Source organism: Carya illinoinensis, chromosome 3 (assembly GCF_018687715.1).
Source record: "Carya illinoinensis cultivar Pawnee chromosome 3, C.illinoinensisPawnee_v1, whole genome shotgun sequence".
Classification (NCBI taxonomy): Eukaryota; Viridiplantae; Streptophyta; class Magnoliopsida; order Fagales; family Juglandaceae; genus Carya; species Carya illinoinensis.
The window spans coordinates 54,770,180-54,913,882 of NC_056754.1; the positions used below are offsets into that span (position 1 = coordinate 54,770,180).

A 143,703-nucleotide genomic window follows, 5' to 3' on the forward strand; every position below is an offset into this window, starting at 1 on the left:
GTTGCAGCCAAAATTCCAAAATGTAAGAGTAATGACAAGTTGAGCTTCATTAGTTTGCAAAATATAAATAAAGTGAAATGCCACTTCTACCAACAAATATTGCAGATTTTAAAAACGGCAGTGTCTGTGAAAAATAGAAAAAAGATGGCGGTGCCACTGGAAAATGCAATAAAGCCATGCTTCTGCATAATATCAGGTACCATAGCAAAGCTCAAAATGTCAAATCTCAATAAAAAAATTTCATGCTTACCTACAAAGGACAGCGTGGGGTATGATTAAGCAGCATCTTTCGGGATTGAGTTGAGCAAAAGGATTATTTATATCATGTGACCACACCCGTAGCTTCACAGTGCAAGGTAGCTCTGCAGCAGTTGCAGCAGTAAGTGAGGTGGTGATTTCTGACTGGATTCTGCTCATAATTGGTTGAGTATCAGCCCGATCATTTGGGGCATTAACAGAACCAGCACCCTCCACAGATTCAGACGCAGAGAAGTGGGAGTGTGGGAAATGATGCCGCAGGCCAGATCTTCCAGAAATTCCCGATAGGCTGACGCTGCCTGGAATTGCCACATTATGAGTAGACATGTGAGATGTCAAGATGGAAGAATATCGGGCTGAGTGCTCTAGATTACCACCATCACCATTAAGAGGCAACATTGAAGTAAGACCAGCTTGGCTTTGACCCATTAACCATCCTTGCAAAAAAGGTAGCTCCCAACCACTTGGGTCTCTGCAAGGTAAAAGTTGAGGAAATTGCCCATACCCAGGAAGATCCAAGCGGTTTGGAATATATCCAGGATAGCCAGGTACTCCACCAAAGCTAGTATTGGCACCACCTACAGTATCCAAGTTAGTAGAGGTTCCATGCTGGCTTCTCCCAACAGGCTGCATTTCATCAGTTTCCATGGCATCCACAGTGGGGTCATAAATGCCACTTCCCATTCCACTTGGGAAATGGTTATTTGCAGCTTCCTCAATACCAACATGCGAGCCATTAGGAATAGCGGGAAATGTCTCCATAGGAGACAGCATACCATCATAGCGCGATGCTTCATTTGCAACCATTTGAAACTGTGTTGATCCAACCGGCCCAACTTGCAAGCTACTTGAACCAACATGCTGATTGGAATGCTGCAAATCTGTTGTTCTTGAATCATCTATAGCAAATGAAGGCACAAACAAGAAAGGTAAGGACATGAGAGGTAGTTCAGCAGTCAGACTAACATGCTCATTGGAATGAGCGTTTGCAACAAAAACAGCGGGAGGAGGATATCGCAAGTAACCCATAGATGTTGCGCGCGTCATTGAGGAATCTGAAGAGTTAAGATCATTGACCTGCATATCAGTCCAATAATGTAATGTATATTATAATAGAAGTAAATAATTAATTAAATTTCCTTCGGATAACAGACCTCAGCAGTTAAGAGAAATGGAGCAGCATGAGGGTGAAAATGCACTGCTCGAAGTGAACGCCTTGTCCTTAAGGCAATGATTGGTGATGAAGATTCTCCTCTCTTGTTATAGTGCCATAAATATAACTGCACAGGATTGTCAGAGATAAGATCCACAAAATCATGAATAAACTAACAAGCTTAAATACATAAAAGAAAGAAGCAAATGCAGAACCTTTAGGCATGATAGGTTTACACAAGCTATTCAAAGGCAAGAATCAATACCTTGTGGCCTGACGCAACAGCGAGAACATCCCCTTTAGCATGGAAAGCAATCGATGCAATAGGGCGATCTGTTAGGAGAAAAACAGCAATAAGGTTCACTGTATGTGTAGTAATATAAGAGTGAAAATAATACTTAAGAGTAAACTGCAGTCACTATTGCAGAATGTAACCGAATAGGGGATGTCAAAATTACAGAAATCCCGTGATCCTATACACTCTGATGTGCTTGCATCCCATAACCGAACTTCATAATCCAAGCTCCCGCTTGCAAGTATTTCTGGATGCAATGGGTGGAACCTAACCTGTAAAAGCTTCTTTAATACTTTGATAGGAAGAGTGAACATCAGAGATAGGCTGAACACATGAAAAGGCAATAGATTCAAAAAACATCATGCTGAAAAGTTAGATTAAGGTTATTGAAGGGGATAATTGAAAAGAAAAGGGGAGAGGGAGACGAAGGGGGGCAGTGATAGAAAATATAACTTAAACGAACAGCTGAAAACAAGAAAATTTTTATCTTACAAAACAGAATAAATGATAAACAATATAGCAGGTTCACCATCGAATTGGGTTCTGAATAAAGTTAACAGGTTTCAACAAATCCTGGGGCTTTTACATGGAGGATATGAAAACGAATTAAAAGCCCTACTCACTGCAATTGAGGCGAGCCATGAACTTGAAACCAAATCAAATTTTAACAAAAGCAAGGAGTCAAAGCGTTTTTCATGGGCAATCAACTACGATGCTAAAGGAGGTAGCTCAAGTCAAGGGAAGACTAAAGGGAGGGCATTGTGAAGACGTTCTCATAGTGGGATTTTCGGGTACAGAATTAGTTTTATGGGAAACAAGGGGCTAGGGTTGGGGAGGTGTGTTCTATTCCAATTCAGACTTGGAGTATTTTAGGTGGTGTTTCACAGGCTTTTTGGGTCATTAGGGGGCTATCTAGTATGGGCTAGGTGTTTTCTTGTATACGCCCAGTATACTTTATTATTCCTATTGATATATATATATAATATTTTTACTTATCTAAAAAAAGAAATCAAAGAAAAGCATTTGAAAAAGGAAGTAGCTTGGATATGGCCTCATCCAATTGTACCATGTTTTCAATAAGATCCTTCAACAATAATTTCACTTCTTCGGGAAGGGTTTCACACAAACTATTTGACGTGGAACCTCACCAAGATAAGGCCTTCCGGAACTAACCCTGGGAGTAAATGATGCACGAACCACATATTGGACAATCCATGGGAGCCCTAGTGGGGAAGGGGACCTAGGATGCCCGAGTCTATAGCTCATCGTGAGCCCATCTTTTAACCACTAGTCTGAATACGGGCAGATTTAGCACAAATTATATTTAACAATTAACAAAACTATTTTCATATTGACAAAAGATCCAGCAAATTATATATAAATAGAGTGTACTAGCACAAATCAAGCTTACTGCCTTACCACCCAAGGAGTCCTCCTATGACCACTTAACACCTTTAAGCAACTTCCGCTTTGACAATCAATTATCTTAACAGTATGGTCACCACTACAGAAATCAAAACAGAGGGAAGTTCAGTTACAAAAACAGGCTTGAACTGGAATTGGAAAACAATACAACTTACAACTTACTGTGTAGAAGCAAGTGTTCTTCCATCAGGACTGAATGCTGCTGCAATTGTTGATCTTGGAGGAGGCACCAACGGGCAGTACATGGCAGATAAATGGCGCAATGTCTCTGCCTCAACCCTTAAAAAAACAAAAATGAGCATCAGAAACAATATGGCTATCGTCATTTGCAAATAGCGTGCTTCTATCTCAGAAGAAGTAATTAAAACACACACACACACACACACACACACACACACACACACACACACACACACAGAGCTTGTACGTACCATGAAAGGAGACCACGTCTTGCATCTTTGGCTGCTTCACTTTCGAGCCCAGGTTTTGAATCTTCTCTCCACCGCCTTTTTGGCACATGCTTTCTCCTAGGAGATACCTCTCTCAGCGCTATCAAACAGAAAACATTTCTACCACTGAAAATATTGGAAAGGCCACTGAATCAGCGGTTCATAAGATGAACATAAAGTCATAGGGGTAGGAAAAACTTATTAGCTAAAAGCTTATGGTCTCCAATCAAGAAAAATCCTATTTAGAAGCCAGTGTACAAAGCACACCCTCCATTTAATTGACATGGCAAGACTTGATTTGCTAGGAGAATTTTATTTCTTTGCACACCGGCTTCCATCTAGAACTGATCCAATCAAACCTCCCAAAAGCACTGTCAGATGTCATTGAAATAATTACTTTAAGCATATACTTTCGTACAGATTAATGATACAAAATACCATAACTGAAATGCAACAGCAGTTACACCACCATCTATAAAAAAAAATAAAAAAATAAAAAAATAAAAAAAGGAAATGCAACACCGCCGAACCCCTCCAACCAACACCAACATAAAAAAAACATAAAAACTAAAAACCCACATATACGCAAGACCTAAAAATCTTAAACCAAATACATAGAAAACTTCAATCAGAACAATCAGCATCGAAATTCTATGTTCTAACCAATCATCTATCGGAAATCAAGAAAATATAAATATACACAAATTCCGGAAAACACAGTTTCCTTGGATTTCCTGGGTTTTCTCACTAAACAAAGCTAATAGAAAATTCAAGCGAGGAAACCTAGCGAAATACATGAATAGATGAAAAGGAAAAGTTTCGAACTCCTGACCTACGGTGGAATTGTTCGGAAGGCAAGGATGCGAGCGGTGTCTGAAAGTGTGGCCGAGATTGTCCCGTCATTTTCTCTACGATCGAGACGAATTTGAGAAAGTTGCAGAGAGAAACATCTCTGACGATCCGTGAAAGACCTAAACCCGGGCTCTCTCTCTCTCTCACACACACACGCTCCAACAACTAACAAGAAGAAGAGAAGGGCGTTCCGCGTCTTTGTGCCTCTCTTCCTCTGTTGATTGCCCAAGCAAGAATCGAAATTGGGCGACAAAACCTAGATTTACAGCGGAAATTGGAAGGTTAGGAGAGAGAGAGAGAGAGAGAGAGAGAGAGAGAGAGAGATGGGAGGAAAGGTGTGGAGGTTGACTTCGTTTGACCAAAATGCCCCGTGTTCGTTTAAATTAATTATATCACCAACCAAATAACATTGAGAATAAGGCCCGCCCGTTTGAAACTTGGAAGTGAGTGTAATTTTAAATGGGCTAGATGCAGTCGGTATGCAGTCAGCTGTACGAAATAAATAAATAAAAATTATAAAAATATTTTTTTTCATGATTATACAGAATGAATAAAAAAAAGTTATAAAAATATTTTTTTTATATAGATCCCATATTAATTCATTTTTTTCAAAGCGACTGCATGCCGATTATATTTGCCGACTGCACAAATTATTTCTCATTTTAAATTAATTTTAATATTTTAATATTTAATTTTAAAATTATTAAATTTATCTCAATTCAAAATTTTTTTATATATAAAATTTATAATTTTTTTCAATTTAATATTTCTTTATAAACTCACAACTTTTTTCAACTTCTTATAAATACATTTAAATTCATCTTAACATACAAATACATATAACCTTAATGTTGGATACTAAAAATACCTTAACACTTTTCAACGTACTTCATTATTATTTATTAGTTTATTATTACTTTTCAGTTACTTTTTATTACTATTTAATATTCTATTATTATTTTTTACCTACTTTTTTACTACTATTCATAATATACCTCAACATTCAAATCCAACTAAATGAATTCCACAAAACTCACTCTACTATTTTAATTTATTACTATTCATAAAAAATTCAACTCATCTCAACATCTAAATAGAACTAAAATAAGTAAAAAATATTAATATTTCATCACAAATCATTTGTTTTACCCAATCTATAATATTATTTTTAATATGTTTGACTTTTGAAATTCTCTTCTTCTTCTTTTTTTTAATATATATTACTCCATATTTTAGAAAGGAAAAATCTATTTATAAATTAATTTACACGCCAAACACATCGATGGTATAGAAGCACGCTAATATATATATATATATATATATATAAATCTTTTTTTTTTTCTAACAAACTAATAATATAACAAACCATAACTACACATCAACTTATAAATAAAAATCATTTTGTCCCTTTATTATTTGTTATATGGGAAGAGAATACATTACCACCCGAGTTTACTCTTTCTTTTGTTATACATTTTAAGTGAAAAGGGAGATTTATTTATTAGTTAATCTTAGCAAATTAAAAATAAATAAATGGAGACCCACATCCATCATTTTTGTTTATTCTCTCTTCAGTGAACAAATTTAAGACATGTTTGGATAAGTATTTTAAAATTTGGTGAATAGTAGTGATATTAATTTGGATAAAATAAAAATATTTTATTAAATTTTAACAAATAAGAAAAAAAAGTTGAATAAAAACATATTTTAATGTAAAAATTATATCCAAATTTGTAAAAGTTAATAGATAAAGTTAAAAATTTATTTGAATGTAATTGTTTAACATTATTTTGATTTTAAAATTTATCAAAGTTGTATTAATTTTTATTATTTATTTTCAAGTTTGTAAAAATTATATTAATTTTTGCTTTAGAATAATGATCAGGTAATAGTTTGATAAAAATATTAAAAATTAAAAAATATTTTATGTTTGGTTGATGTTTAGGACGAAGTTACAAAAAATTTTGAAAATTATCATGTTTGCCAAACATAACCTGAACATTTAGACACCGTCTGAAACTGCATAAATTACACCCACGAGAGTCTGGAAAACTGCCTGTCTGGACTCTGGAGTCTGGACAACCAAATAGATTCAACTGAGTCGAGTTTATCCATTATTAACACCACTGAGAAAACCTGTAAGAAATGTGACCTCAAAGTTTCTGCCATGTTCATATGTACAAATTTGGTGTCTTAGCCTAAGATAAATCCAATAGCAAATGTAGAAAGGAAGGCTAAAATAAACTGAATTTACAAGTGGACATGTATAGACCACAAATTATTACAAACTCATGAATAAATAAACAATTGAAAAAAACATAAGCTCTAAACACTGGGTCAAAAAATTTGAATAACTCAAGTCTGCTCATTTGAGCTTTTCAGGCTGCATCTGCATCTTCTTGGAGGGACCAGGTCCCCATATACGGATTGTATTATCATCACTTGCAGATGCCAACATTTGGGGTCTCTTAGGATTCCAGCTCACACAGTTCACAGTCTTTGAATGGCCAGACAAAATCTCAATCGGTTTAGGGTTGTGCCGATTCCAGATGTAGACCTACTAATTTCAAAAAAAAAAAAAAAAAACACAAATCCAAAACTTCAGTTCATTCTTCATTGGATAACAGTAATTTCTGTGCGTTAGCATGTAGCTATTGATATGACTTCTAGTTTCCAAAGCGAGAAGCATACCTGTGAATTCTCGCTACCACTGGCTATAAATGCGCTATTCAACCCCCCAAAGCACGACCGTATCACATACTGGTCTTGCTTGTGGCCCATATACTTCAATGGCATATCCCATTTTCCAGCAACATCCCACATGTGAATCTCTTGGCTATTAAGGTTCACTATAAAAAACTTGCCATCCCCTGAAATTGATAGGGACGTAATCGGGTGCTTCTCTGATATGACCCGCTCGGAATTTGTCACTATATTTAATATCCGAAGCTCTTTATCTAAGAATATGCTGATCAGATTTTCCCCATCTGGCGTCACTGCCAGGTCTAGAATCTTGGGCATCCTCATCCCCCTCCATGCTTTTATCTCATTCCCATGACAATCCCACATGCGGATGCCTTTCTCAGGGTCAGAACTGCCACATACGAGTCGCTTTGAGTCCGGAAACCAAGCGCATGAGCTAACAATGAAGCCATGATCCCTGAATGTGTGCCTGCATGTACCTGTTTCTACGTCCCATAGTTTAAGGACTTCCGCATTACCACATGTGAGCAACTTTGTGTCATCGGGGCTCCATGCTACAAAAGATACAGGATTTTGGTGGCTTCGTAGTGTATGCTGCAACATCAACTTACCTTCTTCCAGAACCTAACACAAGATTTTTTAAAGTACAATTAAGGGGATTTTTTCTGAACATACAATTAAGAGGATGAATTACTTAGTTTTGTTCATTTTCTTCATTTGAATTAGAATTAAACAAATTGATACTTACAATCAAAGTTCATACTTTCAGCCTGAATGAAATTCCTGGTGACATAAACAACATAGAGAAGCTTGCACAAACTAAAAAAATTGTCATGATCTAGGTACACAACACACACTACAAACTTCATTGTTTAACATTTATATTTCTTTTCTTTTCTCTTTCTTTCCGTTCCTTCATTTCTCTTCTTTTCTTTTTAAATTATCCTGAACCTCAGAAGATTTATGTGCCCAAAAAAGAAGGGGGGATGACTGATGCTGTGTCTGTTGTGGGGGAAAATACCTACCGCACAAAAACCACATCCACTAAAAGTTCTAGTAGTTTCCAGGTGTGGCATGCTGAGAAAAATTATCAGTCAGTGTAATTCACTGTAATGGAACCAGCCAAAAGTTATGAACCCCAACAATGACAACTGGGTGCGGTGTTTGGTAGTGATTTGATTATGGACATGAGTGAGTGGAATTCCACTTTGCCAGGAGAAGAGGTACGGTGTGGTCCTCTTTACAGGAGAAGAGGTACTGTGTGGTCCACAGAGCATTCACAATGCTCCCTATTTTAACAGCAGCACATCTAGAATATTGGTTCCATAATTCTTACTCGCAGTACTGGAATTTTCTTTTACTGCTGTAGACTGCAAATCCCAATCAGAGCTCTATCAACATATTCTATCCCTTACCAACATTTAAGTTGTAGGATGATAGAAACATTCAGAAACTTGAATTAGTACTAATAATACTATGACATGTGTCTGGGCATCGGCTCATAATACCTCTATTTTTACTTCTTACTTAGACTTTATGTATTTTTGTTTCCCTTCACCACTAGGCAGGTGCTTCTTTTGTATACATGTTGTGCACTCAGATTGCACAATTAATAAAAATGACTTCCTTATTAGAAACATTATCTGAACGGTACCTTCCATATAATGGCTGTGCAATCACTTGATGAAGAAGCTAAGTACTCCCCATTATTAGAAAATTGTACGAACCAAACTTCATTCTTATGGTCAGTCAAAATCTGCATCAGTGGCAAACAAATGCCGCATATACATCACAGATTAGCAAACTTTGAACAATCAAAGGAGGATGTGTTTATTCTCAATGCTTCTGCAATTGAATGGCATTATCTTAAACAAAATAAAGTATTTTGCATAATGAATACCTAGGTAAATTTATCCTCATTGAATTGCATGAAGAAATATTTATTGACAGGGCATTATCAACCTTAACCTTTTACCAAGAATTTGAATCATCAGACACAAGCTAGGCTTTCGACAAAAAGGATGCCTATATGCTTATAGAATACAGCAAACCGAGATGACCAAAAGAACAAGAGAACCCTACAATCCGAATAATTCTGTCACCTAGCATCCTCTGCATCTCATTGTGCTGCAGAAGAGATGGTTAGAATGACTGAATCAGTTCTCAAATTTTGTGACCTCACTCCATGATTAATAGAATATCGTCGTATTCAGAAGCTTCATTGTTATTGTTTATGTCAATATCATTGCATTTTCTAATAACAATAAATGGAATCATCTTATTTTCCAATCCTTTTTATAACTTCTTCCATAAACTAGAAATTCTATCTAAAAGTCCAACTTTCCTTAGAGAAGCTATGAAATATAAATTTTAACATTCAACACATAGAGCCAATACAAAAGCTGTGACAAACAGAATTTATCACCCTGATTTTTAACAATATTCATCATGTATCTGGTACCATCCTCACAAGCATCTGCCACACTATTTACCCAATCATTGAAAGAAAAATAAAAGATTGATCTTTGGCCATTTTTAAACATCTGGTTGAAATACATTGCCTATGGCCCCTGCTAGTCACGCCAAGCATAAGTACTATCACAGTAGTAGTAGCATCTCATAAGCCTCAAAACATTTTTTCTTATATCGAAACCGTTTACGCACTTGATAGGTTCTAGGTATGCAAATTTTGACCAATGCATGAGATACATAAGACATCAGTCAATTGTTTAAAAGTGTATGCAATAATCATATCATAAGATTCTATTTCTGTAGAGCTACTGGCAAAAAGATCGAGTGAATTACAAACTTCCCATGAACTTTAAATTAGATATAATACACTTCCCATGAACTTAAGCATGCCTCAAAATATACCAAGGATGAAAAACATAGAACACCATGAAATTAAGATCAGAAGCAAAGCACACCTGAATAGTCTCAGTGGGGATCTGATCCCTGCCACAGCAATGATCCTCATAAATTGAAACTGCTCCCAACGTATTGTGGTACATACATGAATCAATTTGGGCTGAAACGGCAGTTTCAACCAGATGTTCCAGCCTCCTTTCAGGCAGCATAATTGGTGGAGGAAGCAATTTTTCCAACTCCACCAACAACTTCTTTCTCGATTCCTGAACAATATTATCATCCATTTTACCAAACTCTGTATCCCTCAAAGAAAGGATACTCTGAGCAAGGCTGTGAGCCTTGTCTTTGCCCAACCTTAATGCAGAAACCACTTTTCTTAAAATGGCCAAAGCCATGGCATCATTCCCGTGATTCAAGCACTCCAATAAGCACTGTTCGAACACAATAAACAAAGCAGAAGCTCTTATTTCATCCTTCACCTTAATTTCATTAAGGGTATCAGTGCAACCATCCCAATTCCCACAGAGTATCTGTGATTTGAGCATTTCAAAATCCAAGGATTTGTACGAAATACCGGACTCTGATTCCAAAAATGATGCAGATTTTCTGTAGCCTAATGAATCTAAGCATTGAATTATCACTCTTACAAACTCATGCTTCCTTATTAGGCCATGTGTGCCAAGTGTTGTCGATGAATTCTCCATTAACATGTAGTTGTGGCAGCCTCGACGACGCATTTAGGTGAGCTTTCTAGCCACTTACGATAAAATTTTCCCATTTCTTCCACCAGCCACGAATATGTTGTTTCAAAGAAACCCGAAAGAAGTAAGTTTTTCCAGTGAAGATTGATACCTAATTTTGCAGGAAAAGATTAATACAAAGGCCCCCAATTCCCCACCAAGAGTCCCAAATGACGAAAATATCAAAATGAATTTTGAAAGAGGTAGAACGAGTACGAAAACAAACGCCAAAAACCTGAGAATTTGTCGTTAAAAGCTTAGTATCGCAGACATGCCCAGAATTTGATATAACCCGAAATATCTGAAAACTATGATTGAATGAAGCAACAAAACTCGTAAAACAGAAACCCAATTTTCCCACTGACAATACAGAAGTTCTGAACTCAAACAACCCAAAAGGTCATTGCACGAAATAAACCAATAAAACGCCCATCCATATACCGAAACCTAGTGGAAAGACTCAGCAACAAAGACCCAGAATCCAAAATCTCTTATTATACTAAAACCTTTACAACGAAACGGAAAGTATACAACACCAACCCATTACGTAAAAGCTAATATGAGGTAATTACCAAAATGAAAAACTATGATATGAGCAAAACGGAAAGTAACCCAGAAGAGATTCGAGCACAGAAATGAAGCAAAATATTTCTCCAAAGGGGAAAGAAAAGCTAGTAGTTTTTAAATTAAGAACAATAAATGGTAGAAAGAGAGGGGTACTGACCAAAGGAGAAGAGAAGCTTCGTTGGAATTTGCAGTGTCAGAGAAGAAATGGCGATTCGTGTGATAACGGGAAAGGAGCAGCTTGCGATGGATTCGAAATTCCAAATGCTGCAACATTTAAGTGGATTTTATGGTATAGATATTTTCAAGTTAAAAGAAAAATAACAGGAGAGAGGCTAAACGGCTCTCCTGATTGTCGTTTCGAAAGTCCATTAAAAACACGTGCTATGGTCGCACGCGAAGCTGACGGCCATCATCATCCGTTGCCATGTATTAATGATTTTCACTGGGGTTTTGTTATATATAAATAAAGTCGCATATTAATCTGCATGTTAATATTGATTTTTTTATATTTAAAAGTTAAATTAGTATTGTTTTCAATAAAATCTATTTTTGACCAATCACAATAAATTGGTACACATATTAGTGTACAAGTGTACTTGTAACTAGATTTTTCCTTTTTATCGTGTTCAACATTGCTATAGGTACCCGTCGTTAGGTACTCGTTGTGGAATCGCTGACATCAATCAATATATTATAAAAAAAAAACAGAAATTGAAGAGCGGTCGTGCGAAACCCATTTGAAAACCTAGAAAGTGTAGTGTAGAAAATGCAACGTTTTGAAAACCAGAAATTTCCCCTTCCTTTACACTTCTCTCATCGTCGATTCCAAAAGCTAGGAAATTGTTCAGGTACTGTTTAGAACTTCCTCTTCTTTTGCATTTCGAGAATCCCAGTAGATTTTTAAAGGTGCAGGGTACCGAAAATCTTAAACTCGTGAATCGATTTTTGTGTGGGCAAGAACAATCTAGTGGGTCTATATTGTTTGCATATTCTGGAAATCACTAGATTGCAAGAACCCTGTTAATATCTTGAGTTTGAAAATAACGGTAGAATGGGTCTATGTACAAAATGCTAATATAGAAAAGGGAAACACTTTCTTATTATTTTTATTTCATGTTCTATTTACCACCATTTAGAATGCTCTGTATATTTGTAGAAAATGCTTACAAAATCATCTTTTAATCACCAGTTTATGATGCTGCATGATATGATTAAAGAACTATATCTCAATATTTTTTTTTTTGAAAAACCAGGGTCTCTGTAGATAGCTTGAAAATGATGGAACACCACCCAGTCTTTATAAATTGTAGTTGGTTTATTGAGTTAATTGAAAATTGGTGATCTAACAATTTGTAAAGGCAAAAGCATTTGCACAAGCTTGGAACATTGATCTCAAATAATGCTTTTGAAATGATCTACTAAATGCATTTCAAGCGAAACACTATGATTTGCATCCCAGGTCCATTGTTGTAATGATGGTGGTAGTGTTTGAATGGCAATGAACAGTTTTGTAAACATCTATTTAAAGCTTAAGCATTCAACATTCTCTCACAATAACATCTCGTCAATTATAACCTCCTAAATATGAAGTAGTTCTATGTTTCTAAGCCTACTTATCAACCTAAGATGTATTAAAATAATTCAGGTCAGTCAACATGTCCAAAGTAGTTTTATTTCATGTTCTATTTACCACCATTTAGAATGCTCTGTATTTTTGTAGAAAATGCTTATTCATCATCTTTTAATCACCAATTTATGATGCTGCGTGATATGATTGAAGAACTATATCTCAATATTTTTTTTTTTTAAGAACCATAAAAGTTGAGAAATCCCATACTGCAAGAACTAGTAATTGATTTCTTTCTTCTTCTTCTTTTTGCTTTTATTTTTTGCTAAGTTAATTGGGTTCTACACAAGTAACAAGTAGGAGATACACCCATGTAAGTTAGTATATGTTTCCCATTTTCTTTTAAAAAAAAAAGGCAAAAAGGTTAATAATAATACTTACTTGAATGAATTTTTCTGATTGCTTAACAAAAACTTTATCTGAATCATCAGCATCTTTTTTCTCATCATCCCACTTTAGCACAGCTTCTTCATGTATAATATCTTTATCATAAAGATGCCAGAGAATCTGTAAAATAAAACAACAATGAGTTGAATCAACAGAATAAAATAAAATCAAACTCATCAACTTCACTTGGGTTTGATGGAACTAAATGATTCATCAACTTGATTGAATCATATACATGGCAGTGACTAAAATTTATGTTAGAAACAAAAATTTGAATGAACTAAAAATTTGATGAAGGTAGAAATCTTGACAAAAATTTCAATACTTAAAATGTTATGGATGAATCTAACTAGATATTGTTAATTGAAATCAAAGGGTCAATTTGATATTAATTTGGAAAACTTATGACATATATTTAATAACTTTTTAGACCAATTAAGTTAAGTATTACTAAATTGCGGCTCCAAGTTTAGTTGTGTTTATTTCCAAGTTTTCATTAAAGATGTACTACTTGTAAGGCAAGTTTTATTTACTTTTGTAGAATTATACAGTCCATCTCTTCTCATCACGGAAAAAGGGGAAGAACACTCATATCTGCTAATACCATCTAGCTCAAATCTCTCAACCACGGTGTGTTATATTTTTTAAAAATTTGTTGGACTATGTTGGGTTGATATCCATGGATTTTGTACATGAATAACTTGTGTAATAACATGTTAGGGCATACCGTCAATTTCTCTAAGTTTCAGAAATTATATGCACATGCACGGTTACTATGGAAAACTTCCTACGTGGTCACCAACTCTAATGCAACAGCCAAATGGCTACCAATATCCATGCAATATTCAAGAGGTGATACAATTGTATTCTTGAATTTTTGGTTTTATTTTTAAGATTAATGTCATATGTTTTTTAAAAAAATTTCTTCTTCTTTTAGTACAATGCTGGTTACCCAACTTCTGTTATGACTACTGGATTTGCTGCAAGTGAAATAGGTGATATAGAGACTTGTCTCCTGAAACTGATATCCCATCTATACCTCCGCTAGAGTTGAAGAAAGCAACAAAGATAGAGCAGATTCTATGGAAACTGAGGATGGAATTGCCGAGACAGTTCAGTTAGATGATGGAGTTGGTGGTGACATGATTGAGGAGCCCAAGTCGAAGATAGAGTTTAATTCTTTTGAAGAAGTAATGACTTATTACAAGCAGTATGCTAAGAATATTGGGTTTGGAGTGATGACAAGAAGGATTGAGAAAGGAGATGATGGGACTGTGAGATATGCCACCATCGGTTGTGCCCGTGGTGGGAAAGCCCGTAATAGGACGTTGAATGTTGCCCGGCCACGTCCGACAGAAAAAACGAAGTATAAGGCGAAGATTGATGTCTTAAAAGTTGACGAAAAGTATTAGTTGACAACAGTTAATAACATTCATAACCACGGCCTCAGTCCAAAAAAATCCCGCTTCTTTCGATATAATAGAGAAGTTTCTGACTCCGTAAAAAGAGTCTTAGATAAAAATGATCTGGCTGGTATCTGAATGAATAAGAGGTTCGAATCTCTTGTCGTTGGTGCGGGAGGTTTCGAAAACCTCCCTTTTTTGGAAAAAGATTGTCGGAATTACATCGATAAGGCAAGACATTTACGACTTGGCGCTGGTAGTGTTGGAGCGTTTCGGGAATATTTTTTACGGATGTAATACAAGAATCCTGAGTTCTTTGCGTCCATGGATTTAAATGACGACGAGAGGTTAAATAATGTCTTCTGGGCAAACCCTTATAGTAAGGCAGCCTATGAAGATTTCGGTGATGTGGTTACATTCAACACCACATATCTGACGAATAGATATGGGATACCATTTGCACCATTTGTTGGTGTAAACCACCACGGTCAGTCAATTCTTTTAGGAGCAAAATTGATATCCAGTGAGGATACGACAACGTTTGTGTGGTTATTCAAGACCTGGTTACAGTGAATAGATGGTATAGCTCCTAGAGCTATTATCATAGATCAGGATAGAGCAATGAAGAATGCTATTGCTATTATATTTTCACAAAGTCGACATCGATTTTGTTTGTGGCATATCCTGAAAAAAGTCCCTGAAAAGCTTTCCTCATATTCTGCCTACAAAAGTGTGATGAAAAATACTTTGATGAAATGCGTGTATGACATCCAAAATGTTGAAGAGTTTGAAAGCTCTTGGGAGCAGTTAATCACCACTTACAAATTGGAGGAGAATAGTTGGCTCAAAAGTTTATACACTGAGCGTGAGCATTAGGTACCGGCATTCTTAAAAGATTCTTTTTGGGAGAGGAATGAGTACAACGCAGCGGAGCAAGATCATGAATGCTTTTTTTGATGATTATGTTCATGCGAAGACAAACTTGAAAGAGTTTTCAACCAGTTTGACAACGCATTGAAGAAGAAAATTGAGAATGAAAATAGAGCTGACTTTCACTCATTTAGCGTCACCATTCCCTGCATATCTAGATTTCTGATCGAAAAGAAGTTTCAAAATTTATACACAAATGCAAAATTCAGAAAAGTTCAGCCAGAACTGCAATGTCTTATAAATTTGGCCCCAGAGTTACTTAAGAGAGATGGTGGTGTAAAGACGTATCTTGTAGATGATGAAGTTCATGTGGAAGACTTCACTAAACTAGTTACATATTCAGTGGACTTTAGTGAGGTGGATATAGTTGCAAAGTATTCATGTAGGCTGTTTCAGATGAGGGGCATATTGTGCAGGCATATTTTGGTTGTATTTAAGTCTAATGGTATAAAAGTTTTGCCAAATCAATATATTTTAGACAGATAGAGGAGGTACATTAAGAGGAGGTACACGTTAATCGACAGTTGCTATGACGCAGGGGCTCAAAGAGCAGATGCTAACAGATATTCTACTCTGTTGAATAACTGTTATAAGATGATTACTCACACTGCGGGTTCAAAACAACATACTGAGGATGCAACACAAAAGTTGTATTCAATAATTGAGTTATATAGTGAGAACCAAGAACCTCCATCAAGAACATGCACGGGTTCCAATGTTATTTCTTAGATACCGAAGACAGTTACATGTGCGGGTTCACAGAAAGTACTCAGTCCGCTAGTAGTAAGAGGGAAAGGCAGACCACCATCTCTGAGGAGAGCATCGATAATAGAAAAAGAGATGCGGAAAGTTAAAACGAAGGCGAAGAATGCAACAGTCAAGGGAAAACGGAAACAAGTACTTCACTATGATACTTACAAATAAATATACACATATATTTGGTTTTATAAGTTATTAATTCATTCCATATATAATGTGTTTGCTTACTTGTTTTATTTTAGAGCGATGGAGGAGATACACCATTACTGGATACGCGCAGGAATTTATTTGGCCCGTCTGAGAAAGATATGTGTGATGTTGGATTGTTGCAAGTATATTAACTTTTGCTAATATTTTTATTTTCTTCTAGCTTATTTGTGGAAAAAAAAAATTGGGTTGATTTATTTTTTTTACGTATGTTATGTTATCACCAGCTTGTTGAAAACAACTCAATTGTTGAAAAATGTTGAAGGCAGCGCCAAAAATCAATGATCGGGAGTCAAGAAATAGTAATATTCTAATATTTTTTTAGCGAGAACTGTAATATTGACATTACACTAAGAAACAGATATTACTCATTACAGATGTTTTTTAGGTTGGATGGATCACAACAGGTAGATGGTCAGCGACTTTTAAGTTCATTATTGGTAATGTGGTTATTGAAGCCCGTAATGGATTGATACTTTGGTAATCTTGCCTGTAATGGAATGAATAATGGAAAAAAATCTTGCCCGTAATGGGTTTCAACTTCAATGGTAATCTTGCCCGTAATGTGTTAATACTTTGGTAATCTTGGTAATAGAGTATTTGAATTATTAGTAATAGTCATTGAAGTTGCTTGGCCTAATTACTTGTAGAGCTACAGGAATTATGAATGAATGTACTAATATTACATGAAATCTGAATTATACAGACTATAAGCAGGAATTATATCACCTTCAGAAATTTCTAGTAAATATGAGCAATATTTGAACAATTTATTTATGTAATTTATCTAAATAAAAATTCGGATTGTGTTGTGTAGGTACTGATTAATGAATGCACAGCATGCTGACCCCTGGATCCGAGCATACTACAGCATATAATCCAAATGACTAGCTAACAGAAAGTATATTGAAGGTGCAGGGTTTTCTGTACGTGATTAGCTAGCTACGTGTAGTGAATTAAATGGGAGTGCTTGAGTACGTATCTGCTAGCAAATTTGGTTGTATTTAGTGTTAAAAGGTCCTCATGAATTTGATTCAGTCAAAGGTCCATGGATTGGTTGTATTTTGTAATGCAGGATTTAGAGTTTTGCAATAGCTCTGTATGTTTTTCACTAACTAAATGAATGAAAAAATGTGGGCTGATTATTTTGGTGCTAAACCAAAACTCTTGTTGACCCGTTCGGAGAAATTCTAACAGTTAGATGATTTAAATTCTTGAAGATTTCTATCTTGTGCTAGCAGGCTTGTTATTTACAGAATAATAGAAAATTAGGCAAGACATAATCGACAAATTTACACAGGATGGTTAAATTTGAATTGATATAACTTATTTCCAGCCTTGTTATTATACGCAGGATGCATGGAACTTGTAATAAAATATAAGTTGGCATTTTTAGCCATATAATTTACCAAAACTGAATGCAAAATATTACATGTTTTGATATTAAATTCCCACTGGCCGCATGAATCATTTCCAAGCATTCTATCATTTTCCAATACAAAATAACTTCAACTTTGACATAACTAAAACATCCATCCCATAAATCATTTCCATTCTAACAAGAAATGGATCACAAAAAATACACGGGCATGGTAAAAGTAGACGTTTTAGGTGCAATCTACATGGTTCACAAGTTTCACTAATATATAATAAACATTACATATACAGAAGCAACTAAATTCTAACACTAATATGAAATTACTTATGCATTACCAAGTAATATGCTACAACAAATGCTAAAGCCCAAAACCCACGGAATAATGTGCGTGAACGTCTTATTTCCGCTTCACGTACAAGAGCCACCAACTCCTTCAGTAACTCTTGTTGAACCGAAGGTTTCAAGTTTTGTATAATTATATATCTGCACATGGATTTTGATGATAATAAATAAATTCAAAGAATAAAGAAGTCTCAAGCTCAAGTTGTCTATACAATGGAGTCAAGCACATCAAAGAAACAAGCATGAGCAAGAAGGGAACAAGTTCACATTAAAGTCATATAGTAATGTTGTAAATATCTTAAAAATTTGAAATTAGGATTAAGGTTCAAAATTAATATTTTATCATAAAGCATTAAAATACATTTTCTACATGTGCATGAATATTTTAAAAATTAAATTTGAAAATTTTGAAAGATGATTGATTATCATCTTTTACATGTGTATGCCTTAATTAAAGGTTTAAACTTTGAAAATATTAAAGATGATTGATTGTCATCTTTCACATGTGTATATTTTATTTAAATATTTTTAAAAATGATTGATACTTTTTTTGATTTATGCAAAAAATAGATGTTTTTGTTTGAAATATTTGACAAGTAAAGTGTGCTCCTTTTGTCATATACAAAAAGTAGAAAGATTAGATTTGAAATATTTGAAAAATAAAGTGTGTTTTTTTTTGTCATATGCCAAAAATAAAAGATTAGTTTTGAAATTTTTGAAAAATGAATAATGTTATCTTTGACAATTGAAAAACAATAACCTTTTATTTGAATTTTTTGAAAAAGTGAATGATGTTGTTTTTGACATATGAATTTTTTAAAATTTGAATATGAAGTCTCATATGCCTATAAATAGATCATTTGAGAGCTTCACATTTAACAATACCAAGAGCATACAACATTTATTCAAAACTTTCATGTTCTCTTCTCTAAGAATTGAGCCTTAATTCTTATTCATTTTGAAAGATATAGTTTGCGTTGTATTGTTCTTATTCCACTCATTGAGAAGTGTTTTCTGATAACCTACCCATTATCAGCTCTTGTATCAGTAAAAATGTGTGTATAACCTTTGTGCGTGTAAAAAGTATTCTATACAAGGAATAGTTGAATCATCACGTGTAAGGTGATTGCAAGTGTAGAGGGTGTTCTACATGAATCCTTTGTAGCGGTGTTGTTCAAAGATATAATAGGTTTCTATCTCCACTTGAACGAGATTGAATAGTAAATTTGGGAATCCTCAAGGGATAGCTTGAGGCGAGGACGTGGGCAGTGGGGCCGAACGTCGTTAACATGCTGAGTTTGCTTCTCTTACTCTTACTCTTTATATTTATTATTATTTCGTATTTTGTTTATATTTTATATTGCATATTTGATTTATAATTGTTATTTTTTTTAATACAACTTAATTCACCCCCTTTTGTGTTAGTCATCTGGACAATAATTGGTATCAGAGCAAAGAGCTCTATTATAAGATTAACTATCTTTTGAGTTAAGATCTTATGGCTAACATTGCAGTTTCATTTAGTAAAGGTCAATCTAGCAGTCGGCTTCCACTCTTTTGTAGAAATAATTACTCATTCAAGTTAGAATGAGAATATTCCTTCAGGCTCAAGGTCGAGAATCTGAAAATGCAATGTAAATGAATTTTATATTCCAACAAAAATAGTTGATGAAATAAAGGTCAAAAAGGAAGAAGAAGAGTTTGATCGTGATGACGATAGACTTTATACTTTGAATTTAACTGCTATGAATTTATTATTTAATGCTCTCAATGGAAATGAGTTTAATAGAATAATGACTTGCGCTATGGTAAAAGAAATTTGAGATAACTTGGAAGTTACTTATGAAGGAATTTTGCAAATCAAAGAATCAAAAATTTATATTCTTACTCATAAATATGAAATGTTTAAGATGAATGATGATGAATCTATTTCTAGTATGCACACTCGTTCTACTAACATCATAAACAGTTTGATAACTCTTGACAAAGTTTATTCTAAAGTAGAGATAGTAGGAAAAATTCTCAATTCTCTACCAAAATGTTGGGAATCAAAAGTAACAGCGATTCTTGAAGCTAGTGACTTCAAGAAGCTCGAAGTGAATGAACTCATCGGGTCACTTATCACTCATGAGTACACATTGAAAAGAAGAGAAAAAGAAAGAAAGCCAAAAAAGAACTTGACATTTAAAACTGTTCCTCATGAAAGTAAAAGTGATGAAGATGAAGAAAATGAAGACAAAGATAAAGAAGTTGCGATGATAACAAGAAGAATTCAGAAGTTCTTAAAGAAAACTAAAACTCATTCGAGAAAATCTTTCAAAAAGTTTTCCAAGAAAGATTCAGGTAAAAATGACATTTTAATTTGTTATAAATGTAATAAGTCTGGTCATATCAAGCGAGATCATCTTCTGCTAAAAAAAGATCGAAATAAGAGCAAGAAAGTAATGAAAGATACATGAGATGATAATTCAAGTAGTTCAGATAGTGAAGCAAGCAATAGAGAATCAGCAAATCTTTATCTTATGGCTAAAGATGACATTGAGGTAACAAATTTGATAATATTGAAAATCTTTCATATGAAGAATTGTAAAATATTTTAGAAGAGATATATGAGGAATTTGAAAAATTAGGTATCAAGTATATTGCTTTGAAAAAGAAAAATTCTTCTTTAACAAACGAAGTTGATAATTTAAGAAAATAAAGTATCGTTTTAAAAAATGAAAATCTTGAGTTAAAGAAAAAGAAAACTGATTTAAAAAATATTGTTAAAAACTTTACGAACGGAAAAATAAATTTTGAAAAACTTCTTGGTAGTCGAGCAGATTTGGAATATATGCCAAAACAAAAATACAAACCTTATAAAAATTTATTTGATAATCCTTCTACATCAAAAACCAATATTCAAAATTTTTTTCATAAAAATAATTTTATCAAAAAAAGATATTATTATAATCATTCAAGTTCTTCATATATGTCACATACTATTTACAATTTCTATAATAGAAATGGTCATAATTATCATGGTTGTCCTATTAGAAGAAATCATACAATGACTATTAGGGCTATATGGATACCTAAAAATCTTGTTTCTTCTAATACTAATAAATAAAGGACCCAAAGAACTTGGGTACCAATAAAAATTATTTTAATTATTTTTATAGGTATGCATGAAGTCATCCACAAGCAAAACAAATGGTTTTAGATAGTGGATGTTCAAGACACATAATGGGAGACAAGACTAAGTTCTTTGATCTTAGATCTAAAGAAAAATGACACGTGATATTTGGAGACAACTCGAAATGGAAGATCGTGGAAATATGTAAAATTAGTAATGAATATTCTCTCATAATTGAAGATGTTCTACTTGTTGAATGTCTAAAACATAATCTTTTGAGTATAAATCAATTATGTGATAAAGAATTTACAGTTACTTTCAAAATGGGTAAGTGCATTATTTTAAATGATCATGATTGTAATATTTGTTTTATTACTTTTAGAAATAATAATGTTTATACAATTGATTTTGAAAAAATTATCTCACAAGATACTATTTACTTTTCAGTTTAAAATGAAAATAGTTGCCTATAGCATAGAAGATTAGGTCATGCCAACATGGAACTTATTTCCAAACTTTCAAAAAATTATCTTATGAGAGGTTTACCAAAAATAAATTTTTTTAAAGACAAAATTTGTGATGCGTGTCAATTTGGTAAACAAACAAAAATTTCTTTTAAAATCAAGAAACATATTTTCACTCCTAGACCATTACAACTGATACACATGGATCTTTTTGGACCAAATAGAGTTGTAAGTCTAGGAGGAAAATATTATGTATTTGTTATTGTTGATGATTTTTCTAGATATACTTGGGTCATTTTTCTTGCTCATAAAAATAAGGCACATAATGCTTTTACCAAGTTATGTAAGAGAATTCAAAATGAAAAGAGTTATACTATTTCAAGTATCCGAAGTGATAGGAGAAAAGAATTTGTTAATAAAAATATTGAAATATTTTGTGATGAAAATGGTTTTGTGCATAATTTTTCTGCTCCTCGAACTCCTTAACAAAATGGGATAGTAGAGAGGAAAAATAGATCTCTTCAAGAGATGGCAAGAACAATGCTCAATGAGAACAACTTGCCTAGTTATTTTTGGGCCGAAGCGGTAAGTACTGCATGTTATGTTATAAATAGAGTTATGCTAAGGTCTAAATTAGATAAAACTCCCTATGAGTTTTGGAATGAGAAAAAATCTAACATTGGTTACTTTCATGTATTTGGATGCAAATGTTTTATTTCGAATAACAGAGATAATTTAGACAAGTTTGATATAAAATCTGATGAATGTATTTTTCTCGGGTATTCTACTAATAGTGAAGTTTATAAAGTATTCAATAAAAAGATTTTGACTGTACAAAAATTTATACATGTAGTATTTGATGAATCTAATTATCCACTCTCTAAGAAATCTATTGATGAAAAAACAGGAGGTATAAATAACACGGAAAGTCTCAATCTCAACAAAGAAAACACAATAGAAGAAGTTTAACATAGAACCATTAGGAAAGATCAATAAAATTTAATACAAGATGCAACCAAACAGTGAAAATTTGTGAAAGATCATCCAGTAAAACAAATTTTGAGAGAACCTTTACTAGGTGTAAGTACTCGATCATCTCTTAAAAACATTTACAATTATACTGCTTTTCTATCTTAGATTGAATCCAAAAATATTGATGACGCACTTCTTGATGAATCTTGAATTCAACTATGCAAGAAGAGTTGAATCAATTTGAAAGAAATGATGTTTGGACACTTGTTCCTAAATCCAAAAATCATACTTTTATTAGAACAAAATGGGTTTTTAGAAACAAGAAAGATGAGTCCGGAGTCATTACTAGAAATAAGGTTCGACTTGTAGCCCAAAGTTTTAATCAAGAAGAATAAATCGATTATGATGAGACATATGCACCAGTCGCAAGATTAAAAGCTATTCAAATGCTACTTGCATATGCTTATTATAAAGATTTCAAAATTTTTCAAATGGATGTTAAAAGTACTTTCTTAAATGGTTTTATAAATGAAGAGGTATATGATGAGCAACATTCAGGTTTTGAAAATCATATTTCCCCAAATCATATTTTCAAACTCACAAAAGCACTACATGGACTTAAACAAACTCTTAGAGTTTGGTACGAGAAACTCAGTAGTTTTTTGATTGAAAAAAGGTTTTTCAAGAGAAAAAATCGATACAACTCTTTTCATTAAATATGAAAATGATGATATTCTTTTGATTCAGATTTATGTTGATGATATAATATTCGGTGCTACTAATGAAAATATGTGTCAAGTTTTTACTAAGACTATGTAGGAAGAATTTGAGATGAGCATGATGGAAGAATTTACATTCTTTCTCGGATTGCAAATTAAGCAAGCAAAAAGTGGGACATTCATCAATCAATCAAAATATATTAAGGAATTACTGAAAAGGTTTGGAATGGAATGTGCTAAAGAAATTGGAACACCAATGAGCCCATCAACTAAAGTTGATAAAGATGAATCCGGTAAGATAGTTGATTCGAAGATATATCGAGATATGATTGGTAACTTATTATATTTAACAGCCATTAGACCAGATATTATGTTTAGTGTGTGTTTATGTGCACGCTTTCAATCATCTCTAAAAGAATCACATTTAATTACAGTTAAGCGTATTCTTAGATATCTTAGTGGTATAATTAACCTAAGGTTATGGTACCTAAGCATACATCTTTCGATCTAATCAGGTACACAGATGCAGATTATGCTGCTGTAAAATAGATCGAAAAAGCACTAATGGAGCATACAATTTCTTAAGTTATGCACTAGTTTCCTAGTTTAGTAAAAAATAAAATTCTGTTGCACTATCTATTGCTGAGACAGAATATGTTGCTGCGGGTAGTTGTTGTGCTCAAGTTCTCTACATGAAGCAACAACTTGAAGATTTTAAACTCATATATAATCACATTCCAGTCAAATGTAATAATATAAGTGCTATAAATCTTTCAAAGAACCCAATACAACATTCTAAAATAAAGCAATTTGAAATAAGATATCATTTTCTTCGAGATGATGTGCAGAAATGCGATATATTACTAGAGTTTACAAACAGACATGATCAGTTAGTAGATATTTTCACAAAATTTTTACCAGAAGATAGATTATGTATGATCAGAAGAGAAATATGTATGATACATGCTATGAATATATCTTAAAAAATAGACCAGAGTCAATAAAAATAGAGATAGATTTTTTAAATACTTTTACATAAATTTGAGATTCTTAGCCTTATGTTTGAGATGTTCATTCTCTTTATACAATATCATATTATTCTTATCCATGGGACCAGCAAGCGGAATGAAAAATCTAATAAAGATTTCAACTATTTATTCTTCTGCCAAATGATTCATTTCCTTGTGTGAGACTTTTGAATAATTTGTTGAAGTACAACAATTTATTGTTTGAGTTTTTCAACTTCATGATTTCTGACTTGTAGCCGCTTGGAAAAAACAACAATAGAGGAAAAGTAGCGAGTCCCAAGATTCACCTAATCATAGATAGTATCAAAATTTAACTTATTAGCCAAATTATTATTGTCTTGCTGCAACATGACACCAATGGCAGCTGCAGAAAGGATAAGAGGTTGAGGTGCAAAATGCCTCATGGATGGATCTAGAGAAATGTTAGAAGAATGAGTCATTGAGAAAAGAATAGAAGGCTTAAAACGAGAATATTGAAGGAATGCAGATGAGTTATAGAGATGAGAAGAAAACTTGATGCGGATTGGATGAACTTTAAGACTGATTTTATGGAGATAGTATAAAGAACAAGACGAGCTATCATCCAAGTCAAAGAGCAATGTGATTGTCATCTTTCATATGTGCATGTTTTATTTGAATATTTTTAAAAGTAATTGATACTTTTTTTTACTTATGCAAAAGATAGATATTTTTGTTTGAAATATTTGAAAAGTAAAGTGTGCTCCTTTTGTCATATGCAAAAAGTAGAAAGATTAGGTTTGAAATATTTGAAGAGTAAAGTGTGCTTTTTTTGTTATATGCTAAAAGTAAAAGATTGGGTTTGAAATTTTTGAAAAATAAATAATGTTGTCTTTGACAATTGAAAAAGAAGAACATTTTATTTAAATTTTTTGAAAAAGTGAATGATGTTGTTCTTGACATGTGAATATTTTTAAATTTAAATATGAAGTCTCATATGCTTATAAATAGATCATTTGAGAGCTTACATTTAACAACACCAAGAGCATACAACATTCATTCAAAGCTTTCATTCTCTTTTCTCTAAGTATTGAGTCTTAATTCTTGTTCATTTTGAGAGATATAATTTGCGCTGTATTGTTCTTATTTCACTCATTGAGAAGTGTTTTCTGATAACCTACCCACTATCAGCTCTTGTATCAGTAAAATGGTGTGTATAACTCTTGTGCGTGTAGAAAGTGTTCTACACAGTGAATAGTTGAATCATTACGTGTAAGGTGATTGTAAGTGTAGAGGGTGTTTTACACGGATCCTTTGTAGCGGTGTTGTTCAAAGATATAATAGGTTTCTATCTCTACCTGAATGAGGTTAAATAGTAAATTTGAGAATTTTAAAGGGATAGCTTGAGGCGAGGACGTAGGCAGTGGGGCCGAACCTCGTTAACATACTAAGTTTGCTTCTCTTACTCTTATTCTTTATATTTATTACTATTTCGTATTTTGTTTATATTTTATATTGTATATTTGATTTATAATTATTATTTTTTTAATACAACTCAATTCACCCATTTCTTGTGTTAGTCATTCGGGCAACAACTCTTCATTTCTATTGGATAGTACGAACTCGAATTCATCTACTCTTTTACGAAAATCAGTAATGATCTTTTCGATATCATTGAGTTTTTTCTTCAGCTCCTTCTCCTTGCTGGAAAATTCAGTGTGAATTCTGGACGGTCCGACATCTTGTATTCATGGCCATCTACCCATTTGAAATACTTACAATATGGTAATCCCTGTGATTTTATACACATTTCAAGCAAAAATGTTAGATAAACATCAAAAAAATAATTTAACTAAATATGAATTTAGTTACCTCTTTGTTGTACTTTGGACAATCTAAGAAGGGTCGTCCTGGATTATTTTGAGTATTTGAATATCTCAGTTAGGCTTCAATCTCACAGAAACATAATGGATGATCCTATTTTGTTTGGCAAAAGAGGAAGAAGACGTTGTCGTCGATGATGACATATTCTTATATTAATCCAATGCCACGAAAAATGTTGTCAGAAAAATAGAACAACCACTGCCCTTATGATTAATTGATTAAGGTCGTGCATCTATGAAAGAAAGTTTCCCAGCTGGGAAAGCTACATGGGAAGGAAGCTACTGAATACATTAAAATGTTGTCCCAGTTGGAATTTTCCATCTTTTAGCAAAAAGCTTTACATGTAACTAAGATCTTATATGATCTTAATGACATGTATCTAAAAGAAATGGGCTTCAACACTGCTAAATGAGCTACTAGATTGGTTAGTAAGTTTATGGTGTTATGTAGTTTGACATTCAATGAACGAGAGTGAGGTTTGTTTTTACATTTTTCATTATTTTTAGTTTATTGTGATTTTGCAATGAAACTATTATAGGAAAAGATTTGTTAAATTCATTGTTGTTATGGTAAATTATGTAGACAAACACACACAAATCAGTCATGTTTATGTCCAAGTCAAGTGAGTCGCACCATTTGACTATTGAAGACAAATAGTATGTATTCATAATGATGTTGACTTCATATTTATGAGGTTATAGTTGACGAGATGTTATTGTGAGAGAATGTTGAATGCTTAAGCTTTAGGAGATGTTTACAAAACTGTTTATTGCCATTCAAACACTACCACCATCATTACAACAATGGACCTGGGATGAAAATCATAGTGTTTCTATTGAAATGCATTCAATAGATCATTTCAAAAGCATTATTTGAGATCAATGTTCCAAGCTTGTGCAAACGCTTTTGCCTTTATAGATTATCAGATCACCAATTTTCAATTAACTCAATAAACCAACTAATCTACAAAGACCGGGTGGTGTTCCATCGTTTTCAAGCTATCTCCAGAGACCCATAAACTAGGCCTGTGCATAAAAGGGCCTAACCCGATTAACCCGTAAGGCCCGAATGGCCCTACTCGACTAAAACCGGGTTCAGCGGGTCAAGCCCATTAACGGTTTTATCATCCCTAACCTCGGTCGAAACTGATTACCCACATAAGAGAATGCTGCCCAACAACCAGTAGAGGAATCTCAGATGTTGCAGTGATGGAAGTGGCACAGGTGGGCGTGAGGGCTAGAGCTCGACCATTTCTGGCCATGGCAGCGGCAGCGGTGAGCTCAGCAACCACCACTAAGAGGAGGAAGCTCCACGTCGAGGAATTGAAGTGCTCTTCTTCGTTCTCTTCATCGTCCTTTTTGAAGCTGAGATGGAGACGCCTCGCGATCAGCACAGAGGCGACGGAGGAGTGCCTGTGCTTCAGCCCTAGCTCAGATTATGATGCGGCATCATGTTGCTAGAGTAATTGGTCGAGCTTGCTCCCGGATGAAGAGAGATTTTTTCGGCATGGCACTGTGTTGATGGAATTGGAGTGATTTGCTAAGGAACAATGAAATGGTAGAGTTAAAATGCAGATTTTTGTATTAAAATACAAGTTTGTCCCTCTATTTTGATTTTCATTTCTCTGTTATTTTTTTTTCCTCAGGAATATATCATCACATGATTATCTATTTTTGAGATTGATTAAGATAAAAACTACCAACGGGAAGATAAAAACCCATTTTTGAGATTGATTGAGATAGAAACTCTCTATTTCAATTTCTCTGTTCTTCCTCCTTTGGCTAAGGCTACGGCATGAGATGCAGAAATGGTGCTTTTGCCCTCCAATGCATACAGCACAACAAGCGAGGAGAGGCGAACAAGTTTATAACAGTTTCGACTTGGCTTGAATTTCACTGATTGGATCGGATCAACCGTGTATTGGTTTTCCATGCGGGTTGGGTCGGGTCGGCCCAAACCATGAACTGAGTAGCTCGATGTGCAGCCCTACCATAAACTGGTTCTTCAACCAAAAAAATATTGAGATATAGTTCTTCAATCATATCACACAGCATCATAAACTGGTGATTAAAAGATGATGAATAAGCATTTTCTACAAAAATACAGAGCATTCTAAATGGTGGTAAATAGAACATAAAATAAAACTACTTTGGACATATTGATTGACCTGAATTATTTTAATACATCTTAGATTGATAAGTAGGCTTAGAAATGCAGAACTACTTCATATTTAGGAGGTTATAGTTGACGAGATGTTATTGTGAGAGAATGTTGAATGCTTAAGCTTTAAAGAGATGTTTACAAAACTGTTCATTGCCATTCAAACACTACCACCATCATTACAACAGTGGACCTGGGATGAAAATCATAGTGTTTCTATTGAAATGCATTCAATAGATCATTTCAAAAGCATTATTTGAGATCAATGTTCCAAGCTTGTGCAAATGCTTCTGCCTTTACAGATTATCAGATCACCAATTTTCAATTAACTCAATAAACCAACTACAATCTACAAAGACCGGGTGGTGTTCCATCATTTTCAAGCTATCTCTAGAGACCCATAAACTGGTTCTTAAAAAAAAAATATATATATATATATATATTGAGATATAGTTCTTCAATCATATCACGTAACATTATAAACTGGTGATTAAAAGATGATTTTGTAAGCATTTTCTGCAAAAATACAGACCATTCTAAATGGTGGTAAATAGAACATGAAATAAAAATAATAAGAAAGTGTTTCCCTTTTCTATTTTAGCATTTTGTATGGAGAACTATTCTACCGTTATTTTCAAACTAAATATTATTAACAATGTTCTTGCAATCTAGTGATTTTCAGAATATGCAAACAATACAGACCGACTAGATTGGTCTTGCCCACATGAAAATCGGTTCAGGAGTTAAAGATTTTCGAAATATGCAAATAATATAGACCCACTAGATTGGTCTTGCCCACACGAAAATCGGTTCAGGAGTTAAAGATTTTCGGAATCGTTTATTCAAAAATCTATTGAGATTCGAAGAAATTCAAAAGAAGAGGAAGAATAAACAGTACCTGAACAATCGTTTACCTGAGTCAGCCGTCGTCTAGCTTCTGTTATGAATCGCTTGCCCTAATTTCATCCGGCTTCTGTACATGAAAGAAGAGGGGAAGGCAGAACGAAGAAAGGGGGAATACACGATGGGAAAATTGCTGGAAAGGGTTTAATGAAACGCGACACACCGTTTCATTAACTAAGCCAGGTGGACGCGTGTGTGCAGAGGGTACACCACACCGTGTGCAAATAGCATTTTTCTTCATTTTTACACCAAATTGACCATTATCTACAAGAAAAATCGGAAAATGGTAAGGTCGGTACAAGCTACAAGGATAGTGGGTTTTTCAGCTATCGAAATTGTCGAAATACGTGCTCAAAATCATCGCATATTATTTCTTTTTAGTGATTCTATACTGTTGCACGTTCATGTGTAATTATCTATTCACTTTTAATTTAAAGCAGTGATTTTCAAAATTCATCACAAATAAATACTTTTCTTAGCGTTTTATTTTCACCCAAATATTCAAAAAAGTGTATTCAATTTTTCTATTAAATCGTTAGAAAAACTTATTTGCAGCGAAACTAAATCGCCACAATTGTTAAATAAATTGCCATAAATGAAAATACATATTTCTAACGCTAAAATGAAATCGTCACAATTGTCTTTTGTACCAACGCACATCATTCAATGCATATAGATGAACTTTTTTTTCTTAATCCAAGTCTACTAACTTGGATAAATCATTGCCTTGACTGAAAACATTTCAACATATGCAATATATTTGAGGGATCTCAAACTATCCATCTATTTACCCAAAAAAAAAAAAAACACCCTATCCTAGATGATCTATAAACATATGTCATGATCATGGCCACAAAATGTGTTGGCATGCCCTTGTATGATAAACAAATGAAGATTGAAGAGGCATTCCACATTCATATGCTTTTTATTATTAAGGCGGGAATGAGAAAGAGGAAATAATTCATTCAATTCTTAATCAATAACTACATCTGTCCTTTTATAGACAAAAGAATAAACTAGACTAGACTAACTAACCAAACTATATCTCTAATACTCGCCTCCCCAAGCTGGAGCATAATTGTTAATGATACCCAATTTGGAAAATAGAGTAGAAAACATAGGAAAGCCAAGTAGCTTTGTAAAACAATCAGCAAGTTGATGTTGGGAGGAAACATGAAATGGTCTAATAACTCCAGCTTGAATCTTGTCACGAACAAAATAATAATTGATCTCTATATATGTCGCACGTTCGTGAAAAATAGAGTTAATGGTAATATAAGTGGCAACTTTGTTGTCACAATACAATGCAGCGGCATGAGAATTAAGTACTTGTAAGTTATAAAGTAAAGAAAGAAGCCAAACTACTTCACAAACAGTAGTGGCCATGGTTCTATCCTCTACCTCAGCTAATTATTTTGAAACTGTTGGCTGTTACTTTGACTTCCATGATATAAGAGAGTTACCAAGAAATATACATGATATAAGGGAGTTACCAAGAAATATACAAAAACTAATAATAGATCTTCTTGTGTCATTACATGCAGCTCAATCTGAGTTGGCAAAAGCAATTAAATGGAGAGTTGAATTTGAAGGAAAGTACAATCATTGGCCAGGTGAAGCTTTAATGTACTGCAGCACTCTATAAGCAGCATGTAAGTGAGGTTGTATAGGAGAATCCATGAATTGATTGAATGTATGAAACACCTCTCGAATAATTCTCTTTCTATTTTGCCTCATCAACATTCTATCTTTTCCATCAAAAAAATTCATAATTTCACTCTTGGTCTTGATGATTGGATAATTGATATTGGTTCTACCGATTATATGGTCCATTATGTTTCGTTACTCACCTCTTATCAGCCTGCTCGTAACTCGTTTGTGAAATTGCATAATGGAATTTCTGAATGAATACATCTGTCATTTTATATACAAAAGAATAAGCGGGAAAAAATAAATTTAAACTAGACTAGGCTAACTAACTAAACTATATCTCTAATAATTATCCTGATTTAACTGAACACGACCTCGGCAATCTTCCTCATCAGCTTATTAGCTGGATGCTTTACGTATCTCCTTTTTGTATTACTAAGAAAGTGTCAATGGTTTGGTTATAAGTTTTCTCATGTCAAGTAGATCTAATGTTTTGTAATCCTTCGTTGCTCTTCTTGTGTGCCTGAATGTATGCTCGGTGCAATAATCACGTGTCCAAACAATAGTATGCTCAAAAGCAATATTATCAGTGTTATGAACTTGAGTAGATTACTGATGACAACATGCGAGTTGTTCTTTTTCTTATTAATTTGTCCCCTCCAATATGCAAGTCTTCAGCTCCGGTTAAATTTTTCTTCAGTCACTTTCTATTTCTGATCTTTTCCCTCTCTAGAATTTACTTTGGATTTTCTTGTTTTTTTTGTTCACATGAGTGCACACACAGATACTGCTACATTTTCCTTCATCAATCTCAACAATTGAGAAAATTTGAAATAATGGGCTTGCATGTATGTTGGCCCAGAATATGCAATGACTGGTCGTCTACTTGTTAACAGTGATGTACGTATGCAGCTATGGGATTGTGCTTCTTGAGCTTATCATGCGAAGAAAGCCTATGGACATGAGAATTGGGTAACTTGGGCACGGTCGTACTGACCACTAGAGATGGTTTGGAACGGTTGGTTGATCCTTCTTTGGCCAGAAGTTATGGCTAAAGTGGCAGCTGCCATTACTTCCGTGTGTCTTCACCCTGAGGTGACTCACAAACCTCTTTTAAAGTCTTACGGGTGAAGTTGTCCAAGCTCTAAAACTAATATACAATGACAATATACAATGACACATATGATGAGACTTGTGAAGATGTATGTAGTCAAAAGGAATCTTCTGCTCGAGAGTCCGACTTTGAAGGCGATTTTGCCTTCAGATTGTAGTTGGGGGAATGCTAGTGGGATCAGTCGATTCACCCCTTGATCTACTTATGGGCAAGCCTTCAGATAACTTGAAGGGATGGAAGACGGACCGTTTTCGACTTTGAATTTGGTTGGGGATGAGACATCTCTAACAATTAGGCCTGGAACAGATCAACCAGATTAGTCCCTTGAGAATTGTCCGGAGTAAGGCGCCGCGTTATAGAACTCACAGGAAGTAGGAGTGAGCATGGAAGATTGCTTTCAAGGCGTCTTTGGAATGATGAGTTATGGGTTTGAGATTTCTTTCTAGACTCGTGAACTGTACAATTTCAGAGGATCAGAGCTTTCTTCAGTTATAGGTTGATTGGTGTAGTTTAGGTGTATAGGATTTCTGAAGTTTCCATCTTTGGAGACGAGAAAAATTGCTTCTGATTTCTTTTTTCCAAACATTAGTTTTCTCTAATTTAACCATAATTTAATACTAATTGGATTTATTCTTTCTTATTCATCTAAATGTTTTTAATTAAATTTTCATTCGATTATACAGATAAGATGAAATGAAATAAAAATTAAAAATTGAATGAAATATTATTTTAATTTTAAATTTTAAAAAGATTGAATTATTTATTATATTTTAATAATTAAAAATTTAAAAAAATTATAATAATTAGATAATAATAAAATGATATAAGATAGATGTTGTGTTGGCCTAATTGTAAGTACCTTCCAATTAATTAAAACTTGATAAATGGCTGGCATCCTCGTCTTACCCAATCTGGTTTCTAGTGGTAGTCAGATACTCTAGCTTAAGGGCCTGTTTGGTCTTTGGAGTTGCGAAAAATCGGACTCCTCCTTCCAAACACAATGACGAGATTACGCTTTTAGCCACCATGAGATCCCATGACAGCCACGCTTGCGTTCTGTCACGGACTTAGAATTTCTTCACTCGACCCGTGCGGCCTTAGGAGGCTTTCTCTCCCACAAAGCTCCTAAGTAAGCCTTCTAAAGGACTCAAGACAATAGAGAACAAACTAGAGAGAGAAGATAGAGAGAGATGCTCTAGAGAACTTGTTTCTCTTATTGCTTGGTGATTTATACAAATGAGAGCCACTCTATTTATAGGGAACTCTTGGTACAAAGAATGGTTGGGATTGTGACACTTGTCATCAATCCAAGGGTAAAGAAGTTTCTAGATTGCTACTCTAGAATTGTCTACAATGCCCTTTCTAGAACACTACTCTAAATTGTCTATAACACCCCTTCTAGAACACTCCACACAATTCCACAAGAATACAAAGGACTAGGAGGCTTCTAGAAGGGTAGGAAATTCTCTAGAATTTCTAGGTGGTGACATTCTCCCCCACCAAACTTCGCGACGTCCTCGACGCGGTGTCTTCATGGAACCGTCGGATGTGATCTTCAAATTGCCACAACGACTCCTTTGGTTCCCAAGTTGTCTCACTTTCGGGCAATCCCTTCCACTTGATCAAGTATTCTTGGCGTGGCATATGACTCTTTCGCCTGATGACACGGTCCGCCAAGATTTCTTCTACTTCTTTGTCGAAAGTGGTAGTTATGCCCAATGGTGCACGCTTGGACTCTCCTCGGGTTGGCTCTTCTTCATCACCATGGTAAGGCTTCAAGCAGCTGACATGGAAAACTGGATGAAGTTTGAACTTGGAGGGTAAGTCCAGCTTGTAGGAGACCTTCCCCACTTTCTTGATGATTGGGAATGGTCCCTCATAACGCCGTACAAGCCCCTTGTGTAGCTTTCTTGTGAACTTGTGTTGGCTCGACAAGATCTTTACTAACACCAAGTCGCCTATACGATATTCTGCGTGCCTCCTCTTCTGATCAGCCCACTTCTTCATCTTCTTGGTTGCTTTGTCTAAGTAGGAACAGGTCACATCCAATTGCTCGTTCCAAGACTTAGCAACCTTGAAGGCTGTCGGACAATTCCCCGCGTAGCTTGTCTCCAATGACTGGGGAGTAAGTGGCTGCTGTCCCATTACAATCTCAAATGGGCTCTTGTTTGTGGACTCGCTCCTTTGTAAATTGTAGGAGAATTGAGCGACATCCAATAACTTGGCCCAATCGGATTGGTTTGCACTCACAAAGTGCCTTAAGTACAACTCCAACAAGGCATTCACCCTCTCGGTTTGACCATCTGTCTGAGGGTGAAAGCTGGTAGAGAAATGTAGGGCAGACCCCATAAGCTTGAATAGTCCTGACCAGAACTTTCCTGTGAAACGAGGGTCTCGATCACTAATAATGCTCCGTGGTAAGCCCCAATACTTAACCACATGCTTGAAGAATAATTTTGCAGTTTCTTCAGCTGAGCAATCTTTAGGAGCTGCGATGAAGGTGGCATACTTGGAGAATCGATCTACCACCACAATGAGGGTACCGCAACCCTCGGATTTAGGTAGAGCCACTATGAAATCCATGCTCACACTCTCCCATGGATGTGAAGGAATGGGTAGTGGTTCTAGCAGTCCTGCAGGACTCCGATTCTCCACCTTATCTTGTTGACACACAAGACAGGTCTTCACAAAGAGTTCCACCTCATCTCTTAGTTGAGGCCAATAGTATGAAACTTCCAGCAAAGCTCGAGTACGTCGTTGGCCCGGGTGTCCAGCCCACAAGGAATCATGGCATTCCTTGATAAGGTTCCTCCGTAGGTTTCCCCACTTTGGAAAATAGATTCGCCGCCTGATGGTGTAGAGAAGACCGTCCTCTACCCAGAACCTCTTGGTTTTCCCTTCCTTAGCCATGTTCACCAAGTTCTTGGCTAAGGGATCATGCTCCATGCCTTCACGGATCATGTCAAGTAGCTCCCCTTGAGCTAGAGTGATCGCAGAAAGCTCGCCCTTTCTACTTAATGCATCTGCAACGAGGTTGGCCTTGCCGGGTTTGTACTCCAAGACAAAGTCAAATTCTGCCAAGAAGTCTTGCCACCTAGCTTGCTTTGGGCTTAGTTTCTTCTGACTCTGGAAGTAACTAGTGGCAATGTTATCTGTCTTGACCACAAAACGGGAGCCAAGCAGATAGTGCCGCCAAACTCTGAGGCAATGGATGATGGCCGTCATCTCCTTCTCCTGCACGGTGTATCGCCTCTCAGTCTCATTGAGTTTGCGACTCTCATATGCAATAGGATGTCCGTCTTGCATGAGAACTCCCCCTATGGCAAAGTCTGATGCATCGGATTGTACCTCAAAAGGCTTGGTACAATCTGGTAGGGCCATGACCGGTTCCTCCGTGATGGCAGTCTTCAGATCGTCAAAGGCTTCCTGACACCTTGATGACCACTCCCATGCCCGGTTCTTCTTGAGCAAGTCAGTGAGGGGGGATGCTCTTGTAGAGTATCCCTTTATAAATCTTCTGTAATAATTGACAAGCCCAAGGAAGGATCGGAGCTCGGTAACCTTAGTGGGAGGATCCCACTTCTTGATTGCCTCAATCTTCCCCTCTTCCATGCTGAGTTTTCCCCCTTTGATTTTGTGGCCAAGGAAGTGGACTTCGTTTAGTGCAAATGAGCACTTCTCATTCTTGACACAGAGTTGATTTTCCCGTAAGACACGGAAAACAACCCTTAGATGCTCCACATGTTCTTCAAGGGTAGAACTATAGATGACAATATCATCTAGATAGACTACCACGAACTGATCAAGATAGGGATGAAAGATCTTGTTCATGAGCGTGCAGAAGGTAGCTGGAGCATTTGTGAGGCCGAAGGGCATCACTAAGAACTCGTATGCCCCATAGCGAGTTACACAAGTTGTTTTGGCTTCATCTCCTTCCGTAATTCTTACTTGATAATATCCCGATCTTAGATCAAGCTTGGAGAAGTACTTTGCATGGCCTAGTTGATCAAATAAATCAGCAATCAAAGGAATAGGGTACTTGTTTTTTATGGTTACCTTGTTTAGAGCTCGGTAGTCGATGCACAGCCGCAACGACCCATCATGTTTCCTTTGGAACAACACAGGTGCCCCGTATGGTGCCTTGGAGGGTTGGATGAATCCGGCATCAAGTAGCTCCTTTAGTTGCCTCCTTAGTTCTTCAAGTTCTGGAGGTGACATGCGATAAGGGGCTTTGGCGGGTGGTTTGGCGCCGGGTTCCATCTCGATCTGATGATCCACCTCTCTCCTAGGTGGTAGTTGCTTGGGCAACTCTGGCGGCATGACATCCTCATAGTCACTGAGGACCCTTTGGATTTCTTTGGGTGGAGGGGAGGAAATCTTCACTTCACCTTCCTCCATAGAAGCCAAGTATGACACCTCGCCCTTCTTCCATCCCTTCTTGAATTGCATGGCGGATAGAAGTTGGGTGGTGTTTGGCTTGGACACGGTGGGTATCATGCATGGACCCCCTTCCAAGATGCACACCGAGTTATAGTGGGGAAGAGACACTACATTGAACTGTCTCAAGAATTCCATCCCCAACACGATGTCAAAATCATCCATAGGAGCGACCGAGAAGTCCACCGTGCCTCTCCAAGTGCCAAGTTGTAGCTCCACCCCGTGAGCTACGCCATCGAGGGGTTTGGCTTCAGAATTCACAGTCTTCAGCCACCCTTGACCCTTCTTAAGAGGAATCCCTAGCCGTGTGGCCTCTTCCTTCTTAATGAAGTTATGAGAAGCTCCTGAGTCGACCATGGCGTGACTCTTCTTCCCATTGACTAGCACCTCTACAAACATCAAGGATCCATCCTTGGTGGTTGGCTTCGTGCTTGCCTTCAGAGAGTTGAGAAGTTGTAGACACCCCAGGTGCGACTTCTCTTGAACTTCCTTCTCCTCCAACATAGCGTTGAGGGCCTTCCGCTTAGGACAATCTCTAGCCCAATGTGGGCCGTTACAAAGGAAGCAAGCATCCTTTGGCTTCTTGTCCTTTGAGTAGTCCTTCTTGCCCTCCTTTGATGTTGAAGGCTTGTCACCTCGGTCTTTATACTGTGGAGGCTTGAACCCCTTTGCTCCCCCACCCTTAGTGTGATTATCCTTCGAAGACTTGGGCTTTGAAGAGTTGTCACTCTTATGGTACTCAAATTCTTCTAAGGTCTCTGCCACGGTCAGGGCGGTGGAGATGTCGTTGACTCCACGACGCTTGAGTTCTTGAGCCACCCAAGATTTGAGACCGTCGATGAAGTTGAAGAGGAGATCTTCTTCACTCATGTTTGTAATTTGAAGCATGAGGGCAGAAAATTCTTCAACATAGTTGCGGATAGAAGAAGTGTGCTTCAACTCCTTCATTCTCTTCCGCGCATGAATAGCCACATTCTCGGGATAGAATTGCCTCTTGAGTTCACGCTTGAACTCTTCCCAAGAATCAATGGAGCAGGTACCCTTCTCTATCTCACTATGCTTCCGACGCCACCAAGTACCAGCAAGATTAGTAAGATAGAGGGAAGCAGTACGTACCTTGACACGCTCGTCTTGCATGTTCAAAGCTTCAAAGTAGCGCTCCATGTGCCACATATAGTTGTCAAGTTCTTTGGCATCCCGCTTGCCATCGAACTCTTTTGGTTTGGGGGTATCCACCCTTGGTGTCGCCATCATCCCAGCTCCGACGACGCCCCCATTGGCCACTGCACGCTTGCATATAGCCCAATCCGCCTTGGTCTCCTCTAGACCGACGCGGTATTCCTCCATTTGCCCCTGGAGTTTCGTTAGCTCCCCCAAGACCCGGTCTTGGAAAGCAACGTTCTCAACACGTTGTGCTTCGATGGTAGGTTGGATGGTGCTTAGAATGGACTCCTTGAGCGACTCGGATTGTCCTTCCAATCCTAGCTCCTCCATACCTTGCTCCACGATGTCAAGCCGGTCCCTGACATCCGCTACTGCCACCTCCATCCTGGTCACCGTGTTGTCGAGGGTGCTCACCTCCCTGTGAGACTGATCCCATTCCTCGATCTTGGCCAATATCTTGGCCATGGCCCTCTCGATCCCATCGAGACGAGACTCCATAGATGAGCTTGAGTCCTTCGACCTCTTGCTCTTTCTTGTCTCCTGGACCTCCATGGTGATCTCACTTGGATCCGCCATCCTAACTTGGTTGGCTCTGATACCAACTGTTACGGACTTAGAATTTCTTCACTCGACCCGTGCGGCCTTAGGAGGCTTTCTCTCCCACAAAACTCCTAAGTAAGTCTTCTAAAGGACTCAAGACAATAGAGAACAAACTAGAGAGAGAAGATAGAGAGAGATGCTCTAGAGAACTTGTTTCTCTTATTGCTTGGTGATTTATACAAATGAGAGCCCCTCTATTTATAGGGAACTCTTGGTACAAAGAATGGTTGGGATTGTGACACTTGTCATCAATCCAAGGGTAAAGAAGTTTCTAGATTGCTACTCTAGAATTGTCTACAATGCCCTTTCTAGAACACTACTCTAAATTGTCTATAACACCCCTTCTAGAACACTCCACACAATTCCACAAGAATACAAAGGACTAGGAGGCTTCTAGAAGGGTAGGAAATTCTCTAGAATTTCTAGGTGGTGACAGTTCGCTCTCGCTCTCTCTCTCTCTCTCACGAGTCTCTGAACTCCGCGAGTAAAGATGCTCTCCATATCCACGATTGCCAACGCCACGAGGTTCGTGAACGCGCTGAGCTCTTACCCACCATCTCCTTGTACTCTTCCTCGCTCTTCAATGTCTCCCCAGACAATCTCTTTCCCTGCCTTCTCAACCGTAACCCACCCCACCAGGTCTCCCTAGTCTCTTTCACTCTTGTAATGTACGGTTGCGCCTCTTCTATCAATTATCGTCTTCATTTTCGAGACATGCATACGTATTTGTGTCACATCCATGTGCGTGTCTTACTGCAGAAACTTCCAGGTCAAAATGTCATCCGATTCGCTCCCTCCACCCGAAAACCGCATCGTTGTGCGTTCCTCTCTCTCATAGATATAATGTTTGTCTAATTATATATCTAATTTAAAGTGGAGGTTTATGCGAGCAGGTGGGATGTGGAACGGTTACGGTGGATTACTTGGCGGCAGTGGCTGCGTATCCTAAGCCCGACGATAAGATCAGAACCACAAGCTTGAAGGTTCTTTCTTTTCGTTTTTCTTTGAGAAATTAAAAATCTGAGATGGAAGTTGATGGGGTCAATGCTTATCAACTATTAACTGCATAAATAAAGCCGTTATTATGCGCGGCAACCGATTCTGAATTGTTTAAATACAGATCATTCTATCAATGTCTATCTTTAGGGAATATTACAATTAATTCCCAAACGACCACCACTTTCAAAAGCATGTAAACTCTAACTACTACATTTGCCATTTTTTTAATTGGCACCGAGTGTTCAGAACTAAGTCCCAACTAATCCCGGTGGAGCAGAGGCCCTCAGCTAGGAGTTCAAGACTTCAAGTGAAAATTCCTCCAGTTTGATGGCTCCTAGAAATTCTTTGCACCTCAGGGTTCGAACCTTTGACTTGTAGGGAATATACCGCCAAGATCAAGATTCTTACCACTTAAGCCAACCCCTAGGGGTTTACTAAAGTTGTCATTTAACCTTAGTTTGCAAAATAAGTTGCAATTTGCATCTCATTAAGATATGACTGGCGGAGAAAAATAGGTGTTGTGGTATAATCTTTGCGGTCGGGTCTTAATGAAGGATATATATTGCAACTAATGTTTTTGAATTAGGAGCCAACAACTATGATATTTTATCATCATTTATACAATCATTTACTTATTGAAAAAAAAAAAAAACAACTATAATAGTTTATAGGTCATATTACAAAATGAGTGCAGTTTGAAAGTCATATTGCAAAGGAATGATAGTTTGAGGAGTTAAAGTATAATTTCTCCTTTATATTAATATTCTTATCTATGCATATATTTGTACACACATATGGACTGCTATAACACCCACTTATTGTATTTTCTCGGACTATATTTTTGTGGACAATATTATAAGAGAATTTATATGTTTGTTAAGACCAAATCAACGATGCCGAGATATTGTGAAATACTTGCCTTTCAAATGCTTAAAACACTAGTTTGAGTCAAATTAATTATATGAGTTATAGACCTCATAGCTCATTTGAGCTCAATGTTAAATGATTAGTTTCAGTCCTGAGAATCCTGAATACCAAAAACAATTTTGTTTCACTGCATTGGTTGTCCACCCAGGTACATATACCCACTTATTTTTTGCTGCTGTATGATTAATAATGTTAACATAGCAAAAGATAGCTGGTAAGGCAGTATTGAAGTTGTTGTAACTATGTTTGGATGATTGGTTTGTTAGGTTCAAGGGGGTGGAAATGCCGGGAATGCATTAACCTGTGTAGCTCGTTTGGGCTTGAAACCGAGGTTAATTTCAAAGGTTTCATTCTTATCCCTTTTAATTTCTTTTGTTTCAGCATTAGTACCACCTTTTCGAGTTGTCCATCTGCCAAGGTTTCAGGTTTTTCTGACTAAATATTCTTTTTATTATATATATTTTAATTTTTTTACATGCTTGTAGTTTAAAATCACTAGGTTGCAGATGATGCTCAAGGCAAGGGTATATTGGGCGAGCTAGAAGCTGATGGTGTGGATACTTCTCCTTTCGCGGTTAGCTTCAGATGATATATCTATTGGTATTCTTGACAAAATATGACTAAATCTATTGGTGTTCTTTTTTTGTGGTTGTCAACAATGTATACTCAATTGGTGATCGTACTCAATAGATTTTCCTTTTAGTGACTTTAGATATTCAAATTAATTGATCCATTGTGTTGATTACTTTATTACAAGAGGCTTGCTTTTATATTTCTTGAAGTGTTGTAATATGAATACCATTGTTTTTGTCTCTGGGTATCACAATTATAGTTAACATCCATCAGTTTTCAGTATTATGACTGGGATTTTAATGCCGTTCTTTTGCAATTTGGCAATGACAAGTAACACTGAACTGCTATGTGATCTTGCATAGTTGCTTAATCCGCTTTTGACTCATTGTGCCTTGTCTGCAGGTTTCTGAGGGGGGTAATTCACCGTTTTCCTATATCATTGTTGACAACCAAATGTGAGGGCGTTTGCCTCTCTCTCTCTCTCTCTCTCCCTCTCTCTCTCCACCCCCCCCCCCCCCCCTTCTCTCTGAGGGACCTCTGTTAACAAAATGAAAATTTGCTTGCTTCAAGATTAAAAATGGCATGTTCTTGGAAACTATAAAATTATGGATAAAAGAATTCTATTAACTATTTTACAAGGCTGAGGGATTGACCTGAAGCAGCTTTCTTGTTTACAACATGATCTTTGGGGGTTTATCTGTTATTGTAAAACTCTATTGATTTTTGCCAATATTCCAAACAAAGTTTACCTATAGTTCTGAAATAAAGGTTTTGAAAATGCCATCTGGACAAGTTTTATTCATAAATGTTATGGATGTACTAGATTTTAGATATGTTCACTTGAACCCCTCTCTGTTTCTTGCCTTTTGGTGTCTTCAAGCATCCCCATTTGGGAACAAAAATCTTTGACCTTCCAGGGTCCTTGATGTGTTTGTACATTCATAGATTCCTTTTGTTTTTTTTTTTTTTTTTTTCTTGGCTGCTGAAACCATATGTCATGATTTTAGAAATTTTTTCTTGTATACATAAAACTAGTGAACAATACCGAGGTCGTTTTGGAGTTTTTATTGCCAGTTGATTAATTGTAAGTTAAGTTTTCAGGAAAACTCGTACTTCTATCCACACCCCAGGATATCCTCCAATGATACCAGATGACCTTTCCCGAGCAAGTTTATTGTCTGCATTAGATGGTGCGAGCATTGTCTATTTTGATGGAAGAGTGCATGAAACTGCTTCAATTGTTGCACAAGAGGTAACATTCATTCCAGATATCCTACCATAAGATCTGATGACCTCTGGTACTTCACTCCTAGTCTTCATTTGTTTGACGTAGATAGAATTATGAAAGCTTGTCCTCATGATAAGTTACAAAGTGAAACAAGGAAATAATATGCTGCCATCCTATGATAAAGGGATAGAAGATGTAATCCTAAAACTTCTACATTGTCTTCTCAAAATCCTTGAGGCTTTGATCGTTCCCCTCCCTCCAAATGCACCACGTTATGCAAATTGGGTCATTTTACCAAAAATTTTTCTATGTTGGCCACCAAACTGACCCTTTCCGACACTTGAGAAGATCCACAACCCATCAAGTCGTCACCCAGTCCAATCCGAAAAGGTTAAAAGCAACTTGCCATAAGGTAGTAGCCACTTCACAATTGGAGAACAAGTGATCCACTTCTCCATTCTTCTTACACATATGGTGCTGGTTTATTATGTTTTGAGAGCTGCTTGAGATACAAATGGATCCCACAAAGGTATCACACACATTGATGTAGCAAACTAATAGTGTACCACGTGCCCCCCCCCCCCCTTTTTTTTTCCATCTCCCTCTTTCTCCCCCTCTCCGTGCTCTCCCCTCCTCTCCTTCCCTCCACCGGCCACCAACAGAGACCATGCGGCAGAGCAGGGCATGTCGGTGCTGTGGATCAAGGACGGGGAGCTTGCTACAACGGATCGCGGTGGTGCGGCAACATTATCGCCGATCTGAGCAACTAAGCAAGAGAGAGAGAGAGAGAGAGAGAGAGAGAGAGAGAGAGAGAGAGAGAGAGAGAGAGAGAGAGGCGGCAGATCTGGCCAGGACGGGCTGTGGAGCGTGCAACAGCAGAACCGCCTAGCCATGGCAGAGATGGTCCTATCCTCGACCGTTTGGCGTAGCAGTGCCCAGTCGCACCGAGGAGCAGCAAGGGTGCCGGCGGCTACCATGTGGACCGTCAGCATTTTCTGTTCCCAGAGCAATGCCCCTGAGCATGGTGCACGGCGGGGCAACGGTGCCGGCATTGGAGATAGGGCACGGGGGGAGGGAGAGAGAAAAAAAATTGGGGGGAGAGAAAAGAAGATGGAAAAAAATAGAAGAATCCGTGTCACACTTCCAATGTACCACCTCAATGTGTGGGATCCCTTTATGAGATCCCTTTGTGTCTAAAGTGTTTTCCTTATGTTTTAGCTTGTGGCTACATAGATTTTCATTTTTAAAACGCTAAGTTCAGAAGTTGGTTTATTCACTTTGTTCATAGTAAATAATATAAAATTTTTGTTATTGATCATTCTCCCCTTTAAGGAAGATTGCAAACTCATCATGCGAAGTGGTTAAAATCAAGATACCTGCTAAAAGGAGTTATATATGGTTAGAAAATTATAAAGCTAGCTAGTTTAGGGGAATTGGTGTGAAACGTGATTCCACATGGCTCTATAGAGTATATATTTAATACTCAAACCTGAAAGCAGTTCCAGCTTTTGTTGTTGTTTCTCTTTCTCTCTTGTAGGCTTAGCATCAAGTTATGCTGTTTACTTCTCTTTGCATGTTCAATTTATCACTTAGGTGTTATTGAGATTAGTAAACTTCTCTGTAATTTCACACACACTCTCCTTTATTTTTCTTTTTCTTGCTTCCATCTTGGACAAAAATAAGAAAAATTAATATTAACTATTGGGAAATAATTGCTAATTGGGTTTTTCCCATAGGCAGTTCGCAAGAGGATACCCATTTTAATTGATGCAGAAAGGGTAAGAGAAGGGTTGGATGATCTCCTGAAATTAGCTGATTATGCCATATGCTCAGCAAAATTTCCACAGGCAAGTTGACTATTCTTCATAAATTTGTATGGTTTGTAGGCTATGATTGTTGAGGCTACTCATCAGCAAATTATTAGGTTTGCACAGATGTTGATTTGTACTAACATTGCATCTATGGATCATTAACTATTTTCTTGAGTTAGAGTATCCGCTCACTTTTGAGGTATCCATTTAAGGAAAAGAGAGATCCAATACATATTTATGGCCATATACTTATATTCTATATAGAAATCACTAGTAATGAATCTGTTTTTCTTTTCTTTTCTTTTCTTTTTTTAATTTTTTTTTTAATTTTTTAAATTGCACTTTATTCATCTTTCCAGAACTTCTTGTACTATCTGTATATTTTATATCATCTATCTGTGACTCTGCAAATGTTTTGTGCAAGGTTTCGTGTTGATGCGATTGTTATGCTGATTATATTTGATTGCATTCAAATATGGAAAAATATTTTTGCTCCACGTTTCAGTTTTTGAGTTTGTAAGATCATTGGGCCCGTAAGGTTGTACTGGTTACTTTTAAAAGCACAATATATCTAAGATCTCTGCTCTACTATCCTTGGTGATTTTTTTTTTTTTTTTGATGAGTAGTATCCTTGGTGATTTTTAAGGGCAAACATTGACTTCTTGGGTGTGACAGGCATGGACAGAGGCACCATCTGTTCCAAGTGCTCTTGTTTCCATTCTATTGAGATTGCCAAATATCAAATTTGTGATTGTGACCTTGGGTGAAGATGGATGCATAATGCTTGAGAGAAGTGTTGATGGCAAGTACACAATCATCTATTTCTCAGTGTTGATGATGAAAATGATATGCAAACTGTAGTTTCAGTTGCTGTCTTGGAATTGCAAAACTTTCTTTGTTTGATTCGCTTTAAATATATACATGTTTTTATTGTACCCCCGTTTTCTGGCAGAGGGTCCCGAGACAGAAGAAATTAGTGTAGACATCTTATTAGAATCATTAAAGCAGCAAAAAGACAAAACCACAGCTATCCCAACATGCATATCATCGGTAATATTCTTCCCGATGAACTTCATGACCTTTAATTTACAGGGCTGGTTATTTTCTACTTTCTATGGTTTAGCTGTAATCTATTGTGGGAGAAAAGACAAGTTGAGTGGCATGAAGTTCACCTAATTTCTGTCAGTTTTGAGATAAGTTTGGCTTGACTTAAAAATGCCTATGCCAGGTAATATGGACCCAGGGAATTCACCAGCCCTTGCTTGTGGTCCACCCAGCCAAAGGGAAATCTTAATTTTTTTCATTGAACCGTTTTCTGGCAAAGGGTCCAGTAGGAAACAGTTATCCCACACTGGTGCTTGAAAGCATGAGACTTTTACCATTGTAACAGTCAATAGCCCCTAAAATCATTATGGTCTAATTTGGCCTAATTGCATCTTTAGATATTTAACTTAACCAAAGAATTGACTCTAAATTAAAACCTAAATAAACAAGCACGTGTTTTAAGGAACTGAGCATGGCATAGTTAAATACGTGAAGTTCTTATTTAGCTTTTTTGGAAATTCTGACATTATTGACATATAGTTGTTTATTAATCGGGTAGAATCCCAGCCAGATTAAATTTAAGAGTTGATAAAGATTTACTCTTCTTTTTTCTTTCAATTGCCCAGTCAGTGACAAGATTGAGAGCGAATGGGATAGGTACAGTATGTGGGAGGTTATTTCTGGGAACGGCCGAGAAGATTCCGCCATCAGAACTTATAGATACAACTGGTGCTGGGGATGCATTTATTGGAGCTGTTGTTTATGGTGTGTGAAACTTTCACCCAATATCTATTTTTCTGAGGGCTCAGTCTCTGTATGCATATGCTTGTGTTTGTGCCTGTCATTTCTTTTCAATAATGCTTCACGGATCATTTGTTTGTGTAGGTTAAATCATTTTACATTCAATGCCAAGTGGCCAACAATTCAATTTGCAATGTTAAAGTTGCTATTGTTTCTTTTTTTTCTTAACCAATTTATGACCTCGTGTTTGAGAATAAACTACACTACCACATGCTGCTCATAGAAGGTGACGTCAGTTTGATTTAGTTCATGGTCATGTGAGGCTAGGAGCAGGACTCAGTTGATTATTATGTTTATAAATGTTGAATCAGTTGTACATACAAATGTCCATTCTTCTTCAATGAGACAAGTTGTCTGTCTCCCAGATTTTTTAACGTTCACATCGATTTTGTTTTTCTGCCAATCCAGGCCTTGCGTCACCCAATTCAAATAACTGGTCCTGATTTCTGAATGGATATAATTAAAGTTGATGCCTCAGCAAAATCTATGTTTTCCATCGTCCTCTCTTAACAACTATATGCCTCTTGTTTTATAGCAACCTTGTCAGAGCATCTCATTAACTAAGATTGTTTATCCCCGCATGGCATAAAAGTCAATCACCTTTCAAAATTGCTTGCCATTGTATCCACTACTTGCAAAGCTTCATGGCAGCTGTCTCTCTGTATATTTTTTTTAATTGACGGAAGCATTGATGAGTTTCATAATTCTTCAATTTTCTTGTAGCCTTATGCGCCAACATGCCACCAGAAACAATGTTGCCATTTGCATCTCGGGTGGTAAGTAGACTTATTTCCAAGGGGTTAATTAATTGAAATCTAAATCTGTTATTGGTTTGGAATGGCAATTGCTAAAAACAAATTGTGCTGATGGCAGGCAGCAGCAAACTGTAGAGCTTTGGGAGCTCGAACTGGTCTTCCACACCGCTCGGATCCACGCCTGGCATCTTTCTTACATCAGAGTTCCCAAGTGGTAGTCACATCTTGAGCAAAGCGAATGAGAAGCTTGGGATTAAGCATGCAAGATGGGCTTCTCCATCCCAGTTGTTTATCTTGATCTACACATGAATTATGCCATAGTCCCTTGTACAGGAAAAATAATATATAAATAAGTGGCGATGTGCGAGTTTAAATTAGAAAACAACATATGTGGTTGCATGTAACTGTGCATCTGTAGGGGTGGATTGATCCACTGTTTTTTTTTTTATGCATTTTCCTGGTATTATGAAAAGGATTGAAAAGTGGGTCTCACTTTCTTTAAAGGGACTTGCACAAATGATTTTATTTTACCATTAATTGTACCAAACTTAAGTTTTGTAAGGTGTGATTTGTCAAACAATTGAAGAGAAATTTCTACTTATCTGTTTCGTGAATAAGAGCATTCATGCCGATGAACATAAAAGATAGCACTAATGCATTATTTCAACTTGTTTTTGGGCCTTTTGTATAGTAGACTTGATAGGACCCCAATTGAAAACCCAAACATTACGGCCCGAATATAGAAAAACCTAAGCCCAGATCACTCATCAAACCAACCTGAACCGTTTAAGCCTCTTAATACAGAGGTTTTAGGGGGTTTAATGAACGGCCCAGATTCCCCCTCTTAAGACGCTAGTTAAGTTAGGGTATTGAACCGTACCATTGAGCCGGAGAGATCCCCCGAGTGTCTGCCACCGGAGACCCTTTCAGACTTTCAGTTTCAGCCTATTTGATCATGGGTAAGCATCTTATTCTGTTTGGACGCGGAGAAAATATAGATAACAAGATACTGAATCCTTGGTTTTATTTTGTTGCGGTTTCTAAACTGTATTAATAAGTCATTATCGTAGTCCCCGTTCGGTACTTTATTTACCAAACTATGAATAAAATTTTGATATTCGAAGTTTTATGTAAGTAGTCTTATTATTTTCCCCGCATTTCTCAGTAACTGAACGGACTGTCTCCTTTTTCCATAAAAAAAAAGGGGGACTGTCTCCATTATTGTTAGCAGTAGATTTCGTCTTTTCCTTTTTCTTTTTCTTTTTTTGGTTGAAATTCTGCGACTTTTCTGCGTATGGTGATGTTAGGAGCATGTAAGTACATGTCAGGGTTATGGAGGAACAAGCAGTTAGATGGGGTGAGGCTTCTGTCAGAAATGAGGTTTTGGAATTACGCTCAGAGTCGTTCAGTTTCGCATGCTATGCGGCCTTTGCAGACTGATGAGGCTCACCGGCTGGGCGACAAGGCCAATCAGGTAAGAAATTTTGTTTTCTGAAGTTTTACCGTTATGCAAATTGATTGGTTTTGGCATTTTTATATCGCTTAACCCCTAGGGGTTGGCTTAAGTGGTAAAGACGTTGGACTTGGGGATATGCTTCCCTCAGATCCAAGAAGGTTCAAATCTTCTTGGGTGCAAACAATCTCTAGGCCATTGGACTGGCGGATTTTCTTTTTGAATTATCCGAGGTGCTCTTGTGGAAAACTCTCTGTCGAGGGCCTGTGCACTACCAAGATTAGTTGAGACGTTGTTCCTGGACACCTGCTGCCAATAAAAAAAAAAAAATATTGCTAGCCGCTAGGTGCTTATTGTTATGTACTTGGCAGATTTTCATATTGGTGCAAACAGTCTCTATCTCATACATTGTTACTTTGGGCTTCAACCATTGTATTGAATGGGACTAGCCTTAATGACTTTTATGCTGAGTTACACAGCTCTTAGCTTGTAATTAATTTAATCTCTTGTATACTTCTTGTATACCTGGGCTATGCCTAATTATGTGATTAATAAAATTTCCTTATCAAAAAAAATATTGGAGCGGACTCTTTCCTTGTATATATGGAATTGATGTTCTGAATGGTCTCATTGTGCAAGGCTGACTTTAAATTTCATATGCTGGTGAATATGTATGTGATGGATCAGCAATATCATGGTTGGCTTCATTGAACTCAATGACCAGTATTGGACCAAGAATTTTGTTTCCATATATTATTTGATGATTGCTTTCCTGTTCATTTATAGTGTTTCTTATAATGTAGATAATTTCTAAAAAAAAAAATAATAATTGTGCAGGATTTGGACCTACTATATTTGTCGAATTGCACCATGCTCTAACTATATAAGCTAATTGGCTAATGATTATATGTTGCGTTGAAAAAACTTGTATTTTACATCTATTAAGTGCACACTTATTTCTTTGTGGCTGTGTTCCATGACTCTTGTATGCTCAAATGAACTTTTTTATTTTTATTTCTTATCGATAAACAAAATTTTATTGAGCATAAAGTAGACGAAGGCCCAAGTATACAAGATGTACAAGAGCGTCGCCTATGCATGCTACTTTAACGATTTTAGGAAGTCATGAAAATACATGCCATTAAAATCAATTACAATCGACCAGTGGAGTAAAGTATTGAAAAATAAAATTCTAAGCTCACTATTGACCGCTCTCAATCTTCAAATCTTCTTGCATTCCTCTCCCTCCAAATACACCACCATAGACAAATTGGGATAATTTTCCACACTTGCAATCTGAGGGTTTCCCCAGATTCCTTGTCAAGAAGCTAGGAGGTCGATTACCCTTTTCGGCATCACCCAAGCTAATCCCATTCGGGTAAAGAAGTCATTCAACAAGGTCGTAGCAATCTCACAATGAAGTAATAGGTGATCTACGGACTCTCCACTCTTTCTGCATATGCAACACCATTCCATAACTATAATGTGGCGTTTCTGTAGGTTGTCTCTTGGGAGCATCTTTTCTAATGAAGTCGTTCATACAAAAAAAGTTGCTTTTTGGGGGTGCTTTTGTCTTCCAAATACTTTTCCATGAGAATGAATTTGTATTATGTGTGATCATGGCTTGATAGTAGGAGGGGATTGTGAACTTCCCTTCCCTAGAAGGGCGCTAAAAGATCGTCTTCGGCTCCTCTCATGATACAGAGTACACTAGATCATAGAACTTTGAGAAAGTGTCAACTTCCCAATCTTGCACGTCTCTGAAGAATGTAACATTCCATTGGGGAGTACCATGAGATAGGATTGAGAGGTCCACAATTGAGGCTTCTTTCATTCTTGCTATGCCATAGAATTCTAGATAAGCTTCCTTGAGTGTCCTATCGCCACACCATACATCATACCAAAATTTGATTTTGGACCCATCATCCACTTCAAAATGGATATTTCTTGAATATATGTCCCATCCTCTTCTTCTTATGTGTTTCCATAGTCCTACTCCATATGGCCTACTTACCTCATTCGAACAACATCCTTCCCATGGTTCACCATGCTTCGATTCTATGACGGCTCTCCATAATGCTCCCCATTCATTGTGGTATCTTGATGTTTTAACAACCAGTTATATCGTAAGTGTTTTATGAATGCTCTCTCTCTCTCTCTCTGTCTCCCACCCACCACAAAAAAAAAAAAAAACTTCCCCTCTTTCTTCCCCCTCCCCTCCCTCACATTCTCATGTGAAAGGCTTCAGCTATTAACTTATTAATTAGGACTTTGTTTGTAGATACTAGGTGGCTTGGTGACAATAAAAAAAAAAAATATGAAATTATTATTGTCGTGACTAAATAGTCAAAATACCCATTTTTTTCACTTTATGTTGAACCATTAAGGACCTTATATTTATAGCATTGGCAGAATTTTGTTACGATGAAATAACAAAAAGGGTCCGGTGAGATAGGGAGAGGAAAGAAAGGATTAGAAGAAGTAACCAAAAATCTGGTCCCTGAATAGTAAGATCTCTCCTTGGTCTCTCTTCCTTCTTCTGTAACATTAATGTAAACATACTACCTACTTGGGCATTTAGGTCAAGCTTGGGGAGTGAGATTAGATAAGAATTTTGTGAATAGTAGTGAGATAGCTTGAGTTAATGTTTTATGGAGTTTAGGGAAAGGAGAGAGAATTTTGAATAAAAAATATTATAAAGTTAAAATATTGTTAGAATATTATTTTTGTTTGGGTATTTGAAAAAGTTAAATTATTTTTTATTTTTTGTTTGAAAGTTTAAGAAAGTTGTAATGATTAGTTTGAAAATATTTGTATTTGAGTGATGTTTGGGAAGGAAATGAGATGAGAATTTTTGGGATGGAAACTTTTTCCAGACAAGCCCCCTGGACAAAGCTATACAAATAAGTTAACAATCGAAATTGTTTATGTGGTAGTATGATGGCAGTAGCTGGAAGACAGTTCCTTTTAGGGTCTTTTTGCTTGAGTTCTTGCCTAATGCACATAGTTGACGAAATTAATATAAAGTTGACAAAATTAATATACTTGATCAAAAAAAAGTTACAAAATTAATATATTCTTCAAGTTTTCTGGCATCCCTTTCTTTAATCATTATATATGTTTACTTGTTACCTGGTTCTTATGTGACGATGCAGTCGCTCGTTCTATTGAAGTCAGGTTGTGCAAGACAGCATACTCTTCACACAAACCACACGATTAAGGTGAGGTAATTAGTTCCTTACAATTTTTCTTAGCACATGATTGCAGGCTGAATGCTTTTATTCATTTTTATTCTGCAGGACATACTTCGAGCTAATGGTTAGTGGCCATTACATGGTTCAATATTATTTGTTTTTTTTAAGCATGTCATTAAATTACTAACATGATCTTGCTAGATAAAATTTGTTGGTTTTTGTTGTTTGTTTAATTCTTGCTTCCTCTTTTTTTTAAGAAGAGGGATTGCACCCCCAATTTTATTGATTACCTCACTTATTTTGTAGGAATACCATGTTATGAACAAAGCTTGGGGGTCACAAAAAAAGAATTCCCAAATCCAAGCTTCAAAAAACCTAAATGCTAACCACACATGCCTAACTATAATGGCATAACCATCTAATTACAATGCCTAAAACTAGGTAATCCAGACTTATCAGTCAAAAAAATGCCATAGAGGTGTTTAGGTAGCTGAGTGGCTGATGAAAAAGAAGCATCCAAACCATTGGCACCTAATTTGGCGAACCCATCGGCAACTCCATTCCTCTTTCGGAAAGAATGAATTATTTGAAAATTCATGAAACTACTCAATGATAGAATGTCATACCACAATTCAAAGTGCTGCCATGGAGGGGTCTTTTTTTGGTTAAACCAATTCACCACCAGCAAAGAATCTGTTTCTACAACTAGATCATGAAGACCTAATTAATAACATAAAACAAAACCGACTTTCTAGAATATTTCTGCAAGAATATTATTGTCATATCCCAAAGAGCATGAAAACTGTGAATAAATTGGCCAGGATAGTCTCTGATAACTCCTCCACACCCTGCAGGCCCAGGGTTGCCCGTTGAGGCACCATCTAAGTTCAAAACTTTGGGCCTGTTTGGGATTGTGGTATGAGTCTTAAAAAGTGTTTAAATATTCTTAAAAGCTCTTTAATAAAAGAATTAAGTCGTTTGGGTATTACATATTAAAGCACTTTTAATCTTAAATAAGCTAAAAAGTACGTTTGAGAAAAAACATCGTTTTGATTTTTTTCTCAAACGTGCTTTTCCAGATAATGCGGAACGTAATTTGAATTTTAAAAAGCCTGTCAATAGACGAAAATATCCATACAATTTTAAGATAATTACAGCTTTCAAACTTTCAATGATATGATCATAATCTTTAAAAATTCAAATAATCGTCATTTCTACCTCAGAAAGTACTTTTTTAATTTGTTTCCAAACAAATGTAACATGTTTGAAAGTGCTTTAAACATATGGTTACCAAATAGTACATAACTTTTTAATAGTAGAACTTATTATTTAAGTTATAAGCTATAAGTTCTAAAGTTATAAGCTATATTTTTCACCGCAATCCCAAACAACCAGCAAACCATTATTGGCGTCTTAGCTTTAACCTTCATTGTAGGGATATGTAATGACTCCAAAACAGAGAGCAAATGTTTCTGTACATCGAGTTCTGTGGTATTCTGACTGCAATCTGTTCTCCATGCGCATTGGTCTATCAAGCAGTAGCATTTTTACACTGATGGAATGTTTTTTTTTTTTGATAAGTACACTGATGGAATGTTTCCCCTGTCAATTTGCTTTAGTTTTCTTTTGGCGTCAGGGAGTAGTAACTGTCATCCTCTCTGAGATGATTCATTTAGCATAGATCAGTTTTTTCTTCCTTACAAAATTGGACCACCTTTTTTCTGGCCTTGTGCTATAACTAATTGCAAAAGAGGGGTTGTCAGCCGCATCAAAATTACGTTCTGGGAGGACCTTTTTTTATGTCCAAAATCTGCTCAGCGACTGTTAGACAATTGATGAATGTTGGTGTGGACCAGAAAACTGACCCATACCTAAATGTTGGACCAACCTTGACCTTTGAGGTTGCAAGAGATTAGGGACACTACATTTTTCATGGAGCCCATAAAGTTCATATCTTCGTCATTACAAAAACAAATTATCTTGCTTCAGTGCACTATGTTTGATGTTTATGTATTTCAGGAATCCCTGCTCTAAGTGATTGTATTTCTCGCTATCCGTTTCAATTCAAAGAAACCTATGGGACAAACACCATGACTCCTTTTTTCACTAGATCCTTTTCATCAAAAGCTTCAGAGCGACCAAGACAAACAGGATCAAATAAGCAATCAGGACAAACTGGATCAGAGGTTTGAGTTTGAACTTATAAAATGTTTGAGCTTCAACTTATTCTATCTGCATTCTGATGATGGACTAGGTGAACTACTTGCAAATAGCTTTTCATTTGTATGTACAGTCGTACATCACTACAATGTATTTGCTTTATCCAATTCATTAGTGAATTTTTGAACAACTGTAAAAGAAACGGAATTTTACTTATTTCAATCATTTACTAATACTCCCTAATGTTATGTACTCGGGCTTTGCCTATTTACTTGGATCAATAAAATTTCTTTTACCTATCAAAAAAAAAAATTTACTAATACTCCCTAATGGCACCCAAAATAAGAATTGGGTTTTGATAGGTAGAGGATATCATGAACCATCTTGTTATCATACGATGAACATAGAACCAATTCATCCTATTGCCTTTCAAGGAATTCAGAAAGTCTGGTTTGGCAAATATGAAGTGAAAAAGTCTGGGTATTCTGAATGGGCCTGACCTAGTGAAGCAGCCTACTGCTTTATATGTTGGATGGTTGTAATTTAGCCATGTCCTTGCAATATACCATCTTGATTGGATCTCTTCTTCCCCTGACAGTCTAAAAAAGAGATATCAACTGTGGAGGATCCCTTTGATGCTCCCACATATAATATCCCACAGAAGCCAGTGACATTTGTAGAGGGGGCTTCCTACACTGCTATCATTCTTGCAGGGCTTGGAGTTGCAGCAGCAGCTGGATATGCTGTTTTCAAAGAGCTTATCTTTCAACCCAAAGAGTAAGGACTTAAACTTTTTAGTCAAAATTAGGTTATTTGGTTAGTTAGAGTTTTTATATTTGAAGTCTTCATTCTTCCTCATCTTCACTCTTATTTGAAAACATTGTCTATTTTAGGTACAAGGTCTTTAACAAGGCTTTGAAAAGGATTCAGGATGACAGCCAGGTTAGTGACTTGGAAGTCTCAACCCAAAAAAATATAAAAGTACTAAGCCATGAGTTTATGTGGTTCACAAGAAATGTAAATTCCACTTTCTGTGTTGTGTGGAATTGAAGAGAAAGTGATTGCTGGAAATGTTCCATTAGGACAATGATACCATTAGTTTCACACTTCACTCATTTTTCTGTCCATGGATGAGTGGGAGTTACTAGTGTTTTGTGTTGTGGTTGGCACAAATCAAATTTTCTTTATATCAGGTTAGGGTGAGGATTGGATCCCCAATTACTGGCTATGGTCAAGAAAGTAGAAATCGTGCTGCTCGCCAACGCATTCCGAACAAGATATGGATTGATGAAGATGGTGTGGAGCATGTAGAGGTAATTCCACACTAGCATGATACTTTCGTTTGTTATCCATAAGCAACTTCCACTAAAGCATACGCATTCCAATTTTATTGAGATCAGTTATTTTACAATATTTCCATCAAGCATTATACATAAGTAAAATATCCATGAAATTCTACATTTTGAATCATTTTGGTATATTTTTCTCTATTCGGATTTTGTTATTATTCTAGATATGAATTGTGGATTAGCAACTGTAGCTGTTGTGTGCAATGTATATCTAAACTTATGCCTGACCAATTTAATGCAGGTTAATTTTTATATACGCGGACCTCATGGAGCGGGGAAAGTATACTGTGAGATGTTCAAGGACCAAGCAGACAAGCAGTGGAAGTATACATATTTGATTGTTGAGATCAAATCACCAAGCCCTTCACAAATGATTCTAGAGTCCTATATGCCGGCATATAACGTGGACAACAAGTAGTCAGATTGTGACGATTTCTTTCTGTACCCAATAACATGGAGAAGATACCAACCTAGTCCTGTTGATAGCCATCCTTCTCATTCTTAATTTTCCTTTCTACTCTTTGGAAAGGGTTGAGTTTGATTTTGAAGTCCAAATTTTGATTATGACAAGAAGTCCACCATTTACTGAGAGAGCATTTATTTCATCAGATTTACTTGGAGTGGTTCATATATTGTGTTCCATATGTATCAACTATCAAGTGGGGTAAGATTACTGTTTGAGTCTTATCCAAATATGATAATAACCTCGGGCAGACCAAGGTTGTCGGAAGGAAAAGCATCAATCAAAGTAAAACCATTTCTTTTGATACGAATTCTGATTTATTTTTTTCCTTGTTGCTATTTTGAGATTGAGTTCAATTACCTTTCATGCTAAGTAGACTCAGTCCAATCATGCCAAATCTTGGACAAATTTTCTTTGTTACCAAACTTGGGTAGGTAGATGGCATTGTTTTGCTTGCATGTAATAATATATATATATATATATATATATATATATTACTTATCAAAAATATATATATATATATATATATGAGAAATGATAATTACAGTTATGAGTGTGTAAGTTTTGTTTAATAATTTAAAAAAATAAATAAATACGGGATTTATATGAAAAAGTTAATTTTTTAATATTAGATCTTATTTTTTTTTAAAGAGACTGTATGGCATTTGGGTATCCCATGTTTATATGTAGCATACGACATATATATATATATATATAGAGTTGATTAAACTTGGTCCTAGGAGCTAGATGACTGTCCAAATTTAGCAACTGATTAAACTAAGTTAATCTGAAGAAAGAAACCCATTGCATCTCAGTTTCCATACTAATTAAATCCTAAAACCCAGTACAGCTTGGCATCTAGTGCATGAAATTTTGGATGATTTCTACATTAATAAAAAAACAGATAGAAAGTGCATGCACGTTACAAAAGTACCACAAGTTAACACACTTTGCTTATCCTTTTTAGCAGAGGCTTGATTCCGTCTATTAAGGCGGGTGACTGCACCCGTCCGTCTTATCACGTGACGTAAATCCAACTTTTTCCAGAACTACAACCATCATCACAATCCGACGCCCACCATCGCACCGAACATGGTTTCCTCGATCCTGACCGTAAATATTTGTAATTTTCTTCTCCGTCGAGTAACAATAATAAATAGAATTATTAATTAAAAATAAATGGCTCTTCCATGGCATCTACTCGGTGGGGGTGGGGGTGCCAAATGACGCGTTTAGAAGTAAAGAACGTGCTCACGCACAAGTCACAAGTGTCATAACTTTGTGTCCAAGCCCACTCTCGTAAAACGCACGCACCCCTGTTATTGGCTGGTTGGAAATTGTTTTTAAAATTATTTATTTGATATCCCCTGTCAGCGTCGTCGACGCCGCTCCTCTCCCATTTCTCCGTTCTTATTTATTATCAAGAATTATCAAATGGATAAAATAAATTTTAAAATCTAAATAAGTCATTTTCTTTTCCACAGTGCCCACACTTTTACCAACAATTGCAAGGGTACCACCATCTATCTTTTTTTAAACTACATATTAATTTAAAAAATGTACCCCTATTTTTTTTAAAGTATTGCCATAGAATTTTAAAAACAACAGCCATTTTAAATTAAAAGAAGTGAAAATAAAATAAAATAATAATAATAAAAAAATAGTAATGCTAAATATAATTATAAAGTACATAAGTGTTTCATAATCGTTTTGAAAAAAATAAAATCTATTATTAAAAATTAATTTTTTTATATAGATCTTACGTTTACTTATTTTTTTTTAAATAATTGCATTGTATTTGTATACTTCATGATTATAAATATCATTTTTCATAATAAGAGTATGAACATGTCATGGTTGTGGGCTTTTCTTTTTTCTTTTTCAAATTTTCTTTGTCAGTTTTAAATTTTTAATGAAGGTTTTTTTGACAACTTTTTTAAAATAGGAGTACATTGCAATTTTGTAATGATTGAGGAGTGGGTTGTAAATTGAATGGTAATTTGAGGATATTATTTGTATTTTCTCAACAAGATTTGTCTTCATAGGAAGCATTTTTATTTTTTATTTATAATTGATAGTATGTATTTATTCTACAAAAGGAAATTGAGATATTTTGATGATTTTTATTCTATTCTAAATCGATAAAACGAATTGGGAGGACAAAGTTTCTTATATTAGATTATTATATATTACACTATTGTCCTACTCAATGTGGTATTATTTATCTGTATGTGAGCATCTCTTATTTCACAAAATATTGAAACAATTTATAAATATGAGATGAGATGAGTTAATATGAAAGTTGAATAAAATATAATTATAATATATATTTTTAATATTATTATTATTTTATAATTTGAATAAATTAATTTCTTTGTTATATTTATGTGAAAATTTGTGAAAGTTATAATGATGAGATGATATGAGTTAAAAGTCCATTCTGATCCCAACCGAGTCAATTAATTTTGCTAATCACCCCTTTAATTATCAAAATATTTTAATTTACCTCTTCATCAAGATTTGATCATAATACCCTTGATAAAAATGAAAGAATACAAAATACTCACAAGGTAAAAGAAAACTTAAAACATTGAAAATCAATAAGAAAAACTAAAAAACATAAGAAAATAGGAATTAAAAAAATAAAAAATTAAGAAAAACTGGAAAAATATTTTATTTAAAAATACTAGTGTTTCTTCTAACATTTGTTTTTAAAATTAAATAGGGTGTTTTGCCTTTTTGAGAGTTTTTTGAGTAATTTTATCATTTTAAGAGAATAAAAAGTACATATAATATTTCCATAATTTGAGAATGAATGACTGTCAAAATTATTAATTTTGCTGATTAATTTGTAAATTAAACCAAATATATTTTAAGATAAATTTTTTTTATAGAATAATGCTATATACAGCTATCAGATATGTAAATTTTGAAAAAAAAAATAAAATTTATTATTAAAAAATAGATATTTTTTTGTCTTGAATTGTATAAATTTATTTATTTTATATATATTAAATAGACGTAAAATACAGAGAGTAAAGCTCAAAAGGAAAGGATAACTTTATATGTTTGGACCATAGTTTACTTACCGCCTTAGCATTTTGAGTTTGTAAAGGTTCAGACACGGACAGACAGACAAGTGACAACCTTTGTTCATAGTTGACGATGTCCGAGTTGTCACTAAAGTTCCGTAATTAAAGCCAAATGTCGAGGGTAGTCCCGGAATCTCATCAAGTCTCTGAACGTTTTAATTTTCTTGATTAACAAGCTTGATTTTTTTGTAAGACCAGAAAGCCATAGGAGGCGTGGGAGGGAACAAAGAAACCAAGAACAAGAAAGAACACTTCTTCTGCCAGAGCAGAGGAGGAGAGGCTTAAATCTCTTTTTCAGAAAAATCTGGGCTTTAAGCTTCGCATTCTTATCGTTATCATTATTATTATTTTTTCATGTTCATATAGGATTTTTTGAATTCTTTTTTATTGTTGGAAACGTATATCATTTCAAGTTGTACTAAAAGAAAAGTGAAAGAAGTTGAAGAATTCTGGTTGCTGAATTGAATGAACGTTGTTGAAGGAAGTGGGAGTAGATCCACAAGCAACCCGAGTTTCTGATCTGATCGTTCTCTGTGAAAATGGTATTTTTTCTGATATATTTGGGCTTTTCCTTTATGTTTCAAGTTCTGCGTTTTAATAGTTATATATGATTACTTGCTCAATAAAAACTGTTGATAAAATTGTGGTCAGTATTGGCTTAGGATCTTGATGACTGATCTGTGCTTAAGTTGAAGCTGATGTGGATTTATGAATGTTTTCCTGCGTACTTTTTAGTTTTGATTTATTTATCTCGTTCTGTTTTGATTAGATTCAGATTTGTTTTTCCGTTTTGGTGGTGCTTATTTTGATTTGATTTCCTTAGCAGCAGCTAACTAGTCCAACTTGGGTCTTTACTAAGTCGGCGGCGATCTTATAACGTAGATGGCAAAAAGAAAGCAGGATTTGGTTTAAGAATATTACGATTGATAAGAATTTGAAGTTTTATGACTCAATTTGACAATGTGTTTCGTATTGATAATCTCTAGGGCTTTGTGCTGATAGATCCTCAAAGTTGGCTAGCAAGGATGATGCAATCTATTTATGACCATGCTAAATCAGTCAATGAATAACAATTAAGTCGTGTTTGGTTGCATGTAATTTGAGCACTCCCTCCAACTTTATGATTTGGTTGCTTTCCATACTGATGGATTTGATTTTCATACTAAGAGTACCCCAAATTCTCCCATTTCAGTCAATATTTCGTAAAATTCTTAGATTATGTTTATTCTGTGCATCCGGGTACAGTTTCACTCTTACCAAATTAGTACTGAAAATCCTTAACCTCAGTCACTACTCTTTGAGAAGCTCAATGGTAGGTTCAAAATATGAAAGGAGTATTTTGTCCTACTTATCATACAACCCAATTAATCCAGTGGATTTCTGTATAACTTATTTTTGTATCCCATTGATATTGCTTACATGCATTCTTTATCGCTGAAGCATTCCTCACTTGTGTTTTTATGTATTTTACTGCTGCATGGGTTGGGGCCTTGTGGATAATTTTTGGTTTAGTTTTTCATATTAGATTCATGACAAATAGCCTGTTTTTCCCATTATTGAGGATTTGTTAATTATATATGCAAGATTGATTTGTTTTTATCCATATAACAACGTTTGTACTGTATGCGTTCGGGCTGTGTCAATTTTCTGCTTAATTACTGAATTTTACATTACTACGTTTTGGTCACCACCAATCTTCATCGTGAGCAACTCTTGATAAGATACCATATTCTGAACAATGCTGCGTTAAATTGAGGCATTTATATTGGACTTAGGGGACTCCACTTTGTTTTGAATGGTATGTAAAATGGTGGCTGGCAATCTGAATATCTCTGTGAAAAAGAGAATCATACTAAAGAAAACTTGTAAAACTGGACAGAACTAGGATTCACAGTTCTCACCTCATACATTTGCTTAACTTACGGTTCTTGCCTTATACACTTGACGATGTATAGTAGGTAGGCAAGTTGGATAATTTGCTCTTGATCAATTTGCTTCTACCACCCTTTAACAAGTACAATTGTTTCCAAACTGCCAAGCACTGTTCCATATTCTCAATTACACCATCCCAAATAGCTTGGGTTTTGAAGGGAGCTCCCAAGGGGAAGGTGAAGTTCCTACATCCAAGAAAGTATAACTAGCTATATTCTTTTCCCTACCAACCGGAAGCCATTCAGACTTGTCCAAATTCATCTTCAAAGCAGAAATTTCTTTAAAGCATAGGAATAAACGGCACAAGTGTCGGAGATGAACTTATCAAAAAAAAAAGTGTCGGAGATGAGCCCCAATCCATTCCTTGCATTTACATGAAATCCTAAGGGCAACTCTTTCTGCCATGTAGCAGAAATCATCCTGCTCAATGCCTTCATAACAATAACAAAAAGCAAAGGGGTTAAGGGGTCATCTTGTTGTAGACCTCACCAGCTGCTGAAGAAACCCATAGGAGTACTATAGAGATACATTGGGCAATCTGATCTCTATCCACTTTCCTTATATCTTCATTGGTGATGAGGACCAAGTCAAGTTTTTTTTTTTTTTTATCAGCAAACAATTTTTTATTGATCAAAAGAGTAGGAAAGAGCCCAAGTATTCAGGACATATACAAGAGCAACACTAAGTGTGCTAGTTTCGTGATACAAGGAATTCATGGAAGGTCATGTCATGAAAATCAATTACAATCGACCAATGGAGTCAAGTATTGAAAAATAAGTTTCTATGCCACTTATAAAAAAAAATAAGTTTCTATGCTATGAAGACCGAGTCAGGTATTTGCCTTCTGTCAACAAATGCATTTTGAGAATTGGAAATGATCTTTGGTAAGCCAATTTCATTCTATTTGCAAGAACTTTGGCCATAACTTTGCCCGTTGCAGTTATTAATAATATTTTATCTTTCTTTTTTAATAATTTTTTTTTATAATTAATAATTTTATTGAAGAAATAGGCATAAGCCCAAGTACACAGGAGGTATATAAAGGATAAAATAAACCTACAACTTCCAGAAACAAAAAGAAAACAAACCCAGAAAACTAAAACAGGTTCAGATAATTATCCACCATTTCATAAGCTTTAGCCCAAAAACCCAAAGAACTCAAGAAAAAAACCCTAAGTTCTTCCAAAGAGCGTTCTTTATCTTTGAAACATCTCCCATTTCTTTCAATCCATAAGCACCATATAAGACAAGGTGGAATCATCTTCCATCTTCCAAACACACGCGTCCTTCTTGCAGCCCTTCAAACCCTTCCACCCTACCAATAAATCCACCACATCTTTGGGCATTACCCAATGTAAACCTGTCCAGCTCAGAACCTCATCCCACAAGAATCTAGTCGCTTCACAGTGAAGGAAAAGATGATTTACTGATTCTCTATCCCTTTTGCACATGACACACCAGTCAGTAATAAACAATCCTCTCCTTCTAAGATTATCAGTTGTCAAGACTTTGCCCAAAGAAGCCACCCAACAGAAAAAGCAACCTTGGGAGGAACTTTCACTTTCCATATACTTTTCCACGGGAAACACAACTACTATGACTTGACAAAACTCTGTAATAGGATGAAACTGAAAACTTAGCATTTCCAGCAGAAGTCCATACCATGTTATCCTCCCTTTCAAGCACCAACTTTTAGTTGTAAAGTTTAACCAGCAATGCCTGAACTTCATCCACTTCCCAATCATTAACACCCCTTTTGAAGATAACATTCCATTCAACCTTATTGTTGCTGCTGCCGTAAGAATCACAAACAGCTGCATTTTGATCCCTTGCTTATTAAACAATTGTATGAATAAGAATAGGCATAGCCCAAGTATACAAGATGGTATACAAAAGGTAACACCTATTTAGGAAGAAGAAATGAAACGAGAATATGGCTTCGGACTGTCTTTTCTTATCTTACTTATCAAAAGGAAAAGAGAATATGGTCTCAAGCAATGCGGTGGAGTGGATGGCTTCCACACTATTTATAGAACGGGAAGGCCTTTGCAGGTGAAATAGGCTTTGGCCTTGGTTGGTGGAGATGGGCGGCGACCAAGGGCACCACCCTAGAATCGGATTGAGGTGGGTGCCGGATGTGGTAGACCACTTGATGGATATTTTAAAAAGAGAAAATCAATTAAATTATTTGAAATTAATAGGAACTTATCAAAAAGGGAAAAGAGAATATGGCTTTGGACTATCTTTTCTGTAGTGGAATTTGTCTCAAATATGCATCAATACACCAAATAGCATTTAAGTAAATCAAAGTCATTGCTGATGATGGATTTGGTATCTTTTTCTCCTCTTTCTTTATATTTTTGGAATGGAAAGAAAGAGAGAAGGGAAAAACCTTTTGTTCTCTCCGTACAACCAAAACCCTGAGGATGAAAACTATTCCATTCTGGTGAAGCTTTGGTGATTATAGAGGAGAGTTAGTAGATTAGTGGAGTTATGAGGAAACGGGTGGCGATTGAATCTAAGATTTTTGAGGTAGTAAGGGATGGAAGTTGGGTTCATCTTACTGAAAAAGGTTGGAAGGTGGTGAAAAAGGTTAGACTGAGGATAGGCACGGGAAGGTGGTTCTTAAAAGCTCTAGAGGATTGCTTGAAAGCTGGTAGGAAGGAGTTTTTTTCTGGGCATAGAGAAGGTGATAGGGGGTATGTTGCACAGAAACGTACTAATTCTAGAGGAAGTTTTTTAGAGCTGATGGAATATGGGGGGGGTGGATATCGGAATTTCTTGTTTATTCCAGAGGATAAGGAAGGAAGGGGGTGGAGGAAAATGGTGGAGGCACTGAGGGAAGCTGGCTGTACTGGTGGTGCAACTTCACAGCCACCACAAAGCTCTTCTTACAGGTCTTACAGGGAGGTGCTCCAAGCTACAGTCAGGGGGTCACATCACTCTGAGACTATGGCAGGTGCTAGAGGAGGGGTAGGTCTGCTAAAGGATGGGTTGCAGGCTAAGGGGGAAGCTAGTAGAGCTAGTATGAATGAGGAAACGGTGTTGAGTGCTTTACAGGAGATAAAGTGTCAGGTTGATGCTTTGCAAGTCAACTTAAGTAGGCTGTTACGGTGTGCTGAGGAGAATAAAGGGGTTGAAATAGAGTTAGGCCAGATAGTGGGCTGTGGCCCACGGATTGGAAAGCAGGGACAGAATGAGATGGGGGCTGGAAAACAGATACAAGTGGGCCAGGGGGGAGAGGAAGATCCAAAGGGCAAAGGTGTGGTTCACGGGCTGGGCCTGGGCAAGGGTGTGCATGGGCTGGGCCCGAGTAAAAACTCAGGCCTGAACTGGCGTGTAAAAGACCCGAAACAGTGTGTTTCGGGTCTGACCATTGAAGCCGATATGGCACCTATAGGGCCGGGTCCTGGGGTGGCTCTGGCACAGAACCGGCCGATGGTGGAAGGTGGCTCAGGCGAAGTCCTGCCGGTGGTCGTACAGTCGCCGGAAAGGGAGGGGGCCGAGATTGAGGGTCTGTATGGGGAGTCCGATACAGTACCTCTAGGGCCGAGTCTTGGGGTGGTTCTGGCACAGAACCGATCGACCACGTGCGGCGGCTCAGGTGAGGTCCCGCCGGTGGTAGTACAGTCGCCGGAAAATGAAATGGAGGCTTTAAGCAACGGGATTGAGCCCATTCTTTTCAGCAAGGGTTTGGGAGCTGTCCAGGGAGGGTCTTCATCGAGTGGGTTTGTACAGAACATTTCAGTGACTTGTTCTGAACCATTAGAGCAGGTGTTTTTACCTGTAGTGCAGTCTGGTGAGAAACTAGAGGGCTTGGGGGTGCCGTGTGAGGGGATACAAGAAAAAACAGTGGAAGAGGTGGAGGGAGGGTGCTCTTCAGCTAAGGAGGAAGGGATGTTGATGTTGTATGATCCTACTAGTATTCCAACAGAGGAGGAGGAGGCTGTAGGAGAGGATCCCACACCTTTAAATGTGATTCCCCCTAATATTTCCACTGACTGGCTTTTAAAAAAGGTTGAGGACCTTCAAAGCTGTTTGGGAATATCTTGTGAGGGGTATGAAGAGCAATTTAAAGCTTTGATTACAGCCATTGCAGCAGGACATCAGGGAGTAGGGTCAAAAAGAGATAGGGAGCTGAAACGCTTGATGTGGTCTATAAATTATGAAGGAAAGGAGGGAAGTGCGAGTAGGGGCAGAAATAAGGGAAGGGCTGGAGCAGTTTGTAAATGAAGCCAAAAATTCTGAGTTGGAACGTTAGGGGGTTGAATGAGTCGAATAAACGTCTTTGTATAAGGGCTTTGTTAAGGCAATGGAAGGCGGACGTCATTTGTTTGCAGGAAACAAAGTTGAAAATCATTAGTAGAAGAATTATTAGAAGCATTTGGAGTTGTCAATATGTAGGATGGATATATTTACCATCGAAAGGGGCCTCGGGAGGTATTTTGGTTATGTGGGATAAGAGGGTTGTGGAGTGTACTGATGAGTTTATGGGGGAGTATGCAGTGGGGTGTTCCTTTAAAAATTTGGAAGATGGGTTTGTATGGGCATTCGCTGGGGTTTATGGGCCTAATTTGGATAGGGAGAGGAAAAGGTTGTGGGATGAGCTGGCTGGACTTAATTCTTGGTGGGAGGTCCCATGGTGCATTGGTGGGGATTTTAATGTAACAAGATTCCCTACCGAAAGATCCGGGGGGGGGGGGGGGGGGGACTTCAAAATTCAGCAATGGTGGAGTTTTCGGACTTTATCTTTGAACTAGGCCTTATGGATATTCCTCTGATGGGAGGGGAGTACACTTGGTCTAATAATCACACTTGGTCAAGATTGGACAGGTTTCTTATTTCGCCTTCGTGGGAGATGCAATTTCCAGATCTGACCCAGAAGAGGCTCCAGAGGTTATGTTCTGACCATTTTCCTGTTTTACTAGATGGGGGTGGAGTGCAAGGGGGTAAGAGGCCTTTTAAGTTTGAAAACATGTGGCTAAAAAAGGAGGGGTTTGTGGATTTGGTTAGAAATTGGTGGAATTCTTATGTATTTGAGGGTAATCCGAGTAAGGTGTTGGCTGGAAAATTGAAAGCTTTGAAGAAGGATTTGAAGACATGGAATGAGCAGGAGTTTGGTGAAATAACTAACCAGAAAAATTGCTTACTTCAAGAATTACAAAGTTTGGAGGGAGTAGGTGATGAGATCAATCGAAAAGAGCAAGTAGTAACTGAACTCGAAAGACTTACCTTATTGGAGGAGATTTCATGGAGGCAAAAGTCAAGGGCGTTATGGCTTCGGGAGGGGGATAAATGCACCAAGTTTTTCCATCGCGTAGCTAATGCACATAGGAGGTTCAATACCATTGAGTCTCTGAATATTGATGGTATTACCTCGTCAGATCAGGCGGAAATGAAGGAATATGTAGCTGCACATTTTGAAAACTTATTGTCAGAACCTATTGTTTGGAGACCTAAGGTGGATGGCCTAACTTTTGAGAGTATTGACCAAGTTAGTAGGGTGTGGTTGGAGAGACCTTTTGAAGAGGAAGAAGTACATAAAGTTCTTAGGAAAATGAATAAAGATAAAGCTCCAGGCCCGGATGGTTTTAACATGGCTTTTTTCCAAACTTGTTGGGAGGTGGTGAGAGAAGATGTTATGTGGGTTTTCCAGGAATTTTTCACTCATGGCAAATTTGAAAAAAGCCTAAATGCTACTTTTATTGCCTTAGTCCCTAAAAAAGCTGGGGCAATAGAGGTACAAGATTTCAGACCGATCAGTCTTGTTGGCAGTGTATATAAGATATTGTCGAAGGTGTTGGCAAATAGAATGAGCACGGTAATGGAAAAGATTATCTCTAAATCGCAAAATGCCTTTATTAGGGGGAGACAAATAATAGATTCGGTTCTCATTGCCAATGAATGTTTGGACAGCAGAATCAGATCAGGAATTCCAGGTATACTTTGTAAGCTAGACATGGAAAAGGCATACGATCATGTTAACTGGGACTTTCTGTTGTACATGTTGAGTAGATGTGGGTTTGGGGAAAGATGGAGGAAGTGGATAGGGCATTGTGTGTCAACGGCATGCTTCTCGGTATTGGTAAATGGAGAACCAGTGGGCTTCTTTAATAGTTCGCGAGGGCTACGTCAAGGAGATCCATTATCACCACTTTTATTTGTAGTAGTCATGGAGGCTCTGAGTAAAATGGTGACGGCGGCTGTAGGAGGAGGGTTCTTCTCTGGTTTCTCTGTGGGGGATTCACATAGCCAAACTATTATTTCTCACCTTTTATTTGCAGATGATACCTTGCTATTGTGTGAGGCAAATGTTGGACATATTCAATCATTGAAGGCCATTCTACTTTGTTTTGAAGCTATTTCCGGATTGAAGATTAATCTTGATAAGACAGAAATGGTCGCAGTAGGGGATGTAAGTAACATGAGCAGATTGGCTAACATATTGGGATGCGTGGTCTCTTTCTTGCCGATGAAGTATCTTGGGCTCCCATTGGGGGCTTCTTTCAAAGCTAAGTCTATTTGGGATGGGGTTTTGGAAAAATTTGAGCGTAGGTTGGCTGGTTGGAAAAGGTTATATTTATCCAAAAGGGGGCGGCTCACTCTTATTAAGAGCACTTTCTCAAATCTTCCTACGTACTATTTGTCTCTATTCCCTCTTCCTGCTAGCATTGCATGTAGAATGGAAAAACTTCAACGTGATTTTTTATGGAGTGGAATAGGAGAGGAGTTTAAGTTTCATTTAGTGGGCTGGGATAAGGTGTGCATTTCCTTGAGAGATGGCGGATTGGGGGTTAGGAATGTGATGATTCTTAATAGGTCTTTATTAGGAAAATGGCTTTGGCGATATAACAATGAGAGTGGAGCCTTATGGAAAGGGGTGATAGATTTGAAATATGGTTGTGAAATGGGGAGTTGGTGTACAAAAGAGGGAAGGGGGTCCTATGGAGTGGGGTTGTGGAAGTTCATACGGAAAGGATGGGATTCTTTTGCTAGTAATACTCGATTGAGCTTGGGGGATGGAAGAAGGATACGCTTTTGGAAGGATTGTTGGGTGGGTGACACAGTGTTGCAGGAGGCTTATCCTGCTATTTACAGTATTGCAAGGGATCCAGATGCCATGGTAGCTGATTTGAGGGTAACCATACAAGGTTCACAAGAGTGGAATATCAGCCTAAATAGGGAGGTACACGACTGGGAAGTGAACATGCTGGTGGATTTTTTTAATTTGCTGTATAACATTCCTATTGCTGCCACAACTGAAGATGTGATGATTTGGAGACCTTCGAGGAAAGGAAAATTCACAGTACGCTCGTTTTATAATTCTATTACTGGGCAACAAGGACATTCTTTCCCCTGGAAGAACATTTGGAGGACTAAAGCACCAACAAAGGCTGCCTTTTTTGTTTGGACAGCAGCCTTAGGCAAGATACTGACTAATGATAATCTGAGGAGAAGGGGCCTTGTTATCACGGATTGGTGTTGTATGTGTCAGAAGAGTGGGGAAACGGTGGATCATCTACTTTTACACTGTGAGTATGCTAGAGACATGTGGAACTACTTTTTCAGCAAGATGGAAATAGCATGGTGATGCCAGGCCGGGTGGTTGATCTTCTGGCATGCTGGAGAGGTATTACTGGGACACCACAGATCGCAGCTGTTTGGAAAATGGCCCCTATTTGTATTCTTTGGTGTATTTGGAGTGAACGTAATGAGAGACTCTTTGAGGACCATGAACGTTCCTTGGAAGAGTTTAGGAGTTTCTTTTGGAAGGCTCTATTTATGTGGGCTATGGGGTTGGATTTAAATGGGCTTAGTTTTCATGATTTTCTTGTAACTGTTACTAGTTCTTAAAAAGGTGTATGCTTTTGTATACCTCTAGTGTACTTGGGCTATGCCTATCCTTTTATCAATGAAATATCATATTACTTATCAAAAAAAAAAAAAAAAATTTTTTTTGGAATTGTTCACTATTTTTTTGGGTGCCATGTACATAATATTTTCTTTTTTTCTTTGTTAAAATTTCTCTGTTGTATCATGGAAATACAGAAATTTTTTTAGCCTCACATCTCAACCGTTACATCATGGATGGAAAAAAATCATTGTTGCATGCTTGTGTGTGTGGATGATGATCATAAATCATTTTCATGGATGAAATATGATTATGCAATTCATGTGATATGTTAGGCTTTGATACTCTTTGCTTTTCAGGCTGGTGCTATGAGTCTTGTGGTTGGGGCTCTTGTTTGGGTGGAGGATCCTGATGTAACTTGGATAGATGGTGAAGTTGTGGAGGTTAATGGTGAAGAAATTAAGGTCCTTTGCACTTCAGGGAAAAAGGTGAGTGCTTTGTGTTATACTTATCTATGGTTTTACTGCACATATCACTTCAGGAAATTTTGTCATATGCTGAACGATAATTCTTCATATGTTGTTATCATAATGTCTATTCTATTTCCATTTTATATTAAGAATTTCTTTTGTTGATCGGCAAACAAAATTTTATTGATAATAGGTATAGGCAATAGCCCAAGTACACAGGGTGTTTACAAGAGCATCACCTATGCATGATGATCCATTTATATATTAAGAAATAAACTGTTGAAGTTTTATTTGGATTTATTTTCTATTAAAAAAAAATATAGATATTGTTGATTAATTATATAGTTTTCCATTTTTTGTGTGCAATGATTTTGCTTACTTGCCCTGCCATTATTTATGTGGAAAACTGCAGGTGGTTGTTAAAGCTTCCAATGTGTATCCCAAAGATGCTGAAGCTCCACCATGTGGAGTGGATGATATGACAAAGTTGGCTTATTTGCATGAACCAGGAGTCCTTGAAAATTTAAGATCAAGATATGATATCAATGAGATATACGTGAGTATTTAAAGATAGAGTCCCATAAAAGAGAGTTTCTTAAATAGTTGTTTTCCCTGAATTGGGGCTGTCGGAAAGGGGGAGGGTTGAGAAGGGTTGGTTGGTTGAATAATTTTCATTTGTACTTATATACATTTGTAAATCTGTGATGTATATACGTTTTGATGGGTGTCTTTTATTTTTTTTTTTTTTGGGGGGGGGGGGGGGGGGGGGGGGGGCATCTATTTTGTTTCTACACATCTTCAGCACTTTCTGAAGTTAATACACTTTCCGGTGACTTCAGACTTACACAGGGAATATATTGATTGCTGTGAACCCTTTTATAAGACTGCCTCATCTTTATGATAGCCATATGATGGCGCAATATAAAGGGGCAGCCTTTGGTGAGTTGAGTCCACATCCTTTTGCTGTTGCAGATGATGCATACAGGTAATCTTTCACTTTCTCATCGTAAATTGTTCATGTCATCCCTTTACTTGCCCGTTAATTTTAGCATTCCTTTTATGTGAATTCAGACTTATGATTAATGAGGGAATAAGTCAGTCAATATTGGTTAGTGGTGAAAGTGGGGCTGGTAAAACAGAAAGCACAAAACAACTCATGGCATACCTCGCTTACATGGGAGGGAGAGCTGTTTCTGAGGGGAGGACTGTTGAACAGCAAGTGCTGGAGGTAAACAAATTCTAGAATCTCAGTTTTCTGGCAAGCTGGTAAAAGTAGTAAGATCTGATGTTGCATTTTTCTTATATAATTTCTGTTAGTTATTAAAGAATAAATCTGATGTTAAGTTTTAAAATTCTTGGCCAGAAATCTTCTCACTGTTGCGACCATCATCTGTAGTATGCATGAATTTATGGTGTTTTTTCTCTGATTTACAGTCCAATCCTGTTCTGGAAGCATTCGGTAATGCAAAGACTGTTAGAAACAATAACTCGAGGTAGGATGAAATATTGAACATGTGTAGACTGCAAAGTTAATGTAATAGCTTTTATTTTCAAGGGTTCCATCCTTATGTCCATGTTCTCAATGTTGTAGTCGCTTTGGAAAGTTTGTGGAGATTCAATTTGACAGTAAGGGGAGAATCTCAGGAGCTGCTATAAGAACTTATTTGCTGGAAAGATCGCGTGTTTGCCAGTTGTCTGATCCTGAGAGAAATTATCACTGTTTCTACATGCTTTGTGCGGCACCACCTGAGGTAATGGTTATTCAATTGCTTCACCAATTCAGCTTCATGGAAAAGATCAGGAATGATACATGCGGATTATTTATATCTTTTATGTTTCTGTATTCGCTGTGAACTGGCCAAAAAAGGATTTGTCTGTTCATTTTGCCCGCTGTTGGGGGGGGGGGGGGGGGGGGGCGGGGGGAGGGACTGTGATACACCTTTTTAAAAGGGCAGGTTTGGAAGTAAGATGAGAATTTTGAGTTTGAGATAAAAGTTTAAATTATTATTTTTTAATATTATTATTATTTTGTGTGGGAATTTGAAAAAGTTGTAATGATGAGATGAGATGAGATGAGAATTTTATATCTCATCTTACTTCCAAACCTGCCCTGGGGGACTTGGTTGTCACAGGACTTTCCCAACAACCTGTTCTACCATTCTTCTTCTTGGTCCTTTTGTTTTCGCTTCCAACTTCAACTGGATTCCCAACACTTTTACCTGAAGGATTCTGATCCAATGAAGCTGTATCAGGGTCATCACCAGCTGAATAACTTAAAGCCTCTAACTTGTATGGGGTAGCCAGTTCTTCTGACATTTTAGGAGGTTATTTCTCCACCATGTTCAACATTAGTCTTAGAATTTCCACTTACCTGCTCATCACCAGTTTTAAGTTTCGGATATGTCAATGGCCACAAAAATTGTTTAAATTTAGGACAGACAGAAAAATACACCTAGAGGAGGGTGAATAGGTTTTTTGGTCCCAATTTCAACAATTTTAGAAGTTCTATAGTTCAAGATATCCAAGCAACCACAAAGCAGAAGCAAGAATGCATTCAGCTTTTCCTTGTTACATATCTAAATCACCAACTGCACTTTTCTAGCTTCCAAACATCTCTCACTTCTCTTGTCATATACATTTCACAGGATGTTCGGAGGTACAAGTTGGGAAACCCAAGAACATTTCATTATCTAAATCAATCAGATTGCTATGAGTTGGATGGGGTTGATGATTCGAAGGAATATATAGCAACAAGGAGAGCAATGGAGGTTGTTGGAATAATTGCTGATGAGCAGGTATTGCATAGGAAATTTGTTCAGTTGGACGGTAACGTCCTTCAAGTATAACTGCTACTTGAGAAATCTTGTTTCTCTTTGTTTATTACCCCTTTCCAGGATGCAATATTTCGAGTTGTGGCTGCAATTCTGCATCTTGGGAACATTGAATTTGCAAAAGGGAAGGAAATAGACTCATCCACACCCAAAGATGACAAATCTTGGTTCCATCTAAATACTGCTGCTGAGCTTTTCATGTAACTAAGCAATTTCATTGACAAACTTTCACAGTTTAGAAGATGCATTGATTGATAACTTTGTACTTCATATTTTATAATAAGAGAGAGCAGCCTACTAATTCACATATTCTGTACAGGTGTGATGCAAAGGCGCTAGAAGATTCTCTTTGCAAACGTGTAATTGTAACCCGTGATGAAACCATCACGAAATGTCTGGATCCAGAATATGCAGCTGTTAGTCGAGATGCTTTGGCTAAAATTGTCTATGCGAGGTTGTTTGACTGGTAAGCTTTACTCACCAAGCAGTATATTTTGAAGATTATTCAGTGTGCGTCTTCCTTAATATTATCAGTTATTTGATCAAATTTGAACTATAATTGAACAACAAACCCTTATTTGTTTTGCAGGCTTGTGGATAAGATTAATAGTTCAATTGGTCAAGACCCTGAGTCAAAGTCCTTAATTGGGGTGCTGGATATCTATGGGTTTGAGAGTTTCAAGACTAACAGGTGCTTAGCCGGTATGCCTTATATTTTCATAATTGAAAGAGTAGTTCTCCAATTGAACTTGATGGGAGATTTTTTCTCTCTCTCCTGGTGTAAAAGAGAGTCTGTGAGCGTCCATTAATGTCTTCAGGCTCTGAAAGTAAAGGTTAGACTGAGTATCTTCAATATCAACTACAATCAGACCTGATTGAATTTGATCCATTCAGACTCTACATATCCAGTCAATTTGGTCTCCAGTTCTTTTGGATTATTGAACAAATATGACTAACAAATCTTAGGGTTGCTATAACTGGTATTAGAGCAAACGTCATGTAGGTCTGTGGCACCGCTGCTAATGTGGATCCTGATGGGGAATTGAGCAGGGAGATTATAGTTCCTCAAATTGGATTGTGAAGGCACTGCATGAGTGTGTGCTAAGAATTGCTTTGAGTTTGTGTATTAGGTCAAGCTAGGGTTATGTAAATGATTACAGCAAGTCTCAACTGTGACTAATCGTTTTGAGGTATCCACAAACATGTCTAATATGCCTCATTTGAGCCATTCCCTGGGCTCGCAAATTGTTGAGACACTGAATTGTGAGTGTTGCTTTAGATGCTTCTTGTGGGCATTTCAGCTTATAATTAGCTTTTGTTATTGGATGTATTTGCAGTTTTGAGCAATTTTGTATCAATCTCACAAATGAGAAACTTCAGCAACACTTCAATCAGGTTTGTCTGTAAAGAACATCTGTATTTTCTTTTTTTTTTTTAGCATTTCTTCAGTCAATGTGCAATTGCATATGTTTTTAATGCACAAATATCTTATTGGCAGCACGTTTTCAAAATGGAGCAAGAAGAATATACAAAAGAAGAAATTGATTGGAGTTACATTGAATTTGTTGATAATCAAGATATTTTAGATCTTATTGAAAAGGTTTGTGCTTCTACCATCCATAGTGTTTTGCTAGTTTTTTTTCGTATTCGTTTCGCTAATTTTAACTCTTTAAATTTTGGTCTTTCTATTTGTATACCCTTCATGTTCTAGGCTGTTCTCCTTTTGCACTTTTCAGTTAATTATTACTTTATGAAAAAGAAAAAAGAACTTCCTTTACGTGTTGGTTTCCACCAATGTGAATCCATGCTGATTAAATATTGCATCTATGCCGGATCCTCCATAAAGTGGGTGAAGCACGCCCCAAAACCAGGGCTGCGTCCTTGTTTTTGAATGTTGGTCTTTGGTCTTACTTAAGGCGGTAGTTAATGCTCTTCATCTTGTCCTAAGTCTGTCTGCCAAGTGTCCTGTCTTCTAGACTGCTTATCCAAAAGGTTGAAGAAAGAGCAATTGGCAAGGTAAACAGACACCTTAAAACTTACACAAACAAGAGTACAGCACATATGTGACTTTAACTGAGCTGAATGTTTTTTTGATTACTACAGCAAATATGTGACTTTAACTGAGCTGAATGTTTTTTTGGTTAGTAAATAGGAATTTTATTAAAAATATGCAAAGTCTAGTACATGGGACATATACAAGAACCCCACCTATGCATGACTGTCTAAAGATACAAAAAAATCATGTACGTTCATGCCATTAAAGTCTATTACAATTGACCAATGGAATAATGTATGAAGAAAAAAAGTTATAATCTCATCCATTGTCCGTTCAGGGTCCTCAAAACTCTGACCATTCCTCTCCATCGATATGCACCACCATAGGCAAATTAGTATCATCTTCCACATTGCTGTGATTTGAGAATTACCTCGAATGCCTAGCCAGCTGGCCAAAAAGTCAACAACCCTTCTTGGCATTACCCAAACAAGTCCCACTCTAGGTGATCACATATAGGACCAATCCAATACCGTCAATCGGCGTTTTCTTAGATTATCTAAGGTAAGAATCTTCCCTAGTGCAGCTGTCCATACAAAAAAAGAAGCTTTTAGGGGGGCCTTAGTCTTCCATATGTTCTCCCATGGGAATGTTCTTGTAGAATGTGTCATGAGGGACTTGTAGTATTTTTTTTTTTTTTTTATCGGTGAACAAATTATATTGATCAAAAGAGGGACCTGTAGTATGACTGTACAGTAAAATTCCCCCTGGATTGTGACCACATAATCTTATCTGCTCCTCCAATCACACTACAAGTATACACAAGGTTGAAGAAATCTGTAAATGTGTCAATTTCCCAATCTTGGGCAGCTCTAAGGAAAGTGATATTCTGCCGAGGAGAGCCAATAGAGAGATCCATGAGCTCTGCTACGAAAGCCTCCTTTCTTTGGGCGATGCCATATAGTGTTGGGTAGGTTTCTTTGAGGATTCGATCTCCACACCATAGGTCATTCTAGAATTTAATTTTGGAACCATCCCCAACTGCAAAACGTGTGTATCAGTGAAGATTGGTCCAGCCTCTTCTTATTTGTTTCCAAAGCCCCATCCCATGTGATCCGCTCACCTCATTCGAGCACCATCCTCCCCATAGTCCACCATATTTCAACTCTATAATTACTCTCCATAAAGCTCCCCTCTCTTCGTGGTATCACCGAGCCAAATGTTAATAATGAATTCATGTAGTGAATCCCTAGGCATTGGGTTGAGGCTGTTTCAAGTAGTTTAGCAGTGTGCAAAATGCAGAATGCTATGAGTTCTAACTGTCCCCTTTATTCTCCTCTCCATGCACTAATACTTTTTTTTTAATTTAATTTTATTGAAGTAATAGTATTTCCTTCCATACATCCTGATGTTTATATCAAAGTGCCTTAAAAGCTCTTGGGCCCCAAGTGACAGTTGTTCCTTGGCCCAGTCAATACCCATGATGACTTTGCCCTTGCCTACCAGTGCTGGAGCCTATTTGATGGAAGGATGGAAATAATGAAAAAACTGCATCCTGCGCACTGTTTATTCCAGTCAGGGGTATGAGGGGTCATGGAATACTACTGGAAGGAGGGTTGAGTGGTGCTGAACAAGAGTAAAGGGGCGAACACAGATAGATGTTCGATGAAGGCTCCTGGAATACTTTTTACAACTATGGTCTTGTTTAAACCGTTCTTATATAAGCCATGAAACCGTCCTTATTTGGAAATTTATGTAAAAAATTATTGTTTGCTCGGTTCAAAATCTAACAAAAATGAAGTTTGTTATTGGAGAGTTAGAACTAATATGAAAGAGATGTTCACTCTCTTTGATATATACTTGGCTTCCACTAATATTTACTTTAAAGATTGAACTTCAAGATCACTTGTATCAGCTTTCTTCTCATCTTGTTTTGTTAATTTTTCTTTCGTCATTGTCATTGGTACTGCTATTGTTTTTCTGTTGTTTTTATTACTATAATTGTATTGAATTTCCTTTCTGAATTTATTGATGGCTTAGTAACATCATTGTGTGGCTTTTCTTTTTGATATTTTATATGTTCGTTAATGAATTTTCAGAAACCAGGTGGCATTATTGCTCTTCTCGATGAGGCCTGGTAAGTACAGTACTATGGGGTGGATTGTTGTTGCATTCTATATCACTTGATGAAACTTTTAATTTGTTTCCTGTTTGGTTTTGAGATAGCTGAGTTGTGTTTTCTGTAGTATGTTTCCAAGATCAACACATGAAACATTTGCCCAAAAGCTGTACCAAACATTCAAAAATCATAAACGCTTCGCTAAGCCAAAATTAGCACGTAGTGACTTCACAATTTGCCACTATGCTGGTGATGTAAGTATGCTCTATTTTTACCGTTCTTTGTAGTGATGTACTGATCATAGAATTTAGTCCTAAGAAGCAACAGCTATATATCTGTTTTTTTCTTATAAGTAAACAAAGTATATTAATTAAAGAATAGGCAAAGCCATGTTCAGAACAAAGAAACAACAGCTATATATGTTTCTAAGATACATGCACTGAAAACTTGATGTGATTTTCAGGTAACTTATCAAACAGAATTTTTCCTGGACAAGAACAAAGACTACGTTGTTGCTGAACATCAGGCACTCTTGGGTGCTTCCAAATGCTCCTTTGTGGCAGGTTTATTTCCACCTTCAGCTGAGGACTCGTCTAAATCATCAAAGTTCTCTTCAATAGGTTCACGTTTTAAGGTCTGATAGTTTCTTCATCCTTTTATGGCAAGCAATTCTTTTCTGTCCTGTGGGCTGTGAAGTCCTTTTCTATACTTTATGCAGCAACAATTGCAAGCGTTGCTTGAAACTCTCAGTTCCACCGAGCCACACTACATTCGTTGTGTAAAACCCAATAATCTTCTTAAGCCAGCGATCTTTGAGAATAAGAATGTTCTGCAACAACTGCGTTGTGGGGTATGATTTTTTTATGTCTTTTGTGTTGGCTAGTCTGTATTGTTTGTGTTTGAATTAAATTGATTGCATTTATTTAAAATCATACATATTCCGTCTCATTTTAGGGTGTCATGGAGGCAATCAGGATAAGTTGTGCTGGATATCCTACTAGAAAACCTTTTGCTGAATTTGTAGACAGATTTGGCCTCCTTGCACCTGAAGTTTTGGATGGGAGGTAATTTGGTTGTCTTCTTTGCTATTATATGTTTTACCTAATCATTAAAGGTCTTGACTTTTTGCTTATAATAACATATTGTCAGTTCCGATGAGATCACTGCTTGCAAGAGGCTTTTAGAGAAGGTGGGACTTAACGGTTATCAGGTAATTATTTGATGGGCGATCAAACTTTCTCCAACAAATGCAATTCTATGATACTCATTTTTCTCTTACTTACGTGTTAGTTTGGTAATAACATAAGTCATGGAGAAAGGATGCCTTGACATCATTATAGTCCATGCAAGTTACACATTTTTGGTGTCACAACAATGCTCTGGAATTATAATGCTGAGGTGTTTCCTGGATCGCTTGAGGAATGATGACAAGCTATTGGAGCACCTGTAAAGAAGCCTTCTAACTTAAGATTTGATAATGGGAGTTTGCGGTTTACCACCTTAAAAAGCTTCTTGGCTTTTCTTGAAATTTCCAACAGTAAATTTTTGAATTTCATGTCTTCCTTTTATATGGATCCATGTGAGAGGAAACTAAGGTGATTGATATAAAAGTATGTGATTTTCTTGGTCAATACAATCTATGGGTTGGAAAATCTCAGAGGGTTGCCGGGAAGAAGAAAACCAACAGGAACTGGAGTTATCTTGGATAGTTGACTATAGTATTACTTAATGCTGTCTCCTATTTTTGTTTTATCTTGTGAGCCTGAGGGATGCCAGAAATTAAAATTTTCATCCTAGAAAAGAAATGTGCTGATTATTTGATCCCTACTTCAATTCTTCAATCAGTGGAAACAGACTTACAGTTATCTTGGGCCTTTCCATAACCTATGGCCTGCATCTTCCTATCTCCCTTTCTCAATGGCAAAACCATAATTTTTTATTGCGGGCTTCTGCATATGAAATTATGATTGCTTACTGAGCACCACCAAAAGAGCTGTCTTTTCATAAGCCATTTTCCAACCTTATCAACCATCAAACCCTCTCCTTGAATCTTTCCATGAAGGCTCTCTCCTACACCCATCATTGAACCAGGTCTGGAAAAAATCCTAGACCCTTCGGAGCTTGAGCGTGAGCTGTATCAGCCCGTCCACCTTTTCCCTCCAGAATGATAATGAACCCTCTATGACCACTTCCACCTTTTACTAAGGTCAAGTACCCATGCTCTGTTTGTCAGCATACTCAACAATGAATAGTGAACGATTTCCAACCAAGAAGCCTTGGGATAGATGTGGCTTTCAAGGTCATGAATAATTTTCAAACAATCATTCTCTCTCTGCATCTTTCTAATATATTGATTGTGAAATCTCCTTTTTACACACTCCTATAAAGTAGGGAAACCACAAAAAGAAAATATTATTCATTAACCACATTAGTGTGGTGTTGTTGGCTTGTTGCTTTGGGAAGTCACAGTTATATTAATGTGGTGTATGACAGGAGCACAATGCTAGATCTTCAAAGATGATGTGAGGACAGTGTTAGTGTTAAAAGCTATTAGTTCAACTCTCTTTGTTGATGCTGGGCTGCCCACAACAGCTTTCTATTTGCTAGTTTTGTAGATTTATGGACTCCTGTTATTTTCCTGCTTCTATTTAGTACGATGTGTTCTCTTTTGTACTTCCTATCTACATGTTGCGTCCCTTTGCTTATTTATAAGACTGGTTTATGGAAAAAATAGTTGAATGCCTTTTTACCTTTTTGGTTCTACAGAGTTCTCTTTTGGGAGGGAGGTTTTGGGTGGTTATTGGTTATTTGTATTACTCTTCATGAATTTTGCAAGTGCAATAAATTCCTTTTCTGGATTTGTTTTTGTGATATTATTATACTGTTTGCTGTTGCAGATAGGTAAAACAAAGGTCTTTCTTAGGGCTGGTCAGATGGCAGAACTTGATTCCCATAGGAGTGAGGTCTTAGGAAGATCAGCTAGCATCATTCAAAGGAAAATCCGTTCATATTTGGCTCGTAGAAGTTTTGTCTTGCTCCGTCAGTCTGTACTACAAATTCAATCTGCATGCAGAGGTATTAAATTTTGTTCTGGATGTCTTTGACCATCCTCACCTTTTAGGTTATATATTGTAGTCCTATCTGCTGAGACAACGAGACTTGTGTTTACTTTTTTTCTTCGTTTGTACTTTTTGAAGGACAACTTTCTCGTAAAGTTTATGAGGGGAAGCGGAGAGAAGCTTCTTGTCTGATGATCCAGAGAGACTTGCGGATGTATCTTGCTAGGAAAGCTTACAAGGAAATGCATATCTCTGCTGTGTCTATTCAGACAGGAATGCGTGGGATGGCTGCTCGTATTGAGCTACGCTTCAGGAGGCAGACTAGAGCAGCAATTATTGTTCAGGTAATTGAACCTTTTAATGAAATGCGTTGCTGGTTTAAAAGGATATTACACATTTTTATTTTATTTTTATATTGTTTTATTCTTACAATGTTGGAATCTGTTTTTTCTAATATCAAGATCATACTTTTGATTTTAAACATCACTCTTGCTCTCTGGCTCTTTCGACTGTAATTGTTTCGATTTCACATACAATTTCCTCACAAACTTGTTTGTTTCTGTATTGCAGAGCCAGTGTCGTAAATACTTGGCGCGCCTACATTATATGCAGATGAAGAAAGCTGCAATTACAACACAATGTGCATGGAGAGCAAGATGTGCACGAAAAGAACTACGGACGCTTAAGATGGTGAGTACCCCTTTTTTATTGTCTTTCTTTTTATTGCATCAGTAATGTTATGGTAATGTTTAGTGCAAGTTTTGTTGTCGCTGATTAAAGTATCTTTTCTTCACTCCTCTAATTTACTACCGTAAGGAATGGGATAACTGAAAGGACCTGCTTCATTATATTTGGATTTACTAGGGACTACTGCAAGATTTGGTGTTTACTGGTTAAAAAGGCTAAACCAACCACTCACGGTTTGCACTGTCACCCTGTATTAACCTACATCAAAAGTACTTTGAAAGTTCACCTTTTCCTGCATCCCAATCAACCTCAATTTCAATGAGCAATTGTGATATCTCGTACTGACTAATGAATGTAGGTGGAGTATGGGATCCCACATTACTTGGGAGGAGAAGTTGTTGCTCTTTATAATGATTCCAATGGGGCTTTTATTGTAATTTTGACCAGTCCTTTTGGAGTATAGGCCTAGATGTGGCTTGAGTCTCCTTTGGGGCATTTCAAATGGTGCAAGAGCCCATCCCAACCAAAGTGTGGGATTTCAGCCATACCGCCTATGATGGAATGGCCCAATGAGGATGTCGAGAATTTGAAGGGGGTAGATAGTGATACTCTGTACTGATTAATGAGTGTAGATGGTGTATGAGATCTCATATTATGATTCATACGTCCAAAATCAGCAATATATTTAAGATTGTGATGCTTATTCTTATTATTATTACTACTTTTATAATCATTGTCTCGATTAAGCGGTTTGCCTTAAGCTGTTTAGTTGCATATTTTTACTTTGGTACATGATATCAAGAGGCTCTAATCTTTTCTTTTCATTATGTACAGGCTGCAAGGGAAACCGGTGCCCTTCAAGCTGCCAAAAACAAATTAGAAAAGCAAGTTGAAGAACTGACGTGGAGATTACAGCTGGAGAAGCGCATGAGGGTGAGTATTGTCGTGGGTTTGAATTTACTCAAAAGTTTGTCCGGACATGTGAGGTCAGAGCCCATGAATTTTTTGAGCCTTGTCTATTTTCTATAGTTGTTGCCTTGGTTTTAAAAGCCCAGCTACTTTTCTCAATTTAATTATTTTTTATGGAAATACATAGTTTAGGTAAAGCGTGGACCCCTACGATCTCATTGACTAAATCAAATTGAGAAAGAGTTATATCTTTATATTATGTATTTAAAAAAATTAGGAGTTTTCTATATTTATATTTGGGAACAAGGTTTCTATTGGTATCAGAATCTTTGCTGGGCTATGGGTGAAACCAAGTATGTGTGAAAGCAAGGCACTGTTGAATAGCTTGCATAAAGATTAAATTAGATGAATATCATTTCAATCATCTGACTTAGTTGTACTAGCTTCCACTGATGGCTTTTGATGCTGCCACCTATGTAAGAATTGGCCTTAGATCTAGAACACCATGTCCCTCTTCCATAAACAGTACTCCATAGTCTCAGAGTCTTCAACTCCTACTTAACTGCTTATAGTTTGCTGGTGGAAAAATGAAGTAAACGTTTTTGCCTCTGGTTGAAAGCTGGAAATGCAAATACTTCAAAAAGGTGTATTTGTGTATGACATATGATGGACACAGATACAACTCTGACATGGCTGAATATGTGGTATGAATAAAATTTAAAATTTGAATTCAGATACTTTGGGACACAGCATGATACTTTGACAATATGGTCGAGACATTGCTGGCATATGGCCGGGACACAATGGGTTGAATTAAAAGTAAGGATTATAAATGCTATTTTATAATGGTGGCAGTCAAAGGCTATAAAAAGAGAAAAGGGGATCTAAATGCTGTCACTTCAGATTAGTTCATGAACTTGGGTTTTTATGTTGTGGAGCTATCTCTTAATAATTACATAATTTTGGCTTTTGCAGTTGCATTGGCCTCGTAATAAACTTTCAACCTCTCATCCTTAATTGCTTTGTCTCTATTAACCTGGCAAATTTTTTTCTTTGAAGTGTCTCATACATTTTACAAGTCTTTTGGCTTTACTTATCAAAGGAAGAAAAAAGTTGGATCGGATCATTGGCTGTAATTATTTGCTTGTAGGAAAGATATATGGGAGGGTGTGTGTTAGTTAAACATGGTTCTGTGTGAACTCTATTGTATTTCTTATATCTTGTTTTCCGTCTCAAATGTGCAATATTTGTAGGCTGACATGGAAGAAGCAAAAACACAAGAAAATGCAAAACTGCAGTCTGCTTTGCAAGATATGCAACTTCAGTTTAAGGAAACTAAAGCAATGCTTGAGAAGGAATTTAAGGTTGCAAAAAGGGCAGCAGAGAAAGTCCCTGTTATACAGGAGGTTTCAGTTGTTGACCACGTAATGCTGGAGAAGCTTTCCAGTGAAAATGAGAAGCTCAAGGTAAGGTGTCTGAAAATGTAGCATCTGCATTTTGCTGAAAAATAGGCCTTCATTTATTTGATAAAGGCATCCAAAGCATGTGATCTTTGGGAGAATGTTTCTGTGCATTTCTTCTTGCTGCTTTACTGCTTTCTTGATATATTTTTGCAGGCCATGGTTTGTTCACTGGAAAAGAAAATTGATGAAACGGAGAAAAAATTTGAAGAGACAAACAAAATCAGTGAAGAGAGGTTGAAACAAGCTCTGGAGGCAGAATCAAAAATAATTAAGCTAAAGACTGCTATGCAGAGGTGGTAATTTTGGTTGAAATATATTTATATTACATATTCAAGCCATGATAATCCCCCCAGGACCCCCCCCCCCCCCCCCCCCTCTCCTCTTCCGCGCCAAGCAAAAATCATGTCTAAATTTCAGAAATTCAGTTTCGTCATGATGACTGTTGTCACTGTCATTTGCAGCCTTGAAGAAAAATTTTCTGACATTGAGTCTGAAAATCAAATTCTTAGGCAGCAAGCCTTGCTAACACCTGTAAAGACAAAATCAGAGCATCCACCAACTCCAGCAACTGAGGTGAAGATAAACTGTTAAATAGATCTCATCCTCTCTCTCTCTCTCTCTCTCTCTCTCTCTCTAGTTGTTGATGTTGAATACATTTTCTTTTGTTACTTGCAGAGATTGGAAAATGGTCATCATGTTATTGAAGAGAACAGAGTCAATGTAATCTCGTTTTTTTTTTTTCTTTTTATTATTATTACAGTTATATGGATCTCCCTTAAGCTATGCTTATTATCATCTATAAAATTCTTATTTACTGATCAAGAAAAGAATGGATCTCCCTTATCATACTCTATTTTCTCTTTCCTGGTCATTGAAAAGAGTTTGTTTTTGCAGGAACCACAGAGTGCAACACCTGTTAAAAAGCTTGGTACAGAATCTGATAGCAAGTTCAGGAGATCCCTTGTAGAACGTCAACATGTCTGTGCTTACATGAATCATGATCATTCTATGCTTTAATTGTTATGTTTGTTTTTCTTTTTCCGAGTGTAGTTTGGCTAATTTTGACATTTTGAGATTTGCTTTTGCTGCAGGAGAATGTTGATGCTCTCATCAGCTGTGTTATGAAAAACATTGGGTTCAGTAATGGGAAACCTGTTGCAGCATTTACCATCTACAAATGTCTTCTCCACTGGAAATCTTTTGAAGCTGAAAGGACAAGTGTGTTTGATCGTCTCATCCAGATGATTGGTTCTGCCATTGAGGTAACCTGATTACTATGTTTATAGATGTTTTTTATGTGATTGTTTCATGCAATTGAAGCATCCAAATTGCTTATGCAAACCTTCAAAAACAAATAGTGCATCTGAGAGTCAACTATCATTGGAGAGAGAAAAAAAATGCTAGAAGCCACACTCTTGTGAAAGCAGAGACCCCAAGCATCCCCTCAATCCCAATAATAAAATTATTCACTTTTTTGCCTGAAGGTTTAAGGTATATTGTGCTAGAAGTACACAATGAAATATATTCTTTTGGATTGCAGGATCTGAATTATTGGTTTCTGATTTACCTATAAAAAAAAATTATTGGTTTCTGATTTCTATATGTTGTTAGTGTTTGTTTTTATAATTTTAGTTATGACTTTATGCTTCCTTCACCTCATATATAGGATAGATTTACTACTTCATCTCATATCCAAGAGGTGGCGTAGCGTTCCTGGGGTAAGCCGTATAAACCGGACTACCTAGGTTTGAAACTTTGAATTCACACTCTTGGCCCTTGGTCTTGGGGCCATTAGACTAGAGGAATTTTCCCTTAAATTTACCCGAGGTGTACTGTGTACTTACGAAACACTCCTTGCAAAGGTCTGTGCACTGCTGTGATTAGTTGCGACTTTGTCTTGGACACCCAATGCCAATCAATGCAAAAAAAAAAAAAAAAAAAAAAGAAAAAAAAAAAGAAAAAAAAAAGGAAAAAAGAAAAAACTATAAGCATGCTATTTCAATCTTCTTTGGGCTGGCATTACTTCCTCACCTATGGATGATTTTCAGTTGTATTGTTTAGTAGATGATATCTCTGAGGAATTCTACTCATCATCTTTTATTCATCATCCCATGATTTGACATTAAACGATGGAGAAACTATTTGTTATGCTTCACTTGTTTGCCAATCATTTGATGCCACATCAAGGGATGTTGAGAGGATGGTGGTTAAAAGGATCGTGAATAGCATTTTTCTATTTAGCCAAAGCACATTTTCATTTCCTATTGACTTCAGATTTTTTTCCAGCCGTCCCGAACTTTGAGGTAACTGGGAATTGTTTTTAATGATGTCTCCAAATTTTCCCAAGTTTAGAGAATCAATCGATGCATGTTGTTTCAAACTTTTCTATTTTTATTGTTGATAATTAATTTAATAGATTCATGTGCTGCGAACTGCACTCTATCTCTCTCTCTCTCTCACCCCTGGTATATATGCATAAATATGTTACTTTAGAAATTTATGCATATAAATTTTTCTGTTTTCGACTTCCCTTGATTGTTATTATTATTTTTTTGATGAGTAAGAAGAGTTTATTAATCCACATAATTTGGCAAGGCCCAAGTACACGGGAAGTATACAAGAGATGAACCTATTACAAGCTAAGTGCTGTGAAAAACAGCATAAAAGTCATTAAAACTAGTCTCAGTCAATACAATAGCCGAAGCCCTAAGTAACAATGTATGAAAGAAAAAGTCCCTAAACCCTCCCGATGAGCGTTCCTATTATCAAAGCAGCGACCATTCCTCTCGTTCCAAGTACACCACATTAAACATAGAGGCACCATCCTTCAAACAGCTGCGATTTGATGATTGTCCATTGATAATTTAATTATTCATTATTGTCTCTGGTGTCCTTTTTCAGAAATTACTTTTTTAATATCATAGATCTTTTTTCTTTTCTTTTACTTGCAAAAAATATGATAAATCTTTTTAATTCCAGGATCAAGATGACAATAATCATATGGCGTATTGGTTATCAAATACCTCTACTTTATTGTTCTTGCTCCAGAGAAGCCTTAAGGGTGCTGGTGTGGGTGGTGCAACTCCACATCGAAAACCTCCAGCTCCAACATCCCTCTTTGGGAGGATGACCATGGTACTTGATTCTAGCATTCATTCTCTTTCAGTTTTTCGTTTTGGTTGACAAAAATGGCATGTACTTATGACTCCTTTTGTTCCTCAATGTAATATGATGTGGAAATTCAATTCCAGGGGTTTCGCTCGTCCCCTTCTTCTGCCAATCTTCCTGTTGCTGGACTTGATGTAGTACGTCAGGTAGAGGCTAAATACCCAGCTTTGCTTTTCAAGCAGCAGCTCACAGCCTATGTGGAGAAAATATACGGAATTATTCGAGACAACTTGAAGAAGGAGCTATCATCTTTGCTTGCTTTATGTATTCAGGTACTTTGAGCTTCATATTAACTCTATTTAACTTAGCCCTGTGGATATGCAGCCAACATGGGGGTGGCTAAACTTTTGTTGGCCAGGATGCCTTTTTCCTGCATAAAGTTGATTGATTGTCTCATGAAAGTATTGGCTTTAGGGTTTGTTACTGTGTTCCATTTCTTATCTGTAATGTGGGTATAGGCACCAAGAACATCCAAGGGAGTACTAAGATCCGGGCGGTCCTTTGGGAAAGATTCTCCAACAACTCACTGGCAGAGCATCATTGAAAGCCTCAACACTATCCTTAATACACTGAAAGAAAATTCTGTATGGAAATTCATTATGTTTTTTCACAAAATTTGAGTAATGTCAAACTCTATTTTTCTTCTTTTTAATGCAAAGAAATGATTATAATTGTTTTCAGGTGCCTCCAATTCTTGTCCAAAAGATCTTCACTCAAACTTTCTCATATATAAACGTACAACTCTTTAATAGGTACGTAATTATATTATTCTGGTTAGGCATTACTCTTGTATACATCTTGCATACCTGGGCTATGCCTTTTGCCTTACTAATAAAATTTCTTGATTGTCACAAAATTATTTTTGCAGCCTTCTTCTGCGTCGTGAGTGTTGTACATTCAGCAACGGGGAATATGTTAAAGCTGGGTTGGCTGAGTTGGAGCAATGGTGCTGCCAAGCAAAAGAACAGGTAAACTTTTTCTTTTCCATCTCCTTGATTTGTTAATGATGTGTTTCATGTTGTCTACATGTCTGTGTGTACTTATATCTTATCTATTGAACACTTTGTTTGTGATATGCATACATAATTTTCATTAGTTTTATGACTTGATTGATTTCCTTGAATTGCAGTATGCAGGCTCATCATGGGATGAACTTAAGCACATAAGACAGGCTGTTGGATTCTTGGTATGTGTGTTGAAACACCCTTTGAAATTGAAAATAATGTGATCCTCCATGGTTTTTTCCCCCAATCACTATTGAATGCTATGATATATTGAATCTTTCTTAATTATTAAAGGAGTTGTTACAGTCCATCTTATTTTAGAAATTCCTTTAGGGCCTAACTTTCATGACTTTCTTGTAACTATTTCTTCCTTCTCTTAACTCGGTGTTTGTCTTGTATACATCTAGTGTACTTGAGCTTTGCCTTGTCTTCTATGAATAAGATTTTTACTCATAAAAAATGCAATCCTATGTTTTTAGAAATTCCATTATTTCAGTTTATAAGTGATTTTAATTGCTAGAGAACGGCATGGATTATAACAAATCCTTACAATGCCAAGAGATACTTCAACCACTACAATGCCAAGGAAATAATATCTGTCTCATCTTTTATGGTCTTAAATTGAATTGATGATTAAACCAAGTATCAGCATTATTTTGAAAAAATGATGGAAAATAGTACCATCATTTTGTATTTTGGGAACTCGGAAATTATTTTTTTGACAAGTCAATTATATTGAAACTACTGTGGGGCGCAAGCCAAGTACACAAGGGGCATACAAGAGAAAGCACCTAACTAGGAAACAGAGGAAGGGTAACAATTAACAAAGTTCTCACCATTCAACCCCTAGTTAATTCTAGGGCCTGCTTCATGCAACTGGCAAAATTTGGGAACGGCAGGAGGAGGGATCCCTGAAGGTTCGAATGGCAATGGATGGGCAGGATTGTGTATTACATTTGGATGGTAGTTGGCTTCAAAGTCCGTATGCAAACAGAGTGCAGGAACACCCTCAACACTCTTTGACTAGGCAAGAAGGGGAGATTGGTAGTGGGAAGAATGTGGGGAGGTCCTTCCCTCCTAATGGTGCCTCGTATGCTTCGGTTTTGAGGTCACTGGCGTGTTCTATGGCAGAGAGCGGTTTTGCTTTGGAGGTAGGCAAAAACTGGGATACGGGTAACCGTTGAAGGGGGTAAGTCGTTAGAAGGTGAAAATGGCTTGCTCCACCAGTGAACAATTGTCATTTTGTGCAGTCTGACATGGGTGGTGGTGTTTGGGGGGGGGGGGGGGGGAACTCTGATGGGCGATCGAAGGTGGGAGAAGTGGAAGGTGTACTGTGGGTTGTTAGAGCTCACTGTCGGGAGTCATGGAGGAGGTTAGAGATCTGATGAATAAAGTTGATTTGGGTTTGAGTCGTGGGTTTCCTGGGTCTATGGAGAAGCCTAAAGGAAACACAAGCTGCGTTGATGGGCTGGGTAAGTAATAATAAGTTGAAAGGAACAAATCCTAGTGGGTTGGGCCCAAATGCTGGTGGGTCGACTCTTAGCCCTACCCCATTATGAGTGGCAGGTCAAAGTAAACCCAGGCCGTGTTGATGGGTCAGCTCCTGGTAACAATCAGTTGAAAGGGCTGAAATCCAGTGGGCCGAGCCCGAATATCAAATATTGAGGGGCCAATTTGTTTATCTTGGGAAGATTTGTCTGAGGGGAGGGCCGTTTTGCCTATCTCGGGCTAGAGGACTTCACGCTCGCCGATGGTTGCTCTAGGCACCTCGCCGCCGCAATAGAAAGGGTTGCTGGATGCCGATGACACTCCAGTTCCAAATATGACAAAGCTCCTGGTCTCGATAGGGGTGCAAAGTTCCGACAAGATGACGACGACTAGCTGGGTTGGCTTGGATTGAAGTGTATGCTTTTCCTCAAGCTACCGACAGCTCACCGGTAGCATAGAATGGTTCATCGATTGCCGACGACCTTCCGGTTCTCAATGAGGAGCAGTTTCTAGCCTCAACAGGGGTGAACATCTGCGAAGAGGTCTCAACTGGGTTGGCTCATATCGGAGCTTCTGTTTGTCCTTAGGGCAATGATGGTCACTCACAACCTTTTGACTGCCCTAAGTCATCTTCTTATGTTGCCACTACAGCCGTGGGGTCACTTTCAGTTGCAGATGAGGTTCCTTTTAGGGTCTTGTGTACTTTGGAAGAAGAATATGGGGCTCTTTCAATTGATGAAGTGCTCTCGGATGATGTGTCATTGGATGGGTTTGAATTGTAGTTGGTTTGTAAGGAGTCCAGGGTTGGTGCTTCTTTAAATGAACTAGAGGATTTTGGGGACGAGCCTAGCCCTCTCTGTTCTTTGCCTCCAACACCTCTATCGGCTGGTTTACACTCAGACTGGGTACTTCAAAAGGTAGATGAAATTCGCAATCCTGTCGGAATTTCTTGCGAAGGTTTCGAGAATCAGTTTAAAGCTCTCCTTATTGCTATTAAGCAGGACCTCTTTTAGCTAGATCCACTTCTAAAAAAGAAAGGGAGCTTAGGCCCAGTTTGGATACAAAAATCCCCTCAACTCATCTCAACTCATCTCATATAATCATTACAACTTTTCTAATTTTTTTTTTTTTTGATAAGTAAACGATAGTATTAATAAGAATAGGCATAGCCCAAGTACACAAGGAGGTATACAAGAGATAACACCTATCTAGTTCGCTAAGTAGGACAAAAGGAAATCATGTACATTTAGGGCATTGAAATCTATGGCAATGGCCCATTGAAACAAAGTACTGAAAAAAAACAGACGCAGCTCCTCTAGTGTGTGCTCCTTCTCTTCGAAGGTCCTCTCGTTATGCTCTCGCCATAAGCACCACATAATGCAGATAGAGACCATCTTCCAAATAGTTTTGATTTGTGAAGTACCTCCTGGCATCACCCAACTCACCAAAAGCCCAACCACTGAAGTCGGCATCACCCAACTTAACCCTACACAACTGAAAATTTCGCACCACAGAAACCTGGCTGTCTCACAGTGTAACAAGAGATGGTCCACTGTCTCACCGGCTTTCTTACACATACAACACCAATCTATAATGATTATCCGTCGCTTCAAGTTATCAGTGGTCAAAATTTTACCCAGGGCTGCTGTCCATGTGAAAAACAGTGCTTTAGGAGGTGCCTTGTTCCTCCACATTCTTTTCCATGGGAATTGAGGATTCGGTGAAGTTGTAAGGGCCTTATAAAATGAGCGAACTGAAAAAATATCCTTACCCGCTAGTATCCACCACAATTTGTCGACTCGCAGTCCATTCGGTTTCTTGGAGTATAGCAGCAAACGAAAAAAGGCCTCAAAATTGTCTATTTCCCAATCTTGCGCTGCTCTAGTGAAGGTCACATTCCATTGAACTTGATCTCCTGAGAGGGTCATGAGATCCGCCACTGCTGCTTCTTGGTCACTTGTCACTCGAAAAGCTAAAGGAAAGGAGTCCTTTAGTGCCACCTCCCCACACCAAATATCCTTCCAAAATTTTATACGCGTTCCTTCCCCCACCACCAAACTGGTACGGTTAGCAAAAGCCCTCTATCCTCGTCTTATATGCCTCCAAATCCCCACACCGATCGGCCCATTGCCCTCTCTAGTACACCAACCTCCCCAAGACCGACCATATTTACAATCAACTACTAGTTTCCAAAGAGCATCCGGTTCCACATTGTATCTCCATAACCATTTTCCCAAGAGAGCTTGATTAAACAATCTCAAGTTCTTTATCCCTAGTCCACCTGAATGAATTGGTCTACACACCTTGTCCCAACCGACTAGATGGAACTTAAATTCTTCCCCCATCCCACTCCATAGAAAGTCTCGGTATAGTTTTTCAAGCCGCGCCGCCACACCTGCTGGGATGGGAAATAGAGATAAAAAATAAGTTGGTAAGTTAGAAAGAGTGCTTTTGATAAGGGTCACTCTCCCTCCTTTTGACAAATATAATCTTTTCCATCCTGCCAATCTTCGTTCTATCTTCTCAATAACTGTGTCCCAAATCGTTAAGGCTCTTGAAGCAGCCCCCAACGGTAAGCCCAGATAAGTCATTGGGAAAGAAGCCACTTTGCACCCAAGTATGCCCGCTAACTGCCGAGTATTACTTAAACTACCAACTGGTACCATCTCTGACTTATCAAAATTCACTCTCAGCCCTGATACTGCCTCAAAGCACAGAAGGAGCGCCTTCAGAGAACTAAGTTGGTCTTGCTCTGCCTCGCAGAAAATTGAAGTATCATCGGCGAAAAGCAAGTGTGAAATCAGTGCCCCTATTTAAATCCCCCAGTGAAAAACCTGCCATAAGACCATTGTTAACTAGGGCCGTTCACATCCTGCTCAGTGCTTTCATGATGATAACAAAGAGAAGTGGTGACAATGGATCTCCTTGTCTTAACCCCCGAGAACTATTAAAGAAACCTTCTGGGTTGCCATTGATCAGAACTGAAAATTTGGCCGTTGAGATACACCATCTGATCCACATACACCATTTCTCTCCAAAACCACATCTCTTCAATAAATAAAGGAGGAAATCCCAATTTACATGGTCGTATACCTTCTCCATATCTAACTTGCAAATGATCCCTGCACATCCAAATTTTAATCTACTATCCAGGCATTCATTGGCTATTAAGACAGAATTTAGAATTTAACGGTCCCTTACAAAAGCATTTTGTGGTTTTGAGATTATTTTAGCCAAGGTTGCCCCTAACCTGTTTGCAAGCACCTTTGAGATGATTTTGTAAACCCCATTTATGAGGCTAATAGGTCTAAAGTCTTTCACCTCCGATGCCCCTATCTTATTCGGGATTAAGGCAATGAAAGTAGCATTCAAACTTTTCTGGAATTTTCCTCCCACATATAATTCCTGGAACACATTCATAATATCCTCTTTCACAACCTCCCAGCAAGTTTGAAAGAATCCTATTGAGAAACCATATGGTCCTGGTGCTTTATCTTTTGCCATTCTTCTGATTACTTCAAGTACCTCATTTTCCTCAAAAGCTCTTTCCAACCAGGACGCAGTTTGCGGTTCAATAGAATCAAAACTGAGTCCATCCAAATTTGGCCTCCATCTCTCTTTTTCTGTAAAAAGTTGTTCATAGAAACTTACCACATGTTCTTTAATCACTGGAGCCTCCGTACATTCACTATCATTAATCTGCAGCATCTCAATAGTGTTGTTTCTCCTATGAGAGTTGGCCACTCTATGGAAAAATTTTGTGCTTCGGTCCCATTCTTTCAGCCACAATGCTCTTGACTTCTGACGCCAAGATCTTCCAAATATAATAATTTCTCTATTTCTGAGTTCAACTCTGCCTTGCGCGAAATCTCCTTCGGGGTAAGAACTCTATCTTCCATGAACCTCTCTATATTTTGTAGTTCCTCCATCATGGTTTTCTTTTGTTCCCCCAAGTCTCCGAAGGTATGAGAATTCCAAAGCTTTAAGTCATTCTTTAAAGCTTTTAATTTACCTGCAAGTATGTGAGAGGGACTACCAAAAACTTGATATGATGTCCACCAAAGCCTTACCCTTTTCACAAAACCCTCACTCTTAAGCCACATATTTTCAAATTTGAAATAACGCCTACTGCCTTGAATGCCTCCTCCATCTAGTAAAATGGGGAAGTGATCGGACCCCACTCGTGGCAATCTCTTTTGGCACACCTCTGGAAACTTACTTTCCCACTCCGGCGAAATGAGGAAACGGTCTAAGCGAGACCACGTTTGGCTAATTGGACCAGATAAAAGGGCCTCTTGTAAGTGGAAGATCTATCAAGTTCAAGTAAAAAATGCAATCTGAGAAATCAGACATAGCTTAGCGAAGACGGTTATCTCCAGATCTTTCACTAGGGAATCTTATAATGTTGAAATCACCATCAATACACCATGGGATATCCCACCAAGTGTGGAATCCAGCAATTTCATCCCATAATTGTTTTATGATATTATCAATATTTGGTCCATAGATACCTGCAAAAGCCCACATAAAGTTATCTTGCACCATCTTAAACAAACAAGCCACTGTGTAATCTCCTATAAACTCCTTCATTTTTTCCATCACTCTTTTATCCCACATCACAAGAATACCGCCAGAGGCCCCATTTGAAGCCAAATACACCCAGTCTACATACGAACAGCTCCACACACTTCTCACAATTTTTCGGTTCACCAATTTTAGTTTTGTTTCTTGAAAACAAATGATGTCTGCCCTCCATTCCCGAAGCAAAGTTTTTATGCGCTGGCGCTTATTAATCTCATTTAGCCCACGCACATTCCAAGACACAATTTTAGGCTTCATAAAGAAACAGCGGTGCCCTTCCCTTTAGATCTATCCCGACTTGAACTACCTTCATTTAAGGACCAGTTAAGTCTCTTGAGTTCCCTCTGTTTCTTGGATCCCATCTTTTTATCAATCATGTGCCCCGCCTCAATAGCCATAAGGAGTGCTAAAAATTGTTCTTCATATCCTACACACTTCAATCCCACCACATGTTGAATATCTTTTACCTTATTGAACACCCAAGTTGATGTATCAAATTCACCAGGTAACTCACAATTCAATGGGAATGGAGTACTGTCCCCATTCTCAATTTCATCATCCAACGAGTTGCAGCCTTCCCATTCAACCACAGAGTTCATTTTATTTATCTCTTGAGACTCTGGTACCAACGAGATGTCGGTATTCTCCGCGAAGTTGCTTTGATGAAAGCCCACGATGCTGTCTTCCACAAACTCCATGTTCTGCTCAACTCCATTTTCCTCTATAAAATCCAAACGCTCCACCATGACAGGTAAAGTCTCTTTCTGGTCAGCTTTGGTTTCCGTTGATGGAGTCGGCAACTTCTGTGTACAAATTTCGGGAAAAAACATGGAAAGATGGTCTCGTACTGCACAGACCTCCTCACGTGACGGTAATAATTGTTGCTCCATCATCACCGGCGTTTTTTGTATCACCTTCAGAGATCCCACCGTTGCCGGAACTACATGAACAATCCCCCCCAAATTTTCACACTAAATATAATAAACAATTCAATTTTTTTTAAATCCTAAAACAATAATAATATTAAAAAATAATATTATAATAATATTTTATTCAACTTTCAACTTTCAACTTTTATCTCAACTTATCTCATCTCATCTCAACTCATTATCCAAACTTCCCCTAAGAGACTTTCTTGTTCTTTCAATTATGATGCAAGGGAAGGAAGTGCTAGTAGGGAGAGGCACAATGATAGGGCGAATCCTGGTGTCTCATGAAACCTAAGATTTGTTCATGGAATGTTCAGGGGCTGAACAACCCGGGCAAGTGCCTCCAGGTGAAGAATCTAATCCGGAAATGGAAGGTTGATGTAATTTGTTTATAGGAGACTAGGTTGAAGATTGTTGACAGGAATATAATAAGAAATTTGTGGGGTTGCTCTTACACGGGATGGGTCTCTCTTGCTTCCAAGGGAGCCTCAGGAGGTATTATAATGATGTGGGTTAAGAGAGTAGTTAATTTGGTGGAGGAGTACATCGGTGAATATTTGGTGGCTTGTTCTTTCACGAATGTGGATGATGGTTTTGGGTGGGGCTTTGCTAGAGTATATGGGCCTAATATTGACACTAATAGAAGACTTTTTTGGGATGAGATTGCAGGTTTGTGTAGTTGGTGGGATGGCCCGAGGTGTATTGGAGGGGATTTTAACATCACTCGGTTTCCGAGTGAAGGGTCAGGGGACCAGCCATGGCTGATGTCTCAAATTTTATTTTTGAGCTGGATTTGGTTGATCTACCTTTGGCTGGAGGAGACTTTACTTGGTTTAATGGGACGGCTTGGTCTAGGCTGAACATATTTATTGTCTTTCCTTCATGGAAGGCCTACTTTTCTAACCTATGTCAGAAATGCCTGCCTAACTATATTCTGATCATTTTCCCCTCTTATTGGATTGTGGGGGCCTTCATGAGGGGCAGAGATACTTTAAATTTGAATATGTGGCTGAAAGTAGATGGGTTTATGGTTTTCTCAAAAAAAAAAAAAAAAAAAGTAGATGGGTTTATGGACAAGGTTAGATCGTGGTGGTCATATCATTTTTTAGGCACTCCTATTTTGGCTTTGGCTGGGAAACTTAAGCCCTGAAAAGTGATATGAAAAAATGGAACATACTTTTTATCTTTATTCCCTTTGCCTGCAGGGGTGGAGAATAGATTGGAGAAGATTTTTCGTGACTTCTTGTGGGAAGGCTTAGAGGATGAGAAAAAATTCTACTTGATTAAGTGGGATAAGATCTGAGTCTCTTTTTTTTTTTTTCTACTTCTAGAATGTAATTAGGTGTTTCTTTTGTATACTTCTTGTGTACATGGGCTTTGCCTATTTTATTCGATGAATAAAAGTGTCTTTATATATATATAAAAGAGATTTGCACCCCGTTATCTTGTGGTGCTTTGGGGATCAGAAAGTTGAGAACCTTCAATAATGCACTTTTAGGGAAATGGCTATGGCGGTATCATCTGGAAGGGGATGCTCTTTGGAGGAATGTTATTGATGTCAAATAGGAGAGTATTTGGGGAGGATGGTGTTCGAATGAAGTAAGAGGGGCATATGGTGTGGGAGTTTGGAAATTTATTCAGAATGGATGGGAAGATTTCTTCAGCAAAACCCCTAGGGGTTGGCTCAAGTGGTAAAGGCCTTGGGTGCAAACAATCTCTAGGTGCCATCGGACTGGGGGATTTTTCTCATGAATTAACTGAGGTGCACTTGTGGTCAACTCCTTGTCGAGGGCCTGTGCACCCTTGGGATTAGTCAGGATGCTGTTTCTGGACACCCGGTGCCAATCAAAATTTTTTTTTTTCAGTAATTTCAGATTTGAGGTGGGAAGGGGAACACGAATAAGATTTTGGGATGATATTAGGTGTGGTGATGTTGCCTTGAAGAATGCTTTCCCTTCTCTTTATAGGATTGAGTTGGATAAGGATGCTTCAGTGGCTGATAACATGGACATTTCCGCTGGTTCTCTTCAGTGGTCTGTGAGGTTTATTAGAGCTGTCCAGGATTGGGAGGTGGGAAATATCACAGAATTTTACAGTCCATTATTTGCACTGAATTTAAAAGCCGAAGGGGGAGGGCAGGTTGCTTTGGATTCATTCGGGAGCAAGAACTTCTCGGTCAGATCCTTTTATAAGGTTATGCCGCCCCATTCTTCTATTGTTTTTCCTTGGAAGAGCATTTGGAGGGGTAACGTTACACTTAAGGTTGCTTTCTTTGGCTGGCTGGCCTCTCATGGGAAAGTTTTGACTGTTGATAAGCTAAGAAAGCAGAGTCTTTTTATAATGGACTGGTGCTTCATGTGTAAAACAAATGGAGAAACAGTGGATCATCTTCTTCTTCTTCATTGTGAGGTGGTTAAGGCTTTATGAGATGAAAGCTTTACTAGGCTTGGTATTGCTTGGGTCATGCCTAGGAGGGTGGTGGACTTATTGTCATGTTGGAGAAAAAATCAGGGCAATTGTCTAATTGTGGCTGTTTGGAAGATGGTGCCTCCATGCTTAATGCCGTGTACTTGGAAGAACGGAATGATTGCTGTTTTGATAATAGGGAATGTTCGATGGGAGGGTTCAGGGACTTTCTTTCATATATTGCTACTTTGGGATTCGGCGATTGAATTGATGGGATTAGTTTTCATGACTTTTATGTTGATTTTCACAATGCTTAGCTTGTAATTAGGTTCATCTCTTGTATACTTTCTGTGTATCTGGGCTTTGCCTAATTATGTGGATTGATAAATTCTTCTTTTATATATATATATATATATAAAACATTTATGTGATCAAAGATTAGTTTTGTAGGAATAAAATTTACAAAACCTATTATCACATCAGTCTAATACACTGAAGGTCTTTGGTTCGAGTCTGGGCAACGCCATTCTCGATCATATTATGCCTTTACTTAAAAAAAAAATTTACAAAACCTAAACTTTTTTTATGGGAATAAACTTTTTTAAGTTTTAAATTGTTGCATGCCCTCAAGAATACTTTCATATATCTATTACGCATAGAGAAATAATAATGATTCCAAGGGCAAACTATAGTAAAAACATTAGAACGTGGAGTAGTGTCATGGCATTATTATCTTTAGCTGAGATAATAATTGTGAACGTTCTATCGGGGATCTTAGGGAGTTTGTCCTTAGTACTTTAAGCTTTTGGGTGAAGAATCTTGTAAGGAACGGGAATGATTGTGTGATGTTTTGCTTTAGTTGTATTCTGCTTTACTTATAAATAAATAAAAAAAAAAGTTGTATTCTGATTTAGCTTGTAAGTAGGTGTTCTCATTTGTATTCATCCTTTGTACTTGAGCTATGTCTATTTATTTGGAATAAAATTTCTCTTATTAATTATCAAAAAAAAAAAAAAAATCTTTAGCTGAGAATTCAATTGACTATTATTTTTCTTGGATAATAAATGGTATGTTACTTAATTACCACTATACCGCACAAGGACTATGTCTGTCTTTTTTTTTTCTTTTATTTATATATTTTTAAAATTTTTAATTTAAAATTTATTATTATTATTTTTTTATTGGCATCTCGATCATATTATGCCTTTACTTAAAAAAAAAAATTTACAAAACCTAAACTTTTTTTATGGGAATAAACTTTTTTAAGTTTTAAATTGTTGCATGCCCTCAAGAATACTTTCATATATCTATTACGTATAGAGAAATAATAATGATTCCAAAGGCAAACTATGGTAAAAACATTAGAACGTGGAGTAGTATCATGGCATGAACGTGGAGTAGTATCATGGCATTATTATCTTTAGCTGAGATAATAATTGTGAACGTTCTATTGGGGATCTTAGGGAGTTTGTCCTTAGTGCTTTAAGCTTTTGGGTGAAGAATCTTGTAAGGAACGGGAATGATTGTGATGTTTTGCTTTAGTTGTATTCTGCTTTACTTATAAATTAAAAAAAAAAAAAAAAGTTGTATTCTGATTTAGCTTGTAAGTAGGTGTTCTCATTTGTATTCATCCTTTGTACTTGAGCTATGTCTATTTATTTGGAATAAACTTTCTCTTATTAATTATCAAAAAAAAAAAAAAAATCTTTAGCTGAGAATTCAATTGACTATTATTTTTTTTGGATAATAAATGGTATGTTACTTAATTACCACTATACTGCACAAGGACTATGTCTGTCTTCTTTTTTCTTTTATTATATATTTTTTTAATTTTTAATTTTTAATTTATTATTATTATTTTTTTATTGGCATCGGGTGTCCAAGAACAAAGTCTCAATGAGGGTGCACAGACCTTTGGCAATGAGTTTCATATAGGTGCACTTCGGATAATTCAAGGGAAAATCTCCCCATTCCGATAGCTCCTAGAAATTGTTTGCACCCAAGAGGATTTGAACTTTAGACCTAGAGCGAGCATACCACCAAGACCAAGGTCCTTACCACTTGAGCCAACCTCCTAGGGATGTCTAACCTTGTCAAGTCTGAAGGGATTACCTGGCTATGATTGTTGTTGGCATGCCAATGTGTTCAAATTTTAGGAGTTGGGTATATTCCAAGGGTATTTGGGTGATTTAAAGGAAGAAAGAGAATCACTTCCGGTTTTGTAGGTTGTAGCGTCTTTAGTTTATGCAGAAAGGGGAAAAAGGGATATTTTAAGCTTTGTTGCATATTCTTGGTATTTTGGGTGACATAAAGTATGTATTAATGTCAATATGTTTGACTCTATTGACCATACATGATATAATCTGATTTTTTTTATATGGTTTACCGTAGGTACATTGAGTATTGCACTGTTCCCAAAGTTAGATTGATGCTTGTTTGTCTTTGTATATATTTATGTCTGCTGTTTGATCTGTCAATTGTTAGACCAAGTTGTTTAATTGAATAAAAAGTGTGTCCTGTATCACCAATTTCATTCAGCTTGACCAAATAGAAAATTAAATTGTTACTGTGATGCCATAACTTTTGTTCATACTACACCATTTCATGAAGATTGATCCCAGATCCTTTTCAGGCACTACTTCTCTACTATATCTTATAATTTCCTTTCACGTTGTACTGAAAGGCATTTTACACAAATATTATAAATTGTGTGGCCGCTTTTGCTAGATGTTATCATTTTCTAAGTTTTTTCTCGCTTAAATAGTGGTAGTTCTAGTGCTATATTGCTCACTTGATTTTCATTGATTTATCTACAGGTCATACATCAGAAATATAGAATTTCTTACGATGAAATCACCAATGACCTCTGCCCTGTAAGTCTCTGTTTCTCTCTGTCTCTTAGGCATGCTGCTAAGAATTAGCCACGTTTGGAAAGTGAGATGAGTTGAGACTATCTCATCTTATCTCAAAATTTCTTATAATTTATTTTCCAAACATCACTTAAATGCAAAACACTTTTCAATTTCAAATCTTCAATTTTTTCATTTAATTACAACTTTCCAAAATTCTAAACAAAAAATAAAAAAAATAAAAAAAAACATTACAACTTTTTCAAATTTCAAAACAATAATAATGTTAAAAAATAATATTCAAATAATTTTTTAACTTTATAATATTTTTATTCAACTTTTTCTTTCTCCTTTCCCAAAACCCAATCAAATATTTTAGCTCAAACCATTTCACTATTATTCACCAATCATTTCACTAATATTTACAATATTTTCATCACATCTCATTGCCCAACTATGCCCTAATTCACAGCACGACAGCCTTGAGTATATATGAAGTATAGAAGCATGACTCACCGAATAGATAATGAATAACTGTTTTAAGAAAAAGAGACCAAATACCTTCTGAGGCCCTTTTTAATGCTGGCACATCTTTTAGTCTTTTTTACCATCATAAAAATAAGATACCAAATACCTGGCATAACGACTTAACCGATATATCTTTCTACCGCCTGCTTGGAAAAGGGGAAAGGGGGGGGGGGGGGGGGGGGGGGGAGCGGCAGTGCGGTTGAGGGATTTACACATGCAAGAATACAAACCAGCAATGGTTATTTTGTTCATGTTAGCACCAGATGACGACATTTTAGGTCAACAGCAAAAAAGAAAAATGACCAAATCTCTCTCTCTCTCTCTGTGTGACGTGTCTCTGCCTTTTCAGATCCTAAGTGTTCAGCAGCTGTATAGAATCTGCACTCTCTACTGGGATGACAATTACAATACTAGAAGTGTATCTCCAGATGTAAGTTTGTCCGTAAGAATCTGTGTAATGTGAGTGGTTCTTAATCTTATTAAGTGAATTTGATTTCTTAGCAGCCACACTTTTATTCTCTCAACAGGTCATTGCCAGCATGAGGGTACTTATGACAGAGGACTCCAACAATGCCGCGAGCAATTCCTTCTTGTTGGATGACAATTCTGGGTAAGAGTTCTCATCCTTTTAGATCTGCCCTGTGGTACTCTAGATAGAGTAGATCCATAAATTGGCTACAGAGATTCCTATGAAACTTGTGTTTGGAGCTTGATAATTTTGCGACAACTGGAAAAAAGAGTGTTATCTTAAAACAATGTTATATAAACTGAGATTAAGCAACTTTTTATTTATCTTTAAAAAAAAAAAAAAAAGGATTCATGAGATGTTCTTCCCCCAGAAAATGAACCCAAAAAAAAAAAAAAAGGATTTATACACTTTGTTTCCTGTTTTTGTTTTAACTTTTAGTTATCTTATCTTAGATGTTTCATTTATCTATGATCATTTCACATTTCTTCCTTCTACAGTAATAATATTGTTTGAAAGATTGATCTTTTCCGTTGGAACAAATGAAGCAATATGAAAAGTTACCATTTTGAATATTTACTAATCCACACATCTGAATACAGCATCCCCTTCTCGGTTGATGACCTCTCGACTTCATTGCTAGAGAATGATTTCTCAGATGTCAAACCATCAGATGAACTTCTTGAGAACCCAGCCTTCCAATTTTTACATGAGTAAGGCTAAGGAAGCTCAAGCATACTTCTCGTGTTTCATCATAGTAGGTGCACATTTAGTTTATCTGGTCATTGCAGTGGTGGTTGTAAATCCTTTATCCTTTTCTTTCATTGTCTCTCTTTTATTTTACCCTATTTTGGTGCCCCCACGTGAAATTATTTTTTCATTCATTATTTTGGCATTCAAATTGTAAATTTTTTTTATATAGTTGAAAGGGGCGGTGATGTATCTCAGTTTTTTTTTTTGGGGTTGTGTGCATTGTGTTGTAGATGGTTTTGTTTCTCTGCCGTTGGGCAAAATTTTTTTATTTTATTTTTATATATATAGGGTGTTTAGGAGAATTTTGGTGGCTGAGATATCTCTCTCTCCACTCATATTTTCGTTGTATGAAAGAAACAAAATTTAATGAACAAAATGCAAAGAATATGTGATTTATTTGGCAAGATATTATTACAATCTATATACCTTTTTTGAGATGTTTTGTTATTGGCAATTTCTTCATCATTTCAATCAAATTGGAGTGAATTGTTTGGGTCCATCAAACAAAGCTTTTCAACTGAAATGAATTGAAAAGAAGTAGCACAGAGCATTGAGAAAGGATGGGGGGGAAGCAGAATAATGTTTCTAGACAGAACTGAGATCAGGCTTCTTGGATAAATGGCTACTCTAACCAGGCTTTTGAGTGGGTTCTATTTGGGGACCCAACTGCATTTTTCAAATCCAATCAATTTAAGGAACAATAGAATGCAAAATCTTTGTCGGCTTTGTTGAGTTGAGGTTAATTTTATCTTTTTGTTGAACATAAACAAAGTGAGAGAAGATTCAGGATTACACAAGACTGCATTAAATGTCCAATGGGATTAGAAAGAAACAGCCAACAATGACTTTTCTGCACAATAAACAAAGAGTGAAAAGAACTTGAGAAACCAAACTCAAACTCGATTTTGGTTACGCCATCGACATAATATGAATAGAAAGCAATTGTTAACACTGACTTCCTACGATGCACAATAAATGAATCCATATTAGCATCTGAAAACCAAACTCAACTTCATGATCTTGAATTTTGGGGCAAAACTTCTACATATTAGTATGCTAACCATGAGGAATTCACATGGGATTGACCAATAATACACACCACACCCTTCTCTGCCATGAGAAGTTCCTTAGTAGGGTTTGGACCATAAGGACCCCCACTCTTAATTGGAGCACCCCACAATTGTATATTTGATCAATCTTGGTGGTCCAGCTGGTGCCTTGTGGTACTGTTTGTAGAATTGGCAATGTTGTTCAGATTTTAGATTTGCTCATATCCGAAGATAAATTTTGACTCGCATATTATTAACAGGATAATAGAGCACAACATTAAATGCTTATGTGAGGTTTACATTGCTCGAAAATCCTATATGAGTAGCGTTAAATGCTAAAGTATCTACATTTATCTTTATCCAAAATTCGATAATATTAAATTAAGCAATCAGAAATGATCTCTATTTGGTTTCAATGGTTCATTTAATCTTGGTTGGACCATGGATTCTAGGTCAATTCAACTCCATCCTCTCTCTCTTTCTCCCCTCCTAGAGACTGGACCAGCCAACACTCTCTTAGCCATCATCCTCCACATGCGTGATGCACCTCTTTTGCTAATGTTGGTCCCATTTTTGGTTACAACCTCAAGCTGAGCAAATGCCAAGCTTGTTTATTTCTAGAGTTTATCCCAGCCGTCAATAAATAAAGCTTTTTGGATTTAGTAGAGGTTTCTATTGGCTTGTTTCTTTCTAGAGCTCATCCCAGTCGTCAATACATACAGCTTTATCGATTTCTGTTAATATAGACAGAAAAAAGGGACCAATGGAACAAACATATGCACGTGTGCTAAAGAATTATAGTGGAGAGTGTGAACATCAAGAATAAAAGGCCTAGATGATGATGGAATTAGTGGTTTTGATTAGGGAATTTCCTAAATATATTGCAAAGTTTTAAATGGCTTTTCAGGAAGACATGCAAGTCTATCATACTATTTTTTTTTTTGAAATTAAGAAATTAAGGATATGAGAACTCGATTTCTGGATTAATATTATCTCATAAGATGGATTAATGATAAAATTATATCCAAAATTCAGACTTATCACAAAAAAAAAAAAAAATAGCCTACTATTATTATAAAAAAACAAAAAACAAAAAAAACAAAGTAGCCGACGCGATCGATTTCATCATATTTTTAATCATATAGCCATATTTACATACCCGAATTAATTTGTCGAGGCCCACTACGTGATGAAGATGGTCCACCTTTTGATGATGTAGAGCCAACAGAACGAATCCGAGTCATACCACCTGACTTTCCCCATGTAGATATCTCTTATCATCTCCTTTGAATTTTGTGGTCGTAATTCATCTTAGGTTGGGCGTGAAAGAGAACTTATATATAGATGCCGATTTTCTTGACCAATGTCATGAATTTTTCTGAATTTTTCACAAGTACTACAAATTCAGATATTTATGCTAATATTATGATAACTATCACTGGTTTTCAAAAATATATGTTTGATTATTAAAAAGAAAATGATTATTTTTTATAAGTTATATGCTATTAGAGTTACTATTTGTAGTGAGAATCAATTCATTTTGGTATGAAATAATCATTTTTATAACAAATAGTTGACTATAAATTTATTTTTACATGATTCATTGCCAAGATAATTCAAAAAAAAAAAGAAAAAAGAAAAAGAAAAAGAAAAGAGAATTAAACATTGTGAAAAGAACATTTTGTGGGCCATGATTATGGTACTGTACAGGAGTTCAGGCCCATAAGCTGGTGTACTTATTGGGATGGTGAATGGTGATGTATGTCATGATCAAATATCAACTGTACGCATATATGTATATCCAGCCAAGACAGTTGTCGGTGGATATAAAAATGATTTTATCTTATTTTATCTCATCTCATCATTATAATTTTTTTAAATTCTCATATAAAATATAATAAATAATTCAAAATTTTCAAATCCTAAAACTAACAATATATAATAATATTAAAAAAATAATGTTATAATATTATTTTATTCATCTAAAACCATCTCATTTTATCTCACTATCCAAATTACAATTTATGATAACTTACTAATTTTAGCGCTGAAATGGTGTTTCGATCTAGGCCACTCCCAAACAAGTGGCAGGTATCAAGCTAGCTATGCCACTTATATATAGAGGATTCCCGGCCAACGTGTTTTGTATTTTTTTTTTCCCCCTAATTATTTGCAATTAATTGTAGGATTTTGGGAGGCATTATTTCTCAAGAATCCAAGATTGACAAAAGATTTAAGCGATATATATATATATATATAAAACTATAACTGATCTTAATGGTATGATTACGACAAATTAATTAATTAAGTACATGCAGGAGGTTGGTTGATGCATGGTCAAAACTAGATCAGCAATATTAGCTATATATATATATGTGGGAGATGAATTATATATGATGATCATGATCTGGTACTGCACATGTTAGTTTGGGGCACATTGAGATAAAAATAAATATAAAAATGGGATTTGACTAACTTCTGATCATAACGGTCTCATCAAAGTCGTAATATTCCTAGTTGTAGTTTAAACGTTGGCTGTTCCATGTGGTCTCATGTGTTTTACTTACGCATCTCTCTCTACTACTACTACTACTACGTCTCTATCATCATCTCATCAATACATACATATATATATATATATATATATATATATATATAATATACAGTCAAATTGTATTATATTCAAATTGGTTTGCTGAGAAGAAGAAGAAGAAGAAGAAGAAGCTAGGAATTAATAATAAGAATATTCAATTAATTTGTTAATTATGATGAAAATCGGAAGCATCGATGTAGCTAGTGATTCTCGGTCATATATGCATGTTCCTGCAGATCATTTCTATGGGTATATATATAGTCATCATGTTCTCAAAGATATTCATCATCATATGTTCCTAGCTAGCTAGCTAGTAATTGATCATGTATATATATATACCTATATATTCTGGTAATGTTTAATATATAGTTGTATAGTTATTATAGTTATAAAAGTTAGTTAATACTGTTCATTGGACAGAGTACTACGTACTGATACAGCTTGAAACTGTGAGCTAGTGATCAGTTAACAAATTAAGTCAATAATGGTAGATTAATGGGTCTATATATATATATATATATGGCTACTTGACTGATCCACTGATCGATAATCTGCAATAATATAATATGTATTTTTCCAATATTAATATTGTATAATTTTCCTGATCAATAGGCCTCATGCTGATGATCTTGAAATGCTAAATTCAGATGAATCTAGCTAGCTACTAATTTCTTGATCAGAAGACAACGTCATAATTACTTATCATCAGGGAAATTAAACAGATTAAATTTATCAACTTAATAATTAGCAAGCTTATAAGCTAGTTCGACGTACGTGGCAATTTCTTAATTAATAATATATATATATATTAGCTAGTGATCAGTAGTTGGCGGCCTTTGCTATTTTGATTACAATATGAATCATGTATGCATCCATGAATGTTGCACACAATGTTAATAAGCAAAACTGGCCTGTTGACTTTTGCATAACCATGCACTGGTCAATCTGACGTGGGTCAGGCAGGCCACGAGGATTGATCGGAGGAAGGAAATTAAAAAAAGAAAAAGAAAAAGAAAAAGAAAAAAGAAGTAATTAATTAATTTTTTCGATATTAATTAAGTGCATATATGAGTACTTGTTAATCTTAATTATTTTCTACTTTGGATAATAATTAGTAAAAGTTAATATTACAATAATTCATTAATTAGCTAGCTAGCTATATAAGGAATATTATTATTGCATACTTATAATCAAAGTTAATTAACTAAATATATATTTAAGTTAAGTTGGGACACTTTAATATTATTGGACCATCTTATATACTCCATCGATATCCACGTACATCAACTAATATATTATTAATATTTATGATTACCGGCCTGAGATAATGCCTGCCATATGGCATTTTATACATATCATGAGCAAAAAGAAAATTATCATCAACAACTTGATATATCATCACAACCCTCTCTCTCTCTCTCTCTCTCTCTCTCTCTCTCTCTCTCTCTCTCTCTCTCTCTCTCTCTCTCTATATATATATATATATAAATATATATTACTCTAGCTAAAAGAAACATGGAAAGATCATATTAAGAGAGACCTACATCAGAAATCATATTGAGAAACGATTTGTACAAGTCTCATACAAGAGGTGTATCTAACATTACTCAATGGTATTACGTTATGATAATGATTAATTGCTTAATTTGGAGGAACCGGGGATCAAAAAATATGGAAATGAAGCAAGTTGATCGAACGTGGAATGTGCATGAATCTTCTTCATGTAACTAAAACACATGATGATGATATCCACGTATTTATGAATTAATTTGTTAAGAGTAAATATTAATTAATTAGTAGAGAATTTAGACATAGATCATCATGATCAAGCTCTTTCTCTCCCTTGATATTCCTCAAGATCTCATCCCAGGCTATCTTGTGATACTTGTATTCGGAAATAAATAAAAAATTAACAAATTAAATGATTTCCTATATATATATATATATATCTTTTCCGTTGGAAGAAAACGCAACAATATTAATATATTACAGTAATATTTTCACATGATATATTATATAATTAGCATATATATATGATCGAAATGGGAGAGACTACAGTTGACCAGATCTATATAAGTACTGTTAATTGAATTGACCGACCGCTCGTTCAAATGATCATAAGTTCATGTAATGAAGTGAACGTGCTTTAAAAACCATGCAGGCCGGAGCATGATACAAATTATATTAAAAATAATAAATATTATGCGCGCGGCCTCTCTATTTAATAATAATAATCCAACATTAATGGGCATTAATCAAACTCACTAATTTTACATATAAATTTATAAATCAAAATAAATATGCCCATAATTAATAACAAAAATGCACCATATGTGCATATATATATATATATATATAAAATATGAATTACTTAATTATATATATATATATATATATTAATAACTGGATTTCGTATTGAAAAAAGAAAGAAAAGAAAGAAAAACTCTAGAAAAAGCACGTACTCTCATTAAGGACCACCACATGCTCGTCTTTCAATCCATTTTTTTAAGAAATAATTATCGAAACCTGATCACAGGCCTGGCAGGCATGCATGGTGGCCGGTCGGCCTCCCGCCTCTTTTTCTTCCCAACTAGGAAGACTCAATTAATCTGTGAGTGTGTGCTATAACCATGCAGGAAAGCGGGGGCGGCACCTAGGATGAAGATCATCGAGCATTAATATGTACATACCACCTAGAAAACTTAAATAAAAATTAATAATAATTTATAAAATATATGTGGGTATATTGGCCACGGCGCCACATGCAGCGCTTTGGTTGTGCCAGGTGCAATGCCCCTAACCCTAACATGCCATGCATCTGGATCATGAGTAGCTAGCTATAAGTTATAAGTATTACTATTTGGGGAAGATCATGACTTGATCAGACTTTATTCAAACTGTTTTACCGACCTCATCAACTGAATGTTGCCCTTATTGGGAAGTGTTCTATCTAATTAACATGATCAAAGCAAGTAACCAGGGAATGATGAGATCACCCACATGATTCAAAGCTCGTGTCAATGATCTATATATATATATATTAACAATTAATATTATTGGGCTTGATCGATGATCTAGTGCTAGTATTGACATTCGACGCTTAATTCATTTTTATAATGGATGAACTTCACCATGTTCAGATGTTTCATGTGATTAACTAATAAATATGCTTAATCTACATCCTTAATATCGGCTATTTTAGTGTTGTCGAAAGTTTTTGGTGATTCGATCTATGCCTTATATATATTTTAAGAGAATTTCGAAAAAAAATGTCCAATTAGCTAATTAATTATTGTTGAGTTATTAGGAGGGGAAATTTAATTAAAGAACAGAACGACTACTTCCACGTCCCCCACCCCCTTTTCCTACCATTAATCCCTAGCGTTATTGATTCATTTTCCACACAAAGCCTACAAATTTGTGATGAAACCAGAAAAATAATTTATCTTGTCAATAAACTTATCATAAACTACAAAACGTACTCAGATCGGGTTAGGGGTGGGAATATGTTATACGATCTGTTAACCCAACACGAACACGACACAATAATAGCAGGTTAGAGTTTAGTCTTAACGGGTTCGAGTCAAAACAGGTTGACCCGTTAAGACAACGATTGCTTAATGGGTTAACTCGTTATGACACGTTAAGATTAGGTTATGCATGTCGTGCTGCTTGAGCTGGTTAGATTAAATGAAGGGGCCGGGGCCGGGGGTCTAGCTTGTGAATGATTAATTGTTATTAAGTAGCTTTGGAGTATGAACACTAGTGCATGATCATGCTCTTATCCTATATATGATCTTTAAGGTGTCATATATGTTAGCTAAATTAATGTACATTTATGTTGGATCGAGTACACATCATTCATATTCTTGAAATACCTAATAATTATTTTTCCTTGTGAATAGGTCACATGCATGCATGGTAAGACATGTATGGAAACAAGTTAAGATCATATTGGTAGATTAAATAATGTTTCTGTAGTTAAATCAGGCATGCAAACAACGTACGAGTATATATAATTGAAATTTCCTTTCAAATTGACAGCTTAAAACTCCCCATGATATAAACAGACAGAAGAGAAAGACCCAGAAAAAAGGGACAAAAAAGATTCAAGATCTCATAATTCAAAATAATTCTACCTAAAAAACTACATCTAATGCAATAACTGATCATCAGATCATATATGCTGACCAAGTGTATTGTCGGGACTTTTGTCTCAGGACAATATTGGACAAAAATCCCTTACAAAATTGATCATAATTAATATTCTGGTAACCAATCATACTTACTAAGATTTTAGGTTCTCATATATATATATATATATATATATATATCAAAGCAAATCCAAACACATGCCAGAAAATATTCCGTCTAGAATTGATTAATATGCTTGATTGTTCCTGTGCATTAATGAGATGCTTAGTGACTCACATGAAAAACAAATAAAGCTAGAAAAAGGAAAAGAGGAGGAGGAGGAGATTTTGGAACCAAGATCTTCTCAATCTTTATAAGGTTCTGATGGGCTCATATAGATTTGTTCATGAGATATTCTTTGTTTTTTGAGGGGTTTAATTTATTTTAAGTATCTCCATCTTTTACTTTGATTTGGTATTTATGGGTAGGCAAATAAATCATGGGGATTGCCTTTTCTCACTCACTCTCATCTTGCCATTTTATTGAATAGTGGCTTTTAATTGAATTATTATATTATTAAATCGGTGTGTCTTAGAGCACATCCTTCAATTTGCTTAAATAGTAAGATTAATTGATTTGTAAAATTTAAATTTTAAAGTTTATCTTTCAAATCAAATTATACCACGTAATCAGTGCGTGGTGTAGAGATATTAGAATATCAATACTCTAATGAACATTTTTGGTGTTGCTTAGATCCTTTTTCTACGTACCGAACCCTTGGATCAAATGATTCCAAATTGAAACTCACACAAGATGCAATTAGATCCACAGATTTCTCGGGGAGGGGGGAGGTATTGAACTTTATGCTCTTCTAATGATGTGTGGCTAATAACTGCATTTTTATAGCTAAATAATAATAAACATTTGTATTATAAACAATTGAAAGTCGTGGGTGCCATCAGTATGGAAGATGGAGAGAGAGAGAGAGAGAGAGAGAGAGAGAGAGAGAGAGAGAGAGAGAGAGAGAGAGAGAGAGAGAGAGAGAGAGAGAGAGAGAGAGAGAGAGAGAGAGAGAGAGAGAGGTAAAAGTTTCATAACTAGAAATTAAGAACCTCTATCAATCTGCTGGAGCCCTTTCTTAATCAAGAATTGAACCAAACCCAAAATTTAAAAATATCAATTATTATCAGCAGCTCCATAATTAGGAAATGTTTATATTTGGTTCCTAGCCCATCGAAGAAAAAATATATAATACATATATACACACACTTTATATCATGTTTGACCATAAATAAAGAAAGTGTATGGGCACAATGACACTCCACCAAACTTTTGTAGGGAATAATGAAACAGAAATAAGACCGAAACTAAATTCCAGCTAGCTAGCTATGTGATCAGTAAGGCAAACTTTCACCAAATTTACTTCATGCACTCAGATTCTGTGGTTCTTTCCTGCATTATTCTGCTTTTTTTGGGAAGGAATATTTTCTGCATCTAATACAGCTATATATATATATAATTGTTTGTAAATTTGAAATGAATCGAACTGCCCGCATAATCATATATGTCATCAACCTGAATAATATATATATATATATATATCTATGAACCAGCCACTGTTCACCTTATTATCCTTGGAATAATCATGCTCTCCACTCATGATTTCTTAGATAGCCACCATATAATATTGATTAATATTTCTGCATTGTTGTTATAACTATATATGAATATATTATCAATATTGTAGCACCGGCGCCACTCCCAATATACGTACCCCGGCCCGATACCATGCATTGAGTAATTAACTTTCTGCTTAGTGAATTAGTTGGAATTAGCTAGCTAGCTGAAGTACTACTTAATTCCAGCAAGTCGATCTATATAGCTAGCATATGATCTTGTAAACTTCTGAGAATAAACCTGTGATATCCTAACATTGATTACAACTTTCTTTGAACTTTTTCTTTCTTTTCGCGTGCTCAAACTAATTATATATCAATTCTCTAAAACTTTTGCATAGTTTAATCACCTATATTTTATACGTACGTACCCACAAAAGATATTCTCTCAAATTTAGAAACGCGCTTTGTTTCTTAGCAAGTACCGCCGACCATGTACCACAGAAAGCATGGACGAAACCCAATTAGGATCTTCCTGCAAAAGAGGAGAGCTAGGAGGGCGAAAAAGAAAAGAAAAAGAAGAGAGAATCGATCTCATTATCCCATCCTAGCTAAAAGTCGAAAGGTTTCCACAAGAGTTTTCCCGATGATCAGCTAGCTGGCTGTGGAGCATTGCAAGGCTGGAGGGAGGGAGGGAGGGAGATGGAGATATCATGTCATATCTTGCATGGATGTGACTCGGGATTTTTTCTATTCTCTCTCTCATATCCTTTTGTATGTAGCATTTGGAGGTTTTGTTTAAAAAAGGAAAAAGGAAAAGAAAATGCGTTTGGGAGAGTGACCAGGGGTAAAGGTGGAATGATGATACTTATAATATGGGAAACCTTAGAAACGCCAAGCTCATAGCTCCTAATCTTTTCATGAAAAGGAGAGACCTTTGTGGAATTCAAGGTTTCATGCACATGCATGCCTCCCTCTTCTAATTCTCTGGCCTGGCCTTCTTCCCCCAAGAAACAATATAAGTTCATGACTCGATCAAGAGCATGCACCAAGTGGGTGAGTGGCTGTGGGGGCACACATGATCATGATTTTCCCAACTCAAAACTCTTCTTCTTTTTAATTTCTTTTTGGCCTGTTACATAATTACTCAACTTAAAAAAACTTCATAAAGTTTGTACTTGACACTTGACAAGCTTACAACACACGAGTGCAAAACCCTAAAAGCTGCCATATATGCAATTAATTAATTACACATCATATATTATATATAATAATCAATTACTTAACAAGATTTAAAACCCTACGTACTTAAGTTAGTTCTGAATCAAGAGGACACGTGTCGTGTTAGTTGTTAATATATATATATTAATCAGCTTTAAGATGCCGAAAGCAGCTACCTAGCATAATCACTTCTTATCTAGCTTCCACGTACGTACGTACCATGAACAAAAATCAAGGTTTCTTGGTACTCATGAATACAAATCAATAAATATTCTATCTTGGCTAGCTGCCAGCCTTTTGGCCATGCATACATCATTAATCTAGATTAATGTATACCTAGGCCGATGTTAATATAAGAAAATTATTTAGTTGTATGTAACTAGCTAGTTATTTTTTTATTAAAATAAGTCTATTTTGACAGTAAATAGTCATTTTCGTCGTATATAATTTGTCACAAATAATTTTTTTTATTTTTTATTTTTTTTATTTTATATAGTGTACGTGTTTTAGGGCATGCATGCATGGGGCCATCTAATTAACTTGTGATATATCTATTTACCTAGTAATTAATCTTCAACCTAGATAGCTAGCTATTAATTAGATCTATATATGCTCATGTCTTTGCCACCATGAATAATTAGATAGGCCTGTTAATATTCACGTGTACGGAATTAAGCCAATGGCCCTACATTAACGTAATTAAATTAATATTTTAAAAAAAACTATATATAAAGCTCACTAGTCACGTGGAAATTAGGGTTTAAGCTGAAAATTGAAATTCAATTAATTGAAGGGAGGTGAAGTGCGGAAGTCAGCACATACGAATGATATGTGTTCGACACGTGTGGGGCCGACACATGGCAGCAACGAGGTGTGAAAGTGGGGGATGGCGGAATGGGCTTTGTGGGCCGGGAAACAGCCTTTCAAGTCGCAATCCCGATGCCTGCAGGCTTTGTGTGGGTCCTGGATAGAGGCCCACCTTTGCACCTTGACTAATCTATTCCACGGGGAAGCCGACTTAATATAGATTTTGCAATTTAGTTTTAATTTTAGTTTAAAAAAAAAAAAAAAAAAAAACCAAAACAAATTGAGGCTCAGAACTCCATGTGGGCCAATAGAATCAGATGAGGACGATGACCCATCACTTTCATTGCTATTTGCTCCCTGATTCTCCCTCTAATACTCTTCTTGATTTTGTATGGTAAAGTTTTTTTTTTAAAAAAACAACATAATTATATAAAATAAAATTACCCTTTTTGGCAGTGCTCATGTGAATTAAAATGTATGCAAAACGGCAGGTTTTGGGTTAGAAAACAATCAAAGATGCCATGCCTCCATGGGTCAGGAAGCTGTTAACCAAGAACAACTTTGCTTATTTTATACTCTCGACACTTCCTACAATTTCCCAGAAAGTAAAAACAAACAAATCTATAGAAAACCACTTCACACCTAGCTATACAGAAACTTTCCCGAGAAAAAAAAAGAAAGAAAGAAAGAAAGAAAAAAACTTATTCCCAAATTTTACGCTAACCCTTGAAGGTCTGAATCATTTTATTAAGCAAGAATTTTATAGCAAGATCCAATATTATATGAGTTTTATACGTATAAGTAAAGTCGCGTATTAATCTGTGAACTAATACTGATTTTTTCATATTCAAATTTAAATTAATATTATTTTTAATAAAATTTACTTTTTGATCAATCACATTAAATTTATGCACATATTAGTGTGTAGTTATGCTTTCAACTAGATTTTTCACTATTTAAAGCCCCTCCTCTCCCTCCAATCCAATCAGTTCCAAACCAAAGCAAACCTCTCACTGCATTCTCTTTTCTAACATTGCAAAGCTCCCTCCTAAGTTTCAAACCTCCTAAAAAAAACAAACGCTCTCTTGATCCTCACAATCTCCCATATTTTCGCATTGTGTTCTATTTGAACTCTTTATATTCAACCTAACAACACAACCGCCTTAATCCCACATTGTGAGAACCAGAATTGTCCCAACCATGGAGAACTTGTTTCGTCTTTCCGATCGCGAAAGTTTCTTCTCTCGCCGGTGCATTTGGGTTAACGGTCCGGCTATAATCGGGGCCGGTCCATCTGGGCTAGCCACAGCTGCTTGTCTTAGAGAACAAGGAGTGCCTTTTGTAGTCCTTGAAAGAGCCGAGTGTATAGCATCTTTGTGGCAAAAGCGCTCCTATGACAGGCTAAAGCTTCACCTTCCAAAGCAATTTTGCCAACTCCCTAAGCTTCCTTTCCCTGAAGACTTCCCTGAATACCCCACAAAGAAACAGTTCATTGACTATCTTGAATCCTATGCCAAGCACTTCGAGATCAACCCACAATTCAACGAGTGCGTTCAGTCCGCCAGGTACGATGAGACTAGCGGATTGTGGCGCGTCAAGACCGTTTCAACAAGTGCTGCTTCGACGCGCACTGAAGTTGAATACATTTGCCGGTGGCTTGTGGTGGCCACAGGCGAAAATGCCGAGTGCGTGATGCCTGATATTGAAGGACTAGTCGAGTTCGGTGGCGATGTTACGCACGTTTGTGAGTACAAGTCCGGCAAGAAGTTCGAGGGAAAGAAAGTACTAGTTGTGGGGTGTGGCAATTCAGGCATGGAAGTTTCCCTTGATCTTTGCAACCACAATGCCTCTCCATCTTTGGTTTGCCGTAGCTCGGTAAGTAATCCATATAGAAAAACCAAGAAAAAAACGTCTCTTGCCATAAAATTGTGCAAATGGGTTTGGAGTCTTGAGGGTTTTGTTCTGTTTTGGCTATGCAGGTCCATGTCTTGCCAAGAGAAGTTCTTGGAAAATCTACATTTGAATTGGCGGTTTTGATGATGAAATGGCTACCCCTTTGGCTGGTTGACAAGCTGCTGTTGATTTTGGCTTGGTTGGTGCTAGGAAACATTGAAAAGTACGGGCTAAAAAGGCCGGCAGTTGGTCCAATGGCGTACAAGAACACTACGGGGAAGACCCCTGTCCTGGACATTGGCACGTTGGAGAAAGTCAGATCACGTGACATTAAGGTTGTTCCTGGAATCAAGAGGTTTTTACCGGGCCAAGTCGAGCTCGTCAATGGTGAAAAGCTTGATATAGATTCAGTTGTTCTGGCTACTGGTTACCGCAGCAACGTACCTTCTTGGCTTCAGGTGAGAAAATGTTCTGTTTCATCTGTTTCTCTTCATTTTTCGGGGGTGTTTTCGAAAAGACAGATTTGGCAGTTGGTTTTTTAACAAAGGGGGAAAAATGATAAATATGCTCCGAGCAATATGTCAGCCTCTGAACTGATGGTTAGGCATTTATGGCCATTTTGAACTTGTCCCATTATCTATCAATTTTTTTTTTTCACGAACGTTTTGGAAGCTTCTTCTTTGATTGTTTTTGTTTTTAGCACTTTGTGATTGATATTTGGTTTGTTTAAAGGCGCTAATCTTGCTTTGGTTCATGTTGTATACAGGAAAATGAGTTTTTCTCCAAGAACGGTTTTCCAAAGGCACCATTCCCAAATGGGTGGAAAGGAAATTCCGGGCTCTATGCAGTTGGGTTCGCAAGGAGAGGGCTGTCTGGTGCATCCTCAGATGCCATGAGAATAGCACAAGACATTGGCCAGGTCTGGAAAATGGAAACAAATCAAAAGAAGAGAACCACGGCTTGCCATAGACGATGCATTTCCCAGTTTTAAGATACAACAAATATATTTTCCAAGTCAACCATCCATCTGTTTATTGAGATTCTTGTAGTGTAAAAAAGTACTGACATTGTATAAACACACAGAAAGAGACAGACGGTACAAAGTCAGAGCCCTCTCCCAAGGCCCAATTTTTCCATATGTTTGGGCATTTTGTAGACCAAGGATGATGAGGCTTTTTCTAACTGTTTTGGAGTTTTATACAGTTTTCTTTTTTTGTACCGTATCCAATGGTGAAGTTAAACTTTCAAAGAATTTCCTCTCCACTCAATGCTCTCTTCCTCTGTTATTTAAGTTTTCTATGTGGTTCTGTATCTATTTATTACGAATTCAGCTCAAGAAAGCCTTAAATCCCCACTAGTTAATCACTATACCAAATCCTTCTATGGTCATTATTGTCAATTTTTCCCAATCCTTCTATGGTCATTATTGTCAATTTTTCCCATTCTGTTTCAATATCAATGAAGTTGAAACCACTAATCATGTTAACTAAAGAACTTTTCCGGCCGTCTCACATGTGGAAGAAACTAGGTCTTGAGATGAGGTTTATCATGCTCATTTGAGACCTACTGTAATTTGGCTCTTGAATATCATCAGAGCCACCTAACATTATTTCTCCCCATACCCATCAGAGCTTTATCAAGGAAAGGTCCACAGATTCAATGTTTCAGATTGGCAACTTGCCCAGTAGCATCTTTCATCAGATGAGTAGGTCCCATCACAATCGAACCTAGCTCCACAACAAACAACACCCTCTCTCTCTCTCTGGAGGATAGCCACATTCCAAGATGTCTCCACATCACTATCTCTTTAAAATTATTATCCTGAGGTTGACCAACTCATTGGCATAATTTAGGTTTTACAAAGTCTCTGTTGCCATACACATGGATCTATTACAAAGAATGAAAATGTTGCAGTTAATCTTCTCTGTAAAGCACAATTGAAAACTTGCATACAGCTGAGAAGAACTTGAAATGGTGATGCTCATGTTACTGAAGATTTTATTCATATTTGATTAGTTAAAAGAACTAGTTCTACTCTCTTGTTTCTTCTCAATTCTAACTCTGGTGCACATGGTACTCAGGAGCCATGGCTAGACAAAACTTACAGACAGGTGAACTATTTATTCAAACCAGAGATCTTTAGTGTGTTCTACTGGCATGATGACCAACGACGTATTTATACTAATCAATTGCAAATTGTTTTCATAAAATGAGGCTTTTCAATTAAAAATTTGACACTACTAGATCGGAAAAAGATATAAGTACCACACATCCGTGTTGGGTCTTAAGCTAACTAAATTACATGTCTAAAATCAAGTTAAGCCTTTTTTTTTTTTTTTTTTTTTGAGATTCCTTTCTTTCATTTCTAATTCTTTCAAGATCAAGTGGAATTGAATTAAGTTTTGACACATGGATTAAGGTTTTTCATGCCCGCACAATTTATAGCCAAATATTAGGTAACAATTTAAATTCAAAGAGAATTCGAAATAAATAAAGGTTCCAACTGGGCTAATTTTGTCAATCATAGTTTTTGGTACCGTACCGTATCACAACTGGTACATTCCGTACCGATCACTAGGCCAGTACAGGTATGGAACTTGTTAGGACTGTTCATGCGGGCCGGATTTAACCCGGCCCGGATTTAATAACAAGATGAAATCAGTTATTAAAAAAAAAAAAAAATCTCGGGTTTTATCCAGAACCCGGATTTCCGGGTTGTAAAAACCTGAATCAATCCGGATTTCAGACCGGGTCATAACTCGGATGTATCCGGGCCGAAACCCCGCCGGTATTTAGAATCCGGGTTCCGGACTGGGTATATCCGAATACCCGGTCCGAAACCCGGTTGAACACCCATAGTACCTATTTCGTACTGGTTGAAATACCGGCCTGTATTTCGGTCTGCGTACCGGCCGGTATTTCAGCCATTATCTTTTTTTTTTTCATTTTTTTAAGCTATAATTTTATTTTTTGACCCCCAATTCATAATAGACTATTTATAATTTATATATACATATATATTCATTTATAATTTATTCATATATAGATTATTATTTTGAAATATAATTTATATATATTTATATATAATTTATTTACATATCTACTATCCCGAAATGGTACACGAAACGGTATCTGTATCGAAATATTTCATTTCAGTGTCTTAACCGGTACGACATCTGATATGATATTCACAACATTACTGTCAACAGAAGTTCCAAAATTCCTTGGATCCCCAACAGCTAGCCAAGAATGACAAGTCAAACACGTAAATTTGATATCAAGCGAAAGAAAAACCCAACTATATATCCATTCTCCATACCCTAGTATTACAAAGCTTATTGATCTACATGAGCATTCTAGCAAGTAGACAAATATCGCTTATAATTGGATCAATCACACCCAAAGAGGATGACTTATTGGGTTTCAGATCAAACACACCGTCAACCCAATCAAAATATTTTGTTTTGTTTTTTTTTTTATGCGCGGCAACAATACTTAGATTATTTAAGATATTTTCTAGTCGACTGATACCACTGCTCTGACACAGGGTACAAGTTTTGAGGTTAACGTGTTTGTTGTATATATGAAAAATTGCTCCAAACTATGTTTGCTTTATGAAACATTAGGAGATTTTGTTGAATCTTCAGTTATCTTATCCTAACTACAGATACCGAAGTGTAAGATAGAGATGCTAAAAAAAAAAAAAAAAAAGCCATGTGCGTAAAATGCATAAATATCCGAAGCTATTGATGGAATGATCTGGAAGAAAGCAATTGCAAATTTTTGTCATTGGGGGTTCCGTATACTGCCTGTATTTATCACCAAGTACATAGGCACAGATAAGGCTCATGTAATGTACCCTAGCAATTGTGTTTTGCTTGTGCTGAGTTGTACTGAAATTTATTGGTGAAAGCTCCCCATGGTCGTGAGAGAATAAAATGGAAAATCTTGTACAAGAAATAAAGCCCAGAAACAGTACTGTCCATTGGCTCCCAAAGTGGAACTAATGCAGCCATAGGGCCCTGCTTTTTAGCCTTTGCATTTCAAAATAGTGCCTAGAAACAGCCCACATGAATTTTCGTGCAACTGATTGAGAAATCTGAGTCTTTTCAATTCAATGGCCCCTCTATTTCCTTCATTTCCACAACCTGAAATGATCAAACTCAGTTTGTACACAATATGACTCCATTTAACAGCTGCAGTCTGTCCTTCTGTCTATGTGTTTCATTTAGATGTTTCCAACCTCTTTAAAAATGGAGACATTCAGTGGGGGAAACAGTAAAACAACACATGGGATGGCCACCAATTTTCCTTGCCACAATCCCACCACAAGGGCCCATTTTCACTAATTTCTATAGTTAGTCTGCAAATGAGAATCTGTTCCTTCACATGATTTTGTCGACCAATCAGGAAGGGATATGCAGTTTAGAAAAGATAAAAAGAAGAGTGGAATTTTACACTAGGTAGTTTAGTACACATGGAATCATCTTGTGGAAATAAGAATACTTGAAGGAATAAATGAGCTCAATACTTTCAACTAGTTGAAGAATTATTGAGAGCAGTTCTAGGGTAAAAGCATGCTCTTAAGTTCTTGCTTCCTATGCATTGAGTAGTTTTTGTCCGACCCTCAAACTATATTAATTCTCTGTTACCTCCAAATTATTACTTATCCCATCCGGTATAACTCACATGAAGGTCCCATGCATACCATTTCTGATGACATATAACTACAGAAACTTGATTGCATCACTAATTACATACTGAGTAGAGTGTCAGACTGATCACTAGACATGGCAGGTCAAAATAAATAAACTTTATGGTATGTTTTGCATCTTCCAGAAACAACAAAAGTACTAGGGTTCACTTCCTCATGACCATGTTCTATAGACAAAACTCGATCAAATCCCCTCAACCAGGCTGCTACCTCTAGCCATGCATGCATAGTTGTCAGTCCTTTATCTTGTTTTATCTTGTCCAGGTTTCCATGCATGCAGGACCGACTTATTTATTATCTCCATCGAGTCAGGTTACCAGTACGCCAAAAGCAAGAAGTCATATATATAAATATATATATATATATATATAGAAAATGATAAATTTACTTTTTATTAACAACTTGTATATAATTTCATAATAAAATTATATTATTTTAAATTTTATTTTGACTTTATTAATAATATGATGCGTTTGAATATAATAAAAAAATATTATTATATTTAAAGTTGTTTATAAATTATAGCTGAGCTGGTGGTGATAATTACCCTTTAGTAACTCATTATTCATCACGGGTATAAATATATATCGCTTTCAGTCTTTTCAGAGCCAAATATATAGTACTTCTCTCTTTCTGAACCGTACGTGCATGCATGTGGATAAGACTTTTACCAAGTTAACTCCTGGAACTGGAAGGTTGGTAGAAACCGAACACTGATCGATCAGGTACTAGCTTGTTGATCGTATCTCTACAAAAAATACAGCTAGCTACATAAATAGCATATATATATATATGTATATATATCTAGTGAATGACGTACTGATCTAATTAATAAACATGATGACAGCATATATAAAACCTTAAAGAATGTGGATTGTCAGAGGCTCAGAGAGGGGATGAGCAAAGAGAAGAAGGTCTTAGCAGTACTGTATTATCATTAATGGATTCCTATTGCAGATGATGATATAATTCATCCCTTTATTAGTGATATTCATAGGTCATGAGTAACATATCATACACTTACGACCCAGTTTAAAGATGCTTTAATTAATTGATGCTGATCCTTGAATTTGCATGATTTTAATTAGGATTATATATAACTCCTCAAACAAGGAGTGCAATTAATTGGCAACCCTGAATAAACAATGACCTTCCTTAATTTGTCAAAGTGGTGGAAGCTGATAGCTAGCTTCCCTCGCTTGCAGGCAAGGACCAAAAACTTGCAGACAAGTCCCCAGCAATTCAAGACAGCTGGCATTCCTGATCATAAATACTAGCATCATCATCTTGGTTTTGCAATTTGGTCTCTAGCTTTATTTACATTCAACGAATATTAATATCATGGCCAGCAAAACCAATGGCATGCAGTGTAATGGAAGAATATTCGTGTCAAGTGTTGCCCATTTTTCCAGCTAAAAGGGATCAGATGCCAAAGTTTACGCTCTCTCTAAATATCAAAAACTATATTTATATTTCACTTTTGGTCAATTCTAATACAAAGTTAGCTGCGCGCTTACATCTCCATATCAATATTGATATTGGTTTGTTGTGCCCTTGCTTAAAAACTAAACATCAAATTCCAATAAACGTCGTACCAGTTGGTGACACCCACTAACACTGAATACACTTCAGTAGTGGTAATTTGTCAATGTGTTGTCGGAGCTAAACGATCAGGATTCAAAAGGAGAAGGAAAAAAAAAAAAAAGAAGAAGAAGAAGAAGAGGAATAACCAGTGCAGACTCGACAGCTAGCTTTAGAGACAAGCTTAACATCGATGTTCACATGATACATACACATCCCTTGGCAGAAAAATCTAAATGGTGCAGTTTGGCCCAAAAAGTATTCAATTGCTAATTATTATATTCAGAAGTAAATAAATACCCCTAACTTTTATTTTTTAATACGTTAAATGTCCCTACTTGGCCCAGCCTACCTACTCATGAATGATAAGTTGTTTAGATCTTGTGGCACCCTCCATACTTACCTACTCAATGAGTTATTTTAAGCTACCAAGCAACTTATGTAGAGAGCGTAATGATAAAATTTTGGTGGATACAAAGGCAAAATGAACACAAGATCTATTGGTTGGGTAAGTTGGCAGAGAATATGTGAATCTAAACTAGGAGGGATCATGTGATTCAAAGATCTAAAAATTTTTAATTTAGCTTTGTTAGCAAATTGGCAAGGTTGGAGAGTCCTGCAAGATGAGTTTTCCCTCCTCCATAAAATCTACAAAGCCGGATATTTCCCTCATGTCAATTTTCTTGAATCCAAACTAAGCCAAAACCACTCTTATGCATGGAGAGGCATCTGGGTGGTAAAGCAAAATCTTAAAAAATGATGCATGTGGAGAGTAGGAAACAGGAAATCAATTAATATTTGGACTGACCATTGGATCCCTAGGATAAGAAGTATTAATCAAAACTTGTGTGAAGAAGGAGGGATGATCAGAGAAGGGACAGTTAATAACCTTATTGACAACAATAGCAAATGATGGGATGTAGGAAAAGTTAGAAACCTTCTGCCTCCACAAGCTAACGCAGAGGTATTGAAGATTATTGGTCTTAATCCTAGTAAACATGCAAATAAACTTATTAATGGACCCCTAAGAAGAATGGCAAATATAGTGTGAAAAGTGCATACAGACTCTTTAGAGAGATTGGAAAGGAGACAATGGAAGGACTGTTCTAATGCATCTAGGTAGAGACGAGTATGGAAAGACCTCTTGTACTTACAGATTCCTCACAAGATTGTATTTGCTTGGAGAGCCTGCAAAAATAGATTGCTAACAAAGAACAATTTGCAGAAGAGGAAGGTGCTCATGGATAAAACGTGCTAGTTCTGCAGAGGGGAAGTGGAGGACCTTGAACATACCCTCTATTCTTGCCTTGCTTTAGACGAAAGTAGAAGGAAATATTTACCCCTTTTACATGATAATTGCATAAATAAAGTTTTTGTGGAGTTAGCTCAATGTGTAAGAGAAAGAGGTAGGAAAGAGGAGTTAGAAAAATTTCTCCTGATGGCATCATGGTTCTAGTAGAGAAGGAATATTCAAATGGTAATGAGAATAAGAATATTCCACCAGATCAGGCAGTTGAACATGCTCTTTCGTTATTGAAGATTCACAAAGAGTTGAGATTTAAGGCAAATAGGCTTAATTAATCCTTATGCTATTGGGAACCACCCCCACAAGGGGTAGTGATGATGGCGCAGTGTTGCATGATCAACTTACAGCAGGGGTGGGTGCCATACTTAAAAATGAACATGGAAACGTGCTCACGGTTGCAAGTTAGAAAGAATAGGAAGTAAATGATCCAGGGCAGATTGAGCTTTTGGCAATGTTTGGAGGCTTACAACTATGTTTGTATATGGGCATTCATGATCTAATTCTAAAGAGTAATTCACTACTAATAGTGAATCAAATTCAAGAGGAAGAAGAATCATGGTCCCCTTGCAGGAAAATCTCATCAAGGAAACACTAGTGTTGATAAAGTCCCTTAGCGGCTCCACAACCGATTCCAGCTTTTGATGTGCCATTTAGGGCACCGAAAGTGGTCGATGGGGAGCTTTATTTTTTGTTCTCTAAGGATGAAATAAGAAAATCTGCAGAACCATTCCGATTCTCTCTTGTCCTCAAATTCCTCTAGAGACGTCCTTCTCTTGATGCCATCAGAGCCTTCATCCATTCCCGTTGGGGATTGTTTGGTATTCCAGTAGTTTCTTCCATGAGTAAGCCTCCTAATGCATTTATTCGGTTTCAATCTGAGAGTGATTTGAACAAAACTTTATCCAGAGAAGCAACAGATGTTGATGGAGTTCGTTATAGGGCTTTTCGCTGGTCGACATAATTTTCTAAGAATGAGGTGTTATGAAAAACGATGACAATGAATTGAAAAATAATATCGAACGAGAAAAACACACACACGACACAAGATGTACGTGGTTCGACAAATTGCCTACGTCCACGGGAGCTGCAGAGGATTTTATTATTGAGAAATATCACACTACAAGATGGATCTTCAACACTGTACATCCACAGTGTTCACTCATACAGTAATCGTACAGCCATATGAATTAAAACATCATATATATAGTTACACGGCGGAAACCCTACAAAAATGTATGTTCGCTCGAGCGGCGTGTCGAGCGAACTTCCCTTCCGCAACCTGCTCGAGCTCACTGTCGAGCTGACATCGAGCGTTCGACTCTGCCTGACTTCGCTCGAGCGGCCAATGCCTTCGCTCGAGCGAAAGCTTCCTGCTCGAGCTCACTGTCGAGCTAACATTGAGTGTTCGACTCTGTCTGAATTCGCTCGAGCGGCCAATGCCTCCGCTCGAGCGGTGTGGACCAGACTCCACAGCACTCAACAATTCTCCCACTTGGAGACTGGTACACTCGCTGCATCGCCGTCTTCCTCAAACATGATATCCTCCACCTCTACAACTCACTACTCTTGTCTTCATGCTAGAAGACCAACTGAAGTTGCACACAACTTTAGTTTCTCAAGCGTAACACCCTTAGTCAACATATCCGCAGGGTTCTTGCTTCCACAAATCTTTTCAAGTAATAACTGTCCGTCATCTAACAATGATCGTATGAAGTGATACCTAATCTGAATGTGCTTGGTCCTGGAATGAAATGCTGGATTCTTGGCAAGGAATATGGCACTCTGACTATCACTGTAGAGAGTGCCTTTCTGATTCTTCTTACCCAACTCCTCCAAGAAGCCCTGTAGCCATACCATCTCCTTTGCAGCCTCTGACACTGCAATATACTCAATTTCTGTTGTAGACAAAGAAACTGTTTTCTATAGATTAGAACCCCATGACACTGCAGTACCACTAAGTGTATAAACAAAGCCCGTGGTACTCTTTCTGCTATCAATATCTCTAGCTAAATCAGCATCAACAAAGCCCTGCACCTCCAAGCTCTCTCCAGAGAAACACAAACAGGTTTCTGAGGAACCCTTTAGGTACCTCAAAATCCACTTCACTGCTTCCCAATGTTGCTTTCCCGGGTTATTCATGTATCTACTCACAACTCCCACTGCATGTGCAATATCCGGTCTTGTGCAAACCATAACATACATAAGTGAACCAATAGCTGAGGCATAAGGAACCTTACTCATGTAATCTTGTTCCTCCTCTGACTCTGGTGACTGATTCTTGCTGAGTCTGAAGTGACTTCCCAAGGGTGTGCCAACTGGTCTGGCCTTGTCCATATTGAACCTGCTGAGTACCTTTTTCACATACTCAGCCTGTGAGAGTCTCAACGTACCTCTGACTCTATCCCTGACAATTCTCATACCAAGAATTTGTTTTGCAGCTCCCAAATCCTTCATTGCAAAGTGCTCTGATATCTGCTTCTTCAGATTATTGATCTCATCAATACTAGCCCCTGGAATCAGCATGTCATCCACATACAACAACAAAATAATGTAAGAATTTTCAAAATGTCTGACATAGCAACAGTGATCTGCCTGACATCTAATGTACCCTGCACTGTGCATGAAGTTGTCAAATTTCTTGTACCACTATCTAGGAGCTTGCTTCAGGCCATACAAGCTCTTCTTCAATCTGCAAACTGAACCTTCCTTTCCCTGTACCACAAATCCCTCAGGTTGGTACATGTAGATGTCTTCTTCAAGGTCTCCATGAAGAAAAGCTGTTTTCATATCTAACTGCTCAAGAAATAGATCTTCAGTAGCAATCATAGCCAGTACCATCCTGATGGTTGTGATCTTCACCACAGGAGAAAAGATCTCAGAGTAATCAATACCCTGCTTCTGCTGAAAGCCTTTTACAACAAGTCTAGCCTTGTACCTCTTACTGCCATCATGCTCAGTTTTTATCCGGTACACCCACTTGTTGTGTAATGCCTTCTTCCCTGATGGAAGTTCTGTCAACTCCCATGTCTGATTCCCTAACAAGGAATCCATCTCATCCTTCATGGCCAGCTCCCACTTGCTAGAATTTTCATCTTGCAAGGTTTCTTCGTAACTCTGCGGTTCTCCACCATCTGTCAACAAAATGTAATTCAAGGTAGATGAGAAACGCTGTGGAGGATGTATAGTCCTAACTGACCTGCGAACTGCAACTGTAGGAGTGAACGGTTCTGAAACTGCCTGTGGAATAATAGGAATGGGTGCACTGGACCCACTCTCTCCGTCACTCACATCTCTACACTGCACTGTGACCTCTGGTAGGTCATCTAATCCCACAAACTCGAACTCCTGAGGAGCTACTGCAAAAACTGTACTAGACTTATCCTTGTACATAATTTTCTCATTAAAAATCACATTCCTGCTTCTTATGATTTTCCGACCCTGATCATCCTAGAAACGATAGCCAAATGCCTCGTCTCCATAGCCAATGAAATAACATTTCTTTGACTTAGCCTCCAGCTTACTACGAGCATCAGAATCAACAAGCACATAAGAAAGACAACCAAAAGTTTTAAGGTGAGAAAATTGAACCTCTTTCCCGCTCCAAACCTCCTCAGGCAATCCACAATCCAGTGGAACTGATGGCCCTCTGTTTATCAAGTAAACGACAGTGCTGACTGCATCTGCCCAGAAAGTGGGTGGTAGTCCAACGTGCAACCTCATGCTTCTAGCACGCTCAGTTATGGTTCTGTTCATATGCTCAACAACTCCATTTTGCTGTGGTGTCCCAGGAATGGTCTTCTCCATTCTGATACCCAGAGCTGCACAATACTCCTTGAACCCGCCATCAACATACTCACCACCATTGTCAGACCTCAAACACTTCAGTTTTAAGTCTGTCTCTGTCTCAACCATGGCTTTCCAAATTTTGAAAACATTAAATACTTCAGATTTATGCTTCAAAAAATAAATCCATACCTTCCTACTATGGTCATCAATGAACGTAATATAGTAGCGAGAACCTCCAAGAGATGCAACTGGGGAAGGACCCCACACATCTGTGTGCACAAGATCAAGTCTTCCTGTCTTTGGCGTCCTGCCACTTTTCAAGAAGCTGACCTTCTTTTGTTTCCACATAACACAACTCTCGCACATACTAAGATCAACTGTCTTCAGTTCTGGTAGCTTGCCTCTAGACAGAAGTTCCGTCATGCCCTTCTGACTCATATGGCCAAGCCTGCAATACCACAAATCTGTTGTGCTCTCTGCAACGGTAGTAGCAATAGTATCAATTAAATCAGTAGTCATATATAGTGTACCAGTTTTCTCACCCCGAGCTAGTACCAATGCCCCTTTTGTGACCTTCCAGGTGCTATTTGAGAACACCACTGAATGACCACACTCATCAAGCTGTCCAACAAAAATGAGGTTCTTCTTCAACTCAGGAATGTGCCTGACCTTTTGCAAGGTCCATTTGTTCTTGCCAGGGAGTGCAATATCAATGTCTCCCATCCCCACTACGTTCAAAGCCTCTTCATCAGCTAGATACACCTTCTCAAAATCACCTGCAACATAGTTTCGCATTAGCTCCCGGTGGGAAGATGTATGGAAGGAAGCCCCTGAATCCAGTATCCAGTCATCAACTGGACTGTGAACTGCAAGCAATAGTGCATCCTGTACTTCTTCAGTTACCACATTAGCACTATCATTTTCCATCTTCTTAGGGTTTTTGCAGTTCTTCTTTATGTGGCCAGCCTTGCCACAATTCCAGCAAGTTGCCTGCTGACCAGGCTTCGACTTGCTCTTGCCCCTGTACTTTGATTTTGATCTTCCTCTGTTTGAGTTCCTGTCATGTGATCTCCCTCGAGAGTCAATATTTAGGGCTGAACTCAAACCCGAGGTCTCGCCTGAATCTTTCCTGCGCACCTCCTCAGCCAAAATCAAATCACGAATATCATCATATTTCAGTTTAGTTTTACCAGCAGAATTACTAACAGCCATTCTCATGGCTTCCCAACTATTTGGCAGTGAAGCCAATAGTATCAGTGCACATATCTCATCATCAAATTCAATTTCAACAGACGACAATTGATTTGTGATAGTATTAAAATCATTCAGATGTTGTGCAACAGACGTGCCATCTGCCATTTTCAAATTGAATAACTTTTTCATCAAATGTACCTTGTTATTCGCTGACGACTTTTCATACATACCTGACAAAGCCGCCATGAGATCCGCAATCGTCTTCTCCTTGATGACGTTGTGTGCAACGGATCTCGACAGGGTTAATCGAATAACCCCTAGAACCTGTTGATCCAACAGGTTCCAATTAGCATCATCCATCTTTTTCGGTTGCTGCCCCAATAGTGGAAGATGAAGTTTCTTCCCATTGAGGTAGTCCTCTATTTGCATCCTCCAGTATCCAAAATCCGTGCCATCAAACTTCTTGATCCCCGATACCTTCAATTCATCTCCAGCCATCGTTTCTCCTTAGACCCGAACCTTAGCTCTTGATACCAATTGTTATGAAAAACGATGACAATGAATTAAAAAATAATATCGAACGAGAAAAACACACACACAATCACACACGATACAAGATGTATGTGGTTCGGCAAATTGCCTACGTCCACGGGAGCTGCAGATGATTTTATTATTGAGGAATATCACACTACAAGATGGATCTTCAACATTGTACGTCCACAATGTTCACTCATACAGTAATCGTACGGCCATATGAATTAAAACATCATATATATAGTTACACGGCGGAAACCCTACAAAAATGTATGTTCGCTCGAGCGGCGTGTCGAGCGCGCGTCGAGCGAATTTCCCTTCCGCAATCTGCTCGAGCTCACTGTCGAGCTGACATCGAGCGTTCGACTTTGCCTGACTTCTCTCGAGCGGCCAATGCCTTCGCTTGAGCGAAAGCTTCCTGCTCGAGCTCAATGTCGAGCTAACATCGAGCGTTCGACTCTGTCTGAATTCGTTCGAATGGCCAATGCCTCCGCTCGAGCGGTGTGGACCAGACTCCACAGCACTCAACATGAGGAACCTTCGTTGGTCTCGGTTTGGATCAATCTTCCAAGGCTTCCTCCTAATTTCTACCACTCATCCTTTTTGAAGATCTTCACTGCGCCTATTGGGAGATTCATATGCTATGATAACTCTATTCTGTGGGCCACAAGGACTGATGGAGCTTGTGTGTGTGTAGAGATGGATGCTGCGAAGCCTCCTTTGAATTCCTTTTGGATTGGAACCCCTGAGTCTCCTTCTAGTAGGGGTGCTACCCGCACCATACGGTGTGGGGTAGATCCCCCCCCTTCCCCACCCCTCGCCCCCGCATGTGGCGGATGGGGAAATGTTTCCCTGTCCCCCGCCCCCAGTGTGCGAGAGCGGTGTACCCCGTCTCGCATGACGGGGTACGGGGTGGGGGGTAGTCCGTCTGCCCCCGCTCCCTCCCGCACCCCCCTTCTGGGCCTTGAAGCAATTTCTGGGCCATTTTGAGCCCAGAAACCGAAGCAATGGGCCAAAAATGGCCCACAAGGTTGTATTTTTTGCCCAAAAAAAGCTTGTAGGCCATTTTCATTTTTCAGCCCATAAAATTATAAGTAAAAAGGAAAAAAAAAAATTAAAAACCAGATTAAAAAAAAGAAAGTGTTATGAATGGTAATTGATTTTATGGCTAATAAAAGTTACTAGTCTAAGAGTCTAATACGTAATAAACTAATAATAATAACTAAGCTATTACAAAATTGAAAGGCTAAACAATTACAAAATTACAAACATAAAAGTGTCCAAAGGACATTGTATCAACATTACAAATCATTGATTACAAAATTTGAACAAATATTTAAAAATTGAATATTTTAAAGAGACTTGTCAGCTGTGGCTTGTCTTTGAGTCAAGGGGTGTGAGAGTTGGGGTGGCCCAGACTTGAGCACATTTTTATATTGCAGAGGTGCTAGACGTTCATGTGTTACTACAAAAATTAATATTAAAATTAATAACGATGAAATGGAAATGAATATAAATAAATTAAAATAATAAAATAAAAATAATTACCAGGTGATCCAAATCCAGATTGATCACCACCCTCATCGGTCTCCTTAAAATCTAAAATATCTGGAACATGAATATCCTTTCCTATCGTCCAACTCTGTGTGCATATCAATGCCTCTACAGTTGTAGGAGACAATGAACTACGGAAATGATCCAACATACGATTTCCGGTACTAAAGGCTGACTCTGAGGCAACGGTACTAATAGGGATGGCCAAAATACAGCGGGCAATCTCAGAAATGATGGGATATTTTTTTGAGACATTCTTCCACCATCCTAATATATCGAAATGATCATCATCATCTTGGACCATATCCGCTGACAAATAGTTGTCTAACTCAGAAACGACCTCTGTAGATTGATGGACTAGTGTGAGATTCTGTGCGAGGGTCTTAGTCCACGGCATTCTGCGCTTCTTTGTAAGAGGCCTGGTCACGGTGTCTGTAGAAGGCGTTGGGGTCGGTGTATGTGTCTTCGATGTAGTACCACCCTTAATTGCATTAAACTCATCATATAATTTTTTCAGGGTATCTCGGGCCAATTCACCAATAAGTTTAGTCCATACCTGATCGTGAACAAGTCTCAACCCATATAACAAGCCTGAAACTTTTAGACGAGGATCAAGAATAATAGCCACATATAAGAAAGTATTCATTCTAGTTAAATCTCCCCAATACTTGTCATATTTTAACATCATGGTTACTGTCATCTCCCTCATCCTTTCATTGGAACCCCTACGCATATCTTCTAATTCTTCTTTTACCCTACATATTTGTTGACAAAACCCATGGAATGTAGGGTACAAAGAACCAGATATATTCAATGCGACATCATAAAATAATACAAGAAAATCAACGAAAGTAGAAACTACCACCCAATCATCATCATTAGGCTTTCGTGATCCCCCGTGCTTATCAAACTATTTGACATATTGGATGTCTTCATCACCTAATAATTGAAAGGTTGCCTTATATTCTTGGGCCGCCTCCAACATCAAGAAGGTTGAGTTCCATCTGGTAGGAACATCAGTACAAAAACCCTTCTTCGATGTTATGCCCGTAGTCTTTGCAGCAACTTTGAATTTCTCCAATCTAGAAGGAGAAGACCTCACTCATTTTACAGCCATTCTAACTCGTGCAACCGAGTCATCAACATCTTTCAACCCCTCAGTCACAATTAAATTCAAAATATGTGCAGCACATCTAACATGCAAGTATTCACCACCCAAGAATGTCTTATTTGCATCTTTAAGATAATTCTTTAGATATCCCAATGCGACATCATTAGACGATACATTATCAACTGACACAGACAAAACCTTTTTCAACCCCCACTCCTTTATTGCGGCCTCCAAGGCCTTCCCAATCGTCTCATCCTTATGATCAGTTATTTGACAAAATTTAATAATATTTTTGTGCAGAACCCAATCAGCATCAACAAAATGCACAGTCAACGACATGTAATTCATATTTTGGATACAAGTCCAAGTATCGGTAGTGAGGCAAACTACCAAACCCGCCAATTGGCCCCTCAAAATATCTTTATCACGGAGGTACATCTTCTTAATATTCTTTGCCACAGTGTGACGAGAAGGAAGTACAAATCTCGGTTTCAACTTTTGGACAAATTCTTGGAACCCTTTACCCTCTACAAACTGAAAAGGCAGCTCGTCCATGACGATCATACGAGCTAACTTTCTTCTACACTCATCGAGGTTATACTTCGTATACCCCTTCAATGTTGGCCCCCCGGCCCCACTACTCTCATCCCCCATTTTAAAATCTAGTCTAGATTGACCCTTCTCTACTAAGGAATTTAAAATTGGACTCTTCTTGCATTGTTCCTCTAGATGGACCTTCAGCTAGGATGTACCATGTTTCCTATAGTGACATCCATACATTTTTCCATAGTGATTACATTTAGCTTGTGGGTTGTTGGAGTCACCACCCTCTAGTTTGGTAAAGTGTTGCCAAACTATGGATACAGGTTTCTTGCCCTGTGTGGGCTTCGGAGCAGAGCAAGGTGTACTCGTTATAGGGGTAGGAGTAGAGTTAGTTTCTGGGGTAGGGGTATTGGCTGGGGAAAGCGAGCTATGACTGAAATCCGAAGACATTCCTGATTCTCCAACAAAAAAAAAATAAAAATAAAATAAAATTTAAAGTGCAATCCAACACAATCAACAAAAACTGCATACAAAACTGCATACATCAAAAAAATAATTGGGTTTCGGATTGGAACCCCAATTCCTAAATCAAATTAAGGGTTTCATTGATTGAAACCCCCAAATTGATTGAAACCCCTAATTCAATTTGGGAGTTTCAATCAATGAAACCCCAAACAAAAATTAGGGTTTCGGATTGGAACCAGTAATTCAAATTAGGGGTTTCATCTAATTCAATTTGGGGGTTTCAATCAATAAAACCCCAATCAAAATTAGGGTTTCAGATTGGGACCCTAAATTAAATTGGGGTTCCAATCCATTGAAACCCCTAAATCAATTTAGGGGTTTCAATGGATTGGAACCAATCCGAAACCCTAACCCATAAATTGATTTAATCAATTTAGGGGTTACGGTTTCAATGAAATTTACAAAAAAAAAAAAAAATCCAATGAATCCAAAAAAATTGAAATCCGAAACAATCACACAAGTCACGAATCCACAGCACATAATTCACAAATCTCATCCTCCATCTCCGATTCAATCCCATCCTTCCTCCAATCTCCGATCAAAACTCAAAAAAAAAAAAAATCAACAGAGAAAATCAAAAGAGGAGGAGAAAATTTAACTTACCGTGTACCGTACGGCGTGCGTCCGGCATCGTGCTAGAGAGAGGGCGTGCGGCAGACTAACTGGTTGCGAGAGGGAGGAGGGAACGCGGGGGCGACAGGAGTGGGTTTCTGGGTTTTGGATGTGCGAACTGCGAAGGGACTTGGGAGGGGAGGGGAGGGGAGGGGAGGGTACCGGGGGGGGGGGGGGGGGGGAGGGCGGGGGATGGGGACTTAGGGTTAACCACTAAATGAAACGGCGCCGTTTTGTGGTGGACAAAATGGTGTCGTTTCATTTAGTGGGTTAATAATAAACCCCCCTAAGATGAAATGGCGCCGTTTCATATAAGCATACTTATTAATATATATATATATATATATAATATATTATATTATATATTATATATATAATAACCGGGGTGGGGCGGGGGAAAAACGGACCGAGGGGAGGCTGTTTCCGTCCCCCGCCTCCTTGGGACGCCTTCATATGGGCGGGGCAGCGGGTTCCAGGGCCCCGTTATCCACCCCTACCTTCTAGTTGGTTGCAGGAAGTGGTCTTTGAAACGCTGCTTGCCTTTTGCATAAAGTGTAAACTACAAGGCCATAATGGGAAAACATGTAAAACGGGCGAGAAGAGTAAGGTAAATAAGAAAAAAAAAATAGCTTGCAAAAATCTGTAGTGGAGCTAGAAAGTGTGGAACCTGAAAACTTCTGTAACGAGGAACTCGTGGAGGACCATGTGGAAGTCACGAAGCTACAGGAGAGTGAAAGGATTGAAGGTGACCCGTTAGTGGTGATGAATGATGTGGAAGTTATTAATGAGGAGGTCGAAGAGGGGGAAGTGTTACCAAACCAAGTGCTGACCGACAATATAGTTGAATTAGAGGAGGTGAATCCTGGTCAGTCTATGGCCCTCGGTTCAGTGCTTGTGGAGAATCCAGAGTTGGCGAATGATGATTTAAATGAGCAAGTGGAAGAAGTGGGAGTTCGTCTAAATAAAGAAGTGGCAGAAAATCAATTTGTTGAAAATGAAAATATCAGTGAAACAGAGGATGGAGTGGGAGATACGGTCTTTCGACAGGTTGAACAGCTAGCAAGCCAGGTGTATGCTGAAGTTGACTATAATAAAACTTCACGGGTGGAAATTGGGGATGCTCAACTAAAGGTACCAGAGAAGAGCAAATACGGGTAGCATCATTATCTGATTCGGAAGGTGCAAGTCAGGATGTCCATATTCAAACGAAAAAAAGAAGTTATGTCGAAGCCGGAAGATTCTGCAAAAACTGTTAGTGCCAAGATGAGAAATAAGGTAAGGACTTCTCACAGGGCTAGGAATAAGCCCTCACGTTTAAATTTTGATGCATAAAATTATTTATTGGAATGTACGTGGTATTGGGTCCTCTAGAAAAAGATTGGTGAAGATGGTGAGAACTAGTAAAACTTGTATTTTTACTGTTGCAGAGTTGTTTGTGGATGAACAAAATCTTCGACGGTTACAAAGTACTGTATCCTTTGAAGGAAGTGTTTCCAATCAAGAGCTGGAGGGAAAGTTATGGGTACTATGGTCTAAAGAGGTAAAAGCTTCGGTGATGCATTTTTCTTTTCAAAGTATCACTATGGCTGTTGAGATGAATGGTAAATGTATGTGGATTGTGTTTGTTTATGCAAAGTGTAATTACGAGGAGCGTCGAAAATTATGGGATGATTTATGTGGGCTATAGTCTTCGAATGTCCCATGGATGGTTATTGGCGATTTCAACATTATTAGATCAGATAATGAATGGATTGGGGGGCGTCCTCGTCCTCGCATTGCTTTGGAGGAATTTATTTCGTTCATTGATATGGTCAGCTTAACTGATCTGGAATTTCAAGGAAATAAGATGACTTGGTGTAATAGGCAGGAAAGGAGTTCTAGAAGTTGGGCAAGATTCGATCGAGCACTTGTTAACTCGGCTTACAACTTGGAGTTTCCCTCAGCTGGAGGCTTATATTTGCCAAAATTCTCTTTTGATCATGCTATTTTACAAGTTGATTTGTGTCCAGAGGATAGAAGATATGGTCATGTTCCTTTCAAATTCCAGCAGATGTGGACAACTCATGATGCGTTTATGACTCTTGTGACTAATGAATAGAAGGAGGATCGTGGTCGTGGTGGGATGTTTCAGCTGGCTAGGAAGTTAAAAAAATTGAAGGGTGCTCTTCGTTTATGGAACCGAAATGTGTTTGGGTGGACTGGCCTTCATATTCAGCAGCTGGAGGAGAGAGCGCAGGTTTTAGAGGAGCAACTGCAATTGGGTACAAATGAGGAATTGGAATTGGACTTTGTAGCTACCAAAGTAGAACTTGATACATGGAACAGTAGAGAAGAAATCCGTCTTGCTCAATGGGCGAAACAAGAATGGATTAAATTGGGAGAAGCAAGCTCAAAATTCTTTTAAGGCTATGGCTTAAAAAAACCATAGAGTGGTGGGGCATATGAAGGTGAGTGAAAACGTTTGGTTGAAATCTCCAGAAATGGTTCACTGGGGTGCTGTGAATTATTTTCAGAACTTCTTGGCTTCTAATCATCATCCATCATTACCAGACCTTTCTTCTATTATTGTACATGTTATCCAGGCGGAAGACAATTTAGCACTCCTAGAACTTCCTTCAATCCAAGAGGTAAAACAAGCTTTGTTTTTGATTCCTATGGATAGTAGTCCAGGTCCTGATGGGTTTGGCTCGGATTTTTATAAATCTTGTTGGGATATTGTTGGTACAAATGTGGTGGATGGGGTCCATGATTTTTTCAAAGGGGAAAAAATTCCGAGGGAATTTATTGCTTCCTTTTTGGTATTGATTCCCAAGGTTGACAATCCAAAAAGTTTTGAAAAATTCCAACCAATCAGTTTGTGCTTGGTATTCTATAAGACTTGCATGGAAATTTTAGTTAACCGAATAGCTCCCTTGCTTGCTAGTTTAATCTCTGAGGAACAAGGAGCTTTTATTCCTGGGAGAAGCATTTTTGAGAATGTGAGTTTGACACAGGAAATGATTCAATATATTAACAAGCCTGTCTATGGTGGTAATGTGGTTTTGAAGATTGATATGGCTAAGGCCTATGATAGTATGAATTGGGATTTTCTTATTCATTCCTTGGCTAGCTTTGGTTTTTCTGAGGGAGTTTGCAATATGGTGAGACAATGTATTTCTTCCCCTTGGTTCTCAGTTGTCATGAACGGCATCCCTAAGGGTTTCTTCCAGGGAGGTAGAGGTTTGTGGCAAGGTGATCCTTTATCACCGTACATTTTTATTCTGGGGGAGGAAATTCTTTCCAGACTTTTGAAGAAGAGTTTTTAGGAAAAGAAGATTATTCCGTTTCAGCATCCTAGAGGGGCTCCCACAATATCTCATCTTTTTTATGCAGATGATATTGTGATCTTTGCTAACGGTAATAAAAAGTCGCTACGGGCCATTTCTGAGGTGCTTACAGTCTATGAAAGCTGGTCTAGTTAGCAGGTTAATAAGGAGAAATCATCTATTATTTTCTCGAGTCTTATTCCTCGTTCCAAGTGTCGTAACATATTGCGTAGCTCTGGCTTCTCTGAATGTGCTCTTCCTTTTAAATATTTAGGGGTTCCTATTGTGTCCGGGAGACTTAAAGCTGTGCATTTTGATGAGTTTCTTGACAAGATCAGGGATAAAATTGGGGGTTGGCAGTCTCAGCTATTGTCAAGTGGAGCTCGGCTTTTGCTTTTAAAGCATGTACTTGGTAGTTTTCTCATTCATCTTCTCTCAATTTTGCAGGTACCTAAATCTGTCCTCTTTTCTATTTCCAGAAGTTTTAGTAATTTCTTTTGGGGTTTTAAAGATGGCAGGCCAAAAAAACATTGAAAATCATGGGAGTTGATGTACAAACCGGTAAATGAGGGTGGTATTGGTATTCGAAATCTAGATAAGGTGCAAAAAGCCCTTCATATGAACAGAGAACTCTCTTTGGTCCAAATTTTTTAAGGCCAAATATATTAAACAGAATCATATTTCTTTTGTTAATCCCAATAAAGGTTCTAGATTTTGGAAGATGTTGATGAAAAATATGCCGGATGTTATCGACCAGTCTAAATGGAAACCAAGGAAAGGGGACATTTCTTTTTGGTTGGATAAATGGATTGGGGATGAGCCTCTTGCAGCTTCATTTTCTATTATCTTGCCTCACATAAAATTGAAAGATTGTTGCAGGACCAGTGGATGGGATATGGATCTTCTTGTTCAGCTAGTGGGTTGTCAAAAGGCACAGGAAATTTCTTGTTCTTTCCACGGTCTGAGAGATAGGGAAGATCGACTAGTATGGATGGTTAAGGAGGATGGAAATTTCTTGTCTAAGAGTGCTTGTGAGGTCACGTGGATTAAAGCACCTAAAGTTAGATGGACTAATTGGATTTGACATCCTTGTCTTCCTAAAAATATGGCTACTACTATGTGGAAAAGCAGCAACAATGCTCTTTCTGTTGATGATAAAATTAGGTGGGTAGGTATTCCTATTGTTTCCAAATATAAATGTTGTACAAAAGGGGCATATGAGGATATGAACCATGTTCTAGCTACAGGTGAAGTTGCTAGGAATGTTTGGAAGAGATGTGCAATAATTCTGGGGTTCCTTCGACATAAACACAACACTTGGATGGAAATGGTCTCAGCTTGGTTTGCTAAAGCATCCATGTCTTCTTTTAGAGGTTAGCTTATGGGTCTTATTCCTTCTATTGTCACTTGGAGGCTTTGGATTCGCAGGTGTCATGCTCGAATGGAAGGGAAGTGGGAGTCGGAGGAGGATATTTGGAGGAGCATTAAATTTTGGTTGAAGAAATTGAGTGGAAAAGTAAAGGTTTCAAAGCCTTTATCCCGAAGTGATGAATCTTTGATGGTGGACTTAAAAATTCCTGTTAGAGAAAGGAGATGCAAACCTTGTCAAGTAGTGAGTTGGAGCCGGCCAAGGAGAGGTTGGGTAAAGCTAAATGTTGATGGGAGTAGAAGAGAGGCCTTGAGGAAAGTTGGAACGGGTGGCATAATTCGTGATCCTTCAGGTAATCTGATTCTAGCTTTTGTTGTACCTCTTGATTTTGGCACAAATAACCATCCTGAATTACATGGAGTGAGACATTTGAATAGATTGGGGTTCACAAATGTGGAAATAGAGATGTATTCTATAGTTGTCGTAAACTGGGTATTAGGATTAAATTGTCCTATTTGGTATTTGGAAGATTTTTGGATTGAGCTCATGGAACTTCTTGGCAATATCAACTTCAATATTAGTCATGTTTATAGGCAAGGAAATAGTCCTGCAGACTTCTTGGCAAAAATGGCGTCTGAGGATTGTGATGCTACCTGGGTTTCTTTGAATATGACTCCTCTTTTATTAAGGGGTCTGATTAATAAGCTGATCCTTCCTTATATTAAAGTTTGAATATTTTTGGGGTTTGTTTTTAAGGCTTGTTTTATCACTGTGTTTCTTTGGTTTGGTTTTCTTTTGACATTTGGTTTTTGGGATTTCTTGTAACCCCAAAGTGTAAAGATGTTTCCATGGTTTTCCTCTGCAAAAAATGAGGGCTTTTGAATAAACTTGGGACGAGACTGCTATATGGGTGGTTACTGGCTCTTCAAAAAAAGAAAAAAACCCTTATAATTCTCTTTTCAATGAATGAATGAGTTTTGTTATTAAAAAAAAAAAAAAAAGGCCCCGGCCATAAAATTATCCCAAATTGAGAGTTATTTAGCCTCTTATCAACCACATTTTCTCCCATTGTATTGGGAGATATGTGAGATCATAAGAAACTGTAGAATCACCAAGTATAATAGATTTTCGTTCGTATGTTTTTATGCCGATTCACATAAATTTGTCTCTTTTTATTTATTTTTATGTATTTTGCTGATATATTTAGTTCATAGGATAATAATTAGAGGAACAAATAGAGTAAGATCCTCAAATAGAAACGTTTTATCGTTTCTCTCTCCAAAGGTTCTTTTTTCTCTACCCAACCGTCGTCATCCTTCCATTTCCTTTGCCTAGAGGGGGGTTGGACTTTCAGCTCCTCCCTTCCTCCTCCTGTCTGCTCATATCGCATGTGAGTTTCACACGTCGTCGCGCTAAGGAGAGCCTGCCACCTTTATGCACGACCCCGTTGGGATAAGTGGTTTCGAATCTCTTAAATCCGACCACTGACTTATTTACTAGAGTGGCACGTGAACCACATGCACCACCACAAACAGTGAAGGTCTTATTCCAGCGTATCGACACATCATTCGGTTGCTACGTTCCTATGTTCCTATTTTTTCCAACCGATGATCAAGATGAAATGGTTGTGGGAGACTCCTACAAACAGTCCGGACAAACAAGCTTAGCCTACAAGGTTTCATTGTGATTTTTAGTTGTAGTCTAATTAGCTTGCTTGTTTATCAAATTATTTAAAAACTACTTCAAACGGCTTCCCCTTAATGGAAAATGAGTGGGTGGCAACTTTTTGCTCTAGATCTCTTTTTTTTTTTATTTTTTATTTTTTTATTCCAGTAGTGTTGCGTTTGTTTGTTTTGGGATGTTATTAGAGACTTTCATCCCATTAAATCTTATATCATGTAACCACTTTAATTTATCTAAAATTTGCTTGCTTAGGAAAAAAAATAGTGTAAGATCCTTTCTATAAGATATTTCTTTTATGTGTCTCATTTATTTAGAGAACATGGATGCAAGAAATATGATTTCAATTAAGAATATTTAAATTTGAAGCCATATCATAATCATTACTGGATTTGAACCGAAGCGGATCCAACAAGGATGCTTGCGAGATCTTCTTTGACAATGAATGGACCAATAAGACAGCACAGATTACATTTAGGCTCTGTATCCCCTCCGTGAATTCAGAACCAAAAGCCCAAGCAAGAAGTGAGACGACGAAACTCTTTATTTCAGAAACAAACCCCAAACAGAAAGGCTCCAACTCAGTTAGCCGTACAAGAACCGAACGCACAGCCAAAAAATAAACACACTATGGCAGTCACATCTAATCTCATCAATTTCACCTCTCTCGTTCTGAATTCTCCCACTTTCTCTGCCATCAGGAAGCCCTCCGTTTGCTCTATTCCTTTCAACAATACTCGTGGCCTCAGGACCGACTCAATCTCGAGTTTTGCCACCAATGGCTCAAGAACGCACAGACCATTTTCGGTCCAGGCCATGGCTTCCTCGTTCGGGTCTCGGCTCGAAGATAGCGTGAAGAAGACGGTGACCGAAAACCCTGTTGTTGTTTACTCCAAAACTTGGTGCTCGTGGGTTCAAATCCTTAATTTCAATTCGTTTTTGTGTTGGTGCTAGATTTCGTGTTTTGTTGTTGGTTTTGGTGTTTGGAGATTTGAAATGGGTTTTGTTGGAATTTCTTTTGAAGGTACTCATCTGAGGTGAAATCGTTGTTCAAAAGGCTTGGTGTGCAGCCATTTGTCATTGAATTGGACGAACTAGGTGACTCTTATTTCTCCTCAAAATGTATATTTTATGTATCTTTGTGCATTTGTGTAATTGTGAATAGATATGCTTATGCAGCAGAGTAACCATCTAGGATGCAGTAAAACTCGTATTTCCCTTACCATATTAAATAGTGTACAATATTCTCTTGAAAATATAAAGAAGCTTGCGATGGGGAATCTAGGATAGAGGTGTTTTCCCACAACATGAATGTGAAGGCATTAAGGTGGCTTTTGTCTGTTGCAAGAGTGCTAGTTGTCATTCCTGGGTTACACTCCCAGCATGGTGCTTTTGGTCAAGCTAGCTTTCCAATCAAAAGGCTTTCTGCGTTGTGGTGCATAGTGGGATTGGGTCATTTGTTATTGCAGATTCACCTAGTATATACTGCCTTATTTAATTTTTTTATATTTGGTCCAGTTGATAAATAGCATTTCATTAACAGTACCAAAGGAAAAAAATGGCGCCCTTGTTGGACAGAGGAAATAAACAGAAGGTGGGCCAGAAGAAAGGGAGTGGGAAAGAAGAATAAGAACAAGTTGAAAAAAATTAGCAAGCTAATAACTCTCCACCCACCCATTGTCCTTCCCTAGCAAGCTAACTACCAAGAACTCGAAAATCTGAAACATGGACAGTTTGTGCGGATTCCCTTTTCAAAAATGAGTTTGATTGTATATGTGGAATAATATGTACTAATCATCATAAAATATATTTAAGAATCATGAGTTTCTCTTTTCTTTAGATGATGTACTGTAAAAATTTAGGATGTGTCTAAGTGTGTTTGTAATCCCTAGGGATTGGCTCAAGTGGTAAAGGCCTGGTATTGGAGGTATGTTCCCTCTAAGGTCCAAGGTTCGAATCCCATTGGGTGCAAACAAACTCTAGGGGCCATCGGACTAGGGGATTTTCCTCTTGAATTACTCTAAATGCACTTGTGGCAAACTCCTTCTGAGGGCTTGTGCACCCCTATAATTAGGCGGGACACTGTTCTCAGACACCCAGTTCCACCATGCCAATAAAAAAAAAAAAGTGTGTTTGTGGCATTTTGCATTAAACAAATAAAATTCTTCTCCCTCATACGGTGTATGTGTCAAGAGAGCATTTTACAAGTCTGATTGTCTTATTCTTAACTTCATCTTTGGTACCGGGACCTCCTTATTCAAAGAGTTTCAATGATCTGGAGTTCAAAGGAGACATTGAGAAGCTGGAGCCTATATTTTGTGCGGCTGAGTTTGGTTAGATAATAGTTGCACTAGCGGGTAGATCTGGAACATGACTTACAAAGAGAACCAAGAACCTGATTCTCCTCAGAAAAGATTTGAATCTCTAAGAGGACATGAGAAAGGAACAATATTTCTCCTTTCCCCCATTCTTTCAAAAATTTAAATTGCTGGTATGCCTTCTAAATGAAGGGCAATAAATTACTTTATTCTTGAGTCTTTATGTGTGTGGGTAATACATCGGGAAGATTCTCTCTTGCTATGATCATATGATGTGTTTCTCGTAATGAGGTATTTCCACCTAACATCATCAGGATATTCTTTCTTTTTGCAATATTCTCTGGAATAATTGGCTGCATGTCAATTGACGCCAAGAATCTGGATGTTGGTTTTTCATCACTGACTGATCAATTACATCATTGTTTCTTGTGGGATTTATCAAATTTAGCTCTTGGGAAAATAAAGGCTGTTTTGATAAAATTAAATTCTAGCATTTTTTTTTTCAATTTAATTAAGTGGTCTTTGCCACCAAATTGAAGATTACTAGAAAAGTGGAGCTTGCTTTCCATTTCTTATTTGTAGTGCTTGTCTTACAGTTCAATTACATTCGTGTAGATTCTTCTTTTTTTATTTTTCTCTTTTTCCCCTCCAGGTCCCCAAGGGCCACAAGTGCAGAAGGTTCTTGAGAGGCTTACTGGGCAACAGACTGTTCCAAATGTTTTCATTGGTGAGTTGTACTTGTCCAGTGCTTGACCTGAACCCTAATACATATGTAATATGAGGGATCTAGTCTTTCTTTTGTGGTATTTCTTCAACAAACCATCATGGTGCTTATTTATTATTCGTATGCACATAAAAGAGAGGGATTTCCATAGTAAAATTTGGAAATTGGTAAAAAGCAACATTTGCATATGTTGTGCATGTATTGTCACAGATCCATGTATACATATGCTTCGTAACTCACTCATACTGTTTTCTCTTATCCCAAAAAAAGAAAAAAGAAAAAAACCTCACTGGTACCATCTTGCAACACTAATTGAGAGATAATGATAGAAAAGAATTTTATCAACGATGTGAAAGTATCAGAATTTGAAAGGTCTTACTTATATCCGGTTTGGGTAGATTTCTTTTAAACTGTCAATTAACCCTTTGGTAATCACAAAAGAATCCGAGCCAATAATTGAAGAAACTGTACTTCAATTACATAAAGTGAGAAAATTTTGTGCTTGCCATCAACTTTGTGACAACCTATCTTCTGTGGACTTGATTCTGAGTTTTCGTATTCTACAATACCTTTGTTGACTGACTTAGGTTTTTTTTTTAGCTATTTGGCTATTTATTGAGACTATATGCTCAAATTTCGTTTTTTTCTCCATGATCAGGAGGCAAGCATATTGGCGGATGTACAGGTATGATATTCTTATTGTTTGGCCCAAGTACATGTGACATTAACTGTGTGATGGTCATTGTACCGAACATTACGCAGCAAGATGGTTAGAAAGATTTGTTGGAGTCGAACTTGTCTTAGATAGTGTGAATTGGTTGAATGGAGGAAGATTGATTGAGTGTATTTGTGATTTACCAAGAGGTACCAATTGGACCCCATTATAAAGACATAATGGTTCAATTAGTCTTGTCATGCAGCAGAGACACATCTCTCTGCGGAGGCACAATACTCTGTAAAGACTCAAGCTGTTCTAACCCACCTGCGGTGGGAAGGTTCCAGCCGTGACATGGGTTCTTGGTCCTCTGTCTCCCAGTATTATGGTATGACCACGAATACAAGCCAACATTTGTATCACCTTTTAACCATTGATCTATGCAGTGAGTTATGTCTGTCCTTTCGAAGGCCGAAGTCTGGGGTTTAATCCTGCTTAACTTGGGAGGGTGGGTGGTTGGGACCTACACTATGGAGTGAACCGAGTATGGTGATTACAATGGGGATAAAGAGGCAAATATGTCCTTAATACTTGTCTATTTGTCCTTCACACCCCCTCCCCACCAAATATATCCTTATCCGGTCCAAGCTTCTTCAGAAAACTGTGTAATCCATGTCTTTCACAGACATTAGTAATTCACGAGCTGGTTTATTAATGACAGCATATAGTTCTTCTTTTCCCACCCTTTTTCCTCCAATTCTTATTATATCTTCCATTCTGATGCAGATACAGTGAAGTTGTACCGGCAAGGAGAGCTTGAACCTTTGCTCTCAGAAGCCAAAGCCAAAAGTACAGAAAGCTAGCCCTTGGAAATGTTCTCTAAAAGATTTTGACCCCAATCGAACCTTGGACTTTTCGAGGAAGAATGTCACTTCTATTGCTCTACAAATATCATATACCATATGACTGAATCATCTTTGCTAGTGTACTCATACTAAGCCCTCGAGCTATGGTAGACTATTGGCAGTTGATGGGATTGGAAACGCAGAAGGTTGGATGTGGTGGAAACAGTGAATTTTTGTTTATTTGGTTGCTGTGGAATTGAATTTCTTATTTGGTTTTCGAGTACACGTGATCTCTTGGGAATCCAAATGATTTTGCAATTTTCTTCCACGGAAATTTAATGAGGAATTAAGTTTTTAGGAAATAACTGTCCAGTCAGAGGCAATCCCTGTTTTTTATCTGTTTACAGAACCTGTCTGGAAGTGAGAAACAAGTTACAATGATATAATTATTCAACATGTTATGAATTCCCTACTATCTATAACGGTAGACGCATATAAAATTAGTTAGTTAGGGCGTAAAAGACTCGCCTGAAAACCGTGCTTCCCTTGCTTATGTTGAAAAGCAAGGGCGGTTCCAAAAGTGAAATATAAATAGAGTTTCTGCTTAGGGAAAGAGTAAACTTTAGCATCTCCCTTTTAGACGGAAAAATGGGGTCAACACTTGACACGAATATTCTTCCATAACGCTGCCATTGATTTTGCAGGCCTTGATATTATTCGTTGAATATAAAGCTAGAGACCAAATTGCAAACCAAGATGATGCTAGTATTTATGATCAGGAAGGCTATCTTGAATTGCTGGGAACTTGTCTGCAAGTTTTGATCCATGCCTGCAAGCGAGGGAAGCTACCAGCTTCCACCACTTCGACAAAGGAAGGTCATTGTTTATTCGGGGTTGCCAACTGACTCATGGGAAAGAGGCAAAAAGATTGTGCCGCCATTATTATTGTAAGATTAATATTGTGTTCGTTATGAACATTATCAATCTGGATATACGCAGCAGCAACCATAAAATTATAAGGAAGAACATAGAAGAAATCAAAGAGGGTATGATACACATTCCTGGCACAAACAAACCAAATCTAGAGGGTGGAACAGAGGGAGAATTAAAATTACGATGATAATACAAACATGACTCATTTAAACTTCTACAATTTCATCCAATGCATAGTTATTTGTAGATACATTTGCATAGTTAACTTTGTTGAAGCGAACCACCACTGGGTAGCGAGTCTTTGGGTCCTGTCAAATGGATTTCCGGAGAAAATCAAACACCAACCTTAACCAATAACCAAAATAAATAAATTTATTTTGTTAGGAAAAGTGGGAGAGCACAGACCTGGTCAACAGCTACCACAGATCCAATGCCATTGAACCAGTAAGACTCTTTCCTCAGAATCTTAACCTGAGCAATCAAAGTAACATATTCATTCCCTTTCTTTTGCCCGAATACACATCTTAAAGATGATAGGAAGATGATTAATTAAGAGTGTTTTAACATAGAATCGAAAACCTGCAGAATGGAAGCGAATAGCTTTCAATCATTGGCCAGTTCTACAAGTCCTTGAGATTCTTATTCACCAACTTCCTTTGCTTGTTAGTATCAAATAAAATCACAGTATTCTGAGATGTGGGAGCTCAAGCTAGCCTATAATACCTCCAGTGTTCTCACAAACAGGAAAAGAAAAGGTTAATAAAATACCCTTCTCTGTGGTTGTTAAATTATCTAGTTTCATCTATGGTATCAACCCATTTTCCTAATTAGGGCTCTTGTTTCTCATGCGTAAAAAGAAAAATATCCTTAAGAATTATCCTTGTCAAGAATTCAAATGCTTGTATAATTTGCTCATAATTTTGTTTTCTTTTCAATGGGTAGAATTTAGAAATATCCTTTATTCCGTTGGTCCGCACGAATATCACATCTACACTTCACACCTCCCTCTCAGAACTAGTTATATACTAAAGTTTTAGGGGTTCAAAACTGGCATAGAGTCCTAAATTCATCTGGGTTAAGGGTTTATAATCAGGGAAGGGCTGAGCTTTTAGTGCAGCCCAGTTTCTGGAGCAAGAAGAGAAATATACTCGTCAAATTCTAGGCTTTTCACTTTTGTGCCAGTTTGATTTCCCAATAGTTAATTATTATCGAATTCAATAGGATCAAAGCTTCAAGTAAAGAAGTTCATAAGCA

General features: G+C 37.2%; 9 protein-coding genes across 16 annotated transcripts in view; 6 read left to right on the forward strand and 3 right to left on the reverse strand.

The window, feature by feature from the left end:
• The window catches only part of LOC122305414, a 7,065-nt gene extending 2,266 nt beyond the window's left edge, over positions 1-4,799 (reverse strand). Inside the window, exons 1-9 of one of the 3 annotated variants that reach the window (XM_043117947.1) lie at positions 4,413-4,799; positions 3,563-3,706; positions 3,294-3,410; positions 3,126-3,210; positions 1,870-1,978; positions 1,677-1,744; positions 1,413-1,538; positions 1,284-1,335; positions 251-1,157 (exon numbers count right to left, since the gene is read on the reverse strand). In XM_043117947.1, the coding sequence (XP_042973881.1) occupies positions 251-1,157; positions 1,284-1,335; positions 1,413-1,538; positions 1,677-1,744; positions 1,870-1,978; positions 3,126-3,210; positions 3,294-3,410; positions 3,563-3,706; positions 4,413-4,483 (1,679 nt within the window). In that variant the 5' untranslated portion in view covers positions 4,484-4,799. Of the gene's footprint in view, positions 1-250; positions 1,336-1,412; positions 1,539-1,676; positions 1,745-1,869; positions 1,979-3,125; positions 3,211-3,293; positions 3,411-3,562; positions 3,707-4,412 lie in introns of all 3 variants that reach the window. The other 2 variants (XM_043117948.1, XM_043117946.1) reach the window with 2 other exon arrangements.
• A 1,720-nt stretch (positions 4,800-6,519) lies between these two features.
• On the reverse strand, positions 6,520-11,598 carry LOC122305415 (WD repeat-containing protein WDS homolog). 3 transcript variants are annotated; one of them, XM_043117949.1, is made up of 5 exons: positions 11,468-11,598; positions 10,063-10,855; positions 8,790-8,891; positions 7,124-7,759; positions 6,520-6,989 (listed from the first exon to the last, which is right to left on the reverse strand). In XM_043117949.1, exons 2-5 carry the CDS (start codon positions 10,738-10,740, stop codon positions 6,798-6,800), a joined length of 1,608 nt encoding a protein of 535 aa, XP_042973883.1. In that variant the 5' UTR covers positions 10,741-10,855; positions 11,468-11,598; the 3' UTR covers positions 6,520-6,797. The 3 variants fall into 3 exon arrangements, with proteins under 3 accessions (XP_042973883.1, XP_042973884.1, XP_042973886.1); XM_043117952.1 differs by having other exon boundaries at positions 6,849-6,992; XM_043117950.1 differs by lacking the exon at positions 8,790-8,891.
• Positions 11,599-15,051: 3,453 nt separating this feature from the next.
• LOC122304978 (protein FAR1-RELATED SEQUENCE 5-like) lies at positions 15,052-16,511 on the forward strand. The gene is made up of 4 exons (XM_043117236.1): positions 15,052-15,214; positions 15,305-15,592; positions 15,704-16,039; positions 16,387-16,511. The coding sequence occupies exons 1-4, from the start codon at positions 15,052-15,054 to the stop codon at positions 16,509-16,511; spliced, it is 912 nt and encodes a 303-aa protein (XP_042973170.1).
• A 16,701-nt stretch (positions 16,512-33,212) lies between these two features.
• LOC122305416 (ketohexokinase-like) lies at positions 33,213-47,250 on the forward strand. Of its 3 annotated transcripts, none has more exons than XM_043117953.1 (14): positions 33,214-33,364; positions 38,948-39,179; positions 39,271-39,328; positions 39,405-39,494; positions 40,704-40,781; positions 40,937-41,011; positions 41,413-41,465; positions 42,112-42,262; positions 43,975-44,085; positions 44,725-44,851; positions 45,002-45,099; positions 45,720-45,858; positions 46,618-46,670; positions 46,768-47,250. In XM_043117953.1, the coding sequence occupies exons 1-14, from the start codon at positions 33,337-33,339 to the stop codon at positions 46,876-46,878; spliced, it is 1,404 nt and encodes a 467-aa protein (XP_042973887.1). In that variant the 5' UTR covers positions 33,214-33,336; the 3' UTR covers positions 46,879-47,250. The 3 variants fall into 3 exon arrangements, with proteins under 3 accessions (XP_042973889.1, XP_042973887.1, XP_042973888.1); XM_043117954.1 differs by having other exon boundaries at positions 38,948-39,150; XM_043117955.1 differs by lacking the exon at positions 45,002-45,099 and having other exon boundaries at positions 33,213-33,364.
• Positions 47,251-47,446: 196 nt separating this feature from the next.
• On the forward strand, positions 47,447-55,574 carry LOC122305417 (probable mitochondrial import inner membrane translocase subunit TIM21). Of its 2 annotated transcripts, none has more exons than XM_043117956.1 (9): positions 47,447-47,608; positions 47,957-48,123; positions 51,258-51,323; positions 51,402-51,420; positions 53,316-53,482; positions 54,055-54,233; positions 54,350-54,398; positions 54,650-54,769; positions 55,047-55,574. In XM_043117956.1, exons 1-9 carry the CDS (start codon positions 47,605-47,607, stop codon positions 55,221-55,223), a joined length of 948 nt encoding a protein of 315 aa, XP_042973890.1. In that variant the 5' UTR covers positions 47,447-47,604; the 3' UTR covers positions 55,224-55,574. The 2 variants fall into 2 exon arrangements, with proteins under 2 accessions (XP_042973890.1, XP_042973891.1); XM_043117957.1 differs by having other exon boundaries at positions 47,978-48,123.
• Positions 55,575-58,546: 2,972 nt separating this feature from the next.
• Positions 58,547-100,251, forward strand: LOC122305418 (myosin-6-like). The gene is made up of 39 exons (XM_043117958.1): positions 58,547-58,902; positions 68,504-68,632; positions 69,027-69,170; positions 69,454-69,599; positions 69,686-69,842; positions 70,049-70,107; positions 70,206-70,365; positions 71,260-71,409; positions 71,509-71,645; positions 71,765-71,911; positions 72,035-72,136; positions 72,783-72,840; positions 72,944-73,045; positions 75,538-75,575; positions 75,685-75,811; positions 76,021-76,191; positions 76,276-76,407; positions 76,512-76,621; positions 76,707-76,767; positions 78,455-78,632; positions 78,755-78,960; positions 79,187-79,306; positions 80,138-80,236; positions 81,466-81,678; positions 81,829-81,968; positions 82,137-82,248; positions 82,351-82,395; positions 82,570-82,653; positions 82,767-82,937; positions 84,655-84,810; positions 84,927-85,115; positions 85,302-85,427; positions 85,525-85,595; positions 85,712-85,811; positions 85,973-86,029; positions 98,068-98,124; positions 98,978-99,058; positions 99,156-99,238; positions 99,697-100,251. Exons 1-39 carry the CDS (start codon positions 58,900-58,902, stop codon positions 99,809-99,811), a joined length of 4,536 nt encoding a protein of 1,511 aa, XP_042973892.1. The 5' UTR covers positions 58,547-58,899; the 3' UTR covers positions 99,812-100,251.
• Positions 100,252-112,268: 12,017 nt separating this feature from the next.
• Positions 112,269-114,428, forward strand: LOC122305796 (probable indole-3-pyruvate monooxygenase YUCCA5). Its single transcript, XM_043118344.1, has 3 exons — positions 112,269-113,142; positions 113,247-113,618; positions 113,927-114,428. Exons 1-3 carry the CDS (start codon positions 112,468-112,470, stop codon positions 114,149-114,151), a joined length of 1,272 nt encoding a protein of 423 aa, XP_042974278.1. The 5' UTR covers positions 112,269-112,467; the 3' UTR covers positions 114,152-114,428.
• A 23,027-nt stretch (positions 114,429-137,455) lies between these two features.
• LOC122305419 (monothiol glutaredoxin-S10) lies at positions 137,456-141,823 on the forward strand. The gene is made up of 5 exons (XM_043117959.1): positions 137,456-137,882; positions 137,999-138,072; positions 139,945-140,019; positions 140,675-140,701; positions 141,458-141,823. The coding sequence occupies exons 1-5, from the start codon at positions 137,605-137,607 to the stop codon at positions 141,532-141,534; spliced, it is 531 nt and encodes a 176-aa protein (XP_042973893.1). The 5' UTR covers positions 137,456-137,604; the 3' UTR covers positions 141,535-141,823.
• A 685-nt stretch (positions 141,824-142,508) lies between these two features.
• LOC122305420 (photosystem I reaction center subunit IV A, chloroplastic-like) overlaps positions 142,509-143,703 on the reverse strand; it is a 1,696-nt gene continuing 501 nt past the window's right edge. Inside the window, exons 2-3 of the mRNA XM_043117961.1 lie at positions 142,855-142,920; positions 142,509-142,757 (exon numbers count right to left, since the gene is read on the reverse strand). Coding sequence (XP_042973895.1) covers positions 142,656-142,757; positions 142,855-142,920 — 168 coding nt within the window. The 3' untranslated portion in view covers positions 142,509-142,655. The remainder of the gene's footprint in view (positions 142,758-142,854; positions 142,921-143,703) is intronic.

What these genes read in the sequence shown, in the direction of transcription:
- LOC122305415 (XM_043117949.1), bottom strand. Translation starts at nt 10,740, where the DNA reads ATGCGTCGTCGAGGCTGCCACAACTACATGTTAATGGAGAATTCATCG. An exon ending in TCCCCACTGAGACTATTCAG is followed by an intron (nt 8,892 to 10,062) that starts GTGTGCTTTGCT and finishes CCACTGATGCAG; the next exon opens with ATTTTGACTGACCATAAGAA. An exon ending in GTGGTAGCGAGAATTCACAG is followed by an intron (nt 6,990 to 7,123) that starts GTATGCTTCTCG and finishes TGAAATTAGTAG; the next exon opens with GTCTACATCTGGAATCGGCA.
- LOC122304978 (XM_043117236.1), top strand. Translation starts at nt 15,052, where the DNA reads ATGGATTTAAATGACGACGAGAGGTTAAATAATGTCTTCTGGGCAAAC. An exon ending in TGTTGGTGTAAACCACCACG is followed by an intron (nt 15,215 to 15,304) that starts GTCAGTCAATTC and finishes TACAGTGAATAG; the next exon opens with ATGGTATAGCTCCTAGAGCT. An exon ending in TATAGTTGCAAAGTATTCAT is followed by an intron (nt 16,040 to 16,386) that starts GTAGGCTGTTTC and finishes GTTATTTCTTAG; the next exon opens with ATACCGAAGACAGTTACATG.
- LOC122305416 (XM_043117953.1), top strand. Translation starts at nt 33,337, where the DNA reads ATGAGATCCCATGACAGCCACGCTTGCG. An exon ending in GTCTCTTTCACTCTTGTAAT is followed by an intron (nt 39,180 to 39,270) that starts GTACGGTTGCGC and finishes GTCTTACTGCAG; the next exon opens with AAACTTCCAGGTCAAAATGT. An exon ending in CTTCAATTGTTGCACAAGAG is followed by an intron (nt 42,263 to 43,974) that starts GTAACATTCATT and finishes TTTTTCCCATAG; the next exon opens with GCAGTTCGCAAGAGGATACC.
- LOC122305417 (XM_043117956.1), top strand. An exon ending in CAGGACAAACTGGATCAGAG is followed by an intron (nt 53,483 to 54,054) that starts GTTTGAGTTTGA and finishes TTCCCCTGACAG; the next exon opens with TCTAAAAAAGAGATATCAAC. An exon ending in ATGGTGTGGAGCATGTAGAG is followed by an intron (nt 54,770 to 55,046) that starts GTAATTCCACAC and finishes AATTTAATGCAG; the next exon opens with GTTAATTTTTATATACGCGG.
- LOC122305418 (XM_043117958.1), top strand. An exon ending in TGCAACAACTGCGTTGTGGG is followed by an intron (nt 76,408 to 76,511) that starts GTATGATTTTTT and finishes GTCTCATTTTAG; the next exon opens with GGTGTCATGGAGGCAATCAG. An exon ending in AACTACGGACGCTTAAGATG is followed by an intron (nt 79,307 to 80,137) that starts GTGAGTACCCCT and finishes CATTATGTACAG; the next exon opens with GCTGCAAGGGAAACCGGTGC.
- LOC122305796 (XM_043118344.1), top strand. Translation starts at nt 112,468, where the DNA reads ATGGAGAACTTGTTTCGTCTTTCCGATCGCGAAAGTTTCTTCTCTCGC. An exon ending in CTTTGGTTTGCCGTAGCTCG is followed by an intron (nt 113,143 to 113,246) that starts GTAAGTAATCCA and finishes TTGGCTATGCAG; the next exon opens with GTCCATGTCTTGCCAAGAGA. An exon ending in ACGTACCTTCTTGGCTTCAG is followed by an intron (nt 113,619 to 113,926) that starts GTGAGAAAATGT and finishes TGTTGTATACAG; the next exon opens with GAAAATGAGTTTTTCTCCAA.
- LOC122305419 (XM_043117959.1), top strand. Translation starts at nt 137,605, where the DNA reads ATGGCAGTCACATCTAATCTCATCAATTTCACCTCTCTCGTTCTGAAT. An exon ending in TGTTCCAAATGTTTTCATTG is followed by an intron (nt 140,020 to 140,674) that starts GTGAGTTGTACT and finishes CTCCATGATCAG; the next exon opens with GAGGCAAGCATATTGGCGGA. An exon ending in GCATATTGGCGGATGTACAG is followed by an intron (nt 140,702 to 141,457) that starts GTATGATATTCT and finishes ATTCTGATGCAG; the next exon opens with ATACAGTGAAGTTGTACCGG.